The sequence below is a fragment of the Hypanus sabinus genome, chromosome 16 (genome assembly GCF_030144855.1).
Source record: "Hypanus sabinus isolate sHypSab1 chromosome 16, sHypSab1.hap1, whole genome shotgun sequence".
In the NCBI taxonomy this organism is placed as follows: Eukaryota; Metazoa; Chordata; class Chondrichthyes; order Myliobatiformes; family Dasyatidae; genus Hypanus; species Hypanus sabinus.
The window spans coordinates 10,338,348-10,454,350 of NC_082721.1; the positions used below are offsets into that span (position 1 = coordinate 10,338,348).

The 116,003-nt window shown below is 40.9% G+C and overlaps 1 protein-coding gene across 1 annotated transcript; it reads left to right on the forward strand.

Annotated features, from left to right (window-relative positions):
- Positions 1–16,978: 16,978 nt before the first annotated feature.
- On the forward strand, positions 16,979–97,545 carry LOC132406001 (alpha/beta hydrolase domain-containing protein 17B-like). Its single transcript, XM_059991112.1, has 4 exons — positions 16,979–17,456; positions 59,485–59,679; positions 87,807–87,986; positions 95,380–97,545. The coding sequence occupies exons 1-4, from the start codon at positions 17,185–17,187 to the stop codon at positions 95,606–95,608; spliced, it is 876 nt and encodes a 291-aa protein (XP_059847095.1). The 5' UTR covers positions 16,979–17,184; the 3' UTR covers positions 95,609–97,545.
- The last annotated feature ends 18,458 nt before the right edge of the window (positions 97,546–116,003 follow it).

Genomic DNA, 116,003 nt, shown 5'->3' on the forward strand with positions numbered 1-116,003 from the left:
TTACATTCCTCCTTCACTTTTCCTGCCTATCCCCTCCCCCACCCCTTGATCTTTCCTCTTACTGGTTTTTCACCTGGCACCTACTAGCCTTCTCCTTCCCACCCTCCCTCCACCTTCTTTATAGATGCCCCCTCCCTCTTCAGTCCTGACAAAGGGTCTCGGCCCAAAACATTGACTGCTCGTTTCCATGGATGCTGCCCGACCTGCTGAGTTCCTCCAGCTTTTGTACATGTTGCTTTGTATCCCAACTCTCTGGTTTCTATAAGTTAACCAATGTTCTGTCCATGCTAATACATCACCCCCAACTCTATGCATCCTTATCTTATCCGTAAGTGTTTTATGCTGCACCTTATCGAATGTGTCATGGAAATAACATCCACCTGTTCCCCTCTATCCACTGTGCTCATTATATCCTGAAATATCTCCGGTAAGAATTTCAGGGTTTGGTTGCTTTGATGATAAATTAATCTTCGAACCTTTCCTCCAGCATTTTTGTGTGTATTACTTTGACTTTCAGCATCTTCATATTTTCTCTTGTTTGGGAATTTTTTAAAAAAGTAGTGAGGTAGTATTCATGGGTTCAATGTGTGCCTTTATGCAGATGGAGTAGGAAGAAATGGGTTGGAAAGATATTTTTGTGTAGTGTAAATGCAGGTGGATCAATTGAAGCAATCTGCCTGTTCCTGTACAGTAAAATTCTGTTATTCAATCCATTCATGTTGTCATTTGCCAACTTGCCATTTTAACTGTGTGTGTGTATATGTATGTATGTATAACATATTTAGTACCAATACCATGTTTGCATATTATAATTGGGTAGTTAATTGCAGTGTTTGTCACAAGATAATATTTAGCTTCAGCTGCAGCTATTAACAGAATGTTGCTGGCAGAATGGAACATGAGAAAAATAAGGAAATCAGCTGTTTCTAGATCAATTTTGAATTAATTTATTTTTAAAAGCATGGCTGTAGGCTGCTGCTAAACATTTTGTTACACAACTGTAAATCCGTTAACACCTATTCAGCACTCATAGATCTCTTACACTGCATTTTTATCAGCAAAAAGATATATCTAACCAAACATTCTTTAATGAAGGTGAACTGTATTCAACAGAAGTGGCTGATACATTACTTATAAGCTAAATTTCACATTGCTTTTCCTTAAATAAACCAAAATTACTATTTTAATGTTAAATTGTTCTATTAACATTCAAATATTAAAATTGTACGAACATATATAGTCAAATTTGGTTTTTGAAAAAATTTTGCAATGAGTGGTCACAGTATATCTCTCAATATCAATAACCAAATGACTGTTGCAGATTTCAAATTATAAATCTCATATCCTGTGCTGTATTTTAGCCTTGTACAGCTACCAGTCCAGAGTATCATTTCTAGGTCTAAATGGCAATTAAAATCCCAAACTTAGAACATTACTACCACTGTCTGTTGCAGTCATTCTGGTATATGTTATCTCCAGAGTATTCCAAAGCATCAAATCCAACGATAATAATTCCTGGCTCACTTGGCTTAATGTGTCCCCCGTCCCGCACGCTGTTTCACATTGCAGCTCCAATTCGAGGACAGTGAACCTTTTATCTCCAGCTGCTTCACAAACCAGCAAGTCATCACCTCTGATCTTCCCTCTCTGGCTGGTTTCCCGGGCACACAGCTTGATCATTGGCTATGGTACGATGATTCAATGTCAACAATAGAAAAATGTACTCTTAACGTTGTCCTATTGCCATGAAAAATTGCTTTGCATTTCAGCAGACTGCCCTTCAATTTTTTTATATTGTAACTTTGGAAATGGTTATCCTAGTAATAGATGTGGAATTTTCCACACAGCTAAAACATTTCTCTCACCAAGCAGTGTAAGAGTTAAGCAGCAATATGTGTGGGCAAATGTGACAATAGAACTTCACTTACCTTACTGTTCAGAGCAATAAAGCACTCAGATACACCCACACAGCATTGGAAACCATTGTCTACCATCAGGCAGCTGACCAAAGATAGGAGATAATTCCTGAATTCTGTTGTAAGAACATAAGAAACAGGAGTTGGTGAACTGGCCTCTCAATCCTGCTCTGGCCTAAATATTTTTTTAAATTAAAAAAAGTATATAGTATATATATAATCTCTCTCACACACTCTCTCACTCACTCTCTCTCACTCTCACACTGTTGCACACATTCACTCTCACACTCTCACACATACACTCTCTCTCACTCATTCTCTCTTTCTCTTACTCTCTCACACACACTCACACTCTCACTTTTCTCAGGCTTCCAGCCGGGTACAGGTACCAATTTTAACCGACTTTTTGATGACAAACTCTGCCTTCTTCATCAAGTTCATCAAAGGTTGGTGGGAGAGGGATAGTAAATCAGCCATGATCGAATGGTGCAGCGATTCAACAGGCTGAATGACTCGTCTGTCTAATGGAAAGAGACTGTCACCAACTTCTCACCTCCATTAGCACATCGCTTGACATTCCAGCATCAACACGGCACGCCCGCAATGCTTGATAGAACACAGCAAGCAAGAGAACAACAGGAGTAAGAGCAAGACCACCCCTCCATTCCTCCCCTTGCTGTACATTACTAACTTGCACCCCTTTTCAACTTTACACCCTGTTCTTTTGAAATCTAAATTAATTGCATGGTTGCCTACTTTCTGTCAACCATTGCTGGGACACAAAACATAGCCATGAATCACCTAATATAATACCTTATCCCAACCAATGTACTTGGCCCTCTGTTTACTTTGCTTCTTTCCCACTTTCAAAATCCGAATGAGGTTAAATATCACTGGCACTTGTGGTGAAATTTGTTGTTTTATTGGCAGCAGTACATTGCAATACAAAAGAAAAACAGTAAACTACAATGCCAACCGACTTCTGTAGAATTTGCCTTGAACAATCATGGCCAAAGACCATGATCACCCATGCCATACGACATGGCACATGATGATGACCAATTACAATAACAAATATATATTAAAAATTAAATTAGGTAGTGCAAAGAGAGAGCAAAAAAAGGAAGAAATAGCAAGGGGTTAATTGTCCATTAAGAAACAGATGGCAGAGGGGAAGAACCTGTGATGTGTGTGTCTTTAATCCCCTGTATCTCCACCATGATGGTAGCAATGAGAAGAGGGCATGTCCTGGGTGATGGGGGTCCTTAGTGATGGATGCCACCTCGTTTTGAAGGTATTCACGATACTGGGAAGGCCAATGCCCATGATGGTGATGTCTTGCCCTTTGGGCCTTGGCCTTCACCTTTTTAAAGAAATTAACCCATCAGTGACACTCTGAAACTACCTGCTTGAAAACTCATGTTGCAGTTTGGTGGTCACCATTTTTATCGAAGCTTCTCATGCTTCTGCTCACTTCTTTCAAAGTTGAAGTCAAGTTGAGTTTATTGTCATACGCACAAGAACATCTATGTACAGGTGCAATGAAGCACATTCATACAGCAAAATCACAGGCACAGAGCATCACGTAATGAGTGTTTACACAAAAATCATAAACTGAACACAAGAAGAACACGATCAGATCAAAGAAAGTGGTCACAGTGTTGTTAAACTCTAGTGATTTGAGTTGCATCAGTTGGTTCAAGGACTGAATTGTTGAAGGGAAATAAATATTCTTGAACCTGGTGCTGTGGGACTTCAGGTTTTTGTACCTGCTGCCCGATGGTAGCTGTGAGAAGATGGCAATGCCCAAGATGGTAAGGATCTTTGATGATGGTTGTTGCCTTCTTGGAGCAGCACCTCCTGTGGATATTAAAGAGAAAGTCAAAGTAAAAAATGATTATTAGAATACATATATGTCTCCACATACAACCCTGAGATTCTTTTACTTGTGGGCATACTTTACAAATATATAGAACAGTAACTGTAAACAGGATTAATGGATGACAAACAGTGCAAATGCAGATATAAATAAATAGTAATAAATGATGAGCATGAAATAACAAGATAAGAGAGTCCTTAAATAGTGTAGTTATCCCTTCTGTTCAAGAGCCTGTTGGTTGAGGAGTAGTAACTGTTCCTGAACTTGGAGGTGCAAGTCCTGTACATTCTGCCTGCTGGCAGCAGCAAGAAAAGAGCATGGCCTGGGTGGTGGGGATCTTTGATGATGGATGCTGCTCGCTGCTCTCTTGCAGCAACATTTCATATAGATGTGCTCAATGGCGGGAAGGGATGTACCCATGATACAATGGGCAGTCTCCACTACTCTTTGCAGTTCCTTGCATTCCTGCACCTTTGAATTGCCGTGCTCGACTTTGTTTGGGCCGGACTAGCGCAGATAGTAAGGAATGCGGTACTGGAGTGTGCTGAACTGAATAGGCCTGGTCATTTTCTCTGTCTTTGTGATTTGGTATTTAGTATTCTGTGTTTTTCACTCATTTTTTTGCTGCTTGTGTGGTTTGTTCTTTGCGTGTGGGGTTTTTTGATTTTTTTATATACGGGTTCGGTGGTATTCTGTTGTTTTGCGGCTGTCTATGGGAAAGATGAATCTCACGGTTTGTATACTGCATGCATACTTTGGCAGTAAGTGTGCTGTGACTTTGACCATGATGCAACCAGTCAGGACACTTTCAATGGCACATCCATAAATGTTTGTTCAAGTGTTCAGTGAGAAGGCGAACCTCCTCAAACTCCTAAGTAAGAAAAGACTCACGTATGCTATGTGCTGGCCCAGGACAGGGCTTTGATATGTTAATGCCCTATCTCACAGGTTATTGGCCATACAAGTTATTGACTAAATCCTATTGAACTCAATAGTAGAAGATCACATTCATCCATATGATGCACACACTGTCGCGCCGTATCCGTTAAATTGTTTTCTCCACAATGTCTCATTCCCACTGTTGTTGCGTGAATGAAATCACCAGAGAGAGTTACTGGTAGATAAAAAGCAGCTTCTTTATTTGACAAAACAAAGTACAGCAGGCATCGTACCAAAATGCTTTCAGTGGAAGGGTCTGCTGGCCCAATGTGAGGCCTAATATTTATTTGCTAAACACGAAGGACAATTCCATATTTACAAGGTATAGACCATGCTTTCTTTTGAAGCTGCATGCAAACTTCAAACCAGGTTCACATCTATCCCACAGACGCCAGCATCGTCTGTGGACTGGTTTTCACAGCTCTTATGAAATGCGCTGTTCCAAATTAAATCCACAATACATCTTCAAGGAACAGGAGACTGGTAGCCAAAGCCATTGATAAATGTAAATGACCTTAACCCAAGAATCACCCACTGTAAGCAAGAATGAAAACTAATGTGATGCTGGTTGTCAGTCATCTCCGATGAAGACAGGAAACCTGTGTGGGAGAGTTTTCAAAGTGAAAAAGCCATTGAACTGGGGCAGTTCCACTCTCCCAACCTCAGAAATCAGGCTCCAGTGATGCAATTAGTCATCACAATGGGTCATTCCTGGTTGTGTGGATGACCCTGATGTTTTCTGCTCCTTGTCACGCCCTTCGCTCTCCACAAAACATTGCAGAGCCACCTATCTAGTCGTTGATCTCATTCTCCCAGTTTGCCGGAGCTGATTTCACTAGGACTGGCGTGACCCTCTCTCACCGGAATATGAGGCCCACTGGCCGCCCTCACCTGCTTTAGTTCGCCTGTCAAAGCTGTGTGCTGGGGTGTGGCTGCCATATGCAAGTAGATACTCGGAGCCACAGGTGAGAGGCTGAGTGTCTGGTGGGGACCAGAGGTGAGTGATCTGTCCCAGAAAGAACACGATGAGCCCCTTCACCAAGGCTGCTACCCCTCCCCGGACTCCCCATACACCCCAGATATTATTAGTCCACTGGAAAGTGGAGGTAAGGAATGAGTGAACTAAACTACATTTCAAGTACAGACCCCAGTCCAAAAAAAAAAGATTTTCTAAAATCCAAACTCCTATTTCAACAACCATTCTACTATGATTTAATGGGTCATTTTCACCAAAGATCCTCACCACTCAGGCCATGCCCTTTTCTCACTGCTGCCATCAAGTAGAAGGTACAAGAGCCCCAGGACTTGCATCTCCAGATTCAAAAACAGTTACTACCCCTCAATCATCAACTCCTGAACAAAAAGGGATAACTACACTCATTCTATTTCTGGTGTCCCCACAACCAACAGTCTCACTTTAAGGACTCTTTAGCTTGTAATTTCAGGTTCTCGTTATTTATGGCTATTTATTTATATTTGCATTTGCACAGTTTATTGTTGATTGATCCTGTTTATAGTTACTGTTCGGTAGATTTGCTGAGTATGCCTGCTGGAAAAAGAATCTCAGGGTTGTATGTAATGACATGTACGTACTCTGATAATAAATTTGACTTTGAACTTTGGATCAACCTTGCCTTTGAGATTGTCCATGTATGAATTGTGAATTCACTGTCATGAAGATAAAGGTTATCATTGGCTCAAGGTGTTTGTAATTTATTACAGATCTGATCATTTGAATATTCAAATTAATGTACTTCAATTGACTTTTGAGACTAATGAATACCCTGTCACCAGTGAGTTCTCATCACTGGGAGAGCGAACTATTAAATGTTTACCGGTACAGTGCACTTCGTATGCATTTTGCATTGTATTTTATTAATTTATTTGTGGTAATATTTTGTTTAATGTGGTCTGTGTGATATATGTTTTGTAGGTGGACCAAGTTCCAAAGGAATGTTGTTTCATTTAATTGTATATACTGCATGTACAATCAAAAGATCCTTAAGGTTGTTATAGCCGAGGGTGGTAATGGGGACAAGCTCCACTACCTATTAAATGCTCCCAATGGCGTACACCTCAAGTAGCCTCTGACAACCAAGAACAAGAGAATATCTGTAGATGCTGGAAATCCAAGCAACACAGACAATGCTGGAGGGACTCAGCAGGCCAGGTAGCATCTATGGAAAATGTCCAGCTCCTGGCCTTCATGTGTGGCTTAGCTACTAAGCCTGACGGAACCATTTTTACTGACAGGAGAAGGGGCAAAGGTGGGTTACTGGTGCCTTAAAACCAGTCGCTTTGGGCAGATGGGGCTTGTCAACCGTGGTTGGCAGCTCATCTAGAAGGAAAACTCTGATCTCAAACCTCGGCTGCCTTGCAGCAATACTCTTTGATGGGGAAGGCTTCAGAGGTAAACCCCGAGCAAAAAATCTGAAGCTGGAGTCCCTAAAACAGTCCTACATTGAGTTCAATGCTGACTGGCAACTCCTACAATGTTGTTGGTGCCAAACTGTATCGGTCTCCACCGTTCCTTTGGGTTCATCAGATGTGTGAAGAGGGGGAGCTTGCTACATGGGCAACACACACTAAATGCTGGAGGAACTCAGCAGGCCTGGCAGCATCTATGGAAAAGAGTACAGTCAACGTTTCAGGCCAAGCTTGCTCTCCATATCGTACTGCCCGGGCTTGCGTATCTAGGCAGCTAGAACACAATATTCATGGTCAACTCAGGCTGAAGAGGCCCTTGACTTGACTCAACAATCTGAAGATATTAAACTTGAAGTGTTCTTTACTCAGTGAAAATTTGACAGGTACATATTTTACTGATAAATATCCTATGCTTGTTTGAACTGTAAATTTCATTAAAATTACAATTTTAATGCAACTCAGAGAACATTATCCTTAATTATTTATTTGTTTATTTATTTATTTTCATATACTTTATATTTTAAAAATATTTGTATGTATATATAATTATAATTTATGGTATATGTTATGTATCACACTGTCCTGCTGCTGCAAAACAACACATTTCACGATATACGTCAGTGATACTAAACCTGATTCTGAATTTACACAAAAACACGCAAAACACTGGAGGAACTCAACAGGCAAGAAAGACAGACAGACAGACATACTTTATTGATCCCGAGGGAAAAGGCAGCATCTATAGTGAACAGTCAATATTTCAGGCAGAGATCCTTCATCGTGACTCTTGCCTCTGATTCTGAAGACACATCACCCTTCTGACTCTCAAGCCACGCCGACCAGTATCCCCGACTTAACCCGAGCCTAATCACAGGACTATTTACAATGACCAATTAACCTACAAACCTGTGTGCCTTTGGACTGTGGGAGGAAACTGGAGACCCGGAGGAAACCCACGCGGTCACGGGGAGAGTGTACAAACTGCTCACAGGCTGAGATTTTGCATTTAAGCTGGAAGCTTGACTGAGAGCTAGGCTGAGTGAACAACAGTACTGTCACATCACGTGAGGCCTGGAGAGATGTTGTAACTCCTGGACATAACTTGTATGTTGGAAACAAGTCTCCCATCCAAACCCAATGTGAGCAGTGCAAATGACCAAGAGAACCCTGTTTCTAATTCTGCAACAAACAGGAGATAATGCCCCCTGATTCTAATACCTAAACGCATCTGGAAACAAGATAAAACTAAACACCACTCTGGTTCTCATTGTACTTCCTGGCAGCTTTGGAGGAGACTACGTTTAAATTGCACTGATACTGATTTGCATTTTTATGAACCCTTCAAAATCTGTGAAGAGTACCTCTTGTCCTTCTGTAACCCAGATATGAAACTGACTGTAGGTAGGAATCTGACTTTAATTTTAACCTAAGCTATTTCCTTCCTTATTACACAATGGAGCCTTAATACATGCCGTTGCTTGTAAGTTCAGACTCCTCGTGGAGGAGTCAGGAAGGAGATACTGGCTTTGGAGGTGGTGCAGAGGAGGTTCACCCAGTTGATTCCAGAGGTGAGGGGGTTAGACTATGAGGAGAGATTGAGTCACCTGGGACAGTACTCACTGGAATTCAGAAGGATGAAAGGAGATCTTATGGAAACATATAAAATTATGAAAGGTATGAAAGGTATATAAGGTAGAGGCAGTTTGCACTGGTAGGTGTAACTAGAACTAAAGGACATAGTCTCAAGTTTTGGGGGAGTAGATTTAGGACGGAGATGAGGAGGAACTGCTTCTTCCAGAGAGTGGAGAATCGGTGGAATTCTCTGCAAATGAAGCAGTGAAAGCTACCTCAGTAAATGTATTTAAGACAAGGTTGGATAGATCTTTGCTCAGTTGGGGAATTAAGAGTTAAGGGGAAAAGGGAATTGAGTCTATGGCAAGATCAGCCATGATCTTATTGATTGGCAGAGCAGGTTCAGCAGGACAGACAGCCTACTCCTGCTTCTGTTTCTTACGTTCTCATGGCCACGCATTTACCAATAGCAGCTTAAAGATCCAGCCTGTTAAACAGATCCCAGTGAGGAGTTTAATTGGCTTCTTTACTGTTGATGTCAAATGAATTCCAGTTCAATAAAGGAGGAAACACTATTGCTACGCTGCTAAAGGAGCACCATGGAAGCTTGGCATTTAGCACGGTTCCTCTCCAGCTGGGCCGCTCTGCAGATTGGAGTTGAATTCCAGTGCCATCTGTAACAAGTTTGTATGTTCTCCCTGTGAGTGTGTGGGTCTTCTCCCTGAGTCCTGGCTTCCAACAACACACCAAAGATGGACTGGTTAGTAAGTTAATTGGTCACTGTAAATTGACCTGTGATTGTTTGGCCTTCATTGGTCGGAGTCGACCACGGATGTTGCGTCCTGGCTGTCTAGATACACAAGGCAGGGCAGTGTGATATGGAGAGCAAGCTGTAGCAAGCTCCCCCTTTCCTCGCAGCTGATGAACTCAAAGGAATGGCGGAGACCGATACAGTTTGGTGCCAGTCAGCGTTGAACTCAACATAGGACTGGCTCAGGGACTCCACCCCTCGGGGTTTACTCCTGAAGCCTTCCCCATGAGTGGGTACAGCCACAAAGCAGCAGAGGTTTGAGATCAGAGTTTTCCTTCTCCTGGATGAGCAGCCAACTACAGCTGATGAGCTGCATCTGGCCGAAGCAAATGGTTTAAAGCTAGGAACCCAGCTTTGCCCCTTCTCCCGTCAGTAGAAACAGTTCTGCTGGGCTTAGTGACAGACCCACACGTGAAGGCCAGGAGCTGGACTTGGTTGTCACAGACTGTTTGAGGTGCCCACCATTCGGAGCATTTAATAGATAGTGGGAGCTTATCCCCAATACCACTGTTCCCTCTAATTTGTGCTGTGCAATTTTTTGCCCATTGACAACACGTGCGCACTGAATTTTATATATAGAGGTAGTAATTTTAATTGGCGGTGTTAGCTGTGAGGAGGATGCAGGGTGACTTGGATAGGTTAGGTGAGTGGGCAAGTTCATGGCAGATGCAATTTAATGTGGATAAATGTGAGGTTATCCACTTTGGTTGCAAGAATAGGAAAACAGATTATTATCTGAATGGTGGCCGATTAGGAAAAGGGGAGGTGCAACGAGACCTGGGTGTCATTGTACACCAGTCATTGAAGGTGGGCATGCAGGTACAGCAGGCGGTGAAAAAGGCAAATGGTATGTTGGCATTCATAGCAAAAGGATTTGAGTACAGGAGCAGGGAGGTTCTACTGCAGTTGTACAAGGCCTTGGTGAGACCGCACCTAGAATATTGTGTGCAGTTTTGGTCCCCTAATCTGAGGAAAGACATTCTTGCCATAGAGGGAGTACAGAGAAGGTTCACCAGATTGATTCCGGGGATGGCAGGACTTTCATATGAAGAAAGACTGGATCGACTAGGCTTATACTCACTGGAATTTAGAAGATTGAGGGGGGATCTTATTTAAACGTATAAAATTCTAAAGGGATTGGACAGGCTAGATGCAGGAAGATTGTTTCCGATGTTGGGGAAGTGCAGAACGAGGGGTCACAGTTTAAGGATAAAGGGGAAGCCTTTTAGGACCGAGATGAGGGAAAAACTTCTTCACACAGAGAGTGGTGAATCTGTGGAATTCTCTGCCACAGTAAACAGTTGAGGACAGTTCATTGGCTATACTTAAGAGGAAGTTAGGTATGGCCCTCGTGGCTAAAGGGATCGGGGGTATGGAGAGAAAGCAGGTACAGGGTTCTGAGTTGGATGATCAGCCATGATCATACTGAATGGCGGTGCAGGCTTGAAGGGCCGAATGGCCTACTCCTGCACCTATTTTCTATGCTTCTATGTTTCTAACAGTTATCATAACACCGTCAATAAGACTTTGATCTCCTTTGACTTTGATCACTTTCCCTCTTGTTTATCTACACTCTCACAATACATATGCAGCAGGACTGTCGCAGGTAGTGAAGAATTTTATCACCGGAGCTTATGCACACCAGCCATATGTGATTTACTTGTTAAATGACACCTTAAAAAGTCAAATTTCCAAATATCACTCCACTTCTTCCCACTTGCAAATTCTCCAGCAACTTTTGCACTGCGACAATACACCCAGGTAACACTAGTTTCTGTATTGTACATAAATATTTCTCATGTTTGTGACCTCATGAGCTTTCAGTGTAGCAGTTTCTACTGTTTCTTTAAGCCACGCTGCGGTAAGTGAACTAGCAATTCTTTTGCCTTTCACCCCCTTTTCTTCTTTGGAATTCGACACCTTGAATCAATAACCTCTTCAATAATAACAGTATAAATAAGCCCATTCTAAGATCTGCAGACAAATTATCATAAACTCCACATTGTCAGCACCGTCCTCAATGGAAACCAGAAAAAGAAATGTGATTGTATACGATCGTGAAATATATTTAACATGCCCGCGAGCAAGAGGGTGACAACCTTTCGTGCGCAGTTTAAATTCCTTTCTACGCAAGTAGCAAAAGATACGTGCGTGTGCACGTGTGCTCACCTTAGAGGGAACATTGACCCCCGCACACACAAACCCCCCCCAGTGCTCACCTTAGAGGGAACATTGACCCCTGCACCCCTGCACACACAACCCCCCCCCCAGTGCTCACCTTAGAGGGAACATTGACCCCCGCACACACAAACCCCCCCAGTGCTCACCTTAGAGGGAACATTGACCCCCGCACACACAAACCCCCCCCAGTGCACACCTTAGAGGGAACATTGACCCCCGCACACACAAACCCCCCCAGTACTCACCTTAGAGGGAACATTGACCCCTGCACACACACCCCCCCCACCGTGCACACCTTAGAGGGAACATTGACCCCCGCACACACAACCCCCCCCACCGTGCACACCTTAGAGGGAACATTGACCCCCGCACACACAAACCCCCCACCGTGCTCACCTTAGAGAGAATTGACCCCCGCACACACAACCCCCACCCCCCGTGCTCACCTTAGTGGGAACATTGACCCCCGCACACACAAACCCCCCCAGTGCTCACCTTAGAGGGAACATTGACCCCTGCACACACAACCCCCCCCCCCAGTGCTCACCTTAGAGGGAACATTGACCCCCGCACACACAAACCCCCCCAGTGCTCACCTTAGAGGGAACATTGACCCCTGCACACACAAACCCCCCCCCCCCCCCCGTGCTCACCTTAGAGAGAACTGACCCCCGCACACACAAACCCCCCCGTGCTCACCTTAGAGGGAACATTGACCCCCGCACACACAACCCCCCACCGTGCTTACCTTAGAGAGAACTGACCCCCGCACACACAACCCCCCCCCGTGCTCACCTTAGAGAGAACATTGACCCCCGCACACACAACCCCCCCCCCCCGTGCTCACCTTAGAGGGAACATTGACCCCCGCACACAAAACCCCCCCCCCACGTGCTCACCTTAGAGAGAACTGACCCCCCCACACACAAACCCCCCAGTGCTCACCTTAGAGAGAATTGACCCCCGCACACACAACCCCCCCCCCCGTGCTCACCTTAGTGGGAACATTGAATTGACCCCCGCACACACAACCCCCCCCCATGCACACCTTAGAGGGAACATTGACCCCCGCACACACAACCCCCCCCCCCCGTGCTCACCTTAGAGAGAACTGACCCCCGCACACACAACCCCCCCCCCCCCCGTGCTCACCTTAGAGAGAACTGACCCCCGCACACACACCCCCCCCACCGTGCACACCTTAGTGGGAACATTGAATTGACCCCCGCACACACAACCCCCCCCCCATGCACACCTTAGAGGGAACATTGACCCCCGCATACACAACCCCCACACCCGTGCTCACCTTAGAGAGAACTGACCCCCGCACACACAACCCCCCCCCCCGTGCTCACCTTAGAGAGAACATTGACCCCTGCACACACAACCCCCCCCCGTGCACACCTTAGAGAGAACTGACCCCCGCACACACAACCCCCCAGTGCTCACCTTAGAGAGAACTGACCCCTGCACACACAAACCCCCCACCGTGCTCACGTTAGAGCAGGCATGGGCAAACTACGGCCCGGGGGCCATATGCGGCCCGTTAAGCTTTTTAATCCGGCCTGCAGAACTTGATGAAATTATATTAATAAACCTTGTTAACGTTTTTTCCCCGCAATTCTGGCGTTTTCCCAATAGATGACGCACTCTATATACATTGACCTTTGTTGAAGTGCAGCGTATTACTCCACATTTGCGCTTTTCTCTTTGTTCGGCTCGACCTATTTGTGTGAACAGGCGTTCAGCGTCATGAACATCAACAAAGCCAGCCACAGATCCAAGTTAACTGACCAACACCTCAGATCCATCCTGAGAATCGCCACAACAAAACTAAATCCAGACTTTGATGCGCCGGCTAAAAAGGGAGACCAACAACACTGTTCCCACTGAAATTAAAAATAAGTTTCTTCGTTGTGTTATGTAAAAAATGCATTTGAAAATTTTTTTTTTCAATAAGACTTACATGTTACATGTCATTTCTGTTAAGTGATGGACATGAGTAGTGCGCAGGTGCACGTACGTTCTCAAAATAAAAAATGCGCTCCAGATCAAATAACGCGCTCCGCATACTGGCGCGCTGTCACTGTTCTGTCCTTGTGCTGGTCGTTGTTGAGTTTTGACACAGGGGACAATTGAATAAGAAGGAGCAGGACAAGTAGACCTGCATCTCCTACCGTTTTTGAAATAAAGACAGTCAGGAGGAGAGTGATGATGATAATATCTTGAAGGATAACAGAATTTTCAGTGCTTTAAAATAATAACTGTTACTATTTAAAAAAGCTGTATTTTATTCATTTAATTTTCAGTGTTTTAAAAGTCATTTCAATAAATAGCTAAATACCATGGGACTTCAAAGACAGATATTTTGTTGTAAAGCATTTGTTCATTTTCAATTGAAATTAAAGCACATGTTTTCTACATATCCCATGATATTTTATTTTCTCTTATGAGGTGTATTACCAAAACACTCCATCCATCTGCTCCTGGTCCGGCCCCCCTGTCAAATTTTAGAACCCTTTGTGGCCCAAAAGTTTGCCCACCCCTGCGTTAGAGAGAACTGACCCCCGCACACAAACCCCCCCCCCCCGTGCTCACCTTAGATAGAACTGACCCCTGCACACACAAACCACCCCCCCCGTGCACACCTAGAGAGAACTGACCCCCGCACACACAAACCCCCCCCCGTGCACACCTTAGAGAGAACTGACCCCCGCACACTGAAACCCCCCCCCCCGTGCTCACCTTAGAGAGAACATTGACCCCCGCACACACAAACACCCCTGTGCTCACCTTAGATAGAACTGACCCCCGCACACACAAACACCCCCCGTTCTCACCTTAGAGAGAACTGACCCCCGCACACACAAACACGCTGCGTGATGTGTTCCCCTGTTACAAATCAGCACCTCAAGATAACAGACAGTACACCATATGCAACTAAACGATTTAGCTTTATAATTCTTAATTTGACCAGAGGGTTAGTAAAGTAAAACAAAAAGAAAAGGGCCCATTTTAATGAAATAGTCTAATGTGCACAAGTTGGATTTCACGGTTTCGGTTCTGCTAGTACTCCATCCACTTCCCCGGGCTTCGTCGACTCCCGGCCCCACTCCAACTCCTCTCCTTTCTGGTGTCTATGACCTCTCCTTTCTGGCATCTTCTCTCTTCATCTTCCGCCGAACAGAAGACCCAGGTTGCCTCGGCGTCTGGCACACAGTGAGAAAAGAGCACTCCCTTCATTGGATGGCGCACATTCCAAAGCGCCCGTTATCTCTAGCCAAATACTGCTGCCACAGAGAAACCTTTACATCAGCAGCGGAACCTTTCCCAGGGTGTTACATAACCTGAAAGAACCTGTCCTGTGATTAGGCTAATGGTGGAGAGGAATTGAGCACGCAGTGAGAAGAGAGGCCAACTTCATCATCAAGAAACCACTTCATTGGACACCTGAAGAGCAGAGGAAACGCGTGAGGCCAAAGACAACTTGGCGTTGTACTGTAGAGGTAGAAATGAGGACCCTGAACCATATCTGCAACACAATAGGGAGATTGGCCCTGGACAGACAGGCATGGAGGACCTTCATTGCTGCCCTGAACACTGGAGTCATACCAGGCAGTATGTAAGTGAGTAAATAGGTGGGTATGCCTGGCGGGGGCTTGTTGAGTCAGAAGGGCCTGTTCTGCACAGTATCTCTAAATAAATAATGAAGTAAAATAAACAAATAAATCAAATCATCTCTGCGACATATCTGATAAAACATCGCATTGTAGATGAAGAAATTCAGAACTTAAAATGATAAGAAAAGGAACAGAGGCAGGTCAATAGTCCTGGAGCCTGCATCTCTATTCAGTAACGTCATTCTTGAATGAATCTTGAATTCAGTACATTTCTCACTTTCCACCACCCACCACCCATTTCATATTCAAATTTCCGTTATTATATCCAGAAATTCCATCTGGAATATTTCTATGATAAAGAGTCATGACTCTATCAGAGGAATTTGATATATAAAAATGCAAATGCAGGACTGAGGTTGTAATGAGACCTGGAGTCGAGTGATGAAACCCTACCTGATTTACTCATCTTGGGTGGGTGTTTCACAGAATTACTCTCCCAGTCATTGCGGGTTTGGATGCAAAACTCACTTCAAACACCTGAGTAACCCACCCAAGGGGAGTGATTCTATGATCTTTATGCACCAACTCGGGGTGAGTGACCCAATGTCACACCCACCCAAGAAGATGGACTCCCTGACACACCCACTCAAGGGGAGGATCTCCAAGTCACAGCCACCCAAAGGGAGTGACCCAATGACACACCCAGAGTGAAATGCTCTACAACTCCATCCCATACCTGCCCAAGGGGGTGACTCTATCAGGTACCTGGACGACGGGAGCAACTTCAGGACTCTGTGATACACCCATCCGGGGTTAAGCGACCCTATGACTTTGTATATTTAAGGCAGAGGTTGATAGATTCTTGATTGGTCAAGGCATGAAAGGATACAGGGAGAAGGCAGGAGACGGGGGCTGAGAGGAAAATTGGATCAGCTATGTTGAAATCGTAGAGTAGACTTGATGGGCCAACTGGCTCCTATACCTTATGGTCTATTACACATCCACCAAGGTGAGTGCTTTTTTTTTGGCACACCACCCAAGTGGAGTGACTTTCTGAAAACACCCACCTGGGTGAGTGACCCTAAGACCCAAAGGGATGGAATCTCTGACACACAAACCCATAGAAAAGGGATGACTGTATGTAGCATCCACACCAGGACCACCAGACTCGTAAACAGTTACATTCCCCAAGCAATGAGGCTGATCAACACCCCGTCCCACTAACCCACCCCTCCACACCCCCCAGCCACTAGTTTATCACTTCGTCTGTGTCACATTATGTAGACGCTCCTGTGCTCGTGTCGCTTTGTGGACACACAATCAATCTCTGTATATAAGCTCTGAGGAAGAGTCTTGGCCCGAAACGTCGACTGTTTATTAATTTCCATAGTTGCTGAGTTCCTCCAGCATTTCGTATGTGTTGCGAATTTTTATGTATTTATACAGTGCTTTTTATTGTTGGGATCTTTATCCTATTGTGTTTTTGTGCTGCATTGGGCTCAGAATAATAATTATTTTGTCCTCCTGTACTAGATATGACATTAAACAACCATGAGACCGACTCAAGGGCAGCCATTATTAGGACGACCTTTGACTCAGATACCTGGAGCCGAAACTGGCGCGGACACGCATCACATCCGCCGCCGGGGCCTGCGTCACGTCCGGCGGCGGCCAGCTGTGTTCGCTCATCGCCGGGAGATGGAGGAAAAGGATGTGACCTGACAAAGGAGCCGCTCACACACACAGCACAGCCCCGCCGCGGTCGCCCCGAGTCCGGCCCCCTTCCCCTTCTCCCGTCGGAATCGGCAGGTGGCAGGCCCCTCGGCCGCCGGCTCCGCCATGAACGGCCTGTCCCTCAGCGAGCTCTGCTGCCTCTTCTGCTGCCCGCCCTGCCCGAGCCGGATCGCCGCCAAGCTCGCCTTCTTGCCGCCCGAGCCCACCTATGTGGCGGTGGCCGACGAGTCGGGCAGCTGCTGGACCTTGCGCTTCACCGAGCGCGCCGAGTGGCAGTACGGCCAGAGGGAACTCGACTGTACCGACATCTTCCTCACCCGCACCAGCCGGGGGAACAGGATCGCCTGCATGTTCATCAGGTGCTCGCCCACTGCCAGGTAACATTCCAGCCACGGGGAAAACCTGTCCCCTCTGCCTCCCCTTCCCCTTCCTCTTCATTGCATAAATCTACCGTTCTCCAACGTCCAGCAGTCGAACTGAATGTCCTACGCACAAGTATACTGCTGGAATGGACACAGCAGCATTGGGGGCTTGACAGTAAAAAGAAAACGACACAAAATACAGAAAAACACAATTATAAGCGAAAAAAAATAAGTTCATTGTATTGCAAAGTGGTCACAGTGTTGCTCGGTAGTGATCAGGGTTTGTGCAGGGTGGTTGAAGGGAATTAGCTTGTTCTTGGGCGACACACACAAAATGCTGGAGGAACTCAGCAGGTCAGGCAGGATCTATGGAAAAAAAAAGTAAGCAGTCAACGTTTCGGACCAAAACTGAATGAAGGGTCGCTGCCTGAAACGTTGACTGTACTGTTTTGCATCGACGTTGCCTGGCTTGCTGAAGTCCTCCAGCGTTTTGTGCGTGTTGCTTTGGATTTCCAGCATCTGCAGATTTTCTGGTGTTAGTAGTTCTTGGACCTGCTGGTGTGGCACTTCAGGGCCTGAAGGACACAGATGACCAGTCAAGAGGCATGAGCATGCAGTATGACAAGATATTACCATAAAAGTTCAGAGATGTGAGATAGTGTGCTACTTTGAGCAGGGAGTATGAGCCTGGGTGTTATAGATTACAATTGTACTGCTCAGAGCATGATAAATCAGATTGTCACCAGGGTTAACTGTTATGCAGGTTTGAATTTGAAAGATAGGATCAGTGTAATCGATAAGCACTGTGTTGGTCTGAATGTGCAAAATGACATCATTTTGAAAGTCATCAATATACAGGCACAAGCATAATCATGTATAAGCGGTAACTGGTTTGCAGCTCTGAGAATAAAGACTAGCGTTCGAGTCAGTAATCAATGCGTGATTCGAATCGGGTGACAAGCAAAATAGTCTGCATGTATAAACCAAAGAGCAATTGGTGAACATTTGGGGTCTTAATTTTTTTTATCCATTGAAGATTTTATGTTTATTGTTCATAATTAACAATCTCTCTGGAAAGACAGCTGGCAGGTCAGCTTTTTAAAACTATGGATCTCAATACCTAAAACAACAAGAGATGCAGACTCAGTTAACACTTTTAAACACCAGCTCATAACCGATTTGTTTAGCCTTGCATTTAACTAACATCTTTTTGTCTTTTATTTTCATCTTTGCATTTTATCTCGTAAAGCGCTTTGAACTGCTTTTGTCTGTATGAAAAGTGCTCTTAGTCGTTATTATTACTACTACACGTTTACTGAAGAGTTAATGAGGGAAGGAGGTATGGGTATAGTATATTTGAAGTCTAGGGATTCAGTAGACTGTTTGATATTGTGTACAGTAGGCTTAAAAAGTTCATTGGATAAAGGGGAGAGGCAAGATGGATCCAATCTTGACTAGTGGCAAGAAGCAATGGCTAAATTTTGATAGATGCATAATTGATAGTAGTCTGCAGTGTCGGCATCCTTGCTTTTTTGGGGTGCTTGTCAAATAATGTGAATTGTGATTCAGAAAATCGGGTAACTCAAAAATTGGCTGTATGGTTATTAGGATGATATTGATGGGTTTCTGAAGTTGACAGATTTAATTTAGAGAGTTGTGAGGTCACATGATATTGAGTAAAGAAGACAGGGATGCAAGATAAATGGGAGTGAACTAGAAGAAAAGATCAGAGGGGTTTTGCATGTTTTCAGATCTCTGAATGTAACAAGGGGGACTGAAAGTTATAAAGGAAAAAGTAGGACTTTTTAATTGACTGAGGTATAGAGTGTTGAAGTTGGAGTCGTGCATTGACTGTGTAAAGCACTAGGTCTCAAGTGGAGTCTTACAGTGAAGAGGGTGCAGTGGTGATTTATGAGGGCGTTGCCACATGTGAAGAAAGGATGAAAGGTTAAATTGGGGAAATTTACTTTGGAACATTGTAGGTGGTTGAGTAGAGGTTTGATTGAAGAGTACGTAATCATGGAAGCCCTACATAGAGTGGATAGTAATTGACATTGAGGGAATATAGATATCTAGTGGTTGGTAGAATGATTAGAAGAAAGTTGAAGGAAAAAGGTCACTGAGAATGGTGAAGATTTGGAATACTGTTTGGAAGCGTTAGGGACAAGAATTTGCCTTGGTTTTTTAAAAAGTATATATGAATAAACTTTTGGTATGTATTAATCTACAAAACTTTGGACAAAAATCGGGTAATGGGATAACAATTTTTTTGCTTGAAGGTTCAAATATTACGTTGCAATATACAGTGCTTATAAAAAGTATTCACCCCCTTGGAAGTGTTCATGTTTTATTGTTTTACATCATTGAGTCACAGTGGATTTAATTTGGCTTTTTTGACTGATCAACAGAAAAAAAACTCTTGTGTCAAAGTGAAAACAGATCTCCACAAAGTGGTCTAAACTAATTACAAATATAAAACACAAAATAATTGGTTGCATAAGAATTCACCCCCTTCAAGTCAGTATTTGGCAGATGCACCTTTGGCAGCAATTCCAGCCTTGAGTCTGTGTGGATAGGTCTCTATCAGCTTTGCATATCTGGACACTGCAATTGCCCCCCCATTCTTCTTCACATAACTGTTCAAGTTCTGTCAGATTGCATGGGGTCAAGTGAACAGCCCTTTTCAAGTTAGCCACAAATTCTCAGTTTGATTGAGGTCTGGACTCTGACTTGGCCACTCCAGGACATTAAGTTTGTTGCTTTTAAGCCTTTTTTGTGTAGCTTTGGCTTTATGCTTGGGTTATTGTCTTGCTGGAAAACAAATCTTCTCCAAAGTTGCAGTTCTCTTCCAGACTGCATCAGGTTTTCCTCCTGTATTTTGCTGCATTCATTTTACCCTCTACCTTCACAAGCCTTCCAGGGCCTGTTGCAGTGAAGCATCCCCACAGCACGATGCAGCCACCACCATGCTTCACGGTAGGGATGGTGTGTTTTTGATGATGTGTGCTGTTTGGCTTACGCCAAACATAGCATTTAGTCTGATGGCCAAAAAGCTCGATTTTTGGTTTCATCAAACCACAGAACCTTCTTCCAGCTGACTGCAGAGTCTCCCACACGCCTTCTGGCAAACTCTAGCTGAGATTTCATGGGAGTTTTTTTTAAACAGTAGCTTTCTGTTTGCCACTCTGCCAGAAAGCTGTGACTGGTGAAGCACCCGGACAACAGTTGTATGCACAGTCTCTCCCATCTCAGCCACTGAAGCTTGTAACTCCTCCAGAATTGTCATAGGTCTCTTGGTGGCCTTCCTCACTAGTCCCCTTCGTGCACAGTCATTTAGTTTTTGAGGATGGCCTCTCTAGGCAGGTTTACAGCTGTGCCATATTCTTTCTATTTCTTAACTGTACTCCAAGGGATATTCAGTGACTTGGAAATTTTCTTGTATCCATCTCCTGACTTGTGCTTTTTAATAACCTTTTCGTGGAGTTGCTTTTGTCTTTGTGGTGTAGTCAATATTCTGGTTTTGCCAGGATATTGACTCACCAGCAGTTGGACCTTCCTGATACAGCTATATTTTTATGATAATCAGTAGTCTTTCAAGTTGTTCCCAGGTGTAACTTGTCTTCAAAGATCCTTTCTCTCCAGGGATAAGGTCATCGGAGTTTCTGTAGCACTGGGTTTTTAACAGGATGGGATTGCTAGCCCCATGCCCAACCCTCTTTCTCTCGCAGCCTGGCTTGGGACCATCTATGCCACCATGGATATGTGATATAGTTTAGCACCCAATTCTGAAGGGGTAACAATGTGCCTGTAAACACACTTTCTAATGTTACAGTTGAACTGACCTCTGGTATTGTGTGGTTGCTTCTAGAATGTATCAGAACGTTAAACTTTCTATGCCAATAATCAGATATAAATATTACAAGGTGTGCCTATAGGTTAATAGTTCTGTGGGCCACAAGTAGTCCACCAGCTGTAATTCTCTCACCAGTTTTTCTCCATTTCTTAGTTAAAAGCTTTAATTCCTTGGGATATTGTATTCAGTGAATTGTAGTACTTCAGAAAAAAGAAATAACTTTTCCCCCTCTGTATTCCACTGAGTAATTTGAGGTTATTTCTAATATCAAGGCCATCATTCAGTCTAAACCCAGGTAATCATTTGCAAAGCAGCATTTGAATCTAGCACAGCCCTAGCCTGTACTGCTGAATTATTGGTTGTGTAAATGTTGTTGATGTCAGAATGGTATTTTTGGAAAGTGATGTTGTAAAGAATATTCAGTTCCACTTCAGATCTGTGCGATACCATGGCAATATGAGGATGTGCTTGTAGATATGACTGTTGGATGAGGTAATGCTATCAAGTTGAATCTATCATTGGGTTGTGATTCTTTGTTCTGATTGACTTATTTGAGCAATATTGCTTAATAATAGTTGATAACATTTCATTCAGAATCACTTTATTGCTGCTATGTGAAATATACTGGCATTGATTGTGGTTTGGTATCGTGAATAAAACATAGCATAATAACAGACAACACAAAAGCAACCAACAATTTACAAGACAATAGTGCAAACAGCCAAGAACAATTAGAAGAATGGTTACATGCGCAAACACTGGGCAACAAATTTTTTCGAAAGTGTTGCTTCCTCAGGCTTTTTTGTTGTTTGTGATAGACTGCTTGAACTCGCACATATAATTTCAATCAATTTATGTCGGAATTTGGAGAAACAAGAAATGAGCTTGTATTGGAAATAATGGTTTTAAATTGTGTAACGATGCTGACGCTTTGCGGTAGTTCAGCTAAGCTAAAAATGTTGAGGATTTTCATTTGCACTCAGTGTCTGAGGATTCTTGTTTAAGTTTCCAACAATAATCAGCCAGCATTGATTGATTCCCATTGTCCTGATACCCATTCTACACGACCTCAACGTCCTGGTGAAATCTTTCACCATGCTCGTCACTGGTTTGCAGGCAAGAAATCTAAATGAGAATGCAGAAAATGAATCCTTAAGTGACATGTTGCACTTCATGATTTTGTATGTTTGAAGCATGTAATCAACCAGCTGTACATAGTTTGGTGACCTGTAGTTGCCAAGAAAATTTTCAACCAAATCCTTGAATGCCTACCATGCAATTTATTTCTCTCTCTCTCTGGTCAAAGTCCCATTAGAAGTTTTTCAAATTGCCTGAAATTGATGACCTGTTTGATTTGTAGACCAACAAAACTGCCTTCCTTAATCTTGGCATCACTTTTTCTGACTTGAATTATGAATTGAAATAACAAATATCTTAAGATCTTAAAAAAAAGTGTGTGATAGGGAAAGTTCATGGTGATTTTCAAGGTCAATAGCTCAGTCCAGAAGATACTCCCAAAAGTATTCAGGAAACAAAACCCTTGTGGTCTAGTGTAATCTAAATTAGGTAAATGTGAACTTATGAACAGAACAAGAAGAGCAGGAAAAACTATTTAACGGATGTTGTGTAGGGACAGCTCGGGGTGCTTTATAGTGAGATAAAATGCAAACATAAAAATAAAAGATAAAAAGATGTTTGTAAAATCAAGGTTAAATTAATAAGTTTTGAACTGGTTGTTTTCGAAAAGAATTTGAAAATAAGTACTCAGAGCAGAACTCTTGAGACTTAATCGTATTTCATTTAATTTTCCCAAATATTTTCTGGAAAGAAAAATACAAATACTTCACTGTTACAAGTAGTTCATTATTTCAGTGGTGACCTTTGAACAGCCACAGCTCCTTGTATTATGACAGAAAATTCCGAATGGAAGCTGTTCCAACCCAACCTCATGATCAAGCTCTGCTCCTTGCATTCAGCCATTGCTGTCGTAATTGAATCAAAGGTTCTTATTTTTAAATGATACAATTACAATGGCATTTAAATATAGAAAGGGGTCAATTTTCTTCCATACTTAAGACCTTAAGAAATAGACTGAGTGGCCTAATTGTGATCCTATCAAGAGAGCTCTACCATTCGATCTTGGCTGATTTATTATCCCTCTCAACCCCAGCTTCAGCCTTCTCATAACTTTTGCCACCCTTCCTAATTAACCTACCAACCTCTGCTTTAGATATTCCCAATGACTTGGTCTCCATAATCCTAATATTTCCTACATTGAAAACGTTGTTGGTAAATAAAACTAGGATTAATAGACAAAGTAGCAACATAGGTGGAATTAATGGATCCTTTGTCATCGTTATCCTTGCCATGCAAAGTAAAACAAATTTTAAAGCAGTACTGAGAAAATAGTGTTTGGGGCGGGGGAATAGTTAGGCAGGATTTGTTGTTGATGGTTTAAAACCTGACCATTATAGTGTTCTCTGCATTATCAGATTGGTGAATGATTTGATACTGTCAGTGATTTTTCAGTTGGTTAGTAGCATTGGCAAATACCATTAAACCACTGCTCTCCAGTAATGTTCTTTCAGCTATGTGTGTCTGTTGTTTCATTTCTTTCAAGTTGACAGGCTTGAGGAAGATTTCAATTGAACTTCATAGCATGCACTGTTTTAAGTTTTGAATGTCATGAAATATAAGCGTATATCACTCATTTTTAAAAGAGAACTTTCCTTAGAGAATACTAGTTCTTTTTTTAAAAAAAAGTGTTTGGCATGGAATAATTTGATTAATAATGGGCTTTAATGCCCAGAAAGGAGAAGGAATTTAAGTTACTTTCCTGGTTTCATGGGACCATCCAAGAAGGGTAACTTCACATCCCATCACTGAACTGTTCCCACAAACTATGGACTCACTTTCATCAGCTCTTCATGTCATGTTCCAATCACAAACGAGAGAAAATCTGCAGCTGCTGGAAATCCAAGTACTTCTCTCAAAATGCTGGCAGAACTCAGCAGACCAAGCAGCATTTATAGAAAAAAGTACAGTCAATATTTCGGGTAGGGGCCTTTCAGCAGAAACGTCGACTGTACTCTTTTCCATAGATGCTGCCTGGCCTGCCGAGTTCCTCCAGCATTTTGTGTGTTATCTCACGATCTAAATTTATATTGTTTATTTTTTAAAAATATTTTTGTATTGAGCAGTTTCTTGCCTTTTGCACACTGGTTGTCTGCCCAGTTGGTGTGGTCTTTCTTTGATTCTATTATGGTTATTGGATTTATTGGGTATGCTGCAAGAAAATGAATTTGGTGACACATGTTATTATATGCTGTGTTGTGTAACATAGGTGATCATGGTCTTTCTATGACTATGATTGTTTTTAACAAATTTTTCTGCAGAAGTGGTTTGCCACTGCCTTCTGGCCAGTGTCTTAACAAGACGGTCACCCCAGCCAACATGAATACTCTTCAGAGATTGCCTGCCTGGCGTCTGCGGTCACATAATCAGGACTGGTGATATGCACCTACTGCTTATACGACCATCCACCGTCTGCTCCCGTGCCTTAATGTAACCTGATTTTGGGGGCAGGGAGCTAAGCAGGCGCTTCACCTTGCCCAGGGGTGACCTGCAGGCTAGCAGAAGGAGGGAGCACTTTCCACCTCCTTTGATGGAGATGTATCTCCACTCTGCCACCCAGACATAAGGATACTTCGATAATAAATTTACTTTGAACTTTGAAGTGACTGTCAATATTATAAGAAAGGCAAGCTGAAACCTCAGTGCCAGAGTATGATTTAACTTAGTTAAATTATGAATTCATTGAACAATTTCACATCTTGTACTTTCTGAAGAGAATGAGGATAATTAACAAGATCTTGTGAGCGATTTCATCAAAATGGCCTCCATTCCTGAGCCAGGGAATATGTGGGATAGGCTGACAGATTTTCCTTTCATTTCAATGCAAATAGATCGCCATTATAAACTCTGTTGTAAAACATTGAAACTTTTTGCAAATAGTCAAGCTTTTAAATTTCATTTATTGTGCCCTTGGGTAAAAGATTTTATTATTTAGCCTGTTTGTATCCAAACTATTATAAAATAATTACAGCTCCTTGCACTTTCTACTATTAGATTTGTGAAGTAAAAGGTAACTAATTGGTCATCTGTTTCTACTATGTTGAAATTATATTCATAATTAAAATTTGTTGCATATTCATGGCTGAGGAGGGAAATAACAGATTCTGCTGAATAATGTTATATTTTTAGTGTTTCCTATTTTTTATCTAATTAACATCCGGCCTCTGGATCACCAGGACAACGTTGGTTATATTTTTGTGCACTTCTTTGCAGTCTTCTGTGGAAGATTATCAGAACAGAACAGAGGAAAATACAGTGATGGAGTTGGTTATTTGTGATGCCATCATTTCTTCATGTGTTTCTAAATATCATTTTCCAATTTCAGAGCATGTGAATCCAGATATTTTGAAGGACTGTACAAAATGAATGATCACCTCTAACAAATGTTCCTCATACATGTCATATGCAGTCGTGCGGTAGGCAGCCAGTTAACTTGTTTGAGGGTACAGTATCCCCGGGGATGCAGAAAGAACTTTTTTGAGTGGATTGTCATTGTTATAGGATCAAGAAAAATTGTCAAAATATATATATATACTGAATTTTTGTCATCTGCTACTGCTTTAAGATTGTTTATTGTAGTTCTTCAATACACAAGTACAAAGGAGGTGGTTGATCCTCAGGATCCAATGCAGCATTAAAAACACAATTATAAAGAATGCAATAAAAATGCCTATCCATAAGAATAGCTTATATACATTGTATGTACATAGAGTGATGCTAGTTACAGGAGTATCTGTACATAAGATAACTGATGGAAAATGATAAAGTAGTGGTGATAGGGTGGGTGGAGGTGTTGATCAGTCCCATAGTTTGAGATGAGTAACTGTTTTTGAGTCTGGTGGTCCTGTTGTGGATGCTCCGTAACCTCCTGCCTGATGGGATTGGGATAACAGTCCGTGAGCAGGGTGGGTGGGACCCTTCATAATATTGCTGGCCCTTTTCCTGCACCTTGATGACAATTAGGCTGGTGCCAGTGATGCATTGCGCAGTTTTATCTACCTGTTGTAGATCCTTCCTGAGCACTGCAGTGCAGTTTCCTTACCATACACTGATAATGGAAACTGCATGGCAACAGACAGCAGGGTACTACCAATGGAAACATTGCTTGAAATTTCGAGTCTTGCTCTTTATTTTCCAAGTGACGTACACACCTGAGCTCACATGACAGCTGACAGTGAGACTGCTGGAGAAATACACAAATAGATGCACAGAAGCTGCTGTGCATGTATCAAAATATATTTTGTAAGTGTGGTATTTCATCCAATGAAATACTGCAAGTCTAGGCACAAAACTGCATGTGTATTAATGTCTGAACTTCTTTAAAGTTATTTAAAATATGATAATCTTACAGCATTGGTAATTATTTTTCCATATCTTTGATCAACACTATTTTACTAAAGACAGAAACTTCCCCGTTCCAACTACAGTCATTAAATCTCCAGCTTTCATGATGCTGTTGATGTTGCCAAGCCATGGTGCTAATTAAACTTTGTCATCTCGTTCAAGTAATTATTGTTTGTTGGATGCTCAAAGGTGAATCTGCGACTTTTTTATTTTTGTCAGTTTTAATTTGTGATCCTGGGTTAATCTGGTGGTGTCGTCGCATAAAACTTTACAACGCCATTGACCCCGGTTCAACTCCTGGCGCTGTCTGTGATGAGCTTGTATATTTTCCCTCTGACCAAAAAGGTTTCTCCTGGGTGCTCCGGTTTCCTCCCACATTCCAAAGATGTACTGGTTAGTAGGTTGGAGGTGGAAGCATGGAGACAAATGTACTCCCCCCCCCCCCCCCAAAAAAAAAGCATATCCTCAGACTGCACTGGTTATTGATGCTTTATGTTTCAATATATGCATGCTAAATAAAGCTAATCTTTAATCAGTACTAATTCAAAGTGTCTCAGTGGAGTTCCGGGTGAAAACCAAATTCAAGTATGGAATATTTTACTAAGTCTTTTTTTTATGATACCAGACTTGCCTCATTTCATTAGAAACCTAACCAATTTTCTGCAAAATACTTAAGAAGGGTTGAAATTTTTTAATAGCTGAATAGCAAAATATTATATAAGGCAATGGAAAGGTTTAAAATTGGCTTTGCTTAGCAGAAATATGAACTAAAGGATAAAGTTCCATTGGTAACACTCTTTATGTTCATGTGAAATGGGGGCATTGATCTGGTGGACACAGATTAACAGTAGATCATCTATTATCAAAGCATGATTAAATGTGCACAATAAGATTAGTTATGTGCTAAAGTATTTGTTTAATTTAATAAATTAGTACTTGTAGCAGAGAATAGAAAAATTGATCATGAAGTTGGTTTCATATGACTGAAGTGTATTTTATTTAACACATGAAATGCTTGATTTCATATTAGAACATTCCAGGAGGAGAATATTATTTTATCAGTTTTAATTTCTCACTGAAGTTCAATAATAATTGACTAGTCCAATAGGGTTATATATTTTTTCAGCAGAACGGGTCACTGGAAATTTAGTCAAATTCTGTGAAGTGAACAGTCAGTGTTATTTCCAGAAGTTTAATAGTCAACTGAGATGTGGCATCCCAGCTTGTTTACAGAGCACTTCTTGACAATATCTTGTTGGCCAGTGAGTTGAAATTGGGTGGCCTGTCACTAGCAGCGGTCTACTGTTAGAATGTAAACTTACTCAGGAAACATCTTTCTGAAGAGCAAGGGAAACAGGAACCATGTCAATATCTGCTGACAAAACTAGCGCCAATTCTAAAGAAAACTAACTGATATAAACTACAAGGTGAAATTAATCTCTGGCGCTGACAGCTCCATGAACATGAAATTTGAAGACTGAGGAAATTACTCAGTCAATATCTGTCATCATTGAAACTATATTTGGGGGGTGTGGGGGTTGGTAACTCGAGTGAGGCCGCAGAGAGCAACTGATGCTCTTGCACTTGTGCCAAAAAGATTAAGTTGTTCAGGAACAGTTATTATCCCTCAACTATCAGGCTCCTGAACCAGCATGGATAACTTCACTCAACGCAACACTGAACTGATTCCACAACTTATGGACTCGCTTTAAAGGACTTATGTTCTCAGTATTATTTATTACTTGTTTATCTATTATTATTATTATAATATTGGTTTTCTTTTTGTATTTGCTCAGTTTGTTGTCTTTTGCACATTGATTGTAATTTGCATTGATTCTATTGTATTTCTTTGAATATTTGCAAGAAAATGAATCTCAGGGTAGTATATGGTGACATAACTGTATTTTGATAAATTATTTACTTGGTACTTTTGATATTACTGGTATAAGAGATTAAACTTTATTTCAGAGATTAAAGTTGCCAAGTTGAGTTGATGAGCTAGTTAACCAACTTGGATCTCAACACTGTCTTGAACCATAAGATATAGGAGCAGAATTAGGTTATTTGGCACATCGAGTCTGCTCCGCTATTTCATCACCATTGATCCAATTCCCTCTCAGCACCAATCTCCTGCCTTTTCCCCATATCCCTTCATGCTCTGACTAATTAAGAATCTATCTCTACCTTAAATATGCCCTATGACTTGGTCTCCGTGGCCACCTGTGGCAATGAATTCCATCCTCTGACTAAATGTTCCTCCTGATCTCCATTGTAAATGGACAGTCCTCTATTGAGGCTGTGTCCTCTGGTCTTTGACTTCCCCCACCACAGGAAACATCCTCCCCAAATTTACTCTTTTAACATTTTATAGGTTTCAGTGAGATCCCTGCTCATTCTTCTGAATTCCAGTGAGTCCAGGTTCAGCACCATCAATCAGTCACCATTTGATAACCTTTTCATTCTCGGAATCATTCTCCTGAACCTCCTTTCATAGTCAACACTTTATCTTCTTTTTCAATTTTTTTATTGATTTTCATATATACATATAAAAAAACATAACATAATAATGAGTAAATTATGAATACAATAGACTTGAAATCACATTGATAATAAGATAACAGTATCCTATTAAACATCAGCAGAAAAAAAATACCTTAATCAATCAAGTCCATATGATTATATATGAAAAAAAACAAAAATAACCATTAAAAGAGAAAAAAAAATTGAAAATATGTGAAAAAAATATATATTAAGAAAAATAAAACACTAAACTAAACTAACATGGGCAATAATAATAGTTTACAAGTATATGATAGTGTCAACAAACTCCGGAACTCCATACCAGAACATGAATAAGCAGAAAGAAGGTCTGGAAAAGGCCAAATTAATTCATATGAAAATGTCGAATAAACGGTCTCCAAGTTTCTTCAAATTTAATTGATGAGTCAAAAATAGTGCTTCTAATTTTTTCCAGGCTCAGATAAGAAATAGTTTGAGAAAGCCACTGAAACGTGGTAGGAGGATTTACTTCTTTCCAATTTTGTAATATAGACCTTCTGGCCATTAATGTTACAAAAGCAATCATTCGTCTGATTGAAGGGGAAAACTGATTACCATCTTCATTTGGTATGCCAAAAATTGCAGTAATAAAATGAGGTTGTAAATCTATATTCCAAATTGAGGAAATAGTAGTGAATATGTCCTTCCAGTAATTATGTAAAGTGGGACATGACCAAAACATATGGGTCAATGAGGCCACTTCTGAATGACATCTGTCACATTGAGGGTTAATATGAGAATAGAATCGAGCAAGTTTATCTTTAGAGATATGAGCTCTATGTACAATTTTAAATTGTATTAAAGCATGTTTAGCACATATAGAAGAAGAATTAACCATTTGCAAAATTTTTTCCCATTTATCTGTTGATATATTATATCGAAGTTCTTTTTCCCATTCTTGTTTAATTCTAACTGATATTTCTGGTTGTATCTTCATAATCATATTATAAATAAAAGCTACTAATCCCTTCTGACAAGGGTTTAAGGTAAAAATCAAATCTGTAAAGTCCACTAAAGTTGAATTAGGAAAAGATGGTAAAACTTTATGTAAGAAATTTCTAATTTGTAAATATCTGAAAAAATTAGATTTAGGTAATTCAAATTTGTTGGAAAGTTGGTCAAATGACATCAAAGTATCTTCAAAAAAGAGATCACGAAAACATTTTATACCTTTCCTTTTCCATATGTTAAAAGCTTGATCTGTCCAAGAGGGTTTGAAAAAGAAATTAAGTAAGATAGGGCTATCAAGAACAAAGTTTTTCAAAGTAAAAAACTTACGAAATTGAAACCAAATTCGTAATGTATGTTTAATAACAGGATTAGATATTTGTTTATTAAATTTAACTAAATCAGCAGGAAGACAAGAACCAAGAACAGAGAATAGAGAATATCCCTTTACCTCATTACATTCCAAATTTACCCACTGTGGGCACAATGGTGAATCCAAATCTAGTTTCCAATACATTAAATTACGAATATTATTTGCCCAATAATAAAATCTAAAGTTAGGTAAAGCTAAACCACCATCTTTTTTAGATTTTTGTAATTGCTTTTTACTTAACCTAGGGTTTTTATTTTGCTACACAAATGAGGAAATTTTTGAATCAATGTTATCAAAAAAAGATTTAGAAATAAAAACTGGTAAGGCTTGAAATAAGTATAAAAATTTCGGTAAAATCATCATTTTAATAGCATTAATCCGACCAATTAATGATAAAAACAAAGGAGACCATCTTGTAGTAAGTTGATGAATTTGACGAAGCATAGGTAGAAAATGTCAACACTTTATCTTAATCAACACTTTATATATTTTTTGCCCACAATAAAAGTAATCAGATCAGCAGGATGCTACAAATCTACATTTTTGCACCTTCCTTAATTGTGGACTCTTACCTTCGTGTTAGATACTATTTGTAGCAAGTCATAATCTGCACTCCTAGTTGGGTATGATAAGGATTTTAAGATTCACAAAGCTAGTTGAGATCTTGACTTTTAATTTCCTTTAACACCTGAAACAGCTCTTGTGGAGGGCAGAACTGGTCAGATGTACTGGCTTTTGCAGTTAGTAAAAAATCTTGGTGATGAGGTCTCACTGACTGCTGGTGCCTCATAACATACTGCTATTCCCTCCTGCTAGGGTGTTCTGAATCCATAGTAGAGTAGTGGTATTAGCATAATGCTCCATAGTGCCAGAAATCTCAGAAGATTGCAGATCAATATCTGTTGTTGTCTGTAAGGAGTTTATGTTCTCCCTGTGACCACGTGGGTTTTCTCCAGGTGTTCTGGTTTCCTCCCACATTCTAAAGACTTGCAGGTTTAGAGTTAGTAAGTTATGGGCATGCCAGAAGCATGGTATTGACATTTGCAGGCTTCCCCCAATGCATCCTCAATGTTTTGGTCCTTGACACAAAATGACGCATGCTTCAATGTACATGTGACATGTAAAGGTAATTTTTAATCAGTCCAAGCCCTCAAGACGTAATGAAGAATATCAGCCCTAAGCATTGACTGTTTACTCCCCTCCATTGGTGCTGTTTGACTTGAGTTCCTCCAGCATTTTGTGTTCATTGCACAAGACTTCTGGCATCTTTGGAGTCTCCTGATTCTCAGTTAGTAGAGGGGTTGATTTAGAATTAAGCAAAATAAATTTCTCAACAGAAGTGCAAGGTTATTTCTTTAAATTAATGGTTACAGGGATTGAGTTTGAAGATTAGATTGGCTAGGTGGACAAAGGGCAAAGATTAAAGGGATAACAAGGCAGGATGAGTGAATATAATTTAAATATTTTGCTCCAATGGCATGTTAAAAATAGTCTGGATTAGTTGGGTTAAGTGGCTTCTTTTCATATTTCAAGTCCTCTGAATTGCAAACCTGGAACATTCACACCTTTTAGAGAATCCAATTCCATTTACAACCTCGCCACAGAAAGGTAACTGTTCTGTTGGTGCTGTCTTTATTGGTATATGCATTTCAGGTGTGTTGCATAAGTCTGATCACTGAATGCCAGATCAGTAGTTTTTGTATGAATTAATTGGAATAATTGCTATCTCCCTGAAGCACTTTTGGAAGGATATAATGTATAATGCTACCAGGTCTGGACTCATCTTAGCAGAAGAACATAGTAGTGCGTTTTTATCCCTTTTGGCATGTTGCACTCTTCTGCTGTTGGTTTTCTCTTGCTAGTCCCCAATGTGTAAGAGATTTTAGCTCTAAATTGGAGAAAAATCTCTTGAATTATCAAAATAAAGTTGGTACTCATCGGTTGACTAGTTCTCAAGAGCTCTGAGAGCATGTTCTGATTCTGAGGGGACTTTACGTAGTAGCTACAGAGATGGCTTCCCCTGGTTGGGGTGTCTGGGGTCCGGGTTTGCAGTAGCTTGGAGGTAAAAATACAATCACAAATGAGAGAAAATCTGCAGGTGCTGGAAATCCAAGCAACACACTGTAGGACTGGCAAAGGGTCTCAGCCTGAAACGTTGACTGTACTTTTTTCCGTAGGTGCTGCCTGGCCTGCTGAGTTCCTCCAACATTTTGTGTGTGTTGCAGGTAAAAATATGACCTTGTTTTTTTCAGAATGGTAGTCCAAGAATGGCCCCTTCATTTTTTTTTTTGTGTTCTCGTGACTACTCAATCCCAGTTTTGAAACCTTATCGAAACCTAGTGGATGTGGAGAGGATGTTTCCTGTAGAAGGGGAGTTCAGAATCAGAGGGCACAGCCTCAGAATGCAAGGATATCCCTCCAGAACAGATTTAAGGAATAATTTCGTTGGCTAGACTGCTGGAGGTTGGTAAATCTGTGGGACTCTTTGCCACAGATGGCTGTGGAGGCCAAGCCATTGGGTATATTTACAGTGGAAGTTGGTAGGTTCTTGATTAGTAAGGGTGTCAAATGTTACAGGGAGAAGGCAGGAGAATGAGGTTAAAAGGGACAATAAATCAGCCATTACAGAATGGCCGAGCAGCCTTGATGGGCTGAATGGCCAAGTTCTGCTCCCATGTCTGATGGTCTTTTATTACTTCTGTATTTCCACTTTTTTTTTGTAAATTGTGACTGTACTGCTAATGCATATCTGGATTCACAACAGCAATGAGTTGGGCTTGGAGCAAGTGTTGAATAATCAGTGTTATGACCCTTTAAGTACATTTTTAAAAATGTAAATCACTTTTCTGAGATTTAATGTAAAAAGCAACATGTAAACTTATAAGGATTTATAAGCCTTAAATTATGAATTGAATAGCATTGACTGATTTTTTTTTTGTGTTCCCAGAATTATTTATTCAATGTTGTTGTTGTTCTGTGTTTCATCCTCCCTGGTATTCTGAAGAGTGTCTTCACTGGTGCTTGCCCCTGGAGTACATTGGCACATCTGGGAGACTGTTGCTGTGGTAACAGGCTCACAGCAACCTGAGACAATCCACGTTAAGACAGCACCCCCTCAATTTTCTGACTCAACCTGATGACTCAGGCTTTTAATTATCAATACCGCCCCCTTAACTTGAACCCACGCAGAGCCTACTCTTGCTGTTCTTCCAATGTTACGTGAAAATGCACAAATGGAACTCTGCTCTGTGGTTAGTGAATTCTAACATTAAATTACACTGCCTTGTCTCTTAAAAGACTTTGAGTCATTATGAGCTGGTAAGGGGTGAACAATGGAGCTGCCAGAACATCAAAATTTGAAAATCTATCTTGTCCTTGTGGGTTTAACAACTGTGGGAATCCTTTAATCTGGTTGGTAAGCTAATGTGATAGATGCCAGGGATCACACTGAGTTGGTAGTCGATGACATCGAATGTCTAAAAGGGGCAAATTGTCTCCGCAGAGATGTTCAGTAATCTTTGTGAGCAAATTTCTGTGAAATTTTTTCTCCCTAGGCCTCCTGTCCCATGGTCCTCTCCCTTCTCCAGCTCTGTATCCCTTTTGCCAATCAACTTTCTAGCTCTTAGCTTCATTCCTCCCCCTCCTGTCTTCTCCTATCATTTCAGATCTCCCCGTCCCCCTCCCCCTCCCCCTCCCACTTTCAGATCTCTTACTATCTCTACTTTCAGTTAGTCCTAATGAAGGGTCTCTGCCTGAAACGTCAACTATACTTCTTATAGATGCTGCCTGGCCTGCTGCGTTCCACCAGCATTTTGTGTTGCTTGAATTTCCAGCATCTGCAGATTTCCTCGTGTTTGCGTTTTTAAATTAACCAACAAATTAGCCCACTGCCCTTAATATTATCACCGAATACTAAAGCCAGTGAGAACATCTTCAAAGAGTGATGCCCCAGAAAAATACCACCCAGGGCATGCACTCGTCTGAAGTCTGAACCCAGAGCCTGAAGATCCACACTCACATTTTAAGAACAGCGTCTTCCCCTCTGCCATCAGATTCCTGAATGGTTCATAAATGCTATCTCACAATTTTTGCTCTTTGCACTACTTTTTTGTGTTATTGTAATTTAGTTTTTAATTGTAATTAGTAGTATTTTTTTTACACCTTACTGCTGCCACAAAAGAACAAATTTCATGACACATGTCAGCGATAATAAATCTGATTTGGATTCTCTTTACTCTGAAGATTCATTACAGATTTAGCTTGTAAACCTGTGTCCAAAAATTTCTTCATATATGCAGCATTAGGGTTGAAGTCTTTGTTAAGGTGAGTGAAGTTATCCAGGCTGGTTCAGGAGCCTGCTGGTTGAAGGATAACTTCCTGAATATGTTGGTGTGGGACCAAACCTCCTTCCCTCATGTTCCTCCTTTACTGTAGTACCAAAATTAGTGTTCCTGTTTCTCATTAAGTTCCTCAATTTTTTAGTAATTTCTTTTTACATTCTCCAACTCGATGATTCATCAACTAGTATTTACAGCTCAAGGAGACAGATCAGTTGTGAGTAACAATAATTCACTGCCTTCTATCAGTTGGCCACACCTTCATGTTAGCAATCAGTTTCTCCACCCTTCCCAATGATTCTCTGACCTTTAAAATCGCATAAGCATACTCTGCATTTCAAAGGTTTTTAGTTGAACCAATATCCAAAGAGATGCCCATTCAGAAGCCTCTGTCCCTAAAGGCTCTCACAGCCTCATCGTATTTTGGCGTTACTATTTGTTTAAATTATTTGTTAAATGCAAAGTTTTGACCCACAGACGTTTGTTTTGGCTTGTAGATTAATGCAGATGTACTTGAGGGCAAGCTTCCGTTCAAGTAAAACTGGTTTTCTTGCCTCTTTCTTCAGAATTTGTGTTGTTAGCATCTTTCTCAGTTAATCTCTTACAGATTATTTTATTGTCTGGGAATGCTGAATTTGATGAATTCAAATTTGATTTTAATAACTGAAATTTATACTTGGTATGGTCTACTTCTGTATTAACTAATATGCATTATAGTCTGCAGGATTGGTAACACACAAAGTGCTGGAAGAACATAGCGAAGTCAGAGAGCATCTATGGAAATGAATGAACATTGGACGTTCTGCCCAAAGGTTCTTCATCAGGACTGAAATGTTGACTGTTTATTCATTTCCATAGATGCTGCCTGACCTGCTGAGTTCCTCCAGCATTTTGTGTTATTCTGGCTTTCCAGCATCTGCAGAATCTCATTTGTATAGGATTGGCAAAGCAGCACTCAAATCTAAGTGAGTTTGCATATATCAGCATGCAAAATGCTAAATTAGTTATCCTAACTCATTGAAGGCATTGCTTTTAAGAAAATGAAACCCTAACAATAAGAAAGAGTAATTGTTAATTAAATAATCCCTTAAAAATGTTCTGTGATTCAGTAGAAATAGTTTAGCTAACCACTAGTCTGAGATTCATTTTCCTTGTCCCCATTAAATTTTGTTCACCTCTAGCCTAAAAATCCACCTATCTGTGTTGATTATGACTTCACACCCACACTTCTCTTGGAATGAATTTTCCAGAAGCTCACAACTTCAAAAGTTCTTCCTCATTTCAGTCTAGAATGGTTGAATGTTTATTCTGTGACTATATCTCATGGTTATAGATTCTCCTACCAGGGGAAATGCTCTCACAAATGTCTGTGCTGGCCTTGTTCAGAATTTTTATACTTCAGGAGTGTAAATTCCAGAGAATATAATCCATTTGATCTATCCTCATAGGATAACCCATTTATCTGATGAATTCTTCATTTCTTCAAAGGGAAATAGTGCTAACTGTTAGTATTAACCTCTACAAAAACAAATGTACACTTGACTTTTGTTAGATAAATATTACTGCTCTATTTCCTGTCATTTTAACCCATTATCTATCTATGCTAGTACAATAACCTTTTATTCCATGTGCTTTATTCTTGCTGGTAAACTGATTATATGGTACTGCAGAAGTCTTCGTCGTCGTTGGTAGGTCACATCCGGAACTTCCAGTTGGCGGATGATTTCCCTCCACGCTGCTCTGACATATTGGGAAATCATGTACGTGGCAGGCTACAGTAGTGGTTTGCCTTTGCCTTCTGCTGGGTAAGTTTTTTTTTAAAAGAAATCAACAACTCTTAACCCAACACAGATAGAGAATGTGCCAGATTTGAACTCGGGACCTCTGGCCCCGAAGTTCAGTGCTGGTGCCAGTACACCACCAGCCAGGCGAAAGTCTTAGGCATATATATAGAGTTCTAAGACTTGCACAGTACAGTATTTGCCCAATGTGGAGTGGAGAGCGAATCCTTAAATCTGCCGGGAGCCAAGGATGGTGGGAATAGTGAGGGTGGAGTGCTGCAGGAAAGGTGTGGGACAGGTGGCAGAGAAGAAAGTTGGGGTGAGGGGTGGCGTGGGTGCAAACACACCCAGGCCTGAGACATCGGGCAAAGTCATTTGATCCCAAACAATTGGTTTATTGATCATTACAGAAAGTCTCTCTGGTGCTTCCTGCTCCCTCCCCTCTTCCTTCCCCTTTTCTCAACCATGACTTCCTTTTCCCTGCCTCCTTCTCATTCTCAGTCCACAACAGAGACCTATGTCAGAATCCAGTTTATCATCACTCATATGTCATGAAATTTGTCTTTGCAGCTTCTGCAATTTGTAACTTTTCCTCTGCAGTCTCGGCTGCATCCCACTTGGATTGATTTGCTCATTTTAAGTACAGAGTGCTATAAATTTTGCAATACGAAGTGACATTCTGTTTGTTTTTACGTGCTGTACCTGCATACTACCTTTCATACTGAGAATATGGTAATACCCAGATTTCTTTGAATATTAGAAGTTGCACAGTATTTCTGTATTCGTCCTACCATATTATTTGCCTACATTATTCTGCTTCTAGTGTTTTCCCTGCTCTTTTAACCTGCTTGTCGCCCTTGGCAGAATACTTGCATCTTTTTCCTCACATTCCACCTATTGACTGTGTTACGTACCCCATAACTGGATCACTTACCAGCAAAGATAGAGAGGTCCGTTGAAGTCTGATGGTACTATTTTTAACAGTATTTATTGATAAAATACACAAAAATAATATCAATGCAAACATACAGATAATATGCGTCGTCAATACTAAATCTAAAAACGCGGGTATAATAATTATCAATAAGAAATAGCTCTATCGTTGTCTAGGGGATAATATATTGTCCGATGGAAATATAAAAGTCACTTTAGTTCATTCAAGTTGTAGGCTGCAGCCTTTGGTTGGAGTCAAGAGAAAGACGGAGGTTTAACTTGCCCATTCCTTTTATGATGTCAATCCTTGGAGAGTCGTTGGGGGACTGATTTCCCCTTTGTTGTTAGCTAAAACCGTTCTTCCGTGGCAAGACCCACCAATTCTGAGGCAAATGGAAAAGGACGCACGTGGGCTGTTTCCACTGGCTTTCGCTATTACGCTGTTACAGGAGTTCTAGCGTTTCTTCTGGTGCGTCTGAAGGGCTGTTCCCCAGACCCTCTTTTATCCTGACTCACAGGGTCTCAGATGTCAATCAGGTTGGGATGATGCAATCCCTCCACCAACCCCCCCCCTTCGGTTCATTGCCTGGGGACTTCGATGAATCGTACAGTATCCAATACACAATTCCGTCTCCAAGAGACAATAGCCGTTATCAATGATTCCGCCTTTCGGAGGCCAGGACACATTCCAACCTCTTTGTGGATTCTGCATGTCTTTCTCTCATTTCCTGGGTCTCCTGAACTGACTTAATAGTGATCGTGCGATTCTCAAAAAGGAGGGGGCTACTTTGTACCCTTCGGCCCCTCAGAGTTGTGGCACATTCGTAACAACTGTAAAACATAAGAGCTGAATTAGGCCATTCAGCCCATCAAGTTTGTTCTGTCATTCCATCATGGCTGATTATCCCTCTCAATTCCATTCTTCTGCCTTTGACGCTGTTACTAATCAAGAACCTATCAACTTCCTCTTTAAAAGTACTCAATATTGTCATTAGCAGATATTCTGAATACACTTAAACCATTTATCAAAGTCATTAATATAAATTATAAGTAGCTAAAACTCCAACGCTGACTATTTTAATATTGCTGTCCAACCTGTAGTGACTGATTTTATAGATTTAATGTCAGTTAACTAGTTCTCTACCCTTAGTAATATACTCATTTCAATTCTGTAAGGATTTAGCTGACACTTTGTCAGTTGCTCTTGTTTAGCATTTTGATAGCTTCAAGTTAAAGAATTGTATTAGTCAGAAATGAGCCATGATCACTTGTTCTCTCCTCGGAGTTTTAGAGTGGTTGCTGCTGATGTCACTCCGTGGAAATATTTTGAGTAATTTAATAAGAGGAGGAGGAATCCCTGTCTTCTCTCCCGAACTGTCCTTCCCATGGGCACGTGAAGCTTAGCAAAACAATAATAATTTATTTTAAGAAACATCGTTAATGTATTAAAATGTTTCAGTGTTTCATAAGAACATTACCAAATAAAACATGGCTCTGAGGCATTTTGGGAGATATTAGATCAGACGTTCAAAAGCATATTCAAAATAGGGTTTCTAGGAGATAATTTTAAAAGAAAGGAGCGTAAATCCAAGTTTTCTCACCTGAAAGTATGGCCACTGGTGGTAAAGCATCAATCTAAAGTACTATATTGGCACATATAACTCAGACAATGAGAGTTTTCCAAACAGGCTAATGGATGAGCAGCAAACACAAAATGCTGGAGTAGGCAGTTTAAATGGTTCAGCACAGACTAGATGGGTCAGATGGCCTGCTCTGTGCTGAACTTTTCTATGACTCTGACTCAGCAGGTCAGGCAGCATCCTTCCTAAGGACTGGAAAGGAAGGGGGACGATGCTTAAGGCTGGTGTCTTACCCCTTCCTTTCCAGTCCTGATGAAGGGTCTCAGCCCAAAATGTTGACTGTTCATTTCCATAGATGCTCCCTGATCTGCTGAGTTCCTCCAGCATTTTGTATTTTGTCCTAGATTTCCAGCATCTGCGTGTTTATTATAGATGAGCAGGGTGTGGCGTGACTAAGGATATGACAGCTAGTGTGTTTGCAACATATGAAGTTAGGTGGACATGTGAAAAAAATTGAGAAACAAAATAGAATAGAAATATAATTTAAAAGCTAAGGGTAGAGATGTATTTTTAATTTATATAAAATACCATATGTATCAAAACTGAACTGTAATATGAAGCAGTGTTATTGGACAGGCTGTCAAGACTGCTGAAGAAAAGACTACTGAGCAGAATGTGTTTTTTGGTAGAGAGGTTTATCTGGATTTCAAGCAGTAAATTGGCATGGATAGCTGGCTTATTGGATCTTATCCAAATCAGTGACAAGTTGTTTTCGGTAAAGTTATTTTTGGTTTCAGGCTTTGCATAGGAGATGGCATATTTGGCACTGTTTCAACATGGAGGTACGATGACTTATTTTTCTCTTTTCTGATGCTGTGCACATTGTGTCCAGAATCTGAGCAGATTTTGGGTTGTTTATTCCTAATAGTTTCTCCTTTTGGTTTGGCATTACTTTTTTAATTGTCTCTCTGAAGGCTGTTTTTTTTTCCCCTATGTCTAAGTTATAAATATAAAAGGACATAAATTCATCTTTGCTCTTTATAATTTGCTTCCCCCCCCCCTTTGCTCAGTTTGTCTCCCCTGAACTTTCGATGCCCTCACTTCTCTTCCCCGTTCCCTTCTTTCTCCTCTCTTCTCTCCCCCTCCCATGTTTGTCCTGTTTCCTTGTGCCCTCTCTTGCACTTGCTCTCCCCATCTTTTCTATCTTGGGATCATTCTTGGCTGAATGGTATGTTGGTGATTTTTACTGCAAAGGGACATGTATCAATATGTTCAAAGCTTATCACCTTTCAGGTGTTCACTACATTGGTCAGATTTCATACAGTGTAATCAAAAATATTGCAAGCTCTTTGACCTTTAATCAGACTGGGCTGTGCCATCGTTTTATAAAGTCATGTTTTAAATGTCACTTATGAGAGAGACATGTTTTGAAGGGATTTCCCAAATGATTTCAGGACTACAGGCAACACAACAAGTGGGTCGTATTTCTCAATAAGATGGCTAAATGCTGTATACAATACAGCATGGCTTCACTGTACAGATGAATCCTTCATAGCTAATTACTACCTGCACTGTGTCCAGTTTATTAAGAACCTCCTGTACCTAATAAAGTGGTTATTGAGTGTATCTTCATGGTCTTCTGCTGCTGTAGCCCATCCACTTCAAGGTTCAATGTGTTGGGTGTTCAGAAATACTCTTCTGCACACGACTGTGATTATTTGAGTTACTGTCACCTTCCCGTCAGCTTGAACCAGTCTGGCCATTTTCCTCTGACCTCTTCTATTAACAAGGCATTGTCACCCACAGAGCTATCACTCACTGGATTTTTTTTTTGTTTTTCGCACCATTATATTTAAACTCTAGAGACTTGTGTGTGAAAATCCCAGATCAGTAGTTTCTGAAATATTCAAATCAGCCTGTCTGCCTCCACCAATCATTTCATGGTCAAAGTCACGAGATTACGTTTCTTTTCCCATTCTGATGTTTGGTCTGAATGACAACTGAACCTCTTGATCATGTTTGCATGCTTTTATGCATTGAGTTGCTGCCACATAATTGGCTGATTAGATATTTACATTAATAAGCAGAAGTACCTGATAAAGTGGCCACTGAGTGTTTCAGCCCACTCTCACTTATCTGATAGTATAATCTGGCATTAATTCACCAATCATCAGCTCTTGGTCACTCACCAAAATCATTCAGATCATGCTACATGACATCTGTGATCTAACCATGCTTCAGGTAGTTCATTCTGTAGATGAGGTGAATGTGACTGACTTTTACTTTAAGGAAGCATGTAGCTGAATGTGGTACCAAAGACTGAACACAATGGGCATCACAGATTAAAGCTCTCGAGTGGATGCAACAAAAGAAAATGGCTTTAGTTATTTGAAGTCAATCATCCCAGACCCACGATAACACTTTTGGCATGTCTCCTTTTTTTTTATTGATTCGCCATAGAAAACATTCTGATTAGATGTATAACAGCTTGGTATGGCAACTGTTCTGTGCAAGAAAGTAGAGAGAGTTGTGGACACAGCTCAGTGCATCATGGAAGCCAGCCCCACCGCCATGGGCACTGTCTACATTTCTTGCTGCCTCAGTAAAGCAGCCAGCATGATCAAAGATCTCACCCACCTTGGACATTTAATCTCCTCTCTCCCGTTAGGAAGAAGATACAAAAGACTGAAAGCACATATCATCAGACTGAAAGACTGCTTTTATCTCACTGTCATCAGACCCTTGAATGGGCCTCTGGTGTGATAGGATTGACTCTTGTCCTTACAATCTACCTTGTTATAATCTTGTATTTTATCATTTACCTGCACTGCACTTTTTCTGTAGCTTTCACACTTTATTCTGCATTGTTATTGTTTTACCTTATCCTAGCTTTATGTGCTGCGTAATAATCTGATCTGTATAAACAATATGCAAGACCAGCTTGTCACTCTATCTTGGCACATGTGACAATAAACCAATACTAATCACGGGGCACTTCTCAAGTCCAATGTCTAAAATTGGTATGCAGTCATCACAGGTCAATGATTAGATCTGTGTGCAATTCTTCAACAAATGAAGCAATCCAAGCTTGCATTTAGCAAAATCTGGGCACCGTGGTTCAGGCATGGGCTGATATCACCAATAAGGCTTGTCCAGTACAAGTGTCGAGCATTGACCAATTCTAAAATGGTAAGAGTGTAACCACGTTCAATGGCATTGCCATCCCCTCACCATTACCATCAACATTTTGAATAGCTAGTTGATGCACATGAATGCAGTATAAAGTAAATTTATTATTAAAGTACATGTGTCTCTATATACTACCAAGATCCATTTTCTTGCGGGCAATACCAGATACAAAGAAGTATAATAAAATCAATGAAAAACTACACACAAAGGAAGGTGTGCAAATGGCAAACTGTACAAATACAAAACAAAACTAATAATCAGTCTATCATACTGAGAACATGAGTTGTAGAGTCCTTGAAAGTCAGCACATAGGTTGCAGAATCAGCTCATTGTCGAGGTGAGTGAAGTTGTTCGCTCTGGTTCAAGAGCCTGATGGTGGAAGGGTAATAATTGTTCCTGAACCTGGTGATGTTGCACCTAATGCTCCTTTACCTCCTCTCTGGCAGCAATGAGAAGAGAGCATGGCTTGGATGGCAGGGGTCCTTGATGGATGCTGCTTTCCTGTGACAGTGCTCCTTCCAGATGTGCTTTTCAAGTGGTGGACTGGGCTATATCCACTACTTTTTGAAGGCTTTTTCTTCCATGGGCATTGGTGTTTCTATATCAGGCCATGAAATAACTAGTCAGGATATTCTTCACTGCCCACCTTAGTATATCCAATTTCAGAAAGGTAGTAGTCAATGAAAATTTTTATACCATGCATTTATAATCCAACATGTTCACTAAATAAAAGACTTATCTGCTGATTCCCCAAATAGACATTAAAAATGTTAATATTGGTGATTTAACTGTGTGCAGGTTGTTACTTTGAATTCCCCTGAGCATTGAACATTTTGTGTTGGACCCAGCCATGTTTATCATTCACTCGCATCGGATCCCTGTGATTGTACTGTCTTCTCAGGTGCATGGTTCCCATCACTCCACTAATCAGTGCTCTCTAAATGTTCTTAGGCTGTTTGATGCGCAAACTTCAACTGGACTGTAAGATGTGGAAATGGTAAAAGACCTGCACACAAGTTCTGCTGGCCTTTTAACAGCTTGTACTCCTTCCAATCTTCCAAGCTGTGTCAGATTATCAGATAGTGTGAAAAATGCTGTTTAAATTCTTCTAAAGCTGCATTCAGCACGAGTGATTAATATGGTTTAAAAATAAAGCACTCAACCACTTTCTTGAAGTGAGCACTGCTGTTTCTTTCTGATGAGTAGGGCTATGTTAGATGTGCCTGGTGTGAAGTGCATCTAGCCCACAAGCTCAGTAGTTTCAGGAGCTATTGTTGAACTCTCGATTGGGCGCCAAAGGATTCAATAAGGAGAGCCATTTTCGAGTAGTGAGGATGTTGGTGAGCAGTGGAAAGGATGAGCAGCTTTAAGTTCCTGTGTGTCAGCATCTCTGAGGATCTTTCCTGGGCCCAACATATTTGATGCAACTACGAAGAAGGAACGACAGCAGCTGTATTTCATTAGTGATTTGAGGAGTCTTGGTATGTCACCAAAGACACTCGTAAATTTCAATGGATGTATGACGGAGAGCATTCTAAACTGGATGCATCACTCACTGCCTGGTTATGTAGGGGCCACTGAATGGAATCTGAAAAATCTCCAGTAAATTGTAAACTCAGCCAGTTCCATCATGGACACTCCAGCATAGAGGACATCTTCAAAAGGTGATGCTTCAAAAAGGTGGCATCCATTATTAAGGACCCTTATCACCCAGAACATACCCTCTTCTCATTTTTAACATCAAGGAGGAGGTACAGGTGCCTGAAGATACACGCTCAACATCTCAGGAACAGCTTCTTCCCCTCTATCATTAGATTTCTGAATAGACAATGAATCTCTGAACACTACCATACTTCTTTCCTCTCTTTTTGCACTAATTTAATGTAATTTTTAGAAGTAATTACTTTTTGTTTTATTTTTATTATGTATTCCAAGGTATTGCTGCTGCAAAACAACAAATTTTACAATGTATCCCAGGAATATTACTTCTGATTCTGATGTTCTGTAGTCTTGTGCTATAGTGCACAGATGGAAAAGCTCTGAATGAGCTGACAAGCCCACTACAGTTGGCCAGTTCTCCATGGAACTGCTTGGTATGTGTATGGATCCATTAGAAAGGTTTATCCTCATAGATTTTCTTTCATTTAATAATGAAGAAAACACATGATAAATGCAAAGTTTTCAAGGCAAATACTCTTACTAAGTGGTAGGGAAGCTTGTTACCCTGATGGGTTGTTAGTTCTCTGCCACTGGAGACAAAGTTTTTCTAACAACAAAGGTAAAATTTGATTGTGAGCACCATGCAAAAATTGGGGCTTCTTATTGATTTTGGCCTGTACCTTTACTCCTCACCTATCACCTCCCCCTGGTGCTTTCCTTTCTCCCATGGCCCACTCCTCTCTCCTATCAGATTCCTTCTTCTCCAACTCTTACCTTTTCCACCTATCACCTCCCAGATTCTCACTTCACCTCCCCCCCCCCCCCCACCTGGATTCACCCATCACCTTCTAGCTTATACATTTCTCCTCCCCTCACTTTATTCTGGCATTTTCCATTCTAATCTTGATGAAGGGTTTCAGACCAAAACATTGGCTATTTATTCATATCCATAAATGCTGCCTGACCTGTTGAATTCCTCCAGCATTTTATGTGTGTTACCCTGATGGGGTGAGTTTATTGACAAACTGCAGTTTCTGGTTTATTGGTCTATATTGATTGTCCTTCAATATTAGGACAGACGTAGAAACAGAATAGAGAGTTGTGAGAACTGTTTAAAGTTAATTTGATTTTGTTACTGTTGATAGGGCTGTCCTGCAGCATAAATCCAATTTGGAATGATACTAGATAAATTAAAATCATGTGATTTTAATCAGCCATGTTCTTTCAAGTTTATGAGTGCATCTGTGATCCTTTATGGTGAAACAAGAAAAACGAGTCCTAAATTTACCTGAGCAAGACTTATCTACTGTATGATCTTATGACCCTCTCTTGCTTTGTTGAATGTTAACAGGGAAAATGCTAGTTGAAGCTGAATCGATGGAGAGAATTAGTTTTCAATGTCGGTGACTTTGATCAGAAATTAAAATGCTGCAGGGAAAGAAATTGTAAAGATGCAGCAAAGTGAGAAAAACAAAGAAAGAAAGTTCTGTGAAAGGGTGAAATAGTGGAAAGGTTAAATGACAAAAGGCAAAATTAGGTAGTAAAGGGAGTGTGATAGAAGGTGCAAAAGTAGCAAATGGATAATTAGATGTGGCACATCTAATGCTATTACAGTGTCAGTGACCTGAGTCCAATTCCTGCTACTGTCTGTAGGAGTTTGTTTGTTCACCCTCTGACCACGTGGGTTTCCTCTGGGTTCTCCAGTTTTCTCCCACAGTACAAAGGAGTAAAGTTAGTGGATAATTGGTTACATGCGTGTAATTGGTCAGTGCAGGCTTGTTAGTTCAGAAGGGCTTTTTACTCTGTGCTATTTAAAAAAAAATAAGATTCTACAACTTCTCATTATTTATGCTGAGGCCAGAAAATGAGCTTTGTTGAGAGTTGAAGTTATAAAGGTCAAAGTAAGACAGAGTTAAACTGACTATAACATTAGGGTCAAGCTTGGACCAATGAAAATATTTAGTAAAGTGATTACCCAAACTGATGGATCTTTTCAATACAAAGGTTAGAGTCTACTGTGTGAAGGGTTTCGGCCTGAAACGTCGACTGTACTTCTTCCTATAGATGCTGCGTTCCACTATCATTTTGTGTGTGGCTTGAATTTCCAGCATCTGCAGATTTCCCCGTGTTTACAAATTAATTGCTGTTTCACCAGAAGGAGTGCTTTGGACAATAGAACAAAATACTGCATGTGCTGAAAGTCTGAAGTAAAGTGCAAGTCATGCAGCAACTGGAGAGAATGAGGGGGGAGGGAGAGTTTTGGATTGATCATCAGTTATCAATGCCATTGAATGAAATGACGATTGGAAACAAGAGAATGAAAAAGGAGTCCTTACAAGAAGTGAAGTGGCATGACATGTAGTCAAAATGTCAGTGAGAGCAGGTGAACATTTCTCACGTACCCGTTCCTAGGAACGGGGATGGAAGAAAGGAAAAGTCATACGTGAACCCTATGAATGTAAAATAATAATACACCATTTTGTTACTCAGTCCCAACCATAATCAAGCAATTATGTATCAATCACTTACTTGTCTCAACACCCCAGGAAAGGTGCTGTTAAAGTGTTGGCATGCAGTGTTTCAATACCAAATCAGCACTGAGCAGAAGGTACCCTAGAAAGTTGCATGTGCACAGATAATTGTTTAATTGCTTTAGTAGTGAACAGGCTTATGGGTTAGAAAGCATAAATGGGATGGTATGGTGTCCTAGGGTTCCTCTATGGAACCTACTGAAGTCTGCACCTGTTGCCATTAACTAAAGGAACTGTACTGGGGATCTGCCTTTAATGGGGAAAAAAGGATATCCCTCTGAATCTGTTAATTCATGCAGGAAGCATGGGCACGAGTTGATGGCCAGTTCACATATTGAGGTGATTGCAACTTAATGCAACTTGCTAACAGTAGTCTGTCACAAAACAGGTGGAGAAAAAGAGAACCACCAAAAGTGAATCTGAAAATGCTGGCGCATTGTGTTGGCTGTATGTTATTGCTTTCTTCCAAATGCTACATTGTGTACCTCATTGACAACCACTTAGAGTATCAATCTGACAAAACAGAACTGAATGAAATGTTTACTGGGTGGATTTCAAGCAAAATTCCTCCATCTCCCATCACCCAGGCCATGTCTTGTTCTCATTGCTACTACCAGGAAGGAGCTGCAGAAGCCTGAAGACACACACTCAGCGATTCAGGAACTGCTTCTTCCCCTTTGTCATCAGATTTCTGAATGGACATTGAACCAATGGGCACTACCTCATGATTTTTCATTTTTATTATTTGCACTACATATTTAATTTAACTATTTGTGTGCTCCCCTCTCTCTCTCTCTCTCCTCTCTCCCCACTCTATTATCATGTACTGCTGCCGCAAATACAACAAATTTCACAACATATGCCAGTGATATTAAACCTATTAAACCTGATTCTGATTGTGAAAATTTGGTACTGATTTATGCAAGTTTGAACTTGTAGCAAATTTATCAAATAAAGGCTTTGTGTCACAGAAGCAGGAGTCAGGAATTCTAGGGAGAGTTCCTGAAGCTTAAGATCTTTGTCAGATGAAGGCAGGGCTTTCTATAGTAGAACACTTCACTTTGGGAATGATCATGAGGCCAGAGTCGGAGGAGTGCGAATTTCTTAAAACACCGTAGGGCTAGAAGATATTGCAAAAAAAAAAAATGCAAGGTTTTGAAGTCTGGGAGGAATTTGAAAACAAGAGAATTTAAACTGGAGGTATTAGTTAATACAATGCTTCAACTTAAATGTTTCTCTGAAGTGTTATCAAGCGTTGGCTGTCATTGTATACCAAATCCTTTTCTGATATTCACTGTGCTTTTGGGCACCCCTTTATAATGTGTTGTAAGGTAGCATTACCAAATTTAGCAATTTGCAAGTGTAGTCACCATTTCATTTGCTTCTGGTATCTCTTGGTCGTGGTAGGGAAGGACCCAGTGTAAGGTTCTTCTTTTACTCGAGAGGGAGGAGCCAGGGCCAGGTTGGGGAGAGGAAGCCTCTCAATTCTTACTGCAGCAGTATAACACTCCAGAGTGCCACATGAGTGTTAGCGGTGCTATTGATGTGTGTGAATGCAATAGAACAGAATGGAAAGCTTTGACTATGATTGTACAGAATAAAAAAGCATTGGGCAGTTTCTTTTAAATAATTCTTTATCATCAATAAAGTTTATTTGTTTTTTAAAAAAAGCTTGTATAATTCATGCACTCTTCCCATCGAAAAAAGATTATTTTTTAAACATGAACTTCTCCAGAAATACAATGGATTCCGGTTATATGGGACACATCAAGACAAGTACATTTTGGCCCAATCAAACAAGCTATGTTTAACTGAGTAACAAATTATGTATTTAAGTGAACACTACCCATATTTACTGCAGTACCATGAAACCTAATAGTTATCAGCAGAGGAATTCATACAGTGTTAGTTGATGTGTTTTTTCAATTAATTGGAAATTAACAAAATCTGCACAGACATCTAGTGCAGATAATGGACTGACTTCATTGCCTTCCTGAAGACATATCAAAAATCACTGCTTCTCAATTCACCATTGGTCGGCCGAATTGAATAACATAATTGACACTCTTTTAAAACCATTTGTTTCAATTATGGTATTGTATCTAACAGCCACGCAAATGTATGTGACTGATGCTAGTTAGAAACTGTTGCCTTCTCCAAATCTTCATTCTCGTTGTAACATTCAAGATGATTGTTGATAATTTCAAATTCTTCATAGTTCTCATCTTGCTGAAGTAGTAAAATTGTTTCGTTTGCATTCCCTGCTGTTCCTTCCATCTCCAAACCTGAATGCTTGAAACCACAGTGAGCAAAATAGCTCTGAATTGTCTTGCTGCTTATTTCTCAGCAACTATCAGTGACAAAAATCACTGCTTTTTTGAAACACAAATACATGCAACTGACACTATTTAAAAATTTCTCTCTCAGCATGGTGCAGTGTCTTTTGGCCACAGAAGTGCACACGGCTGACAGTAGTTATCTCCTGTGCCAGTTTAGTAGCACAGTGTCTCAAATGAATGATAGGAATCCTGGCTATTATCTCAGTTTTTGTTCTTTAACAGTTCTCCCAAATAAATAGCTGCCCTGATTAACTTGATTATCTGGAATCCACTGTACTTCTGAAGCAGAGCATAGAATGATATTAATCCTTGATCTTGCTGCTGCCATTTCAGTTGCACGGAAGCATTACACTTTTAGGTTTGTGTTATTAGTGATCTCTGCAATATCCATCATAGATACTGATCTTTAATGACGTCATTGACTAGTAGCATTGTACTACTCTCAATGCTATGGAAACTGAAATGGAGTCATTGGCTCCTAATACTAATTTTAACAAAGCAAGTTTTAGCCATATCAATATTTAAATTGCAACATTGCTCAATTGCATTTTTTGGATTTTTTAAATATACTTGGCGAAAAATAAAATACAAATATCTTAAGATGACCACTTTTATTGTGGTGAAACCTGGCCTTATTGATCTTTTTTGTATTTGTCCAAATGAATTGCGTCAGCAGGTGGCAAGTTCTGTGTCCAAAAACTGTTAAGTTGTTTGATATGCAGGCTAACTGTTAGAAATAAATCACACTGTGGACTAACTTTTGGCTACGGTTTGATATTTAATGTCCTCAGTGCTGAATGCACTTACTATTTGTGTGATTTGATTGAGGTCTGCAGCATCGACACAACACTGAACTGATTTAACACGATGGCTTTGGACGTGGCCATTGGCTCTTGAATTGACTTTATTCACCTCAGCTGCTTGTGGCTGTGGATTCACGTTTTGGGGACTCAAAGATTTGATGTTTAATGTTTTGTGTGTTATTTGTTCACTTTTTGCTGTTTGCGCCATTTGTTCTGTACACCTGATGATGGTCTTGTTGTGTAGGGGGTGGCTTTAAACGGGTTCTTTGGCGCTTATTTGTTTTCTAGCTGTCTGTAAGAAGAAGAATCTCAGGATTGTATACTGTAGACATTGATAATAAATGTACTTTTAACTTTGAAAACTCATCTGATCTGGAAGTCTTCTGTTTGTATATTATTTGCCTGAAATCTGAAATTGTTTAGAAGTAAGTTTCTGTGTCCAGTGTGAAAGTACTCTTTTTATCTGAGAAATTAATGTATTGTTGAAGATGAAATGCAAAACACTATGCTGACAATCTAAAATAAAAATAATGTGAAATGCTGGAATTGCTCAGCTGGTTGGGCAGTCTCTATGGAGAGTGAAATAAACACTTAACTGTTGATGATCCTCCTTCAAGACAAAGTAATTATAGTTACCATGGTAATAATACAGCTCTGTGCAGTTTTACTGTTTTCTGAGTTGTGTTATATGGTCTTTAGTGAGATAAAACACTGTATATTTCATCAAAGTATTATTTTAAAACATGGCAAAGATTCTGAAGATTTTGACACTTTTTGTTAATTTGTCTAGATTGTTGTATTCTCAATAATTATCTCAAAAAGTAATTTTTGGACTTTTATTAATGTGCAATTTAAACTTGATATAAATAATTAGTTAACTTTGGAAAAACCAGGAATGAGGAGAACGTAAATTCCAGCATAAAATACCTTGGTAAAAGGCTCAACTCACAAACAGTCTGCTTGGTTGTAAGTTTCAGTTTAATAAACAGGTAGGTTGTCCTCTGGGAAGTGCATCTTGCAGTGAGTGTAAACACCAAGTTGGGGGCAAGCCCAAATCATTAGAAAAAGAACTTTCAACCCTATTGTTAAACATAGTTTAAAAATTTGGTTTTAGTTTCGTAGATTTTTTTGAATTAAATGATTTTCTACTTTCTACTAATATTTATTCTAATTTCTTTTTTAAACTATCAACTTTAGATAAGGCTTTCTTAACATGGAAAATTAAGGGAATAAAAACTTTTTTAGATTTGTTTTTACAGGACTGTTTAATGTCCTTTTCACAGTCAATGGATAAATATGGTATCTCTAATACACATTTTTTCAGATATTTACAGGTTAGGAATTTCTTACGTGATTTTTTACTGAATTACCCCTTGGCCTGCTCTTTAAATTTGGCTTATGCTATTTTTCAGCTTAAACCTTTTCAAAAACGATTAATAGCCATCATTTATAAACAGTTAATGAATGCTCGCATGTCGCCTAATGATAGGGTTCAACGCATCTGGGAAGTAGAACTTCAACATTCACTTTCAGATAATCAATGGAATAAAATTTATTATCTAGTCAATAATTCATCTATCTGCACACACCATATCTTAATTCAGTTTAAGATAGTACACAGGCCCTATATGTCCAAAGATAAATTGGCGCATATTTTTCCCAATATAAGCCCTATTTGTGACAGATGTAATGCAGAAGTGGCTACTCTAACTCATATGTTTTGGTCATGTGTAAGCTTAAACAATTTTTGGAGGGATGTGTTTGGAATATTATCTAAAGTTATAGATGTGGATGTTCAACCTACTTCACTTACAGCAATTTTTGGGATTATTCCAGAGGAAGCAAGCAAAATGTCTGCTTCTGCTCAACATATGATAGCCTTTGCCACTTTACTGGCTAGGAGAGCTGTTTTGCTACACTGGAAAGAATCCAACCCACCTACTGTTTATTTTATTGGCTCTTCTCCATTATGTCATGTCTAAGCCTGCAGAAATTAGAAACCGGACATTTGATACATCCTTTAATTTTGAACAAGTCTGGCGACCCTTTTTTCAATATTTTCGCATGATTTAATTTATTTTTTATTTATATATTTTTCTTTACTCTTTTCGGAAATTCCTTATCTGTAAAGGTTCGGAGATGACTGGAAGGATTTTTTTTTCCCCTCTCTCTCTTTTTAATTTTATCCTCAATTGGACTGCCCAATCTTTCTTTCTTCTTTCCCTTTTCTTTCGTCTTAGTTAGTTAGTGGGTTTTTTTTTCCTTTATCAAATAAAATTTCCAATTTTTTTTATGATTGCTATGAGGAGTTGTAGTTTTTTTGGCCATTGTATATATAACAGCGTAACATTTTACCTGTCTGATTTTGACAATATATATTTTCTGGGTTTTTTTATTGCTGTTTGTATGTCTTTTATATTATCTGTCTGCTAAACTTCTCCTCTGATTTGTATATTCTTTATTTGAAAATCAATAAAAAGATTGAAAAATGAAATGAGAAAAAGAACTTTCTTTTTTAATGGTGGGCATGGAGTTGGGTGGAGGGAATTTTATCAATGACGTGGACTGCAATCATACCAACAAAATCCATTGTAATGGTGTTTAGTTGACTATGTATTGAAGCACCCATGTAACAGTGATTGCATACTGTATTGTCAACGTAGATTGGTGGTTTCCACCAAGTAGGTTAGATAGTTTATATTTTGACATGGTTGTGCTGAGTAAACTGTAGATCTGTTTCTTTGTGCATTTGCTTTGTATTAAATTCTTAATGTCACATAAATTATTTAAATAGATCACTGGTAATGGAGATTTGTGTAGATATTTCCAAAATTCTCTGTTTTGTATTTGATTAGAAAAGTGACTTTGATCATTGAGTATGTCACAGCTATAACTTTTCCTAAAGTATCAGGGCCTCCGACAAGTCAAATTTTATAAAAGAAGGCTTCAGCTCTTTCATTGGATTTGTGATTCCAATTATTTTTGGGTTGGGAAGTTGACAGCATTATTAATTACAGTTTACACAAAGTACGTGGACTAAGGCTATGCTAAATGATAGATTTGGCAACACATACCAAATGCTGGAGGAACTCAACAGGTCAGGCAGCATCCATGGAGATGAATAAACAGTCGATATTTTGGGCCGAGTCCCTTCATTAGGACTGGAAAGGAAGGGGGAAGATGCCAGAATTAAAGGGTGGGGGGAGTGGAAGGAAGACAAGCTTAGAAGATGACTGGTGAAGCCAGACGAGAAGGAAAGCTAAAGGGCTGGAGAAGAAGGAATCTGATAGGAGAGGAGAGTGCACCAACAGAGAAAGGAAAGGAGGAGGGGACCCAGGGGAGGGTGATAGAGACATGAAAGGGAAGTAAGAGGCCAGAAAGGGGAGTAGAAGAAGAGGGGAGATTTTGACTGTTCAGTAATTGGGATAATCCAGGTACTGTGGCTTGTTTCTGAGGTAAGTTATCAGCTTTTCTAAAGATGTTTGGAAAACTCTTTAAATTTTTTATATTAATTGTTCATGTCTACTGTATGATCATTTCTACTTTGTTTTCTCTCCAAAGATGGTATTGAAATAAACCTGAGAAATTTAGAGAATTGTAGGCAATATCTTTAAAAAAAAATGTTACAGGTTAATAATGGTGATTACAATAATTATCCGTCATTCAGTCTTCTTTGTAATTGCAAGGGGCATGTAGCTAAGTTGTATTGAGTCCTGGTTAGTTTCTATTACTGCAGTTTGTTGTACAGTGGCATGCAAAAGTTTGGGCACCCCGGTTGAAACTTTTGTTACTGTGAATAGTTAAGTGAGTAGAAGATGAACTGATCTCCAAAAGTCATAAAGTTAAAGATGAAACATTATTTTCAACATATTAAGCAAGATTAATGTATTATTTTTGTTTTGTGCAATTTTAGAGTGGAAAAAAATAAAGGAGCTCCATGAAAAAGTTTGGGCACACCAAGAGATTTGAGCTCTCAGATAACTTTTACCAAGGTCTCAGATCTTAATTAGCTTGTTAAGGCTATGGCTTGTTCACAGTCATCATTAGGAAAGGCCGGGTGATGCAAATTTCAAAGCTTTATAAATACCCTGACTCCTCAAACCTTGTCCCAACAATCAGCAGCCATGGGCTCCTCTGAGCAGCTGCCTAGCATTCTGAAAATTAAAATAAATGATGCCCACAAAGCAGGAGAAGTCTATAAGAAGATAGCAAAGCGTTTTCAGGTAGCTGTTTCCTCAGTTCGTAATGTAATTAAGAAATGGCAGTTAACAGGAATAGTGGAGGTCAAGTTGAAGTCTGGAAGACCAAGAAAACTTTCCGAGAGAACTGCTCATAGGATCGCTAGAAGGGCAAATCAAAACCCCAGCTTAACTACAAAAGACCTTCAGGAAGATTTAGCAGACTCTGGAGTGGTGGTGCACTGTTCTACTGTGCAGTGACACCTGCACAAATATTGACCTTCATGGAAGAGTCATCAGAAGAAAACCTTTCTTGCATCCTCACCACAAAATTCAGCATCAGAAGTTTGCAAATGAACATCTAAACAAGCCTGATGCATTTTGGAAGCAAGTCCTGTGGACTGATGAAATTAAAATAGAACTTTGTGGCCGCAATGAGCAAAGGTATGTTTGGAGAAAAAAGTGTGCAGAATTTCATGAAAAGAACAGCTCTCTAACTGTTAAGTATAGGGGTGATTTGATCATGCTTTGGGCTTGTGTTGGAGCCAGTGGCATGGGGAACATTTCACTGGTAGAGGGAAGAATTAATTCAATTAAATACCAGCAAATTCTGGAAGCAAACATCACACTGTGGGGAAATAAAAACTGAAGATAAAAAGAGGATGGCTTCTTCAAGCTGAAGGTTTTGCCATGGCCCTCACAGTCCCCCAACCTAAACATCATCGGAAATCTGTGGACAGACATCAAAAGAGCAGTGCATGCAAGACGGCCCAAGAATCAAACAGAACTAGAAGCATTTTGCAAGGTAGAATGGGCGAAAATCCCCCAAACAAGAATTGAAAGACTCTTAGCTGGCTACAGAAAGTGTTTACAAGCTGTGATACTTGCCAAAGGGGATGTTACTAAGTACTGACCATGCATGGTGCCCAAACTTTTGCTTCGGGCCCTTTTCCTTTTTTGTTATTTTGAAACTGTAAAAGATGGAAGTAAAAAAGTAATCTTGTTTAAAATATTAAAGAAATGTGTCATCTTTAACTTTATGCCTTTTAGAAATCGGGTCATCTCTTAGCTATTCACAGTTACAGAAATTTTGACCGGGGCACCCAAACCTTTGCATGCTAATGTAAGTCCAACTGGAGTGCAGTGGAGATTTGAATAGCATACTGAAAAATTCAGGAAGTAAGAATTTGGATGATGTATTTAATGGAAACCTGAAGGGGACTTTTTCACTCAAAAGGTGGTGAGATAGTGGAACAAGCTGCCAGCGGAAGAGGTGAATGCTGGTTTGAATGCAACATTTAAGATGAGTTTTGATAAGCATAGTACATGGATGGGAGATACGAGGACTATGATCCTATTGTGGAGTCAATGGATCAAGGAAATGGCATGGTATTGTAGTGGTTAGCGCAACTGTATACAGTACAAGGGACCGGGGTTCAATTCCCGCTGCTGCCTATTAGGAGTTTGTACGTTCTCCCTGGGACTACGTTGGTTTCCTCCCAGAGTCCAAAGGTGTCCTGGCTGGTAGGTTAATTGGTCATTGTAAGTTGTCCTGTGATTAGGCTAGGATTAAACTGGTGGGTTGCTGGGCAGTGCGGCTCGAAGGGCCAGAAAGGCTTGTCCACACTGTATCTCAATAAAACAAAGTAAATAAGTAATGAATAACAGTTTGGCATTGACTGGAAGGACCTGTTTGTGTGCTGTAGCACTCTATGACTATAATCTTGAGAGAGTTACAGATCTTTCTAAAAACAGACCACGATAAATGATTGTCCTTTCACTTGATGTTACAGTGTCACAGAACAGCCATGCATTCTATTTGAACTTTATGCCTTTGTGAATTTGAAATTAATTCAAACTTGGTTAAAAGTTTTTTTTTCCTCCATCCTGTATACATTGTGTTTGGAGCTGAAGGTCAATTCTGATAAGGTACACGTTCTCAGAGTTAAAATAATTCATAATGTTTGAAAATCATAAATCCATATTGAGGAAGAGAAGGTAGTCTGAGTTCAGTATCTTACATAAACTGTGACATGATCGGCAAATGCATTTCACAGCATTTGTCTGTATGCATATTCCTCTGTCTCATCTAGAAGAGAAGGAGGCAATTTTTCTTTTATACACTGGTGGGTACATGGAACATTTAAGAAACTCCTAAATAGGTACATGGATGATAGCAAAATGGAGTGCACTGTTGGAGGGAAGGGCTAGATTGATCTTAAGAGTAGGTTAAAAGATCAGCGCAACATTGTGGGCCAAAGGCACTATATTGTGCTGTAACGTTCTGTTATGGGACATTCTGATATTTTATTAATCAATGTGCTTGTATCACCAAACTGCTGTATAATAAAGCACCCAAAACACCCAAATTCCCTTCCTGGGCTTCTGTCAATAAGTGATGTTAACCTTTTTTTTAAAAAAAATCTTCAGTGCTCCTCTTCCAAAAAAACAAGTTGTGCTAAACCACACTGTCTTTGAAGACTACCATCTCATCTCTAAGCTCATTGCTTCCCCACTCCCTGAATGTGTTGATATCCTAAATCTTGTCTGCTGACATATCAGATGTGATCACATTCTGTGAGGTTTCTTTTTCTGCTGTAGAATGTCCCTGATCAGAATCTCAAATCCCATGTGGTAACAGTGAAAGCAGAAAATGTTAGAAATATCCAGCAGATCAAATGGTTTATAGTGAAAGAAACAGTTCTACATTTCAGATCAATGATTCTTTTGACAGGTCGGGCACACCATTGTCTAATGCCTTCATTCATTCGTCAGTACCTTTGTTACTTTAGACTCTATGTTCCAATGCTCTTCTGATCTTGAACTTTCCAAAAATTTGAGCTGATCCAATATTCTGACTATATTCTAATGCCACACATTTGTCATGAAGATAAACTACCTTTTGGTTTTAACAAGTCCTCTACTTTAAAACTCTCATCTTCACTTGTCAAGTTCTTTCATAGAACCATAGAACATTACAGCACAGAAACAGGCCTTTTGGCCCTTCTTGGCTGTGCCGAACCATTATTCTGCCTAGTCCCACTGACCTGCACCTGGAACTCCTCTTGCAACTTTATCCCTGTACCACTCTAAGAACTCTACTCAGCGTTTGGCTTCTTGTGTATCCTTAGTTTTAATGGTTTAATCCCTAAAACTCTAGAATTCCTGTCCTGAAAATACATACTTCTTTAAGATAATTAGGGATATTTATTTATTTGGCAATACCACATGGAAAAGGCCATTCTAGGCCAACGAGTCGCACCACCCTGCAACTCGCATATTTTAACACTAGCCTAAGCATTGTACAATTTACATTGTACCTGCTAACCACACAGTTCACAGGGAGAACATACAAACTCCTTGCATACGGCACCGAAAATGGACTCCTAATTCCATAAAGCGGTTTCATTAACCGCTTTGCTAAAGTGGCACCCTTTAATTTTCAGTCATTGGTTTAAATCTTGTTTAATTGTAGATGTAAGTACGAAATTAAAAGTTAACTTTCTCTCACCAGAATCTTCCCTATCTATTCAGATAAAATGTTTACAAATCAAGGGAATTGTCATATTTGGATTTGCTTTTTAATTTGCATTTTGACTTTGATTGACCTGTTCAGCAGCTCAAGGTGAATGCAGTGTTGTGTTATTAAATAAAAATTTAAGATCTGCAGATGCTTCAAATCTGAGATGAATTGGAAAATGATGGAAGCACTCAGGTAGCATCTGTGAAATGAGGAACTACTAATGTTTTCAGATCCTTGACCCTTCATCAGAATTAGGAAAGAGAAAATAAGTTAGTTTTCAGAAGCAATGTGGATGGGAGGGGGTGTGGGAAAGGGAATATCGTGGGAAAGGGAATATCTTGGAAAGGTGAAGTCAAATGACTTCAAGTGGCAGCTTCAAGCTGATTAGCCCCAGTCTGTTTTCCCACTGAATGGCAGATGTGTGAGGTTAGAATGTTTCAAGGTGGTCTTAAGGAGTCATTCTATCTCAGCTTCCTTTTTACCACCTTGTTTTTGTGGTAAGATAGGTGAGAAAAAGGAACCTCAGTTTCTTCATTCATGTGAAGAACTGGCCAAAAATGTGTTGAACATTTAGTACTGCAGCAAGTGATTTAGACTAAACTTGCAACATAGAGGCAGTGCTGAATAGATTGTATGTTGTGGCGCCAGTTAGATATGCAAACTACTTTCCGTAACCAAAACAATAACTGATTTCTTTGTTTCTGAAGGCCAGGAACAAAGGAACTATGTGAAGGACTACATGCTGTTGTCTTTTATATTCTATGACTTGTTCTTTGACAGTGGATGCTGTGAGCTGATTGGGGCTGGAGAATCTGGTTTTGTTTATTCAAATGGCATTGTATACAAGTGGAAAACCAGAGAAATTACCAAAAATGCCATGAGTGTAAAGATCTTGCTCCTGCTCCAACAGCCACTAGTTGTGATGGTAATGGCACTGCTGATATCTGTTATCTGCATGATTACTTGAAGACCAAATCTAAACTGGTTGCGGGTCTTATGATTATTCTGATTTTTTTTGTAATAAGAAAGTCCCCTTGTTTTAAAGGAGCAGGAGCAACATCCGTACATTTCTACTTGTGTGAAAGGACATGACAGAAAAATATATTCTGGGGTCAAAACTGTGCTCACAGGAGCACAGTTTAATTGTTTTCAAGAGTTATGTCACCTTTTGTTTTATTACACAAGCAACTATAAAATGGAAAAGTAAAAACTGCAAACATGAAATAAAACAAACGATGCGTTAAAATATTCAGAATTAAATCCTCGCTGATCTGATTTGACTCGGATGTATTTCACTGTATTTTTCGATGCACATGTGAGATAATAGCTAATCTCTCATCTTCATGTCAGACAGACTTTGTCGAAGGTTTGTAGAGACAGATCTAATTTTTAAGAACCCTGAGTGTAATGGATAGACAGTACAACTGTATGGCCACATACACTTATTTTCAAAGTCCTAACAATGACTGCATGTATTCCCAAAATTTTCTACACGTTCCTTCCACAACTTTCCCTCCCCTGTCTGCAACAATTGAAAAGTGAGCAGCCTCTTTAGCAATTTGGATAATTAAGGCCACCAAGTTCAATTTTATTCTATTATGTGCAGATGTATGAAGAAAAGGTTATTTAACATGTGCCAATTAGTTTTTGTTCTTCCCTCCTAACAGGGATCTAGATATTAACCTTCAATTTCTAAGCACCCTCAGACAATAATCATAATCGTGGAAGATTTCTACTCCATTCAACTTGTATGTTATGTTGTGAACCACCTGTTAATGTTCTTAAGTGTGCAGTTATAGTCATGGTACATAACTCTGGTGCCTCTCTCATTATTTAAACAAAGTTTCCCATTATGTCCAAAAACAACTTTTGTCTTCCCCACGAATCCTATGCACAATCTGAACTTGCCTGTAGAATTTATCACCATGAAAAATATCGTGTTGAAATCAGCTTGTAAATATTCTTCTTTTACCTTCCAGGTTCACCCTTCTCTTCTCTCATGGAAATGCAGTGGATTTGGGTCAGATGAGCAGTTTCTACATCGGTCTAGGCACCAGAATCAACTGTAACATCTTCTCCTATGATTACTCAGGGTATGGAGTCAGCAATGGGAAACCTTCTGAGAAGAATCTGTATGCAGACATCGATGCAGCATGGCAAGCATTGCGGACCAGGTGGGTTTTACCAGATACTTTATTGAACCTTGGTCGAGGTCAGTACAGAAGTTTAAAAAATGTCTAGTCTTGATGCAAGTTTTTGCTAACTGGTGAGTTAGAAAGTCTAGTAAGGTGTTGGGATATTGGTATTGGCAAATCTTATTGGGATTGCATAGAGACATTTTATTTTTATTATTTTAAACTTTAATTTTATTTATTTTATTCTATTATCTGCAACTAGGGAATTACTTAATCTCGAGTAGGCAGCGGTATTATACAGGTAACCAAAACATCCACTTTTAGACAATGTAATACAGGAAAGATTGTGTATTTTCTTTGCTCTTAAGCGATCAGTTGTAAACCTGAATACATAAATTTGTGCAAACTATTACAGAAACTTTAAAAAAATTTTTGATTAGGTACAAAGGGCCTTGATTTGATACCCCATTCAAAAGATAATATATCATTGTCATATTGAATGATTGTTCTATATTGCAGAGAAAACTCATGGCACTTGCAGGCATGATGTGCTGAGTCCAGTCAGGGAACCACCATCGGCAATTTCAGAAACTTTCAGAAAATGTTTGCTCAATTATTTAGAATCATGTATTCTTTCAGCTGACTTTGGATGAGTGCAGCTTCAACACTGCTCCTCAAACCTGACTCCTGTCCAGGGCAAAGCAGCCTGCTTAATTGTCATCCCATGCATCTATGAAACATTCAATCTGCCCAACACACATTATGGCTGCAGTGTGGCCACTTCAAGTTTAAGTTTATTATCGTCTGACTCTACTAGTTCCAACTAGTTCCACCAGACCACGGTGGGCCCACAAAACGTATAACAAACACAGCTCATTAATCAAAATATTACTACTAATAAGTTAATAAGATATTATTCAAAATGCATGTGAAGTATGCAGTGCAAGTAAATTGTGCCATAAGCAGCTTGCTGTCCTAGTGACGAGACCTTGGTGGTGGCAGGGTATTCATTAGCCTCACATCCTGGGGAAAGAAACTGTTACCCAGTCTGATGGTCCCTAGTCCTGGTGCTCTTGTACCTCCTTCCTGACAGTAGTGGGTCAAAGAGATTGTGAGATAGGTGGTAGAGATCATCAACAATGCTTCGGGGCCTTTTGTATAAAACACTCCTGGTAAATGTCATGAATAGGGGAGAGGGGATTCTGGTGATCTGTTCGGCTGTTTTACTATCCCCTGTAGAGTCTTATAATCCAATGCTTGCAGCTTCCTTGCCATACAATTATGCAGTCAGACAGGATGCTTGATTGTGTTCCTGTGGAAAGTTGTTAGAAGCCTTGCACTTAGGAAAGGCACTGTATTTGTTCAGTGGTCAGGGTTAATTAGTGGGGTTAATTAGCAGGGTTAATAAGTGCAGACCTTTCCACTGATCCACTGACCTTTCCTATAAAATGGATTTAAATTTAAAGATGTATGTTAAAAGGGATAGTTCCACAACAGAACAAAGGTTTGAAAACTCTGCATTTGTCCGGCATCCTTTTTGGCAGCAGTTTTGTTATGTTCCAGTGTAGTCATGCTGATGACCACATCTATTGGATCAGCAAGGAAGTAGTACATGGTGTACCTAAGAAAGAAGAAAAGATATGGTGAAGTTGCAACCCATAAAAACAAATGGTAAACAATACACAACAGAGATTTAACAATTAGAACATAGAACAATACAGCACAGTACAGGCCCTTCGGCCCACAATGTTGTGCTGACCCTTAAACCCTGCCTCCCATATAACCCCCACCTTAAATTCCTCCATATACCTGTCTAGTAGTAAATATTAGCTTTATATCTGTGTGGTTGTGGTTTTACTATTATTCTATACCTGCTTGTATATGCGACATCTGGACCTCAAAGCCATGGTGTCACCTAGTGGGCATTGGGGCCGGTCGATAGATGATATTGGTGGGCTGGGGGTCTGGACTATATACATGTATATTCTGAGTTGTCATATTTTACTGATAGTCGATATGGGTTTGTCGTCTTGTATGTGCGAGAACTGGGCCTCGAGCCACTATGTCGGTGGTGGGGGTCGAGACTCTTCTAGTCGGTGGTTGTGATCTTGTGTGTGACTGTTTGTACTGTGTTTGCACCTTGACCCTGCATCGTCACTCTGTCTCGTTTGGCTGTATTCATGATCATTCATGTATGGTTGAATAACAATTAAACTTGAATTGAATTGTCATACGTACATTGAAACAATCAGTGAAATACATCGCTTGCTTTGGGATGTGCTAGGGGCAACCCACAAGTAATACTAGGTTTTTAGAGCCAACAAAGCATGCTTACAACTGACTAACCCTAACCGTAGGACTTCAGAATGTGTGAGGAAAACAGAGCACCTGGAGGAAAGCCTTGTGTCGTGGGGAGAACGTGTAAACTCTTTATAGATAGTGGTGGGAATAGAATCCCGATCTTACAGTAATATAAAGCATTGCACGAACTACGATACCACTGTGCCACAACTGTTCAGTACTGAGTCACGTGATAGATTGACTAGACTCTGTTTATCATAGCATGTGATAATTTGGCATACAATCCAAAATCAAGGGAATAGATGAAAATTTATGCAGGCTTGTTATGACAGTTAAATAACTGACAGAAGGAGGCTTTGAGAACAGCCCATTTTCAACAATGGCATAGCCTGGTGCAGTCTTGTACCAGGCACCATGTCTTCAATTGTGATCCAATCTAATGCAATTCAATTGCAGTTGAAGTATTCAATAATAGCAATCAACATCTGACCAGTTTATACTAACATATGAAATGCAAATCTAAGTGTTTGTTACAGAATGTACAAGGGCATTGATCTGTACTTCACAAATATACATTATTAGACTTTCATTGCACCTACCTACAAAGTGCAGGTGCATTGGAAAACTGATAATGAGAGGGACATTTTAATTCTTCTGGGGGAAAAGAAATCATAGTTATTATAGCTGTTATAGGGGAGGTATGAGATATTTATGCCATGTGTATATTTTAGTTCAACATTAAGTTTGTAAATTTCGCTGTGAAGTTATCTGGATGCTATTGTACTCTTTTTATACATTCATTACGTGACTTGTCTTATGATGTTGGCAATTATGGTCTTCAATCTGTCTTTTCTGTATTCATAACCATGATTGTTCTTGACAAATTTTTATGAGGAAGTGGTTTGCCATTCCCTCTGGGCAGTGTTTTAAAGACAGGTGACCCCAGTTATTATCAATACTCCTCAGAGGTTGTCTGCCTGGCATCAGTGGTTGCATAACTAGGAATTGTGATATGCACCAGCTGCTCGTACAACCATCCATCCCGTGGCTCCTGATCGGGGGCTTATCCAAGGGTGACCTAACTAGCAGATGGAAGGAATGCCTTACACCTCTGTTGGTGGAGACGTATCTCCACCCCGCCACCTACTTCATACAAAAAAAAATGCATCTAGAAATTGGATTGACTTGCACATGCCTTTAATGAATAAATCAAATGCTTTGAAAATGTTCTGCCCATATTTTAAAGAATGCAGACCCATTTGTCCTTGAAGATCTGCCCCCTGAGGAAATTCATCCAAATGCTGTTTTTTTGGCATGTGATGGAGATCATATGAAGGACCTATTATTGTCAAAAATTGAATTAAAAGGTCCTGATCTTCAACCTTAATTATAAACTCCCAGTAAAATGTTTTGTTTTATCAAAAGCACTGAATCATGTGCAATTTAAAGTGTCATTGGCACATTGTTCCATTAATCTGTGTTCTGCTCCCTCTAATATTTTATACTGAGGGATGTGCTGTGCTCTACCACAGTCAGTTCAGATGTCTAGATGTCTTGATCTCTGACCACTGTACTGCTGGTAATATACTGGGTCTGCCTGGGGCACTATTGGCTGCTGTGAAGTGGGTTATCTGTCTGAAGACTGTGTGCTGCTGCCCATCTTCCCCAGCTCCACATTTCCCTCACTCCTGTGTCCATCTATTTTCTATAATTTTTTAACATTCCCACCCTACCCATGTTCACTTCAGGGCATCCAGTGGAATGAGCTACATAATAATGCTGATTTTCTTCTATTAGTGATTGACAAGGGTGACAACTGCCTACGTAATGGTGCAAATCGGTTTTAGTGCCATTTAATATGAAGAAAATCATAATAGCATTTTTTCCAATCTCAAAAATGTCTAAATTTTGGAAATATCATTGAGTTTAGCTTTGGAGCAAAACATAATGGCCATTTAGCATGACATAAGTAGGAGAAATCCGGTATCTAGCTGGTAGTGTTGTTGTAGTCTATGTTCCAATTACTTGTACATCAAAAGGTGTTAGGCTTAGAAAACTCTTTACATGGTAAGTTCTCCTGTCAGTTCCTTCCTGCATCTCTTTTTTTTGAAACCACTCTCAAGCTTCTTCTCAGCCTCTAGGGAGAACAACAAAAGTTTGTCCAAACTTCCCTTATAGCTTATAGCCTGTAATCCAGGCAGTATCCTGGTAAACCTCTTCTGCACTCTCAAAATGTTTATTATCACTGGCATATGTCATGAAATTTGTCATTTTGTGGCAGCATTACAGTGCAAAGAATAAAACTGAGTAGGCACTAAATAAATAGACATATTGCATGAAAAGAATAGTAATGTAGTATTTGTTCATGGGTTGTTCAGAAATCTGATGACGGAGGAAGAAGCTGTTCCTAAAATCTGCAGTGTCCACATCCTTCCTGTAATAGTGTGACCAGAATTGCACGCAATGCTCAAAGTGCAGTCAGATTAAAGATTTATATAATAGCAGCATGACTTCCTTATTCTTATAGTCAACACCCTTTATAATGAAGTCTAATCTAGTTCGTCTTTACCACATTAACCATTTGTATAGCTACCTTCAGTGAACTATGGACCTGGAACCCATTTGTTGTATACTAGCTGCCGTTATATGATGAAAAATGTTTCTTGTAAATATAGTTATTTACTTGTTGCACCTAATGCACAGAAGAAACCTCTTCTGGATTGTTTATACATAAATAATCTGAGTTGTGAGACAACTGAATGGATGGTCTAGTACAATAAGATGGGCTCTTGACCTCACAATCTACCTTGTTACGATCTTGCACTTTATCATCTACCTGCACTGCACTTACTCTGTAGCTGTTAAGCTTTAATCTTCATTGTGTATGCCTGTCATAACTTTAATTATGTCTTGCCTTGTACTACCTTAATGCACTGTGTAACTACAAAAATGATTCTGGGATTGAAAAGAAATGAGGAGTGTTTGATGGCTCTGCTCTGTATTCACTGGAATTCAGATGGAAGATGGGTGACCTAACTGAAACCTATCGAATATTGAAAGGCCTCCATAGAGCGGATGTAGAGAGGTTGTTTCTTCTGGTGGGAGAGTTTAAGGCCAGAGCCTCAGAATAGAGAGGTGCCTTTTTAGAACAGTGATGAGGAAGAATTACTTTAGCCAAAGAGTGATGAATCCATGGAATCCATTGCCACTGCTGGCTGTTTAGGCTAAATTTTTAGATATATTTAAGACAGAGGTTGATAGATCTTTGACTAGTCGGGGCATGAAGGGATATGGGGAGAGTGCAGGAGATTGAGGCTGAGAGGAAAATGGATCAGCCATGATGAAATGGTAGAACAGGCTTGATGGGCCAAATGGCCTAATTCTGCTCCTACCATCTTATGGTCTTATAATTGAACTGTATTCAGATTCAGATTCAGTTTATTGTCATTTAGAAACAGTATGAACAGTATAACAAAACAAGATAGTTTCTATATTTTGATGCATGTGTCAATAATAAACCAATTTCAAATTCAATTCAGTTTTTTCTAAACTTGTTTTTCCTTGGCTATTCCCTATGCAACAAAGGAGGTAAAACTATGAGATGTGGTCAATAGCATTTCCATGTCTCCTCCCCTTCCTGTTCATTTTGTCCATGTAGGTTAAACACAAATACCAGTTTGAAAGGGCATCAGTCATGAATCTGCTTTGTGGTAATATACCTGTCACAGATGCTACTACTGAACTGCTTATTCTAGATATATGATATCAAAAAAAGATTGCACAACCAATTTTCTATTCAGTTACCAGGGTCACTGCTACTTATGTTACAAATCTGATGACTGACTTGTTATTTTAGTGGTGTCATTTTATTTTAGCAATTTCATTTTATTTCCAGTTTTGGATGAGATAAAGTTTCGTCTGTCCAGTTTCCATATTCATTTTCTTATTCTTGACTCAGAATTCAGTGCCTAATTGTTTACTTTCACATTGAAAGCAATCAGAAAATAGAGTATTTTAAAGTGAAAGTTAAGTAAATGTTTCCTAATAATCACTTTAAATCCTGTGTTCATTGACCTACGTAACACAGACAAAACGCTGGAGGAACTCAGCAAGTCAGGCAGCATCTATGGAGGGAATCAATTGGCGTTTTGGGCCAAGACCCTTCGTCAGGATTCACTTATATAAATTGCCTTGGAATCCAGCAATTCTTTTTCTTAAACTCTCACCTCATCTTGAGATCTCAGTCTGAGCCCATTGTTGATCCCCGGTTCTAATCAAAATCTGAATCAAATTTAATATCACTGGCATATGTTGTGAAATTTCGGCAGCAGTACATAAAACATAAAAAAGGTAAATTACAGTAACTGGAAGTAATGATTCAGGAAGAAGCTGTTCCTGAATCATTGAGTGTGTGTGTGCCTTCAGGCTCCTGTACCACCTCCCTGATGGTAGCAATGAGAAGAGGTCATGTCCTGGGTGATGGGGGTCCTTAATGATGGATGTCGCCTTTTGAGGCATTGCTCCTTGAAGATGTCCTGGATGCTGGGGAGGCTAGTGCCCATGATGGAGCTGACTGAGTTCACAACTTGTGCAGTGCCCCCCCCCCCCCATCAACCCAATACCAGACAACGTGCAACCAGTTAGAATGCTTTCCACGCTACATCTTGGAGTGGTAATCACACTAACACTGGTGGATATGGGCTTCAGAATTCCTCTGAAGCCTTTTTTCATCTTCACTTCTTTTGCATGGTAGTTGGTTTATTATTGTCACTTGTACCAAGATACTGTGCAATTTATTTTTAGTTATTTTTGAATTTGTTTGCACTACTACCTATAGACACTTGCTATATAACCAAATCCAATCATAACAGTCAACTCTCAGACATTTCCATAGTTACCAGCCTTGGCTGTCAAAGTGTTACATCAGGTAGTGTGTAAAAAGGTGATTCACTGCTTTCTGTCTCCATCTCTAAGCTGACTTAGTAATGGCATCCAAGCTGCAGTCTCCACTAATACAGTTTTGATTAAGAGATACAACATGGTAACAGGCCCTTCTAGCCGAACAAACTCACGTCACCCACTTCATACCCATGTGACCAATTAACTCACTAACCCCTATGACAATGTCTTTAGGATGTGGGCAGAAGCTTAGGCAATCATGGGGAGAATATACAAACTCCTTACAGACATGGTGGAATTTAACACAGGTCACTGGTGCTGTAATAATGTTACGCTGTAGTTTGTTTTTTGGAATAGTCATTTACATTGTTGGTAAATGTAGAAAGGGGGCTGATATTAACATCAGAGTGAAAGACCATTTTACCATATAATTGTATGAATGACATTAAACAGAGTTATATAGTACAGAAGCCACATCTATGCAGACCATTTTGCCATCTATACCAGGGCTCCCAACCTTTTTTTAATGCCATGGACTAATACTGTTAACCGAGGGGTGTCTGTGGATCCCAGGTTAGGAATCCCTAATCCATACTGATCCCACTTGCCCACATTAGGCCTATGTAAATGTCTCTTAAATGTAGTGAGTATATCTAATTCCTCTATACGCTCTGGCAGCAAGTTTCAGATATTCTGCAAAAAGAAACCATTACCTTTTAAAACTCCTTTGACTCACCTAAAGCCCTATTGGACATTGTTGTGGAAGAAAAAGAGTAAAAGATGGCTGCCATAATTTACAGCCAGTCCTATTTGTGCCATTGGCAGCATGCTCTTTCCCCACTCTGTCTTTCATTGATTTCAGTGGAATAAATTCTGTGCAGCTGTATACTGTTCAAAGTAACTCCTTTTGCCATGAAAAAAAATCATCAGTCAGCTAGAAGTATACTGCAAGTGAAAATTAATGACCAGGTTGTATTAAGCATGACTAATGCAATCAATATTCAAAGGCACACCTGTCACCCTTCTCCATACACATTATCCTTACTCCTGGCTAATTATCTTTTGAGAGATTATGAATTAATTAAATTAGCTTTTGCTGGCCCGAAGGAGTAGCAAGTGTTCCATTTTAACTCCAGAAGAACAACTGTGAAGCCTTAAATTCTATAACCTGATATTTTGAGGTTTAAAATGTAACCAAGATAATACAATACCTAAGTGTCATAACTTTTGCAGCTCTTTTGGGATTCCTCAGCTGAGACTAGTAAACGTATCTGTACCAGTAGACTGACATTTTTGTTGCAATTGTTCAGAGAGCTTGGATTATTTTTGGGATGGGCAGCAAGTGCTGTTGAGATGCAGATGTAAAGTCAGCCTCCCAATGCAACTAGTTAAGCTGGTATTTGAAGCAGAAAATTGGTAAACTCTTGCTTTGTCCTGTATGGTTGAAATTTAATTAACCTGATGTGAGGGCAGATTAGAGAGGTGATGCAGTCTTAAGCTTGTGTATGTGTGTATGTGCCAAAATGTGAAAGGTGACTAACTTCGTCATTGCAATGATGAGCTGGTTGAAGAGGTAATGTGACAAAGGAAATGGGATTGAAAAACAAAAGTCTTATTTGTTGAATCACAAAAGGCTGCAAAGCTAGAAAATAAAAAATAAAAAATGTGGGAAGTATTCAGGTCAGGAGCTTCTGTGTGAAGAGAATCAAAGTCAACATTTCAGATTTGTCATAAAGAAATACAGCACAGAAACAGGCCCTTTGGCCCATCTAATCCATCCAAAACCATTTAAACTGCCTTCTTCCATTGACTAGCACCAGGAACAGAACCCACCCTACTATCTGTGTACCCATCCAAACTTCTCTTAAATGTTGAAATCAAACTCACATGCACCACTTATGCTGGCAGCTTATTCCACACTCTCACAACTCTGAATGAAGAAGTTTTCCCTTGTGTTCCCCTAAACTTTTCTCCATTCACCCATAACCCATGACTTCTAATTGTAGTCCTCCCCAACCTCGGCAGAAAAAGCCTGCTTGCATTTACCCTATCTATACCCTGCATAATTTTATATACTCTTCTCAATCTCCTACGTTCTAAAGAATACAGTCCTAACCTGCCCAATCTTTCCTTATAATTCAGATCCTCCAGACCCTTCAACATCCTTGTAAATTTTCTCTGTATTCTTTCGACCTTGTTTACATCTTTCCTGTAGGTAGGTGACCAGAACTGCTCAAAATACTCCACAAATTAGGCCTCACCAATGTCTTGTACGACTTCAACATAAAATCCCCTCTCCTGTACTCAACACATCGATTTATGAAAGCCAATGTGTCAAAAGCTTTCTTTATGACCCTGTCTACCTGTGGTGCCACTTTTAATGAATTATGGACCTGTATTCCCAGATCTCTTTGTTCTACCACACCCCTCAGTGCCCTACCATTCATTGTTTAAAACTTGTACTAGTTCGTCCCACTGAAGTGCAAAAATTCGCACTTGTCTGCATTAAATTCCAGGTGCTGTTTTTCAACCCATTTTTCTAGCTGGTAGATCCCTCTGAAAACCATGATAGCCTTCCTCACTGACCACTACACCCCCAGTCTTGGTATCATCCACAAATTTGCTGATTTAATTAACCACCTTATCATCCAGATCAATGATCTTGATGACAAACAACAAAGGACCCATACTGATCCCTGGGACACACCACTAGTCACAGGCCTCCAGTCAGTGAGGCAGTCCTCTACTACCATGAGAAAAGGGCTTCTCCCACAAATCCAATCTCTAATCTAATCCAATTTACTACCCCACCCTGAATACTGAGTGACAACCTTCTTGACCAGCCTCCCATGTGGCTTACTAAAGTCTATGTAGGCAACATCCACTGCCTTGCCTTTATCCACTTTCCCGGTAACTTCCTCAAAACTTTAAGCTTGGTTAGTAGACATGACCTATGAAGCTATGCTGGCTATCCTTAATCAGTCCTTGTCTATCCAAGTACTTGTATATCCAGTCCCTTAGAATACCTTGCAATAATTTTCCCATGATGATAAGGTCATAAGACACAGGAGCAGAATTAGGCCTTTTGGCCCATCAAGTCTGCTCCACCATTGAATCATGGCTACTCCTTTTTCCCTCTCCTCAGTCCCACTTCCCAGCCTTCTCCCCATAACCTTTGATACCATATCCAATCAAGAATCTATCAAGCCCTACCTTAAATACACCCAGCTGCCTGTGGTAATAAATTTCACAAATTCACCACCCTATAGCTGAAGAAATTTCTCCGCATCTCACTTTTAAATGGACATCCCTCTATCCTGAGGCTGTGCCCTTTTGTCCAAGACTACCCCACCATGGAAAACATCCTTTCCATAGTTACTATGTCCAGGCCTTTCAACAATCGAAAGGTTTCAATGAGATCCCCCTTCATCCTTCTAAATTCCAGCAAGTACAGACCCAGAGCTGTCAAACATTTCTTATATGATAACCCTTTCATTCCCAGAATCATCCTTGTGAACCTCCCCTGAGCCTTGTCCAGTGCCAGCATGTCTTCTCTTAGATGAGGAGCCTAAAACTGTTCACATTTCTCCAGGTGAGGCCTCACCGGCGCCTTGGCAACAAAGGCACCTATTCCATCACCTAAATCATTGATATACATCATAAAAAGAAGCGGTCCCAACACTGACCCCCCCCCACCCCCCCGTGGAACACCAGTGGTTTCCAGCAGCCAACTAGAAAAGGATCCTTTTATTCCCATTCACTGCATCCTACCACTCAGCCAGTGCTCTAACCATGCCAGTAACTTTCCTGTAATACCATGGGCTCTTAAATTGGTAAGCAGCCTGCCTTCTGGAAGTACAAATATCCACTGCATCCCCTTTATCTGTCGTACTTGTAATCTCCTCAAAGAATTCCTACAGATTCATCAGGCAAGATCTTTCCTTAAGGAAACCACGTTGACTTTGTCTTTTCTTGTCCTTTGTCACCAAGTCCTCCACAACCTCATCCTTAACAATTGACTCAAACATCTTCCCAACCACTGAGGTCAGACTAACTGGTTTATAATTTCCTTTCTGCTGCCTTCTTGCTTTCTTAAAGAGTGGAATGACATTTGAAATTTTCCAGTCCTCTGGCACCATGCCAGAGTCCAATAATTTTGAAAGATCAATACTAATGCCTCCACAATCTCCACCACTACATCTTTCAGAACCCTTGGGTGTAGTTCATCTAGCCCAGGTGACTTGTGTACCCTTAAGTTTGTCAGTTTTTTGAGCACCTTCCCCTTGTAATAGCATCTACATTGACTGCTCTTCCCTCACAGCCTTCAATATCTGGCACACTGCTTAGTGTCTTCCCCAGTGAAGACTGATGCAAAATACTCATTTAGTTCATCTGTCATCTCCTTGTCCCCTGACATTATCACTCCGGCTTCATTTTCTAGTGGTCCTATATCCACTCTCATCTCTTTTATTTTTTACTTATTTGAAAAAGCTTTTAGTATCCACTTTGATATTGTTTGCTAGCTCGCTTTCATATTTCATCTTTTCCTTCCTAACAATTCTTATAGTTGCTCTATGTAGGTTTCTTAAAGACTCCCAATCCTCTGTCTTCCCATTTATTTTTGCTTTGTCATATGGTCCCTCCTTTACTTTTACTGTAGCTTTGACTTTCCTTGTCGGCCACGGTTGTACTATTTTGCCATTTGTGTATTTCTCTGCTTTTGGAATACATCTGTCCTATACTTTCCACATTTTCCCCAGAAACTTAAACCATTGCTACTTTGCTGTCATCCCTGCCAGCATCTCCTTCCAATTTACTTTGACCAACTTCTCTTTCACGGCACTGTAATTTCCTTTACTCCACTGAAATACTGCTATGTCAGACTTTACTTTCTCCATATCAGATTTCAAGTTGAACTCAATCATATTGTGATAATTGCCTCTGAAGGGTTCTTCTACCTTGAGCTCCCTAATCAACTCCAGTTCATTGCATAAGACCCAATCCAGTATAGCTGATCCCCTAGTAGGCTCAATGCCAAACTGCTCTAAAAAGCCATCTTGTAGGCATTTAACAAACTCACTCTCTTGAGATCCAATACCAGCCTGCAAGTTGAAATTTCCCATAACTATCATAACATTACCTTTTCTGTTTCCCATTGTAATCTGTAGTCCATATCCCAGCTACTGTTGGGAGCCATCATATAACTGCCATTAGAGTCCTTTTACCCTTGCAGTTTCTTAACTCAACCCACAAGGATTCAACATCTTTTGATCCTACAACACATCTTTCTACTGATTTGATGCCATTCTTTGCCAGCAGAGCCATGCCATCCCGTCCGCTGATCTTCTTATCTCTCCGATAGTGTGTAACCTTCACCTTTCAACTATAACCATCCTTCAGCCATGATTTAGTGATAGCCACAGCATCAAACCAATCTATAATAATGCAACAAGATCATCCACCTTATTTCTTATATACCATGCATTGTGATATAATTGAGTGTTGTATTTGCTGCCCTTTTTGATTCTGCATCCCTAATGCACTGATACTCACCCTGCTGGCTGCAGTTTTGACCTATGATCTGCCTGCTCTTCCTGACAGTCTGACTGCGTTTTAACCATCTGTCCTATCCTTATCCTGAGTCCCTTCACTCCATTTCCCACTCCCCCCGGCCAAATTAGTTTAAGCCCTCCCCAGTAGCTCTAACAAACCTACCCACAAGATTATTGGTCTCTCTCCGGTTCAGGTGCAATCCCGTTACCTTCGAACAGGTCATTCCTTCCCCAGAAGAGATCCCAATGATCCAAGAACCTGAAGCCTTGTCCCCTGCACTAGCTTCTCAGCCGCACATTAATCTATCAGATCATCCTGTTTCTATCCTCACTGGCATGCAGCACAGGCAGCAATCCTGAAATTACTACCGTGAAGGTCCTGCATCTCAGCTTTCTCCCTGGCTATCTAAATTCTCTTTTCAGGACATCTTTGCTTTTCCTTCCTATGTCATTGGTGCTAATGTGTACTAAGATAACTGGCCGCTCTCCCTCCCTCTCTAAAATGCTGTGGACACAGTCTGAGATGCTCCCATCCCTGGCACCTGGGAGGCAATGTATCATTCCGATGTCCTGTTCACATCCACAGAATCTCCTGTCTGTTTCCCTGACTGTTGAGTTACCTATCACTACAGCTCTCTTTTCTCTTTTTCCCTTCTGCACCACAGACCTATACTCAGTGCATGTAACCCGTTCTCCGTGGCATTCCCCTGAGAGATCATCCCTCACAACAGTATTCAAAACAATATACTTATATTGGGGAACGGCCACAGGGGTTATCTGCCTATTCACATTTCTATTTCTCCTGACAGTCACCCAGCTACTCACCACCTGAAACTTAGGGGTGATTACTCTTCTGTTGTAACTCCGATTAATTATGTCTTCTCTCTCCCATACAAGCTGAAGTTCGTCCAGCTGCTGCTTCAGATCCCTAACACAGTCATTATGGAGCTGCAGCTGGATGCACTTCATGCAGATATAATTCCCTGGGAGACCCAGAGTCTCCCAGGACTTCAACATCTGGCATGAAGAACACACAACAGCAATTTACTACACTGGGTACAGTAAGAGGGGAATCTAGGGAACCTTAGCAGAAGCTTATCCAGAGCCATGCCTTTTTCGAGCCAAAGCCTGATGCTCCTACTCTCACTGGCCCTACCTTCCCAACAATGGCCACCCAACATGTTACTTCTGTCCTTTTTAAACAAGTGTAACCGGCCTGTGAGAAACCTCGCCACTGTGGCCTGCTCCTGCCACTGATTGGGCCACTAGCCACTGGAAGGAGCCTGAATACCCACAAAGCTCTCCTTTTAAACAGGCATTGCTGACCTGCAAGAAACCTCGACACTGTGGCTTGCTCCTGTTGCTGATCGGGCTGCCAGAATGAGCCCGACTCACTGGCGGCCCAATCAGACACAGGGCTGATGTCAGATTCACCAGCTTATTATTTACTGGCTTCTGTTTAGAGCCTTTTCTTATAAAACAGTGGAACAACATTGGCTATCCTCCAATCCTCTAGTACCTCCTCTGTCTCTAAGGATAATCTAAATATCTCTGCTAGACTGCATTATCTTACTCAATAGTCCATGGCACAGGTAGCAATACAGAGATCACAACCCTCGATGACCTACTCCTAACTCCTGAGTTCTCTATGATGAACCTCGTCACTCGTCCTACCCATGTCATTGGTGCCTACATGGACCACGACCTCTGGCTGTTCACCCTCCCACTTTAGAATACTGAGGACTCGATCTGAGGTGTTCTGGACCTTGGCGCCTGGAGGGGTGAGAGGGCAACATACCATCCTGGAATCTCTTGTTCACCCACAGAACCTCCTGTCTGTTCCCCTAACTAATGAATCCCCTATCACCACAGTATGCCTCTTCTCTTCCCTCCGTCTCCCCTTCTTTAATGAATTACAGAGGCAGGTTCAGTACCAGAGACCTGACCACTATGACTTTCCTCTGTTAGGTCATCCCCTACCCTCTCCAGCAGTATTCAAAGTGGTATATCTATTGTTGGGGGGATGGCCACAGGGGTACTCTGCACTGGCTCCTTAAAGCCTTTCCCCATCCTGACTGTTACCCAGTTTCCTGTATTTTGCACCTTGGGTGTTACTACCTCTCTATATCTATCATCCCTTCAGCCTCCTGAATGATCTGGAGTTCATCCATTTCCAGCTCCAACTCCTTAACATAGATTGTTAGAAGCTGCAGTTGAACGCACTGTCACAGTTGTTGTCAGGAACACTGGAGTTCTTCCTGCCTTCTCACATCTGGCAAGAGGAGCATTCAACTATCTTGCCTGGCTTCTCTGCTGTCCTAGCTGAGCAGGTGTAAAGAAGGGAAGGCAGTGGGGAACTTTACCTGGAGCTTTTTTTTTAACCTTCTCTAACTGAAGCCACGTCACTCAAACTTTTTCTACTGTGACTATGGCTGCTGCATTTGCCCTTGCCTTCTTTAATTTGCTCTTGCAAATCAGTCGCAGATTGGTCACTGGCCAGAGCTCAAATAAGCTGCCACGATCTGGCGCTGCCCTTTTCTACTTGGGCAGTTGACCTGAGTGAAATCCCCGCCCCCTTGTAAGCTTATGACGTCTGGAGTGGTTGCTGGTCTGGTTGATAACTTTTCGTTAGAATTCAAAAAAAATTTTAATTTAAAATGTGTTGGATTTTTGAGAATGGGGTGAAGGAACGGGAACGGATTAAGGAGGACTGAATGAGTAAGTGATGATGGTGTCAGGTTCAGTGAATTAAGAACAATTGTACTTTTCATGTCTTTATTGAACATATTGTTGATCATTCACAGTGCAGGCTGGAAAATGTATCTGAACCCTTGTTTTTAATAACTGGTTAAACCTCCTTTAGCGGCAATCGCCTCCACTAAACGTTTCCTGTAGTTCCTGTTCAGACTTGCACAGTAGCGAGGAGGAATTTTAGACCATTCCTCCATATAAAACTGTTTCAATTCATCTATATTTCTGGGATACCTTTCATGAACAGCCTCCTTCAGGTCCTGCCACAGCATCTCAATTAGGTTAAGGTCTGGACTCTGACTTGGCCATTCCAAAACATGTATTTTCTTTTTGAAAACATTTTGTTGTTGATTTACTTTTGCGTTCAGATCATTTTCTTGTTGCATCATCCAGCTTCTATCAAGCTTCAGGTGCCATACCGCTACCCTGACATTCTCCTGTAAAATGTCTTGATACAATTTTGAATTCATTGTCCCTCAATTATCGCAAGCTGTGTCCTGAGGCAGCAAACCATGATGCTCCATCCACCATGCTTCAGTTGGTGTGCAGTGCCCTTTTTCCTCAAACATAGTGGTATGTATTTCTGCTTAACAAGTTCGACCTCTGTCTCACATTCTGTCTCATATCCACAGAATGTTGTCCCAGAGCGCTATGGATCATCCAGCTGGTCTTTTATAAACTTGACGTGCAGCAATATTCTTTTGGAGAGCAGTGGCTTCCTCCGTGGTGTCCTTTCACAAACACCATTCTTGTTCAGTGTTTTTTTTTGTAGTGGACACATGCACAGAGACTTCAGCAAGTTCTAAAGATTTCTGCAGGTCTTTTGCTGTTATCCTTGGGTTCTTTTTCACCTCCTTCAGCATTCCACGTTGTGCTCTTGGTGTGATATTTGCAGGACGCCCACTCCTAGGGAGAGTAGCAACAGTACTGAATTTCTTCCATTTGTAGACAGTTTCTCTTACTGTGGTCTGATGAACGTTCAGGTCTTTAGAAATCCTTTGGTAGCTTTTTCCAGCTTCATGCATCCCTATAGTTCTTCTACTGTCCTCTGAAAGTTGTTTTGATTGAGGCATGATGCACATAAACAGATCTTTCTTTAAGAGCAGCCTCTGTCAGTAACCTGACTTTGTGTGTCGTTTTTATAGGGCAGAGCATCTACAATGCACACCTCAAATCTCATCTCATGATTGGACCGCCTGACTCCAAATAGCTTTTGTAGAAGGCATTACCCCTGAGCTTCACAGACTTTTTTGAACCTAGACTGTGATTAATAAACTCTTCTCAGACTTCAAACCAGTTACAGATATTGATTAGAACCGACATTTCAATGACAAACTCTGCCATCATCTTCAGCGATAAAGTGATGATTATCCCAGAAGATGATGACAGTGTGTCTTCGAAACATCAGTTATAATTAATACCTTTACCTGGCTTGAAGCCCGAGAAGAGTTTAGTCGTCATATATTCCAGGAAAGCACTAGATCTTTTTTTTATTAGACTAATTGATTAACTGGTGTACTCAGTATTGACAAGAAGAAGTAGAATTGTTGTTCTTAGTTATGCAGATTCACATTTATGAGTAATTAATGCAATCTTGCAACAATGATTTAATATTCCAGTTGAAGCTCAAAGAATTGGTTCTGATGAAAGCTGGTTATCTGAAATGTTGGACTCTTGAATGTATAATTTGTCAAGCTGGAAGATGAGATGCAGTTCCTTGAAGTTGCAGCACAGTTTCTTGAAGTTTCATTGTGCTTTGTTGAAATAGTATACAAAGCCCATAAATGGAGAGGGTCAGAGTGAAAAATTAAAATGTGGGTAACTGGAAGCACAGTGCTCACACAATCTTTGTTTGTTCTCTTCAGCCTAAAGGAGGCTCCAGATACCATTTTTATTTAAAGATATGATTGATAGGAAGCAGTATCCATGGAAAGGATAAACATATGATGTTTTGCACCAAGGCCCTTCATCAGGACTGGCTGAAGGGATCTTCCCAGCCCTGATGAAAGGTCTTGGTCCAAAATGTTGAGAAAGACTTCTATGGAGGGAATTGAGCATCAATATTTCTCTTGGTCTCCTTTGAAATATTGGTCTGGCACCCGGCCTGAAACGTGGACTGTCCTTTCCTCTCCGTAGGTACTGCCTGACTTGCTCTGTTCCTCCAGTACCTTGTGTGCGTTGCTTAAGATTTCCAGCATCCGCATAATCACTTGTGTTTTTGACTGATAGGAATATTTTCCCTCTCAAGTATCTTCTGCCTTTTTGTGATTTGGGTGACCTAGTTTGCAAATGTAAACACTTGCTCATCAATGATTCAAACTAAAGATTCTTGACTAAAGGAACAGGAGCAATTCAATCTTCTTAAGTTGATTAGTTAAACATTCCATGGGAAATAAAGAAGTATTTTGACACTTTAATCAGCTGTTATGAACAAAAGGTTAAGTTTAACAAGCTTGGATTAGGGCTGTACAAATGGGTATAAATAATCAGGGGAAAATTGCTGTTATAATCACAGAGGCCCTGTTTTTCTATTTTGACATCTGCTCATCTGGTAATCCTGTACTGAACTAGAAAGTCTTGTTGCCATGACACTTGTACGTTAAAAATGAGAACAAATAAAAATAGAAAATGCTGGAAACGCTCTGTGAGTCGTGCAGAATCTGTGAAAAGAAAATGGAGTTAACATTTCAGGCCAATAATTCCTCAGCAGAGCTTGAAACTGAGAAATCTTTGCTTCCGTGGGAAATGGTAAAATATGGGGAATGGCCTATTGGTCTGTATGATTTTTGGCTTTTGTGTTCTCAAAGTGGATTTCTTCTTCTGGGAGTGATTGTTCTTGCACAAATAAGTGAGGACAGTGGTAAAATATTGCAGGTCTGTGCAGCCTCTCTTTTCCTGATTCATCTTAACTGATCTTAGCAACATTTCAAGTGGAAAGCATATTGCATGCTCTTTGTTAATGACGATGATGAAATATTGATGATGGATATTCCAAATGTACCGGGATTTTTTTAGATTCTCCTCTGCTTTCCAAAATGTATTTCTTCCACACTAGAAATCCTGAAGTAGACTTGGTGAGGAAAACATATTAGTTACTAGCCCGCAGCTCACAGCCCAAAATTAGTCCATAGCCTGAACCAAACCCTTATGTAAATGTTGCTTTCTTGTGCTTTTAAGAGCCCATGGCACAGTCTACTTTTCCATGCAAAGACAAACCATATGAGATATAAGCAAAATAGGGCTGTTAAGACTACTGAGTCTGCTCCAGCATGGCTGACTTATTATTCCCTCTCAAGCGCATTCTCTTGCCTTCTCCTTTTAACCTTTGACACAGCTACTAATTATGAGCCTGTCAACCTCCGCCTTAAGTATATCCAATGACTTGGCCTCCACTGCTGACTGTTACAATGAGTCCCATAGATTCACCACCCTATGGCCAAAGAAATTCCTCTTCATCTCTGTTCTGAGGGGACTTTTTTTTCTGAGGCTGTACTGTCTGGTCCTAGACTACCGGAAACACCCTCACCTCTACACCCAGGCCTTTCAGTATTCAGCAGGTTTCAAATAAATTCCCCCACATCCTTCTAAACTTCAGCAAGTAAGGACTAGAGCCATCAGCAACACCTCATGCATGTTAGTCCTTTCATCTCCAGGGTCAATTTTGTAAACCTCCTTTGGATCCTCTCCAATTGCCTGCACATCCTTTCTTGGATAAGAAGCCCAAACCTGCTCGTAAAATGCCCTATAAAGCCTCAGCGTTACATCGTTGCTTTTATATTCTAGTCCTCTCAAAATAAATGCAAGCATTGCATGCCTGTTTCGTAACAACTTAAGACCTTTCAACTTCCCAAACACTTTTTCCTAAGTAATATTGATTACATCCCTGATACTCTTGAATTTTTAGCATGCTGCTGGCATCTCCTATGGCGAAGATTGATGCAATATACTTAGTTCTTTCACTGTTTTTGTTCCCCACTACTACTCCAGCAGTCCATGTCCACCGTCCACTCTTGATTCCTTGTTTGGAAGGATCCATTTGGTGCCTTTCCTGCTTTTATTGTTGCAGACAGGATTGTGCTTAGTTGTTAAAACTTTCCCAATCCGTTCACTGCCCACAACTGCCTGACCTCAACCGTGAAGCTAATGATTGCAAGGAAGTACTCAAGGCAACTGGTAGTTACTGCATCACATGCTAGGAAAATACACTGCCTTCAAGAAAGAAGTGAAGAGCTGACATTGCAAAGATGCTTTCATGTTAACAGATGTGTGGTTTCGTTTGACATCATGTGACAAAGTCAGCAGCTGGGGAGAAAAAAAAGAACTAATGGTTATGAATGGCTTGTTGGTGAAATTTAAATTAATTTACATTAGGGGTCAGATTGTTTGATCTTTGAGGTAAAAATCTGTTCAAAGAAACATGATACTGTAATAAATGACATTACTTGAAGACAGAGCACACCTCTGCACTGGATAAGGGCAGGGCTTCAGTAATACTATTTGTATTGGCAGAGGAACAGCCCTTACAGCTGTCATATACACCACAGGATTGAAACTGTTCAGTTCAACCACATCGTACTCTGTTATTTCTTATCCTTATTAATTTCTCTTGAAGAGTAAACTTTGTGCTAGGATGCAGTTATTGTTATTGGCATGTATCCAGCCATTAATACAAATGCCTAATCTTTTCCGCCACCTCCCTCTTCCCCATCCCCATCTCTTGCAGCTATTTATCTCCCACCCCTCACCCCACTCCCCAACCATTTCCCCTCATTTGAAGGCAAACCCTTCAGCATAATTCGATTCCATTAAAATTAATACCAATCATATCCACGGGTTTGTTTTTTAGACACCAAAAAAAAAAGTTTGATTGGGAGCTCAAGCTGAATTTGCTTTTCCCCCTCTGCAGCTTAGGATAAGCCAGGGATTTATCGTTTGCTCTGTTTGGCTCAGTACCACACCAAATAGATCTTTTAACCATCAAGACAATCTGTTCTGACATTTCATTCCTTTTCCACAGAGTCATGCCGAAATGTGCCTGGCCACCCTCATCCCTGCCATCCTCAATACCTATCTCCACTATTCCCAGTTAGAAATACAGCACAGGCCTGCGGTGCCCAATTACCATGTTACCAATTAACCTACTAACCCATACATATTTAGAATGTGGGAGGTCACGGGGGAACTCCTTACCGACAACTACAGAATTGAACCCAGGTCGCTGGCGCTGTAATAGTTACTCTAACCTCTCCAAGTACCTGTCCAAATGCTTTTTAAATATTGTAATTGTATCTGCTTCCATCAGTTCCTCTGGCAGCTCATTCTAAATATTCGCAGGCCTCTGTGTAAAAATGTATGCCTAAAATCTCATCTCAATTTACCCCATTCACCGCCCTCAGTATCTTGTGTCCCCTGGTTCTAGACACGCATACCTGGGGAAAAAAATTCTATCTTTGCCCCTCATACTTTCATGAAGTTTTATCATCTTTTCTGTAATAGAACGTACAAGAAGAATAGGCCCTTCAGCCCATTAAAAGAATGGGGTGAGGTGATTCTCATTGAAACCTATCGAATATTGAAAGGACTAGATAGACTGGGTGTTTCCAATAGTGAGAGAGTGTAGGACTAGATGGCCCACCTCAGAATGGAAGGATGTCCCTGAAGAACAGATGAGGAATTTTCCTCGCTGGAGGATGGTGGATCTGTGGAATTTGTTAGCACAGATGGGGGTCATAGAGGCCTGGTCAATCTGCCATGATGAAATGGCGGTGCAGACTCAATGGGTCAAATGGCCTAATTTTGCTCCTTTATCTTATGGTCTTATGAATGTGCTGTCTGTGATGCTAATTTAAACCAATCTCATCTGTCAGCCCTGATGGTCACTGTGTACTTTTGCATTTGACCTCACAAAGTGTCTCACGTTGAACCCTGAGGAACACCAGCAATACCAGACCTCTTGTCAGAATAACATCTCTCCACTAATACCGTCTGCCTCCTCTGCCCAAGCCAGTTTTGAGTCCAATCTTCCAAGTCACTGGATCCTTTGTACCTGAATCTTTTGGATTAGTAGCAAACTGTCTCTGAACTATCTCCAATGTTACTGTCTTCTTCCTTTTGCAAGGTGAGCAGTACAGTACAGAGTGACAAGTGAGCTGTACACTACCTCAGCTGTATAGTTTCTCTGCCATACTGTGGTTCCTTTGACTTTTGTAGCTAAGATTTCCCTGTGAGTTGGGCAGGAATGGACTGAATTTACTGGTTTCTGATAATTTGGCACCTTGGAAACGCTTGAGAGATGCCTGTCTAAATTATTTCTGGGTCTTTAAATATAAATGATTGCCTTTCCAATTTCCCAAAGTTTTCTTGACCCCAATAACTTTACTGAAAACTATATTAATAAAGAATTTTATTTCATGTTGCAGCAAATGTTGTTCTCATCAAAATCACTGGAAGTACTTTATAAATTTGTAACTGCATGTTTTTTTTAATGAGAAAGCAAATCCTAATCAGGGGAACTGAGGTCTGATTACAAGTGGTAACTTTGAAGGGAATGTAACATTCTGGTTGAATGCCTACAATTTCATTGGAATTAGAAATGAGAATTAATATCGTGACTGGAAGCAATACACAAAGTTTACTGTCAACGTGGCTGCTCAACATATCTGTTGCTACAGGTAATTCCAAGTAATGCCAGAATATTTTAAAAAAGCTTTTTTAAATTTTCATCAATGACAGATCCGAAAAACTTTTTTTTTTAAATCAGCTGAACTGATCTGTAGATTTCTTCTGTGTAGTTGGGCTTCAATAAATGTTAGTTATTTTATACTTGCTAGTTTTCTCATCCAGGCTTCTCACCACATGTCGCACAATATATTCTGCTGCTCCTAACTGAACCACATCAAGGCAAACAATATTTTTTAAACAGGATGCAAGCAAAGTGGGAAAGCAGTAAAGGAGCCAGGATACAAAAATTAGTTGATCATTGTGCAAAGTTTTTTGTAATAGTTGCTTATGTACACTGTATGTAAAGAGGCACGAGGGCACATTAGAAATTATTCAGATAGTATCTATTAAGCTAAGGACTGATGAGATGCACCGTGCATCTTGTAGAGTATTTATGCACAGCAGGTGATGACTGCAAGGCTGCTGGTACTTAATGGATGAGGTGAGACCAAATTCAATTATTTTGTTTTCTTCTGGCTTCTCTTCTGTGCCATGTCCTCCTGACCCCCTTGCCTCTCCTTTGAACTCCCAGATGAGACATGAGAGCATGAAAAAACAGACAAATAGCTCCTATCAGCTCCAGCGAGGTACCTCTAAGCTGCACCTTTAGACATCTCAGATGTAAAGCTCAGTGAGGGCTCAATTTCTTTTCCCCTGACAAAACCTGCTCTACCACTGAATTACTAGTTTGTTTTCTATTTTGCTTTGAATATCACAGCAGCTACAAAGAAGGCACGGCAGCAGCTATATGTCTTTAGGAGTTTGAGGAGATTTGATATGTCACCAAAGACACTCAACAAGTTTCTACAGATGTACATTGGAGAGCATTCTAATTGGCAGCATCACTGTCTGGTGTGATTGGAGGGAAGGGTGTGGCTGCTGCACAGGATCAAAAGAAGCTGTAGATAGTTGTGACCTTAGTCAGCTCCGTCACGGGCACTATCCTCCTTAGTATCCAGGGCATCTTAACTCAGCACTGATGTCTAGCATCTGGTGCAGGCAGAGTGTCTGGCTGAGTACTAAAGACCTGTGCTGATCAACTGGCTGGAGTGTTCACTGATATCTTTAACCTCTCACTTTGGCAGCCTGAGGTACCAATCCATTTCAAGCCGGTTTCAATTATATCGGTGTCTAAGAGGAACGTGGTAAACAATAATCCAGTAGCATCCACTGTGATGAAGTCCTTTGATAGGCCAAATCAACACTGTCTGAGAAGTGACAGGTCAACAGCATGTGCCATTTCATTGGCTCTTCATTCACTCCTAGAACATCTGGACAGCAAGATGCATATATCAGGATACTCTTTCATGACTACAGCTCAACATTCAATACTATCATACCCCCCCAAACTAATCAAAAAGCTTCAAGTCCTAGGCCTCTATACCCTCTTGTGCAACTGGACTCTCGATTTCCTCACTTGCAGACACCAGTCAGTTCAGATTGGCAACAACATCTCTTGTGCAATCTCCCTTGGCACAGGTGCATCACAAAGCTGTATACTTAGTCTGCTGCTCTGTTTGCTTTACGCTTATGACTGTGAGATCAAGCACAGATCCAATATCATATTAAGTTTGGCAATGACGCCACTGCCAAATCAAAGATGATAATGAATCAGCATTTAGGAGGGAGATTAAAAATCTGGCTGAGTGGTGCCACAACAACAACCCCCACTCAATGTCAGTAAGACCAAAGAGCTGATTATTGACCTAAAAGGAGGAAACCAGAGGTCCCTGAACCAATCCTCATTAGGGGATCAGAGATGGGGAGGGTCAGCGTCTTTAAATTCCTCAGTATTATCATTTCAGAGGATTTGTCCTGGGTCCAGCACGTAAGTGGCATTACAAAGAAAGCATAGTAGTACCTCTACTTTATCAGAAGTTTATGAAGATTTGGCATGTCATCTAAAATTTTGGAAAAACTCTCTTTAGATGTGCGGTGGAGAGTATAATTGACTGGTTGCATCATGTCCTATTATGGAAGCACCAATGCTCTTGTATGGAAAACCCTAAAAAAGGTAGTGGATACAGTCCAGTCTATCACAGGGATGCAGCATCCACCATCAAGGACCCCCAGTGTGCTCTCTTTTTGATGCTGCCATTTGCAAGTAGGTATAGGAGCCTCGGGACCTGCAGCACCAGCTTCAGGAACTGTTATTACCTCTTAACCATCAGGCTGCTGAACCGGAGAGGATGGCTTCACTTGTCCCATCACTGAACTGTTCCCACAAGCTATGGACTTAGACCACATCCACACTAGACAGGATAATTTTGAAAACGCCAGTTTCGCATAAAAACAATAGGCGTCCACAATAAACATTTTAAAAAATATCTCTGTCCACATTAAAATGGATATTTCGGTGAATCTCCTACTGCGCAAGCGCAGGACGCATCTACTGAAAACAAGCGACATGCTTGGTGTCGAATCTTGCCGTGAAAGACTTGTTGCACATTTGTTCAGTTACAGACTAGAAAAACTTCAACGACAGGCAGCTGTTGGCTCTCGCACAGGAGGACTTAAAAGTTAAAAAAAACACAAATACTCGAGCGTATGGAGACAACCGATAGGGAGTTCACAGACAGTATGACCCGGCTGACAACGAACATTGAAAAACTGACTAACTCTGTTGCATTAATAAAGCCCCTTGTTAAATGTACAAAACATGTCTGCATCAGTATTATTTTGTATTTCCATATAATGTTACATTAGGCTGTTACATATCTATTGTCAGAGAAGTACTTGCATAAATAGGTAAATCACCTTCATACAAGCAAGGACAGAAAACAGGGCAAAGTGAGTATACTTATTTATTCAGTAAGTTATGGGTCAAAGTATTTGGTGAGTACACTTCTAACTCCTCTGGCTTCAGTCTCGTTGCCATCTGTTCTGAAATTGTTAGGTTGCGTTCAGGAAAACAATAAAATGGCACGCTGCCGTCACCATTTGTTCCAGCACGTCATGACAGTGTTTTTAGATTTCTCTGGTTACCCTGTTCACACTGCTCCAACCAATCCGGTGTTTTCAAAATTACACACTTTGGAGAGCGTTTATGAACTTCTCTGTTTTCTGGGGACGAAAACGCCGTTTTAGTGTGGACGGAGGGTAAAAACGAAGAGAAAAAGCTTTGGTTATGAATTTATCCAGTGTAGTGTGGACATAGCCCCACTTTCAAGGCCTCTTCATCCCATGTTGTTGAAATTTTATTGTTTGTTTATTTATTTTTCTTTTTGTATTTGCAAAATTCACTCTTTTTTCGCACAATGGTTGCTGTCCATCCTGTTGGGTGTGGTCTTCCATTGATTTTATTGTGTTTCTTGTTTTTACTGTGATTGCCTGTAAGAGAATTAATCTCCGGGTTGTATATAGTGACATATGTGAACTTTGATAAAAAATTTACTTTGAACATTGATCCTTAACTCTTACTAATGAAATAACTAAACCATTTTTTTCTTGCTCAAAAACTACTCCACTGCTGATTAAATTAATTTCCTTTGAAACTATGAGCTCAGGAAGAAATCCCAGAGTAAATATAGGCTGTAATTTCAGACCAGGAAATCAGGAAGCTGTTTGTTCAGTAACCTTTAATAAGACACAAGGAAAGCATTTAAGTTCTGGAAGCAACGCAGAAAAGTTATGGGACTAGTGTCTAGTGCCAAAAAGTTAATTATGAGGGAAAGACCGGAAAAGTTAGTACACATTAGTTTTGAAGGGGTTGACTGTGATGGTCCATTGGACCTATTTTAAATTTATTAGCATGGAACAGAAAGGGGGGAAAATAGAACACTTCTTCCAAAATATCACTTGTAAATGACAAAATTTAAGACTTGGGTTACTAATTTCATCTTCAGACAAAAATAGTAAAGGTTTTGTGGGTATTCTGGGCGAGATACAGAGGGAATGATTTTGAGTTGTTTTGTCAGCAGAAAAGACAGATGTTCACTTTAAGCATTTAAAAGAAATTTGGACAGATATGCAGATGGGACGGGTATGGGGGAAGGGCACTAATCTGGGTGCAGGTCGATGGGATTAAGCAGGGTAATAGTTTGACATGAATTGGATGACCTAAAGGGCCTGTTATCTGTGTTGTAGCGACTGCATAAAAATGATCTCATTAGTTTTTGCAAAGGGCATTTGAGTTTTTCTCTGAATGAATAAAGTAAGTTTTCCTCAGCTGTACTAAGCTCCAAGTTTACCTGTTGAACGTAGTACAGAATATAGCTGTGTATAGCTTCTGCAAGGTGGTTTAGTGATAAATAGAGCTTGTTTCTAAGATTTAACATCCTTGTTGCTGGTCTTCATAAGTTTATTTTTTGCTTTCCATCCTACAATGTAATTTTATAATCAAACTACTTTTGGTTGGAGCTTCTCTATCAGTGGTACACTGTCTTGCAAATGAAATGTTAATTGAAGCTCTTCGGTGAAAGTTTGAAGAGCATTTATCCTTAACCAACAAAATGTTAATGTGTATAATCTAGTTATTTTTTAAGTGATATATATATATATACATACACACACACACACACACACACACACATATTCAGTGGCCAGTTTATTAGGTACCTCTTGTGCTCTTCTGTTGCCTTCAATCAGTCTGACCATTCTCCTCTGACTTCTCATTAACAAAATGTTTTTGCCCACAAAACTGCTGCTGACTGGATTTTTGGGGTGGTTGCAACATTTTTTTGTTAACTCTGGTGACTCTTGAAAATCCCAGGAGATCAGCATTTTATGTGATACTCAAACTGGCACCAACAATCATTCCATGGTCAAAGTCACTTCAGATCACATTTCTTGACCATGCCTGCATGCTTTCATGCATTGAATTGCTGCCAAATGATTAGTTTGTTACATATTTGCAATAATGAGCAGGTTTACTAAATGAAGTGTATGTGAAATTAGCTATCATGTTTATCTTTTTAACCTAAAATGGATTTTTTAAGTGAACAATAAATATTTAAGGAAGAAAAGGCTGGCAGCTGAACACAGGTTGGTATCCAGTCCTGTCTGTTGCATCAGAAGCACAAAATGCCATGCAGATAGCAGAGTTTGTCATCGAAACAGCAGTTATAACTGATACCTAAACCTGGCTGGAAGCCCGAGAAGAATTTATTTGCCATATATGCTGGGAAAGCACTAGATCATTTTTGCCATGCTTTTGTCCCACTATGCTTTCAACTGTAGTTGCTAGAGAAATATCCAGCCTTATCGCAAGTGTACCATTGTACAAGTCACACCAAAGCCAAGTTTTCAATTGAGATTGAGACTAATAAAAGACATGGAATGCTGCACTTTGCATCTTTGATTGCCATATCTGATCAAAGTATGACCTGAGTATCCAGGTAACTAGCAGTTGGAACAACTATGCATTTTTTATTGGGTATCATAGGCAAAGTCAGCGACTATTGCCCAGTCACCTATGCTTCACTGAACTCCATGTAGTGACCAGGAGAGCTCTTGTATTTATTTATATCTACTTATTTATTTAGAGATGAAGCACAGAACAGGCCCTTCCGGCCTAATGAGACAAGCCGCCCAGCAACCCACCTATTTAACCCAAGCTTAATCACAGGACAATTTACAATGACCAGTTAATCTACTAACCAGTACATCTTTGAACTGTGCGAGGAAACCGGAGCATCTGGAGGAAGCCCATACAGTTCATGGGCAAACCTCTTACAAACTTGCTGGAATTTGAACTCGGATGCTCTAAGCTGCAATAGCGTCACACTATCCGTTATGTTAGCATGGTGCCCAAATGATGGTCACAATTTGACCCAATGATGGTGAAGCCATGTCAGAATTTGAAATGTTGGAAAAGTTAGGCAGTACAAAGGAGTTGATTTGAGGTGACAAAGCAGGGCGTTTTTCTTTGCTGTATTATTCTGTGACTTATAGGGCTGGATAGCCGATGATTTTAACTCGTGCTTGGTTTCTTTCTCATTACAGATATGGCATTAGTCCTGAGAACATTATACTGTATGGGCAGAGTATTGGTACAGTTCCGACTGTAGACCTGGCTTCCCGATATGAATGTGCTGCCGTTATACTGCATTCTCCTCTGACCTCAGGAATGCGAGTGGCGTTCCCAGATACAAAGAAAACATACTGCTTTGATGCATTCCCTAAGTAAGTACACATTTCCATGGTTCAACTGGAGCTGCTTGCTGAGATTTCTTGTTAAGGGTTAGGGTTAGGGTATAACCCACGTACGCCTTGCCCCATTTTCAACAAAGTGCATTTTTTGGAAAGCAACACTTGGAGAGAATAGTCTACTACATATTGTGTGACCTCCAACTATGAAAGCTTTTTGAAAGAGTGAATATCAATGTCTACAGCCATTCAGCCAAGTGTTTTCACTGATATTCGTGAATTCAGCTGAACCATGAAGCTAAAACATTGTCTCAACTTCCTAATTGTCTCTACCTTTTTCCTTGTATTCTGTGAGTTGCATATCCGTGCTTTCTTAAAATCTAGGATTTTGATTTGAGCTGCATTCTTGCACACTCACTCCCCACTCCCCTCCACCTCTAGCCATTGTTAATTTTGCATAAGATGTTGGCAATTATCTTGTAAACTCTGTATTAAATCTCCGGTGTGAGACCTTTCCCCATAAACACAGCAAGTAAAGTGCATCAAGCTGTAGCTGCTTTTCATACTTACTAGAAATAATATATTTCCCCCCATTATTTCCTGCTGATACTGTTAAATGTGCAGTACTGTGGAAACGTGCCGTACAGGCACTGATTTTGGAATGAGCGAGATAACGATGGTGACACAGCACTAAAGGATTTGGAATACCTCATATCAGTAATCTTTTCATATTTTCTCCTTTATACCAAATGCCTTGGGTGCATTTGAACATTATCTCCCTCTCTCCCCTCCGCTGTCTTTGTGAATAGTTTTTTATTCCTCATTTTGTTATTTTTTTATTCTGTGAATGCCCACAAGAAAATGAATCTTAAGAGTGAATAATGGTGGTGTATATGTACTTTGATAATAAAATTATTTTGAACTTTGATCATACATATTGACCACATGATTGTGGAGTTAAAACTGCTCCTGCTAAAGATAAACATGCAGTTTAAATGGCATCCCCAGGTTGGAATGCATTGGCATTGTTTGTCTAACAGCAAGCTGAGCCTTGCTCCCAGATTAAAACTGTATTTAGATTGTAACTAGGGTATTGGAGCCAAACCAGATCCCTCCCTGCCCCCCCACCACACACATGGATAATTCCCCTCCCCTTCGGTGCTGCATTTATGATGTGATTGCCCCTTTGTGTATATAAAGAAAAGGAAGCCACGTGAGTATTAACTGTGAAAGCTTCTCAGCTTACAAGATCTTGTAGCACTTCCCACTCAAATGGAACACTGATAAATTGGAGAGTAACAAACCTCCCGCACATAAAGGCTCCAATTCCAGGGACATGCCAAGAATTCTGTGTGCAAATTTTTCAAATTTACAGTGAATTCTAAAATGTGTGGCATAAGTTAATCATTCTGGAAACCAAAACCTGCAAAAGAAAATTCATCATGGGTTGGAAGGTTGGAAAAAAACAGACACAATCTTCATCACTAGAAGTGGGGTTGTGCATTTTAGTACTGTATTGCACTGAGTTGGCAGAGACTTAGTCATGATGGAAAATTCATGTAGCAAAATATGTATGAATCAACATCCAAACATGCACTCAATGGCCTCTATATTAGGTTCACCTCATTAGTACAAATATCTCAACAGTCAATCATGTGGCATCAACTCAATGCATAAAAGCATGCAGACATGGTCAAGAGGTTTACTTGTTGTTCAGGTCAAACATCAGAATGGGGGCAAAATGGGATCTAAGTGACTTAGTCCATGGAAATGTTCTTGGTGCCAAACAGGGTGGTTTGAGTATCTCAGAATCTGCTGATCTCCTGGGATTTTTACACATAACAGTTCCTAGAGTTTACAGAGAATGGTGCGAAAAACAGAAAAAATATCCAGTGAGTGGCAATTCGGTGAGCAAAAATGCTTTGTTAATGAGTGAGGTCAGAGGAGAATGACCAGACTGGTTCAAACAGTAACTCAAATAATTCACTGGACAACAAATTTTTTCAAAAGTGTTGCTTCCTCAGAATTTGTTTTTGTTTATGATAGACTGCTTGAAGATGAACACAAATATAAATTCAGAGTACTTGTATCACGTAGGAATTTGGAGAAACAACAAATTAACTTTTATTGAATATAATGTGTTTAATTGCATAATGGTGCTGATGCTTTGCAATAGTTCAATTATTGTGGTTAACAAAGCATACAGTGCATTGGCCTTCATCAACCATGGGATACTGTGCTCAGTTCTGGTCACCTCACTACAGGAAGGATGTGGATAATATAGAGAGGGTGCAAAGGAGATTTACAAGGATGTTGCCTGGATTGGGGAGCATGCCTTATGAGAATAGGTTGAGTGAACTTGGCCTTTTCTCCTTGGAGCGGCATAGGATGAGAGGTGACTTGATAAGAGTTGTATAAGATGATGAGAGGCACTGATCGTGTGGATAGTCAGAGGCCTCTTCCCAGGGTTGAAAGGGCTAACACAAGGGCACAGTTTTAAGGTGCTTGGAAGCAGGTACAGAAAAGATGTCAGAGGTAAGTTTTTTTCTATGCAGAGAGTGGTGAATGCGTGGAATGGGCTACCAGCGGTGGTGGTGGAGACGGATACGATAGGTTCTTTTAAGAGTCTCCTGTATAGGTACATGGAGCTTAGGAAAAATAGAGGGCTATGGGTAACGATAGGTAATTTCTAAAGTATGTTCAGCACAGCATTGTGGGCCGAAGCACCTGTATTGTGCTGTAGTTTTTCTACGTTTCTATGTAACATAGAAATACACTCAAATCAGCGTGAGTTAATCAGTCTTGTGGAAGAAGATGTCCCGAGGCCTGTTGGTCCTGGCTTTTATGCTGCAATACCATTTCCCGGATGGTAGCAGCTGGAATAGACCGTGGCTGGGGATCCTTCAGGCCCTTTTTTCACACCTGTCTTTCTAAATGTCCCGAGTAGTGGGAAGTTAACAACTACAGATGTGGTGGGCTGTCTGCACCACTTTCTGCAGAGTCCTGCGATTAAGGGAGATGCAGTTTCCATATCAGGCAGTGATGCAGTCAGTCAGAATAGTCTCAATTATGCCCCTGTAGAAAGTTCTTAGGATTTGAGGGCCCATACCAAACTTCCACAACCATTTGAGGTGAAAGAGGCACTGTTGTGTCTTTTTCACCACACAGCTGGTGCGTACAGTCCACATGAGGTTCTCAGTGATGTGGATGCCCAGGAATTTAAAGCTGTTTGCCCTCTCATCCCCAGATCCATTGATGTCTATTGGGGTTAGCCCGTCCCCATTCCTCCTGTAATCCACAAACAGCTCCTTTGTTTTTGCAACATTGAGGGAAAGGTTGTTTCCTTGACACTACTGTGTCAGAGTGATGACTTTTTCCCTGTTGGCCACCTTGTTACTGTTTGGGATTAGGCCAATCAATGTAATGTCCTAGGCAAATTTAACGAGCAGATTGGAGCTGTGGGTGGCAACACAGTCATGGGTATACAGGGATAAAGGAGAGGATTTAGTACACAGCCCTGAGGGGCTCCTTTGTTGAGAGTCAGAAGGTTGGAGGTGAGGGAGCCCACTCTTACCACCTACTGGCAATCTGATCCAGCTGCACAAAACAGAGTCAAGGCTGGGGTCTCTGAGCATCCTGTCGCACCTGGATGGAATTATAGTGTTGAATGCTGAACTCTAGTCCAAGAACAGCATTCTAATGATGGAGGGAAATGGAATGGATAGGTTGAGCCATAAATGGTGATTTGGGAGTGTAGCAGTTAGCAGATCACTTAACAGAGCGCATAATTGGGGTTCAATTTCTGCTGCCATCAGTAAGGAGTTTATAGTTAGACCATGGCCTAATTATGCTCCTGGGTATGTTCTTGTAACCACTTGGGTTTCCTTCACATTCCAAAGACATACAGGTAATAGTAAGTTGTGTGGCATGTATTGTTGGCGTCAAAAGCATGGCAACTCATACAGTGCCCCCAGCACATCCTTAGGTCATGCTGGTTGTTAACATTTAAGATTAGTAAGTAGTTTAACTTAATTGGTTTGGGTAGGGATAAAGGAAAGCCTCAAATTCACCAGCAGTATAAACTGGAAGATCAGTTTTTCATCAGATAGATCAATCATTTGCATAAAGTAAGGGTGTCAAATACCTGCAAATGCAGGAATCTGGTTGGAAGGACTGAGTCCACGGTTGGAAGGTTGAGGTGTTTAAAGAGTAAAATGGATTTAATAGGATTAATGCATATGTTTTGGTGGAAGTGGTCTCGAAGAGATAAAAGTAAAATCTTAAAAATAGATTGTTAATATAAGAGCAGTAGCGGTGTCAGAATATAATGCTAACATTCCAGGTACTGCCTGTACCTCAAAGTGGTCACTGAGTGTGTGTTCATAGGCTTCAGCTGCTGTAGTTCATCCATTTCAAGGTTTGATGTGTTGTGTGTTCACAGATGCTCTTCTGCACACCACTGTTATAGCGTGTGGTTGTTTGAGTTACTGCTGCCTTCCTGTCAGCTTGAACTAATCTGACCATCTTCCTTTAGCCTCTCTCAATAACAAGTGTTTTTGCCCACAGAACTGCCGCTCACTGGATGTGTTTTTTTTAGGGTTTTTTTTTGCACCATTCTCGAAAGACTTATACATGAAAATCCCAGGAGATCATCAGTTCCTGAGATGCTCAAACCATCCCATGGCACCAACAATCATTCCACAATCAAAGTCATTTCAATCACATTTCTTCCCCATTCTGATGTTTGGTCTAAACAACAACTCAACCTCTTGACCATGTCTGCATGCTTTTATTGATTCACTGTTTAGACGTTTGCATTAATGAGCAAGTGTACAGGTGTACCTAATAAAATGGACTCTGAGTGTATATTTTGATTATAATTGTTCTTTTTGAGGGTTGCTTGTCTGGAGGAAATAAGAGTTGTTAGTCACAGATTGTGCAGAGTTTTGTACTTATGGCAGTTTAGGGAGTAGAACCCACAGTTCCATTGTGAATGTGGATATTCAGGCCACAGCTGTCATTAGTTCGAATGTTGGAGGAACAAAACAATCAAACATCTCTGGCTCCCTTCCCATATATTCCTGCCTTTTGATCACATAGTCAGACAATGAAACACATCCAAATGCAATTATAGCTCACTGGAACATTTTAGTAAATCAAAAAAAGCACGTGTGATATGATGTTTAAAAAAAAGTATTGTAGTCTAAATATACTGCAGGAAGTTCAGGTCCAACTAAATCGGTCTAAAATCCTGTCTGACCTGCTTTTTCCTACAAAAACAAACACTAATGTATGACATCAGTGAGGACATGAATCACTGTACACTCTATTCAAAACTTGCAAATAAATTACTTGTTTAGTATAAAGCCTATTTCTCTTTCTGCACCATCAGAGAATTGAAATCGATTTAAACTGGACACCTCATAAACTTGAGCTTTAAAACTGTAGACTTTTGTCCTTGTTGACTTGTGAAGTCATTAGATTTCAAGTCATCTTATCAAACGTCTGTGCTTTTTCTATCTGTCAACATAAAAACAATCACTAATTCATCATGGGATATTTCTAGGAATCAAGGCAAAATAATATACCTTGTTGGTTAGCAGAAAAAATGCTGTACACTTTAAGAACAACCTTATGCTTTTTTTTTCAAGAAGTTCTTGAAGGACACCCAAGGGTGTCAGTGATTGCTCTGGACTGATGATAGTTTGTCAAAATTTGGTGAAGGACATGAAGGGATGCTGACAGAAATTATTGAAAGCCATAATGATAAATGGTCAACTTTTATTAACAAAATTGTAATACTGCCCAATGGCTAGTATAGATTCTAATAATTTAGAAATTGTTCTTGTAAATGAATAGCCTGGATTATTTGGATAACATAGAGCAGTATATCACCATACTGGTCCTTTGGCCCACAATGTTGTGCCAACCTTTTATATATTTTGTTTTTTATTTGGAAATTCAGCACAGAACAGGCCTTTCTGGCCTTTTTGAGCTGTGTAGCAGAGCAGCCCGCCCTAATCAGAGGACAATTTGCAGTGACCAATTAACCTATTCCCACATGGTCCTCCATTTTTTTTTCATCTGTGGGCTATCTATGAGTCTTTTAAATTTCCCTAACGTATTTGCCTCTACCATCACAGCTGGCAGTGCATTCCACTCACTTAAACATAGAACCTAGCGTATTGCACATTGCAGCCTGTCAGCTACAATGTTGTGCTGAACCAAATAATTAGTAATCAAATGGCTAGTTAAACTAATCCCCTCTGCCTACACAATGTCCATCCTTCATTTTCCTCACATTCACATGTCCCTTAACAGTCCCTTAATGTATCAGCCTGGCAGCGCATTCCAGGCACTCACCCTACTCTTTGTATTGGGTGGGTGGGGGGAGTTGCACCACTAGCCCCTGACATCTCCTTTGAACCTTGAAATTAGGCATTTCAACCCTGGGAAAATGATACTGTTTGTCTACTTGATCTATGCCCCTCATAATCAGTATTTCCTCTATAATTTTTTTTTAGCAGCTATGCAGACCAACCATTGCTCTGGGCAGGAAATCTTTGCATGGCCTGAAAGCTGCGTGACAGTTGAATAAAAGAATATGTTAAAAAAAAATTCCAGCTGCGTGGCAACAAAGGCTATGTGTGAGGAAACATTTCAGTTACCGTGCAGCCCCACAGCTTAAAGGAACGAGTGCTCATAATTTATAAACCTCTACCCGATCTCCACCTCTGCCTGCATTAGAGGGCATGTCCAACCTCTCGCTACAGCACGTGCCTTCTATTCCAGGTAGCATCCTGGTAAAAGCACCATCACTGTTTGAGAAATATTTAACTGATGTAACCTTTTAGAATTACTGTGAATATTTTATAAGTAGAAGCTCTTCATCGGTTTAATGCAATTTGTATGTGTATATAAAAAAAATTACTCCATGTTCACCTCTTTTGCACAGTTGAGTTGTGATGGAATTGGGAGATTTTAAGATATGCGTGGCCTGCATTACTACTAATCTGCCAGCTTCCGAATGATGGAGTTGAGTGGAAGAAAAAGCATATGATACTTCTTGTGGTCATCATTTGTCCCAGGATCAAGCATGGACATGGCATAATAAGTTCTCAGGAACTTAAATTTAAATAAACTTAAGTTAAAATAATATTAAAAAGTTAAACTTTAATAGTGCACCACTGAAAACCCCAAAGAATGACAGAAAAACATTAGAACCCCAAAGATGACCCCCCACTACACACAAACAGCCACAAAGCGTCAGCCCTTCCCCCTCCCCCACTTGTTCCAACAGGAAGCATCGCCACCACCCATCTTGCAAGCAATAGCAAAGCCCGTCTGTTGGTGCGTAACTGTTGAAACTGAATCAAGTACAATTTCTCCTATTTTGACACTGTGGTTTTGTTTCTCTCATGTTTTGCAGCATTGATAAAATCTCCAAAATCTCATCTCCTGTGTTGATTATCCATGGCACCGAAGATGAAGTGATCGACTTCTCTCACGGCCTTGCGTTGTATGAGCGTTGCATGAAGGCAGTGGAGCCATTGTGGGTGGAAGGGGCTGGTCACAATGACATTGAACTCTACAGCCAGTACCTGGAACGCCTCCGAAAGTTTATCTCATATGAACTGGTGAATGTGCAACGGAATTGAACGCAACCCAGAACAAAGATTTTGGAAAGTCTATTTTTTCAGGAGAACTTTGGATAGTATCAGAAACACAAACACAACCATGATTTTTTTTTAATTCACATTGGGTGCTAGTACAGGTAAAGCATAGAAAACAAATGTGATGCAACAATTAGTCTCGACAATTTTGCTAATTATTTACAACCATAGTAAATAGTTACTTTTCTATTTGTAAGTAATTGTAGGAATGAAGCAAGAGTAAAGATGAATTTGTCCCTTTTAAGATGAGGCCCTTTAATGCAATATGTTTGGTAATTTTGGCTAATGAATAGAGAATTGTAGTGTATTTTGAACATTTCTGAATCAAATACAGTAAGTCATTCTTGGGTCACAATTTTTAGATGGCTATTACCTCATCATAAAGAAAACGAGGTTGTTTTCTCAAAAATTAGCCAAAACGACCATGGTATCTGCATTACAAAATTCTGCTCTTAAGAGGTAACTCCACTCTTCGATTTTCTCATCCTTTAATATTGAGAATGTTTATCTGTCATATTGATATCAGCTGGTTGTGTTTCATAGCCTCTCCCATTACTCCTACATAAACTGCCATCTCTTAGCTCCATTTAAATGTGCTGAGGAGTAGGGAGGATTTTGGAACTTGCTGCCAGGCTGCATAGAGTTGTTTTGGTAGTGCAAGTTAGAAATAGCATAATTAAGTATGGAGAAAGATGGCCCAAGACTGTGATTAAGGAAATCATGATTGTGGAGGAACAAGCCTGTATAGAATTTGCCAGATTGGTGGGGGTGGGGGGAAGAAATATCAATATTCACTAAAATTTATTTAATAACTACTAATAAACGTGGTTCGGTTTAAGGCTGTGAATGTTCAGTTAGTTTCACAGCTCAATGTATCAAGTGTTCACACATTATTACTTCTGCCATTCCTGTAGACAAAGGTGAGGTTTATTCAGTGTCAAATGGGGTGCATTTTCAATATCTGGTGCAGTCGACCACATAGCCAACCATGCTGCTTTTGACAGCACAGATCTCATGCTGTGAGAAAGCTTGGGGCACCAAGATGTCCATCAACTGGTTGGCAGCAACTTGGTAGCTCCATTAAAGTTTGTGTCCATGCTTATGGCTTCCATTTCATATTGCAAGCTGTTTAAAGCAATCAATAATAAATTGATTCTGAGATCCATCTTTATGAAATTTCCCTTGTGGTTCGGTGGATGAGTGTACTGCACAGTTTCAAACTGAGCCATATAGACCAGGAGGCAGAAGGTTCCTGGATCTGAGTGTGTGCTGAGTTAGATGATCTCAGCTGTAGTGAGCTTAGACAAATTTGAAATCTCACTCCTGTGGCATTGGGATGGGGGGGTGGATTAGCTAGGGTTTTCGCTCCTGATTGCTTTCCATTGACTTTTACTAGATATCATGCAAATCTGTGGGTGTTAGGTGAGGATAAAAACAGGCATGTCTCTGACTTCCAACCCACCTTCTTTTTCTCCCCCCCCCTTACATGGTCAGTGCTTGCACTCGTCACTTGGACGAGGTGAGGGGCAGCCGTTGCATGTGGAGCTGTGTCCCAGCATGAGTCGGGCGCTCTCAAGAGAGGGAAGAACGGAACTGGAGAGGCGAGGAAACAACAGTCCATCTCATACTTGCTAACACTCAGCAAGACTGAATCCAGTAAATTATCTTGCAAGATTGCCTGGATAATAGATATAACTGTAATATAATGAACAGAATGATTATCTATAAGTGTACAGTAAATCAGTTTTAAATCTACACTACTGCTTGTTCACATTATGTTAAATGGACAATTTTTTTTGTATCTTTTTCAATCTGTAAACACTAGAACCTGGAGCAACTAAAAATGGCTGATATCCACTAATTTTATAAATATCAGCAAATAGTAGAACTGAAAATGAAATAAACAGGATCTTTACCCGGAATTGTGTGGAACCCAGCACTGCTAGATTTAAAAATAGCCCTCTATAATCCATAGTCTTAGCCTGTGCTGAGATTGTATTCATGCCATTTAACTCATTGGGTTACCAGTGTGAAAAACTGAACAGCTTTCGTTCTGGTTATTATCCAATGACTTTCAGGGGACGTCTTGAGTGCCTGACCCTGACTGAGGGCAGAAGCAGACGCTGTGATGCCCACAGAGTTGAACAGTTTGATCTCGCTCGCCATCTGGGCTCTCAACATGGCAATTGGCTGAGATGCCAGAGTGGTGTTGGCAAAACAAAATTCGGTGCATGCTAAACAAAGAACCATTGGATGAGGGGGAGATAGAAAAAGTATCAAATTTTAAAATGTGACAGACTAGAAACTGATGTCTGTGACATTACCAAATAAGCACTTGAGGCATCAGTGGAATATTGCTGAATTGGCTGTTTTAGTTCAGTATATTTTAAGGAGGTTAACCCCTTTGTTAAAATGTGAAGACAGTGACAATGGACAAATTAACCACTTCATACATTTTACTACTTTGTAGGCTGAGTTAATTACAATCGAGGGTGTGGGTAGGCTACTAGATTAATTTCTGGGAATTGGTGTTCTTTGCAACCTGCGGGTGTTTGTTTGCACCACCTTGATATTATGAGCATTATGGTAATAAGTTTTGATACAACCAGTATCAGAAGGTGGAAATGATTTAAGTCAAATATTGGTTCTAAGGGCAAATGTATTTTTAATTATAATAAGCGCACATCTCTAAATCTTAAATATTAAAATGAGTTATTAAAAGCTGTGAGAATTCTGATGCCTTACTCCCAACTGACAGTTAGGGGCTGTATGTCACAAAACTGGGTGATCACAAGGTGATGGTGTGCAGTTTCACTGTATGCCTTCCAGAGAGTGGTACAGTGAATGACTCACCTCTGACACAATACCATTTCATGTTCAATATGTAATAGACATGCAGAGAAAACAGTGCAATCGTCAATGGTGATCATGTAGAAGCCAGACATAGACTGAATGTAACTGTTTACCATCTGTACTTTTTAGTCACCATTCGCTTCCCTTGGAGGCTGCTGTTGGCGACCTTGCAATTATTGTTTGCGACAACATCAAAGAAAATTCTTAATTGCAACTTATATTAAATGTATTTAACTGAAAATTTAAAAACAAATTTTGATAAAGTAGTTATTCTGTTATTTTAGAGTAGGATTTCCAAAAAACATATGCTATTTACATTGGTTCTGGAGAGCCAACAAAACATGGAAGAAAATAGCTTGCTGTTTGCTGCTGCTACTTGTCAGTATAGACTACTGGATCTTTATTGAATGAATCTTGTTCTATATTGAAAGCCAATGATGTATTAATGGAACTGTGAGGACCCATGCATTTGAAACATAATGCCAGTCATTTTGGCAAGTGTAACATGAGAACCTTATTTTGCGAGCTACATTCACTATTAGCAAGCAATGGGCTCACCAGTGAGGTGCGTATGAGGATTCCCAAATTTACTCGAGTGTGATGTCACAATTCAGTAAAAATTCTTGAAATATGATGGCATCCATCATTAAGGACTCCCATCTCCCAAAACGTGCCTTCTTACTTTCTCAATGCTATCATCGGGGAGGCGATATAGGAGCTTAAAGATGCGCAATCAGCGTCTTAAGAACAGCTTCTTTCTCTCTGCCTCCAGATTTCTGAATGGTCATTGAACCTATGTACTGTCGAACCCCTCATTATTTTTGCTCTTTCTTCACTACCGAATTTTATATATACAATTCTATATGATTTTAATGTATAGTTTCTTGCAGTGTACTGCTGCCGCAAAAAGTTTCACAACATATATCAATGGGATTAAACTGATAATGATTTTCCGATTGGGAAAATGCAAAGGTATTGAGTACAACAAAATGGTTGACACTGTACCAGTGCCTCAGCAAGTCAACCTGTCCATTGATCATCAAAATATTTAGATAGTAGATGTAAGCTGATGACAGTATCTGGGAGCTGCTGTCACTAGGTAAATGCATATGAACGCACTGTATATTGATTTGGGTGAATCAAAGGAAACTGCTTCAAAGTGGTACAGCTGACCTACACTGAAAGCCAGGCAGGTACAGTACTCTGCAAAAGTCTTAGGCACATATATAGCTAGAGTGCCAAAGACTTCTGCACAGCACTGTACGTTAACAACGTGTTTCAAGGATCGCCATATATATTTACATGTACTAGGAACTTGCTGTGGTGCAATTTGCAACAAAAACAACATTCAACAATTACAAGGTCTTACTGTATATAAAAATAAAGTTAGAGGTTATGGAATAATATATGCATAAATACTAACGTATAAGCAGCATTATAAAAGGTGGTTTATACTGTGTCCAGTGTAGTGCAGTGACAGGGATAATAGAGGGTAGTGGGGAGGGGATAACTAGAATGGTTGATCAGATGAACTGCCTGAGGGAAGAAACATTTTAAAATGGTGTGAAGTTTTTGTTTTAATAGCCCTATAGTGCTTTCCAGAAGGGAGCTTTTGGAAAAGGCAGCTTGCAGGGTGGGTAGTGTCTGCAAGGATTTTTCCTGACTGCTTGTTTGCCCTGACACATACAAGTCTTGCAGTTATGGTAGACTGCAGCCAGTGACCATTTCTGCTGACCTGACAGTTCACTGTTATAAATATTTTAAAAAGTACTTCAACAGGTCCATGCATTGGAAAGGTTTGGAGCAGGTTTCCCAACCTTGGTGGCCGTGCCATTTAAGAAAGAGCTGGGAGCCCCTATTTAGAGGGCTATGCCCGAAGCACAGGCAAATGAAGCTTGGGTTTCATTGGAGTCTCGGGGACAGTGTGAAGTATTTGGGCCAAAGGGTCTGCTTCTATGCTGTATGACCCTTCAACTTGCATCTCCTGACCAGGATCCCTGGTGTTGGTGTCTTGTGTGTCCAAAAGGCACTGGCAGTTCAATTGCATGCTTACAGTGAGCCAATGTCCTAAACAAACAATGGGAAACTTACCAATTCTTTATTTTGGCATTTAAGGTTGCTTCTAGAAAGTGCGTGGTACGGAAATACCTCAGCTAAATAATCCTAGGCTGACCTGGCATGTCCAAAAGATTACAAATGGACACACATTCTGGAAATCCGAACAATACACACAAAATGCTAGAGGAACGCAGCAGGCCAGGCAGCATCTATGGAAAATAAAAGCAGTCGACGGTTCAGTCCGAAACATCGACTGTACTTTTTTCCATAGATGCTGCCCGGCCTGCTGGGTTCCTCCAGTGTTTTGTGTGTGTGTTCCTTCCTGAATTTCAATTATAAACGTCTAAATTGGTAGACAGGCAGGAGGGCTGGCGATGGGGTTGCCGGCTGCCGCAAAGCTGAGGGTATGTTTTGCTGGGTCCTCTGCCCTCACCCGAGGCACAAGAGTCAGGGCCCAGAGCCGAGCATATCTGGGAGTTGTCATTGAGGCCGACTGGCGCTGCTGCTCCATCGCAACAGATTGGGTTAGAGGCGGTTCTCAGGAACGGAAACCTGTCACTACCTCGGGACCATCTGTAACATGGTGTCTCACGTGTGATTGAGGAATTTACTGAGATTCTGGATTCAGTCACAGCGCCAGCCGGCCCAAGTCCTATTCCCGCCACTGTAAGTTCTTTCTGGAAGAAAGAACAAGCAGCAAGCAATTGACCACCACATTACATCCTGGAGACTGAGGCCGGGGTGGTGTCTCCAATCGCCTTTATACCGGCGTCTGTGGGAGGAGCCACAGGAGCAGTCAGCGGGGGGGGCGTGTCCAGACAGGTATACATAGTTTACCACACCCTGGTCATCACACTAACCGCTACCCTACCTACCCACCCTGTGTAATTTACAATCACACTGAACTGCTGCCAGAGGACAGCATATTTCATGACTAATGTAAGTGCCAATAAATCTGATTCTGTACAAAGTCACGCCTTATGCCAACAGGCAGATTAATGTTACCCACCTTGCGGAATAAAGGATGTGAGTTGCATTTTAGCAGTCGAACTGAAGACTATAATTACAATGAGAGCACTCGCTGCCTCTTCGGCATTTAACGCCACAGTTGGCGCAATGCGTTAGAGCACCAGCCATCTCTGATGGGGGTTCAATTCCCAACGCTGTGTGTAAGGAGTTTGTTTTTTCCGTGACTGGATGGGTTTCCTCCGGGTGCTCCCACCACCTCCTATAGACGTACGGATTAGGGTTAGTACATTGTATGTTATCACCAAAAGCGTGGTGACACTTGTGGGCTTCCCTCAGCACATACTCTGTGTTGGTCGTTGATGCAAAACGACGCATATCACCGTATGTCTCGATGTTTCTATGTACGTGTGACAAATAAAGCTAATCTTTAATCTCTTCAGTACTTGGTAATATTTTCACAGACAAGAGAAAATCTGCAGATACTGGAAATCAAAGTAATACACACAAAATGCTGGAGGAACTCAGCAGCCAGGCAGCATCTATGGAAAAGAGCAACCTGTCGAGGTTTCGGGCTGAGACTCCCTTCATTAGGACTGATAATCTTTTACCCATTGAGTGAGGCCTTTCTAATCGCTGAACGCTGCAGTACACAGCAATGCTGTTAATAACCTATATCAACTATGCATTTAAAACGGAAATAATTTGCCAATAAATTGTGATGGAAAATGTTTGAAAAATATTCTGAGCAATAGTATAAATGATTGGTTAGAAAGACGTGTTAACCAAGCACATTTAAATGGATTTATTAAGGGAAAGTCATGTTTGACTAACTCGGTTGGATTTTTGGAAGCAACGATAAGGAAAGTAAATGGTGCAGTTGTCCGTGCGATGCAGTTCACAGCGCAAACTTTGACAAAGTTCCACACGACAGACTGGTGAAAGCCCAGTGTATCCAAGGGACCAAAGTTGTCTTGACAACCGGAAGTAAATGTTCATCTTTGGTGGCAAGTGTGTAGTGAGCTCCCGCGGTGATTTTTCTAGTATGACCAAATATCTAGACAAAGGCGATTAAGGCATTTTTAGCAGATTCAGATTTTTTTGACATTGGAAAAGATGAAAACTCTTATACTGAAAGAAGCTATTAATAGTACGCTGTTAGCATTCTCCAGCACAACTACATCATTTACCTTTATCGTTGCTTCGAAAAATCTAATATCCGGCGAGACCCTTCAGAAAGGAATTTGGAAACCATACGGAGAAACATCTGAATCAGGTTTAGTATCACCGGCATATGTCGCGAAATTTGTTATGCGGAGGCAGTACATTGCAATACATAATTTTAAAAACTACAGTACATATCACAGTAACTACAGTACATATTTTAAGAAGTTAAATTAATAGTGCAAAAAGAGAAAAAAGCGTAGTGAGGTAGAGTTCAATTCCATTCAGAAATCTGATGACAGAGGGGAAGAAACTATTCCTGAATCGTTGAGTGTGTGTCTTCAGGCCTCTGTACCGCCTCTCTGATGGGTCAATAAGAAGGGGCCACGGCCTGGGTGGTGAGGGTCCTTAATGTTGGGTGCCGTCTTTTTCAGGCATCGCTGCTGAAGACGTCCAGGATGCTGGGGAGGCTAATACCCGTGATGGAGATGCCTGAGTTCACAACTTTCGATTCTGTGCAGTGACCGCCACCAGACAGTGAGGCAGTCAATTAGAATGTCGTCCGCTTGTACATCTGCAGAAATTTGTGAGTGCCTTTGGTGACATACCAAATCTTCTCACCCTCCTTTGCAACTGCATTGATATGCTGGACCCATGATGGAGCCTCCGAAATGGTGACATTGCCCACCCTTTCCACTTTCAAGGAGTTTACCGATGATGAAAGATCATTGGTTTGTTATCGTCACGTGTACTGAGATGCAATGAAGCGCTTTTGTTCATGTGCCACGCAGGCAAATCGAGGAAGTAGAAAAGAAAAGCACAATGCCGAATAGAGTGTTACAGAGAAGGTGCAGGTCGATCTAAACCTACCTAGCCTGGCCTGGTTTACATTGTTTGAGACAATGGGGCAAAGGGTGGACGATTGGGTGTATAAAATCTGAGAGACCTACAAACGTTTCACGGCAAGGGTTTAGGAAGAGTTAGAGAAAGGAACCACAAAGGATACCCCTCCAAAGGAGGTTGTGTGTCTGGAAAACACCAGCTGAAACACAGTAGAGGCAGAATTCCTTGCTGTGTTTTAGAAAGTATTTTAAATAGTCTCTTACACTACAATATTATGGACCAAGAATTGGAAAGTGGGTTTACACTGAACGCTTTTCTGGCTGGAAGGCTCTTTGACCCTCCAGGTCTATAAGTTTCTTATATATGAGAGGGAGAGTGAAAATCTCTTGAGTGGAGCCACAGCAACAACCTCCCACTCAATGTCAGCAAGACCAAGGAGCTGGTTGTCAACTACTGGAAGAAGAACAGCAGCTCCATGAACTGGCCCTCATTTGGGGATCGGAGATGGAGAGGGTCTGTGGCTTTAAATTCCTGGTGTTAATCCATCTTAATAGTGCAAAGGGAGAGCAAGACAAACAGTACAGTAGTTTTCATGGGTTCATTGTCCTTTCAGAAATCTGATGCTGGAGAGAAACTTCCTGAAACATTGAGTGTGTGTCTTGAATTAACCTGTTGAATGATCTGCATCCATTCATTCACCAGATTATTTTTTAAAACTATATACTTAATACTAAGCAGATAGACTGTTAGAGCTTCAGCAGTCTTCAGGATTAAAACATCTTATGTTTCCAGACTCTGTGAACCCTTTCTCTAAATGTGTTTCTTTATGAGTCTCGCTCGGTTTTTATCGGCTTCTTGTAATTGCAAGTCTTTAAAAACTTTCCGTTGAATTAGACTGACTTCCTATCAGAACACCTGCTTCAGTCCATTCACTTTGCACAGCTGCAGTTTATATTGGCACAGAGTGAAGTTCAGCGGTACAAGCTAAACATATAATCTCTTGTTTTCATTATTCCCAATACCTTTACAACTGGAAATCTGAACATACAGCTGTTGCTTCAAAGGAAGAATGAGGAAGGAATAGATATACACTCAGTGGCCACTTCATTATGTACAGGAGTCGAATCTGGCGTGGTCGTCCTGCTGCTGCAGCCCATCCAGTTTAAGGTTCGATGTGTTGTGCGTTTGATGATGCTCTTCTGTGCGCCACTGTTGTAATGTGTGGTTATTTGAGTTACTGTCGCCTTCCAGTCAACTTGAACTAGTCTGACAATTCTCCTCTGACCTCTCTGCCCACACAACTGCTGCAAACTGGATGTGTTTTTTTTTGTTTATCGTACCATTCTCTGTAAACTCTAGAGACTGTTGTGCGTGAAAGTTGCAGGAGATCAGCAGTTTCTGAGACACTCAAACCACCCCATCTGGCAGCAACAATCATTCATTCTACAGTCAAAACCACATTTCTTCCCCATTCTGATTCTTGGTCTGAACAACAGCTGAACCTCTTGACCATGTCTGCCTGCTTTTATGCATTGGCTAATTAGATATTTACAGGTGTACCTAGTAAAGTGGCCACTGAGTGTGGCTTCTGAAGAAAAAGTGACTGATTTTTATACAGGGATGTGTAAATACTGACTAGAATCCTTCACAAGAGCTTCAGTCGCTGGTTTAACACCAGGTATAATTCTACAGTGTCATTTAAACACATAGGGTGTGAGAGATTAAGATTAAGATATGGTTCTCATTATTTATCACATGTACACCAAAACATACAGTGAAACCGATCATTTCACTGGGAGATTTGATAGAGGCATATAAAATTATGATGGGTATCGATAGAGTGAATGCAAGCAGACTTTTTCCACTGAGGCCAGGGGAGAAAAAAACCAGAGGTCATGGGTTAAGGGTGAAGGGGGAAAAGTTTAAAGGGAACATGGGGGGGGGGTTCTTCATGCAGAGAGTGGTGGGAGTGTGGAATGAGTTGCCAGTTGAAGTGGTGATTGCAGGCTCACTTTTAACATTTAAAAAAAACTTGGACAGGTACATGGATGACAGGTGTATGGAGGGATATGGTCTAGGTGCAGGTCAGTGAGACTAGGCAGAAAGATGGTTCGGCACAGCCAAGAAGGGCCAAAAGGCCTGTTTCTGTGCTGTAATGTTCTATGGTTCTATGGTTTGCAGCAATGACTAGCACAGTCAAAGGCTGTGTCACCTATTCCTGCAGTTGTCACCCTGATCCTGGTGCCAATGCAGCATGCCTATGACTTACTAACCATCATCTGTACATCTTTGGAATCATCGTCGTCATCATCATTATGTGCCTTGTCGAATGATGTGGGCAGTCATGGTCTTTGACCATGAATGTTCTTGGCAAATTTTACTAAAGAAGTGGTTTGTCATTCCCACCTTCTGGGCCGTGTCTTTACAAGACGGGCGACCCCAGCCATTATCAATACTCTTCAGGGATTGTCAACTTTGCATCACGAGAACTTTGATATACACCAGCTGCTCTCATGGCTTCCCCTGACCCTGAACGGGTGCTAAGCAGGTGCTACAGCTCTCCCGAGGGTGACCTGCAGTCTAGCAGAGGGAAGGAGTGCCTTGCACCTCCTTTGGAAGAGACGCATGTCTTTGGAAACTCCTTACAGGCAGCAGTGGGAATTGTTCCCATTTGGCGGCGCTGTAAATCGTTATGCTTGCCCCCTGTACAGGACATCTGGAAGGACATTTTAGGGTCCTGACTGGTGGTGAGAGCAGAGGTGCAGGGGCAGGTGTAGCTCTTGTCATTCTTTCAGGGATTCGCTTCTTCATTCTCTTCGCTGCAATCTCACCCTTCAGACGGTGTGACAACCACACACAACACTCTCAACGTAGCTTTTATGTAACCACACGTTTATGTTAACAATCACAGTTCAAAGTAAATTTATTATCAAAGTATATATCTGTCACTAAATACAACACTTAGATTCATTCTTTTGTGGACATATTCAATAAATCCAATAACTATAATAAAATCAATGAAAGACTGCCCCAATAGTGTAGACAACCAGTGTGCAAAAGTCAAGAACTGTGCAAATATGAAAGAAAAAAAAGTTAAATAAGCAATAAATACCGAGAGCATGTGATGAAGAGCCCTTGAAAGTGAGTCCATAGGTTGTGGGAACAGTTCAGTGATGGGGTGAGTGAAGTTGTCCCCTCTGGCTCAAGAGCCTGATGGTTGAGGGGTAACAACTGCTCCTGAACCTGATGGTGTGAGTCATGAGGCTCCTGTGCCGCCTTCCTGATGGCGTCAGTGAGAAGAGAGCAGGGGCTGGGTGGTGGGGGTCACTGGTGATGGATGCTGCTTTCCTGCCATGACACTCCATGTGCTCAGTGGAGGGAAGGGCTTACCCATGGTGGACCGAGCAGTATCCAGTATTTTGTAAAATCGGAACAAATACCTCAATTTTTATATTCTTTGCCTTGACCCATGAAGAAAAGCACCCCTTATGCCTTCTTCACCACCCTAACCACCTCTGTTGCCACTTTCTAGGACCTATGCCTTGACCCCTCCCCCCCGCTCCAAGGTCGCTCTGTGTCCGACGACTACCTGATTTCCCAAAGTGCTTCACTTAGCTGTTATTGAGATTAGGTTCCAAATGTAACATTCTTCCCAACTATCAAAGGTTCATTTAATAGCAGATAATGTATACAGAATACAACCTGAAATTTGTACTCTTCACCAACATCCATGAAACAAGAGACTTCATCGAATGAATGATAGAAATATCAAAGCTCCGATGCCCCTCCCCTACCCTTTGCATAAGCAACAGCAAAAGCATCAACCCCCCCCCCCAACTCATACCTGTAGAAGAACCGAACCCCCAACCCTGCACCATGCAAGCAACAGCAAAACCTCCCAAAGACTCCTTGATCTGGAGTCTATCAAACACTATAGTCCATAACCCAAACAGACTCTCTCCCTCCATCAAGGGAGAGACGGGTCACTTCTGTAATAAGGAGAGCGGAGACCAGCAACTCACTGTTCCGATGTTACAATCTTCCAAACCCCCTATCTCAAGGACCGACAGGCTCTCCCTCTCCATCAAAAGGGAGAGAGGGAAGGACAGCTCGAGTACAGGGGCCTTCTCCTGAAAGCAGCCGGCAATTAGCAAACACGTCGCCCGCTGTCTTGATGTTTCAGTTTCCCATGATGCTTCAGTCGATGGAATTGGTGAGGATCTGGGTCATCACAAGGCTGTTCCCCAAGGGCGCATGTCTTCCAGGCCGTTCCTGGAGATAGCGAAACGCTAGGCCATAGGGCCAGTCCGAAAAGCCACCGTTTTGCGAAGAACCATAGTTTTATCTAGCGATCACGGACTCCGACAGAACCCCAACCACCTTGAAAAGACAAGAAAGACTTAAGAGAAGGCATAAGCTGTTTTGTGGACAAATTTGGAAGAAGCCGCCTGGGTCTGCAAAATCCGATGGCACCATCCTCTTCCTTCCATCTGCAAATCAGAATCAGGTTTAATGGTACTGGCACATGTCATGAAATTTGTTGTTTTGTGACAGCAGTGCGTGCAGTGCAATACACACATAAAAATTATAAATTGCAATAAGTATACAGAGTGCTGTGCAAAGGTGTTGGGCACCTGGTTTCAGATGGCATTTGCTCCACACAGCCCTAATCTCAACATCATCAGGGCTTCTTCCTGGGATTGCCTGGGATTACTGGAGAGACAAAGCAAGCGAGACAGACAAAGTCTGTCGAAGATCTCCACGATGTTTGGAACAACTTACTCGCCAATTTTCTTATAAAGCTGCACAACAGTGGAGCTATGAGAATTGATGCAGTTTTAAAGGCAAAGGGTGGTAGCACCAAATTTTGACTTGATTAAGTTTTTCACTGTTTGCTGCTCTAATTTTTGATATTTAGAAACTTTTTGCTTCATTATTTTCAAAAGTGTTCCCGCTTTCAAAAGTGGTTGACTGGCCGGCCACTGGTGTAGTGGCATCAGCAATGGACTTTGAGGTGATGGTCCAGAGTTCAAACCCAGCCGGCTCCCAACCTGGGCAGCAGCGGAAGAAAGGGAAAGGCCTGGCCATCTACTTCCGTGTCTTGTCACAAAAACCCCATGGGCAACGACACTATCCACAGGGTTGTCACGAGTCGACGGCACTCAACATCTTCGCTTTACTGAATTTTTTTAATATGTGCCCAAGACTTTTTCATAGCATTGTATATAAAAATATAAATTAAGCAAGTAGTGCAGTAAGAGGATAAAAATACTGAGGAAGTGTTCATGGGTTCAGTGTCCATTCAGAAATCAGACGACAAGGGAAGAAGCTGTTCCTGAAATATTAAGGCTCCTCGAGGCTCTGTACCTCCTCCCTGAATGGAGCAATGAGAAGAGGGCATGTCCTGGGTGATGGGGGCCCTGAACGATGGATGCCACCTTTCGAAGATGTTCTCGATGCTGGGAAGGCGAGTGGACATGGAGCTGGCTGAGTTTGCAACTTTCTGCAGCTTTTTCCGATCTTGGGCAGTGGCCCCTCCGTACCGGTCAGTTAGAATGCTCTCCATGGTACATCTGTAGAAATTTGTGAGATTCCCTGCTGACATACCAAGTCACTGGTGACTTCCTGATCCATATCCCGCCAGTGCCACAGACAGACAACCTTCCTCACTATCAACAGCACCAGCAATGTTCATGCTGTTTACAAACTAACTAATCATTGCTACTGCATTTGAGCCTTTTTTGTTAATATTCAACAGACAATAATTTAGAATTTAGGAACCTTTGAAAATATGACCTGTCTGAATACCTCAGGAATGTGGTTCAAAGCCCATGTGGTTCCCTGGCAATCTGCCATCCTTACTCAAGATGGCTTAAGGATGTCTTCAGCAATGCGATTAATTCTTAACAACCCACAGCAGGACGTCAATAAAGCTGCATAGACCACCCAACATCACCAAATTCAGACGTGGCAAAATAGCTCTCAGACTAATCTGCCTTGTAGTCCATCTCACACACATCTAGGGGGCTGGGGAGTGAACTGAGATGCTTCCCTTAGATAAGAGTGTGCCGGTGGTGTAGTGGTATCCACACCAGACTTCGGAGCGAGGGGTCGCAGGTTCAAATCTGGCTGGCTCCTCGCATGAGTTCCACCCATGTTGGGGTGAACGTTGAGCCAGCAACTCCGCCTCGTAAAGCAGCCAAACGCTAAAGAAATGGCAAGGTTGCCGCTTGATGTGCCTGAAGGCGTGGTGAAGAACCTCACTTACATAATGGCAACTGTATTTTCCAAATTGGCAACGATGAAGCAGCGTAGGAGCACCAATACCTCGGAGAGTTTTGGGAGCGAAGGAGCTCACGGTACAGTCAAGATGATGCCCAAGCTGCAGTCTCAATCATCTGAGCCATAAGTCCACTAGGGTCTGGAGACTGAAGAAGGTGGCCGCATGGAAACACATGGATGGGAGGAAAGAACAGGACTTGTTTTGCCGCTGTTGGTTCGATGCTTGGTATGTTCTGTTGTTGTGCAGTGGGTAGTGTATTGTGGGTGTGCTATGCCGGTGCTGAAATGTGTGGTGTCACTTGCGAACTGCCCCAAGTACATCCTTGGGTGTGTTGGTTGTTGATGCAAACGGTGCATTTCAGAATCAGAATCGGGTTTATTATCACCGGCATGTGACATGAAATTTGTTAACTTAGGAGCAGCAGTTCAATGCAATACATAATCTAGCAGAGAGAGGAAAAAAAATAAAATAAAACATAATAATAAATAAACAAGTAAATCAATTATGTATATTGAATATATTATTTTAAAATGTGCAAAAACAGAATTACTGTACATTAAAAAGTGAGGTAGTGTCCAAAGCTTCAAAGTCCATTCAGCAATTGGATGGCAGAGGGGAAGAAGCTGTTCCTGAATCGCTGAGTGTGTGCCTTCAGGCTTCTGTATCTCCATCCTGACGGTAACAGTGAGAAAGGGGCATGCCCTGGGTGCTGGAGGTCCTTAATAATGGAAGCTGCCTTTCTGAGACACCACTCCCTAAAGATGCCTTGGGTACTTTGTAGGCTACTATCCAAAATGGAGCTGACTAGATTTACAACCTTCTGCAGCTTCTTTCAGTCCTGTTCAGTAGCCCCTCCATACCAGACAGTGATGCAGCCTGTCAGAATGCTCTCCACGGTTCAACTATAGATGTTCCTGAGTGTATTTGTTGACATGCCAAATCGCTTCAAACTTCTAATAAAGTATAGCCACTGTCTTGCCTTCTTTATGATTACATTGATGTGGTTGGAGCCAGGTTAGATCCTCCGTGATCTTGATACCCAGAAACTTGAAGCCACTCACTCTCTCCACTTCTGATCCCTCTATGAGGATTGGTCTGTGTTCCTTCATCTTACCCTTCCTGAAGTCCACAATCAGCTCTTTTGTCTACTGACGTTGAGTGCCAGGTTGTTGTGACACCACTCCAATAGTTGGCATATCTCACTCCTGTATGCCCTCTCGTCACCACCTGAGATTCTACCAACAATGGTTGTATCATCAGCACGTTTGTAGATGGTATTTGAGCTATGCCTATCTACACAGTCATGTGTATACAGAAAGTAGAGCAGTGGGCTAAGCACACACCTTTGAGGTGCACCAGTGTTGATCGTCAGCGAGGAGGGTATGTTATCACCAATCCGCACAGATTGTGGTCTCCTGGTTAGGAAGTTGAAGATTCAATTGCAGAGGGAGGTACAGAGGCCCAGGTTCTGCAAATTCTCAATCAAGATTGTGGAAATGATGGTGTTAAATGCTGAGCTATAGTTGGTGAATAGCATCCTGACGTAGGTATTTGTGTTGACCAGGTGGTCTAAAGCCGTGTGGAGAGCCATTGTGATTACGTCTGCCGTTGACCTACTGTGACGATAGGCAAATTGCAATGAGTCACTGTATGTTTCAATGTACATGTGACAAATAAATAAATAAGAATCTAAGTCTTAATTTGAACCACCGGGCAGCTTGGTAGCATATCAGTGGGTGCACAGTTTTACAGTACCAGTGATCCAGGTTCAATTCCCACAGCTACCTGTAAGGTGCTTGGCACATTTTCCCCTCCACTGAGTGGGATTCCTCCCATGTTCCACAGATGTATGGGTTAGGATTAGAGAGTGTGGGCATGCCATGTTAGCGCCAGGCACGTAGTGACACTTGCGGGCTGCCCCTTGACGCAAAATGACGCATTTTACTGTGCGTGTGACAAATAAAGCTATGAACAGCACTGACCCTACACTCATACTGGTCTTTAAATATGCTGCTCTGAACCATTACATACACGGCCAAATGTCTATGTGTTATTTGTTGTCTTTGTAACACTTCAAGAAGTAGACCCCATCTTTCTTTCTCTCATGTGAAAGCCAAGATTAAAAGGAAAAAGCTCCATCTGTATGAAAGTATACCGCAGGGACAGTGTCGTGACTGAAAATAACATCTGGATGTTTCCAAGAAATCAGGAAGTATGTCTGGCGGAGTAACATAAGGCTTTTAAAAGACATGTGTTCTCACTCAGGGGTTCTGCCTGAAAACTGCAAACACTGCAAACTTCAGGGTTGAGCAGGAAAAACAGTCCTTCCTTCACCAGTTAACAGGTTTTATTCTTTATGTGTAAATACTTGCAAAGCACAAAGCACAAAGCAAATCTATTATGTCACCATATACTGCCCCAAGATTTGTTGTTTTTTGCAGGCATTCACAGTAAATGGGTCGGTGTGGTGGCGTTATGGTTAGCACAATGTTTTACAGGAGAGCTGGATTCAATGTTTGATGTTGTCTGTAAGGAGTTTGTACACTCTCCCTGTGATCACGTGGGTTTCCTCCCACAATCCAATTCATACTGGTTAATAGGTTAATTGGTCATTGTAAATTGTCCCGGTGACATGTGTACCTTGATAATAAATTTACTTTGAACTTATGTCAACTTGTATATCTGCAGAATTGTATTTTTATTATCTGTTAATATTATTTTATGTGCTGTATGTAATATATATTCTGTGTTTAGAATCAGAATCAGGTTTAATATCAACGGCACATGTTGTGAAATTCGTTAACTTAGTGGCACCAGTACATCACAATACATAATACAGAAAAAAACTGTGAATTATAGTAAGTATATATAAAATAAATAAATAGCGCAAAAACAAGAAATTAAAAAGCAGTGAGGTAGTGTTCATGGCGTCAATATCCATTCAGATATCGGATGGCAGAGGGGAAGAAGCTGTTCCTGAATCACAGAGTTGCTTTCAGGCTCCTGTACCTCCTTCCTGATGGTAACAATGAGAAAGACACATTAGTCCCGGAGGAATGTTGTTGCATTCAGCTGTATACACGCATACGGTTGAACAAGTATAAACTCGAACTTGATTTCTTCACTCCAGGCCGTCTGGATAATCACAGAAAAGGCAGTCGAGCTTCCGTAAAGCAAACATTTCAATATAGTTTGCATCTACTTTTCCCATATCACTGCAGATTTCTCAAGTTCTAAAGCAGTGAAATTCTGTAGTAAAGTTTATTAAATTCTATGGCAATACTGATGTAAACTCGGGTGTAGCTTGAAACAAAACGGTGTCCTCTTAACATTTATAAATGTCTGTGTTGTTCTGCCGAGCACTGTGGGCATGCCATATTGGCACTAGAAGGTGTGGTGATGCTCGAAGGCTGGCCCCAGCACATCCTTGGGTGTGTTGTTGCTAATGCACTTGACGCATTTCACTGTATGTTTTGATATACATGTGATAAGTAAATTTAAATCTGAATCTAAATATGAAACGCCCTATTAATAGCAGGGTTAAGTATCCAAAACAATGACAAGCATCAGCCAAAGAGTTTAGTTTGCTGGAGGTGATTATTGAAAACATTGTACAAATCATGAGACATAAAGCGTTTATTGTAGGACAAAGGGCCAAGTACTGTGCTGCCCTTTGGTAATTTCTGTACCAGGGTGTTTAGTTCCACAGCCACTGGAAGCCCAGCACCACAGATACCCTCATTAAAAAAGTATGGCACCCTCTGTTTTTTGATTTGTGGAGGTATTTGGGGGCAGCCCAATTCAACATTCCAAAGACCTGTGGGTTAGCAGGGTAATTGATCACATGGGTGTAATTGGGTGTCATTGGGCCAGAAGGGCTGTCACTGTGACGTATCTGTATGCAAAAAAATAAAGGTATGCTGATAAAAAGAGTATGTCTGCCGTTAGGACAATTGCAGGAAAGATCCGTCTCACAAAGATCCAACTTAAAGGGAGTTAGATAAGAGAGAGATTGAGATTCTGTAAAAGATTTGTGTCAAAACAAAGTTTTACTTCCATTCCAAACTCCCACACTGCAGTGTGTTGGCCTCTCAAATTGTGCTGGTGGTCAGTATAAATCAATAGCGTTGAAGACCAAAGTTCAAAGTACATTCATTATCAAAGTATGTATACTTCATACGACTTTGAGATCCGTCTCCTAGCAGGCAGCCGCGAAATAAAGAAACCCGAAAGAACCCATTAAAAAAGAAGATCCGAGATGCAGAGAGAGGAAAAACAACAAAATCAAGCAAATAGAGTTCTGAGCTGACCATTCGTTCAGTGCAGAGCCGAGAGAACCTCGTGGAGCAGTGAGGTGAACTGGCCCCTCCCTCGCCTCCAGCCCGGGCACCCTGACCTTTCCAATCTGACCTGGTGCCTTAGCTGTCATGCAAACATCCCGCACTGGATCGAAGCCCTGAGATCCTGAAAGGCTCTAGATATCTCCAGATTATGCGGTGAAGCTGAAATGTATAGAAATGGCTGCAGCACACCCTGTCATAGCCCAAAGCAGCTCAAGTACTTTTTCCTCTCCACCCCTGCAAGCCCGCCCAGTGTTTGTGTGTCCACGTCTGAATCCGGGTCCGCTGGAGGTTGACAAATACAGACTGTCTCGGGGTGTGAGGACTGTGTATGGGTGTGGGAGGGAGGGGGGGAAAAACGGGGCTCGTTTTGCTGTCGCTGTTTTGTTGGTTGAGTTCTGTTCTGTTGAGCATTGTGGGCTCCTCCCCCAACACCCCCCCATCCTCCTTGGAGGAGCTTGTTCTTAATGCAGACAACGCATCTCGCTGTATGCCATAAGTTAACCTGAATCTTCAGTCTGGAGGGTAATACAGCCAATGGAGAAGAGACAGGAGGCGGACTGGCACAGGAAGAGAGTGCTTACGCAGAGAGGTTTAGATCTGATTGAGATGCCAGTGACTGGGTGCACGGGTTTCGAAGCCACAGAACGTTAGCAGTGGTCCACTGGGGAACAAGTCTGCACATAATGAGAGTTTTAAAATTAGTGCACTGCTTAACCGGGAGCTGTTTGCAGGTCAGAAAGTGCTGAAGTGATGAGTGAATAAAGATCTTTTTAAAGATTAGCTTTGTTTGTCGTGTGTGCATTGAAGCACCCAATAAAATGGGTTGTTTGTGTCAAATCAGATCAGCGAGGGTAGTTCTGACTCTTCCGGTGCCTACAAAGTGTGGCCACAACTCACTTGTTTGTCCTTGGACCGGAGCACCTGGAGGAAACCCATGTGGGCACGGGGAGAACATACCAACTCCTTACAGGGAGTGGTATTCATTTGTAACAGAATGCCAGGTGTGGCCCACCACATCCATGCCAACTCTGTACCTGTCTATACTAACCATTTGCCTGCATAACCTTCCAGAGCAACACACACAAAACGCTGGAGGAACTCAGCAGGTCAGGCGACAACTACGGAAATGAATAAACAGTCGACGTTTCGGGCCGAGATCCTTCTTCAGGACTGGAAAGGAAGGGGGAGGACATCGGAATAAAAAGGTGGGAGAGGAGAAGGAGACTATCTGGAAGGTGATCGGTGAAGCCAGATAAGTGGGAAAGGTAAAGGGCTGGAGAGCAAGGAATCTGATAGGAGAGGAGAGCAGGCCATAGGAGAAAGGGAGGGAGGAGGGGACCCAGGGGGGAGGTGATAGGGAGGTGAGAAGGGGTAAGAGATCAGAGGGGAAATAGAAGAAAAGGGATGGGGAGGGATTTTTTTTTTCAGAAGGAGAAATTGATGTTCATACCATCAGGTTGGAGGCTACCCAGACAGAATACAAGGTGTTGCTCCTCTATCCCGAAGGTGGCCTCATCGTGGCACAAGAGGAGGCCAAGGACCGACAAGTCAAAACAGGAGTGGGAATTAAAATGTTCGCCCTCCGAGAAGTTCTGCTTTTGGTGGATGGGGAGGGGGGTGCTCGACAAAGTGGTCCCCCAATTTACAATGGGTCTCACCAATACAGAGGAGGCCGCATCGAGACCACCAGACACAGCAGTCGACCTCAGCAGATTCGCAAGTGAAGTGTTGCCTCACCTGGAAGGACTATTCAAGTGTCTGTCTAGATGCTTCTTAGGTGCTGAGAATGCAGCTGCCTCCTCCATCTCCGCAGTCAGCGGGTTCCAGACATCAACCAGAGCCTCTGTGAAAAATTTAACCCACTGACCTT

Excerpts from the sequence above, each read along its gene's own strand:
- LOC132406001 (XM_059991112.1), top strand. The coding sequence starts at position 17,185 with ATGAACGGCCTGTCCCTCAGCGAGCTCTGCTGCCTCTTCTGCTGCCCG. Across the intron at positions 17,457-59,484 it reads AGGTGCTCGCCCACTGCCAG|GTTCACCCTTCTCTTCTCTC; the intron begins GTAACATTCCAG and ends TTTACCTTCCAG. Across the intron at positions 87,987-95,379 it reads TGCTTTGATGCATTCCCTAA|CATTGATAAAATCTCCAAAA; the intron begins GTAAGTACACAT and ends CATGTTTTGCAG.